The sequence below is a fragment of the Argiope bruennichi genome, chromosome 3, assembly GCF_947563725.1.
Source record: "Argiope bruennichi chromosome 3, qqArgBrue1.1, whole genome shotgun sequence".
In the NCBI taxonomy this organism is placed as follows: Eukaryota; Metazoa; Arthropoda; class Arachnida; order Araneae; family Araneidae; genus Argiope; species Argiope bruennichi.
This window is the reverse complement of record NC_079153.1, coordinates 4,251,325-4,385,232: the sequence shown is the minus strand read 5'-3', so window position 1 is coordinate 4,385,232 and position 133,908 is coordinate 4,251,325. Positions and strand designations below refer to the sequence as shown.

General features: G+C 28.8%; 3 protein-coding genes across 6 annotated transcripts; 1 reads left to right on the top strand and 2 right to left on the bottom strand.

Annotated features, from left to right (window-relative positions):
* Positions 1 to 12,339: 12,339 nt before the first annotated feature.
* LOC129964178 (dehydrogenase/reductase SDR family member 7-like) lies at positions 12,340 to 41,573 on the bottom strand. 3 transcript variants are annotated; one of them, XM_056078893.1, is made up of 9 exons: positions 41,513 to 41,573; positions 30,632 to 30,780; positions 30,349 to 30,498; positions 26,997 to 27,109; positions 21,650 to 21,842; positions 18,957 to 19,003; positions 14,677 to 14,796; positions 13,923 to 14,092; positions 12,340 to 12,806 (listed from the first exon to the last, which is right to left on the bottom strand). In XM_056078893.1, exons 2-9 carry the CDS (start codon positions 30,756 to 30,758, stop codon positions 12,692 to 12,694), a joined length of 1,035 nt encoding a protein of 344 aa, XP_055934868.1. In that variant the 5' UTR covers positions 30,759 to 30,780; positions 41,513 to 41,573; the 3' UTR covers positions 12,340 to 12,691. The 3 variants fall into 3 exon arrangements, with proteins under 3 accessions (XP_055934868.1, XP_055934869.1, XP_055934867.1); XM_056078894.1 differs by lacking the exon at positions 41,513 to 41,573 and adding an exon at positions 40,162 to 40,181; XM_056078892.1 differs by lacking the exon at positions 41,513 to 41,573 and adding an exon at positions 31,232 to 31,364.
* Positions 41,574 to 59,134: 17,561 nt separating this feature from the next.
* Positions 59,135 to 82,215, top strand: LOC129963638 (uncharacterized). 2 transcript variants are annotated; one of them, XM_056078124.1, is made up of 6 exons: positions 59,135 to 59,645; positions 64,645 to 64,780; positions 72,000 to 72,142; positions 77,250 to 77,367; positions 77,707 to 77,832; positions 80,807 to 82,215. In XM_056078124.1, the coding sequence occupies exons 1-6, from the start codon at positions 59,585 to 59,587 to the stop codon at positions 81,105 to 81,107; spliced, it is 885 nt and encodes a 294-aa protein (XP_055934099.1). In that variant the 5' UTR covers positions 59,135 to 59,584; the 3' UTR covers positions 81,108 to 82,215. The 2 variants fall into 2 exon arrangements, with proteins under 2 accessions (XP_055934099.1, XP_055934100.1); XM_056078125.1 differs by lacking the exons at positions 59,135 to 59,645; positions 64,645 to 64,780 and adding an exon at positions 69,255 to 69,351.
* An 8,626-nt stretch (positions 82,216 to 90,841) lies between these two features.
* On the bottom strand, positions 90,842 to 115,778 carry LOC129964026 (calcium/calmodulin-dependent protein kinase type 1-like). The gene is made up of 10 exons (XM_056078690.1): positions 115,516 to 115,778; positions 110,385 to 110,519; positions 103,817 to 103,891; positions 100,869 to 101,007; positions 100,098 to 100,221; positions 98,971 to 99,046; positions 98,176 to 98,288; positions 95,194 to 95,272; positions 94,781 to 94,868; positions 90,842 to 93,587 (listed from the first exon to the last, which is right to left on the bottom strand). Exons 1-10 carry the CDS (start codon positions 115,602 to 115,604, stop codon positions 93,405 to 93,407), a joined length of 1,101 nt encoding a protein of 366 aa, XP_055934665.1. The 5' UTR covers positions 115,605 to 115,778; the 3' UTR covers positions 90,842 to 93,404.
* Positions 115,779 to 133,908: the final 18,130 nt, after the last annotated feature.

Sequence of the window (133,908 nt, the reverse complement as noted above, 5' to 3'; positions counted from 1 at the left end):
TTTTTATAAATCTTGCAAATATTTTTGAGTTAATCTATTTTCTATGAAAGTAGTAATCCATTATATTATAATTGATTAAATATATTTGTGGTCTAATAAATACTTTGGTTAAATATTAAGTAAAAATCTTATTAAGAGTACATAAAATTAATTATTTTCATATTTTGAAATAAACAATCAGAAAATTTTATGATGGCATTTAGCTACATATTATAAGAAACCCGACATCAAATATCTTTTATCTAATTAATGTTGCTGGTGAAATAATTTTATGAAAAGAATGCCATTTCCCTGTCCCTTATTTACACTTAGATTGGTAAGGATACAAATTAAATAAAATTTCTTTGCTTCCTTAGCGATTTTTCTGAAATGTTTTAAACTTTTCAGAAATTATTATATTTATGGGGCATCTGAAAAATCTGTCCTTACCTTATATAATCTGGCTGCCAATTTGTCTTCAAAATTATAATACTCTTTATTGTGAATTGAATTTTTTTTTTAATTTAAAAAATTATAAAAGTATTAAATGTTTTGCTCTTTCATTTTTATTCAGTCATCATCTGAAGAAACTCATCAATAAAATAAGTGAATTTTCACTGACTTAACTTTTTTTCAGCTCATTGATGTCTGGTTCATTGTTAAATAATATTTATTCTTTATGTTAAACTGTCTTTGAAGAAACTATTTGTAAAGTTATTTTTTAAATATTCAATTGCTGTGTCACACTGAAACATTTTTTTTTCAGTGTGAATGTATAAACTATGAATTAGTTTTTCTTGCTTTTATCTCATATCTGTGATTTGTCTTTCAGATTTTGCTGTAAAATACATGATTGTATAAAAACTTTGCCTTACGTATAGTCTATTTTTGAAAAATTAATTTTAATTGAATATAAGCATTTTAATGGAAAGCTAATTTTGTATTTATAGTTCTCTTTAATAATATTTAATCAATTACTGGAAAAAACATTGAACTTTATTTTATATTTGTAATTTGTCTAATAATTAAACAATCGAACTTCGAGTAACTATACATATCTGCTACCAATTACTAAAATACTATTTCTGATTAAATTGGTCAGTATAGATACTCAAATAATAAATATCATTATTTTGTTTTTGTGTTGTCATTATATATATATATGTTGAATTTGTTCCTAGTTTAATGGTGAACCATTTTTAAATGTTTAATTTATGTAGAATTTGTGATTGAGAATAGTGAATTTCCAAAAATAGAAATTTTCAGTATTAGAAAGATTTTTATCACTAAGCTCATTAACTTCATTGTCCAAAGAATTAGTTTAAAATTTTAAATAAACCCCTTTAATTATCATTTATTAAAGGTTTCTTTTATCGTTAAAAACAAGCTAGAATTATCTCGAGTTTTTAATTGCAAAATTCAAACTTCCAATCTAGGATTTTTAAATACATTGTGCTTAGTGTAATTAGCATAATTATAGCTTAAATTTATAGCTTTTCAATATTCAGAAGGGAATTGATTTCATTGTAATACATTTTTAACAAAAAGAAATTTTAAAGGCCTATTTGCACTTGGAATTGAAGCCCATAATTTAAATACATGTTTAGACATTCTACCACTGCCTTTATTATGTTACATTTTATTATTTCTGCTTGAATATTGTAGACTAATCTTATTTTCTTTATATAATGGCATATTTAAAAAATTAATAGTGTAAAATTATTTATGTTTTTCTGCTATATTGAACTTCCAAAAAGAATTTTAAGTTTCTGCATAAAAGTAGGGATGATTTATCAAACAGCAATGCAAAACTCTGTAAAAAGAAGTTTGTTATAGTGAATAATATTTTTCAATTAATTTGATTTATATTATATTCGCAAATCCATCATTGCACAAAATAGGAAAAGAAAACAATTTATTTTTTTATAATGCTATTTTTAGGGGATCATAAATATCAGCATCCACAAGACCAAAGCTATTTGTTAAAATTAAGATCAAATTTATGGAGCCAAACGTGATTAGTGAAATGTTTTTATTTGAATTATTAAAGTTTATTACTCATAAACTTTAGTGAAATGTTTTCATATCTGTGGGTCTAAATTGCATTTATTCATTGGTAATTGGTTGTACAATCAGAGCTTGTAATAACAAATGATAGTCATGGATGACTCATTCTGGTGTTGCCAATACCATTATTTACCTGTTAGAAAAATTTTCTCCTGATTGTAACAATAATATATCAGCTTTTAAAGAATAAATTAGTTCTTGTAACTTAAATATCTGCTAATATATTACTGAAATGATATTAATGAGATTGGTGTTATCTTCTATTGTGCTAATGTATTTGGGGGAAAAAATATTTATTAATTTCAATTCTTTACATTTTATTCTCAAATCTTCATTTTACATTAAAAATGTTTGAGTGAATTCACTATGAAAATAAATGAATTGTTAGAAATTTCTCCTCTAGTGATTAAATTAGTACCCAAAGTGCTCAGAAATTCTTTTGAAATCAAATTATGCTGCAATTAAAATAGTTGCATGTTTATGTAATCTGTTTTGTATATGCATATCTGAAATTTCTTGAATTGTTTCTTGAGAGAACATGAATATGTTCACCATTGTAAGTGGCTTAGAGAAAATTTTGAGTATTCTGATTAAAATCGTGGCAGGAAAACAACTGCTTATTCATTGTACTTTGAGATAGGTATTTTTAATGTCTATAAAATTTTAAGAAAATTTCCACATATTATCCATTTACTTTTTTCAAGGTACATGACATTTTTTATTATTTTAAGGGAGGCAATTGAGCTATAATATATATATTTATAGTTTCCATATAATATAAATTCTGTATAGTGATTAAATATCTAGGTAACATCGGAAATTGTTTATACAAGCAATTATATGATGGTTAATTATATCTCTTGAAGATTAAATTTCTTTTCTCTGTAACTTTTCAAGCAGTTAATTATTTTGGATAAATAGCTGTAAGTTTAGAGGATTGGGCCTTAAATTCCATAAATTACATTTTTTGGCATGCAATCAAAACTTGGGACTTTTGAAATATGTGTTACTTTTGGGAATTTCAAGAAATGCTTATATATAAATCAATTATCTGCTTTTAAACTGATCATGAAAAGCAGGTAAAGCTATTTCAGCTACTTAGAGGAGGGGGGAGTAATGCTTGGAGCATGTCATTTATCAGGTTCTAACTTTAAGCTATTATTTTCATTTGCAGTAAAAAATTTTCTCCTTGCATGTTAAAGCTTTTTACTTTTTTTAATAAATGCATTTATTGAAGACAAATTTTCTATTTGTCCTCAGTGCATATTTTTTCTTTAGATTGTTTTGGAAGTGAGCCAAATTTTCCGTGGTACATCTCTGTTGTATCATCATAATACATTCACAAGTATGCATATTTTCTATCCAAATATTTAGAAATGTCATTTAGTCTTTTTCAATTGAAATGAAAGGCCAGTACTATGTTTATTTTGTACTTTCATCCAACAGCTTAAAATGTATATTGTGAAATATAGAGATGTGAAATGGAACTATTTCATAGTACTATAGAAAGAAATCGGTAAAACTTTGGAGTTTATGAGCACACTGGGTATTATGTTTTTCAACAAATATATTTTTTATTGAATACAAAAAAAAATAATCTTTGTATTTTATTTATTTATTATTCACTTTATATGTTTTCTTGTTGTACATACAGTATTTCTGTCATTTAAAAAATATATTTCTTTCAAATCATTTTGTACTAACAATGTAGGACTCTACTGAATCATAAAAAGTACATTTCATCCTGTATTTACCATCCACAGCAAAGAATTGTGATTCATTTTTCTTTTTCTGCATTAGGAGTATAAATTTTACACATATTTACTGTTGGATATAAAAGAAAATTTTATACATCAGGTTATTAAAAATGTTTAAGAATAGTTCTAAATAATAATAAATATAATTGGTGCACTTTTGTGTTATAACAGTGTCTATTAATATTTTCATATTGACTGTTCTTGCTGTGTACTGCTATGAAAGTGTAGTTATTCTGCTTCAATGAGGAATTTATTTCTTCTGAATATTATATGTTATTTTCTTCTATTACTAAATGTGTGTGTGTGATTATATGTGTGTATATCTATCAACATGAAGCAAATTAATATTTTTTGGTTTAACACATTAAGTACCACACTAGTCTATAAAATATATATGGATATGCATACACGTATATATTTATGTGTATTTATATATAGTATATAATTATGTAAACTATATAGGACATCATTAGATATGTTTGACATTTTGTAATCAATTTCTTTCCGAAATCAAAGGAAAATTTTTAGCTTAATGTTTGTTGTTACAAACACAAAATTGTTAATGTCTGAACGATTAGAAATACACTAGATGTATATGGAAATTTTTACTGAAACAAAACAAGAAGAATCGAAATGGTACTTAATGTGTTTACATTTTAAGAGCTTTTGAGATATATAATTTTTATTATTGGATATTATGCATTTATTCTAATAAGGAACATATTATAATAGAATTGTGCAGTTTTTTTTTTTTTTTTTTCTAAATATCTTATTTATATTAAGGGTAGGAAAATAACATATTCGAGTATATGAAATATTTGATAACAAGGAGGCTCATTGCTTGTTAATTTTATTTTGAAAGTTTTAGCAAAATTATAGTCAGGTTTTATTATTTGTTTTTAAATTATAATTGTTTCATATTAACTGTTAAAGAATCGAATTAAAAATTTTTATGCTTGCATAGTTCTGAGCCAGTTTAGGGATATTGTCTTATGTTACTTTGGGCCCGATATAATAAATCATAGGCTTTGAAATACTTGACTTTCATAGAAGACAGTTTGAGTTCATTAAACAATAGTCTGTGGTGCATCATATTATTTGTGGTATTAATTTAATGTCTCTGCTGTTATTTTCTATATAAAATATTATTTGGATTAAAAATATAATAATTCAAAGCATTCTCTTCCATATTCATTTTGTTTTAAAATTTAAACTGTATTGAAAATATTAAAATGAGCATATTTGTTTATTGCATTTTGCTCACCCATATTTAAAAAATGCACGATTTTCTAGTCACTCTCGTATAAAATTTCTAGCATTTATATATATGTATGGGTGTATGTGTAACTTGTAAAGAATTACAATTTCTTTTTCTTTAATTTTACATGAATAGATTTTGATTATGAATAATTGATCTAATATCAGAGGTGATTATGATTTGTTCCTTTCTTTATAACTGTCATAAAACTTAGCCATTGTTCATACATTCCTTCTTTCAGTAAAAGTGATATAAATTTATAAATTGCTCAAATATAATGTTACAATATACTTTTAATAGAATTATTTATAAAATGTTAATTATATCTTTGAAATTTTTATTTTCTGATTTATATTTCATTCATTATGGAAAAATCATATAAACACTTCTAATGATTTTGTTATTGGTCATTGATATTTGTAATTTTTTTTTGTCCACTAATTATCAAACCCCATCTTTAAAAAAAAAAAAATTTGTGCTGTGGTTTGTGTAATTTGTGGATTCTGGTTTTATCCATGAGATGCATAGCTGTTTTAGACAAGTCTTTTAGAGAAATATATTTTTACTTTGCAGTTGCATATAGTTAAATTGGATTTATTTAGTTGCTAATGAAGGTTTTTTTTTTTTTTTTCCAATATTTTTACCGTTTTTAGTGTATGAATGCTAGTTTTTGGATAGTACACAATTTGCTGTTTTTCTGAAAGATGCAATTTATTATTTCTTTTCTAAATAATAGTTCTAACTTTTTTTTTTTTTTTTACTTGACGATTATTGACTTCTGCACAAATTTTTTTTACAAAATGAGTTAGGAAAATCATTAAATCAAAGTTTTTATTACAAACACATAAATATAGAACAATTGCTTAAGTCACTAATGTTAAATATAATTTGATTGGGTTTGTTATTTTATGCAGCTAAGCAAATTCATTCTAAAAATGAAAATTGAATCAGTTTAGTTTCTTCATATGATAGTGAGCATTTTTAAGGGTTAAAAGATACAGATGAATTTTGTACATTCAAAATATTTTGGAATTCTCTCATGTTAAAGATTTATATATCTGTATATATAGTTTTTCACTTAATACTGTCAAAATATTTACCAAAGGTATTTCCTAATTTCATTATTTTTTCAGATTCTCGAAGTGAAATATTTATAAAAAAAAATTTTTATATAATTATAGCTAAAATGGATAATTATACTAAAATATTTTTACTGAGCAGTGGGTATTCTTTTACTTAATTCTAAATGCAGTAAAAAAAAATTTAAAATAGTAAATCAAAGGAAATTATTACAATTTCAAAATATAAAAATGATTAAAAATAGAAAATGATTCTTTTTTAGATTTTTTTTGTTTTGTTTTATGTTGTTTATTTGTTAGGTATGTATTCATTTGGATATATTTTTATTTTCACTGTGATAATTTTGCATTAGGTGCAGTTTTTGAACCTTACATATATGTTCACAAACATTAATTTTAAAGCTTTTGAGCCTAATGGTAAATGAGACTGAATTCTGAAATTCAGTGCAGCCTGTTTCGACTTTACTCTGTCATGTATCTTGAAAGTTATACTAACCAAAATTGAATTTTCAGGTGCAAATATAAATTTCATATATATCTTTGAATATTGAAGTGGACTTTGATTTATATATTTTTTGGTATTTTGTACAGTAATTTTTCTGATTTCCTTTTGTTCACTGAATTAAGTACAAAACTTTATGTAATTACTCAGTCATGTACTTGATAAATCTCATTTTGTTTTTATTATTAATACGATGAAGTATTTTTCCGTTTTTGCAAATTAGTGTAGTTAACATTTTTTATAGATGTTTGGGTGGAAATGTAGTGCATGAAATATGAAAATGTTTTGTAACTTTTTCATTAGAAAGCCATCTTACATGCTGATTATGTTATAAACATAAGTTTAAATGATTTGCACTGTATGCATTTATTTAAGTCTAACTTGAGTCCTAGTTTATAGCATCTGACTGCATTACAAAATTGTAGAATATGTGAAATATGCAATCAGCTATTGATATTCGTGCATTTAAAGTTATTTTTTCCCCCTGTTTCAAGACTATATTTTTTTTAAAATATTTTTTAGTTGATTTCTTTAAACGTCAATGTTGTTAATTTTCTACTCTCAAAAAAAAAAAAAAAAAAAGAATTAGGAACCAAAATATTAGCATATGAATATAAGAGCTTTAATATTTCTCGATGAATAATAATAAAAAAAATTATTGTTGGTTTCTAGTTGAATAAAGATACTATTAATTCAGCTTCTAAAATGTAATCATTTTGCAATTTTAAATATTTATAACAGTCTGACTTTTTCAAGAATATCATGTTTGAAAAGAGTTAAAACATTTTCTGCCCACATAAAATCCAATTAATTTTGTAATATTGTGTAAATATTTGTTATTATTAACAATATTTTTTCTTCAAGAGTAATTTTGCTATCGATTTTTCTTATGGAAAGAGGCATTTTCATTTGCTTACACTTAGATTTATAATTATTTTAAAGTTATTCATTATCTTGAGTGAAAGCATTTTCATACTGATTGAATTGGCCTACTTTCTTTAAAGTGACCTTGAACGATGTCTTAGAAACGGTTGTACAATGATATGTTTCATTTCCGTTAGAATGAGTTTTGAAATTATGTAAACAGGTTACTATTTTTTTTTTTTTTTAAGATTATTACTGTTTAGTGAACTTTATATTTCAAGTTTTGTTTACACTGCTGTCATCTTGTTTCTGTATATAATATGAATATATTTTAGTTTATTCAGTAGAATATTGATATAAAATATTTTAAATTGTTTTTTTAAGCAATTTAAAGCCAATATTATCATATTATATATTTTATAAAGAAATTCTTTTGATAAATGTTTAAAATACCTGTAAATTGTGTAGTTTTTTTTTGTTGAAGAATTCATTAATTTTAAATTTTTCTGATAGATTTTGAAGTTTTATTATTACTTTGAGAAATTTCACATTCAGCTCATAGATCATAATTCAAAAAAAATTATATGTATATTTAATATTTTATGTTCAGATTTGTAACAGTGCATTTAATATAAATTGAAATCGATTATCTAATGGTTATGTTTGAATAATTTACCAATTTTATTTTCATTTGTTCGTAAACTTAAGACCAATTCTAGGAAAAAGTTATCACTGTATAAATATGAAATGGAATATATATTCTTATATTCTCATTCTCGTAATGAGATGTTTTTGATTTGAATGATATTTTCTGCTGAAATGTAAGACCAGTTATCAATATTTTAAAATTATAATTAGTTGCAGTAATTTCATACTGGACTCAAATGAAGTGTTTTCAAAATGAATGATTTAATACAGTAGTAATTTTGCTCATTAAAATACTGTCCTTGTAATTCCTCCCTTTGTTCCTTTTTCAAATTTTATACAATGATTTTTCTTTTTTGTTAAATGAACATTTACACTTCTATATTTTTGAAACCAAAGTAAAAAAAAAAAAAACATTGTTTGGGAAAAGTGCCAATGTCTTAGTTATTGCTTTTATGAGTATAGTTAATATTTCAATTCAAGATGGTTTTTAAATTAGATATATTTTTTCCTTAAATGTTAGTTAATGTTCTGGATGATAATGTAAAAAAGTATTTCTCTATATTTTAGTTGTGTGACAGCATGTTAACAAAACTTTTTAATGCCAAAATATATCTATTAATTTAAGTGAATAATAAGCATCTGTGTTAAAAATTAATTTTGTGAAATGTATTTAAAAGGGAAAAAATAAATGTTATTGTTTTGTCTTGCTGTTTTTTTAATATCATGTTTTAGAGTTTATTCAATGTTAGTCATTTATCAGTTGTTTTAATTTTAAATGATAAGATATTACTCTTTTAAAATATGAAATAGCTGTCTAACTTGAATAACATAATCGTTTGCTGTTTATTTGAATATTGATTTTATTAAGAATTTGTGTGGTTTGTTACTTTTTTTCCCCCTTAAATTCACTTATTATTTTATTTTTTTAAAAAAAGATGGTGTTAAAAACCAGATTTTGTTTCTCCAAGTTTCAATGACCTATGTGATGCTGTTCATTCCTCCCCCCCCCCTTTCTGGTTTTTGTTGAGTGACATTTGTTGCCCCTATGTCTATCTCTCGGCTCTGCAGAATATATGTAAAGTATCTCACAGGTTTTATTTTAAAAAAGGATAGTATTTCTTTGAATGCAATTCATTTGAACCTATTGTGTAAAGGAATGCTGATAGTCATCTGAGGTCACAATGATGAAGTACCTCTTTTGAGGAAGGAATATTCTTTTATATGCCCTTCACTAAAAACTGTACCCTTAACCCTCTGCCTCCTGAAGGCAGTTTAAATCTGAGTTCAGTTATGTACGAGGATTTGTTTACTAATGGAAGGCGGAAATCGACTACACCGTTTTCACTTTCTCATATGCGAAGTATGGAGAAAGTATTGTCATCGTCACAAAATTCGGGATTTTGACGAATCTCCATGTTTTAGACTGAGTTCAGTTCTCCCTGAGTTCAGAAAACACATTTTTGGAAAATGTCTGCCTGTGACAAAGATGACTCAAAAAATCATTTGAATTCACTCTCTGGTTTTTACACCTAATTTTTTAGATTTCTATCCAATTTTGACCAAAATCTATTCAGAGGAGGTCTGTTTGTTAGGCTTTTCGTATATCAGTTAACAAATAACTAGAAAACCTAAGAGAGCAAGATACAAAGAAAAAAAAATCGGCACACAGATTTAACATCTATATTCTAGATACTTATGAAATTTTGTACCAAATCCAATGAAGAGTTGAACGTTTGTCAGTCAGTCTATACTTTTAGAAGCACGTAAACGCAGTGACACGGCTGTCAATTTCGTTATCTAGCATAATTCCTTCTTGGTGTTGGATTTTTTTTTTTTCTTTTATTATTATTATTATTCCCTCCGTCAGTGTATTTAGAAACGTTTAAGGTAAAGTATTTTGATCAGAGCATTTTTTTTTCAAAGTTTTCTATTGAGCTTGTAAAAATGAGTGAGATTTATTTAAGGATCATTTGAATAATATTGATTTCCTTTGTTGTTTAGTCAAACTATTCAAATATTAATAAATGTTTTCAAAAATTTCAAATTTTGGCAAAATTTAGAAAACATTTTAGCAGTAACAAGTTTTTGTATAGGCCTTTCAAAGGCTTCTTCCAAAATTTTGAATCGTGCATTTGTTTTAAAAAATGAAGTTATATCACTAGCATCTACTTTGTTAATATGGCTTATTGTCACTTGAGAATAAAATTTCATATTTTGTATTTTACATATTTTTTTTATTTAAACCATATTAGGTTTTAATTTTAAGGGGAAAAAACAAATTTATTAAAAATATTTTAAGAATTTAATTTTGTTAGGAAACTAAAAAAGAAAATACTTTTATTTTGATTATTTTTTGCTAATTAGCTTTATTTCCATTTAATATCGTGGATGCTTGACAATCCTTCTTTTGATCTCATTCTTAACTATGGGATTCCTAATGTGTGTACCTGGAATGTAATTATTAATAATTAGATTACGAAAATATTAAAAATGTGCATTGTATTGCGAACACAAAAATGCATCAAATTTCAAAACAATAGTATGCAACTAATTAATAAGTTTAATACGGCTTGTCATTTTTTCCCCTTTTTTTTAAATTTGCTGAATCATTCAGAAAAGTTATATATTCCTGTGTTAAACTTTTCTTATTTTCTGTAATAAAAATTTACCCAGCTTATACATCCTTCATTATAAATAGTACTTTCATTCATATTTATATAAAGTTTAATAAATAAAAAAGCTCCCTTTTTAAAATTAATATCTTGTTTTATAATAATATTTATTTTGAAAGTTCATTTTTATTAACATTTGGAAACTTCATAAAACTAACTTCTAATTCCTCCCATAATCTTTTAAAAGTAACCGATATGCAAAAGCAAGTCGTCACTGTCAAATAGGATCAGCTGACATGACCCCCCCCCTCCCCGTTAAGGATGTCTTTGATAATAACATGTTTATAATATGCACCCCACGTTTGCAGCATAAGTCAACCCGCTCGCATGGAACCTACTCAGCCGTTTTGAGCTGTTTAGTAGAGCGAAAGTTAATATGCAATAAAATGTGTGCAAGGTTATATTTTTGTGTATATTGTACTTTTTAAAATTTTCAAAATGAAGAATTTGAATTTTTATTATTTATCTTTCACTGTAAAGTTCTCATTCTTGAAAAGAAACTATCCATCAAAAAAATCATCATGAAATTCATTTAAAAGTAAATATTTCTTGAATCAAAACTAAAAAAAGATGCATTGTGAAAGTACACAAAGAGAACGCTAAGACTGCTACATCTAAAATATAATGAACTTAAACAAATTAGAACAGAGTATTAAGTTTAAATGCAAAAAACGGAACTAAAAAGAAAGAAAGGATGAATCCAGTCCAAAATCGAGAATATTTTCCCAATTTTTGACGAAAGTTTGTCCCCTCATAGAAAAAAAAAAACCCTGCCTGAGGGTGATCCTTGAAAAAGTCTTCAGGTCGGATTCATCATTTCTTCCTTTTTAGTTCCATTTTTTGCATTTAAACTTAATACTCATTTCTAATTTGGTTCACATACTTGTCTAACGCATAACTGTAATCAAATGTTTAGACATCAGTATGTTTGAAGTTGAGTTTTTAAAAACTGCTGTTGTTATTTATATAGTGTTTTCTGAATATAATACTGGATAGACAATTATAATAAAATAATATCTTGCTTTTTTTTCCCCTGCCTTTTGATAAATAAAAAGCAGTTCGATGATTAATTGAACTAGAACAAATTACATGTTTTAAAAGCTGCTTACTAGTAGTTTTTTTTTTTCCACTATTTATCTACCTTTAGTATGTGAGCTATTGTATCCAATAAATGCAATCTGTATGCATTTTAGATAAAATTCTCATCATCTCCTATAATTAGATAAATTGCAGGGGTTTTGGATGTTTCATTTCTCAATTTTCCATTTTTTTTCGCATCACTGTGTGGGTTTAAAAATACTAGTAACAAAAGTATAAATAAATTTAAGAAAAGGGTTTTTTTTTAAACACATTTTTATTAATATGTTAAAATGTCGAGCGTTTATTTTAATTATTTTACACTTTTGACCTTCAACTAATAATTATAGTCACTGGGAATCTTGAAATCAATTTTTAGTTTCATCCTTAAATGGTGCCAGTTTATGGAATTAAAATGAATAATTAAGTTCTGGAATGGTTTGAAATATATATTATCATAAAAAAAAAGAACAAAATTTGCAGACTCTTGTGTATCAAGAAAAAGAAATCAATGCCGATTACAAAATGCCTCCTTTTTCAAGGTTTCAAACAAGTCATGTTAAATTAAAATATGCAAACATGGTAGAAATCTGATTACTGAACACGATTTTATGAGAATTGAATTTATGATGATGAGTTTCATAACAATGCAGGTATTAATTGATAGAGATGTTCACATTTCACAGAAGTCACTACAAGGATTCAACATAAGGCTTTGTATCTTAGAAGTCCGACGAATTCCTTTTCTTTGGACAAAAAGGAATTCGCTGCCTCTTCACGTAGTCTTTCTACACTGTCTTCACTTTATTTTGAAGAAGTGGTCGCCAAACGAGAAGATCACGAGGCCACTTGCCTTCATACAGTTGGTTTATCCTTTTCTTGGAGTAAAGAAAGCCTACAACACTAAGGGGAAAAAAAACAGTGTTAAAGCTAAAATGTCATCAATCCATTAGATCAAATTGAACATTTTGTTTATTTTTAACGTTTTGGCACTACATTTAATACGATTAAGTCTTAAAAATTGGCGAATTGTTAGGCAGGATCGTATCATAATTTCAAGTCGAATCAAGATTAAATATTTCTTTTGTATCTAGTAAAAGAATTAATAAATTCAAGAGATTCGAGCCTTGATCCAAAACAACGTAGAAAGGTGAAGTTTTTTTACTGGCTTAATTATTACTTTAGATAATTTTTAAAAATTTACTCTTAATTTCATAGCAGCGATAAAATGCAGACAAAAGAAAAGTATTTTACATTGGCGTAATGTGCATATGCGTATAACTAAAACAATAAAATAATTTTATACTCTTAAAAAATTATTCAAATTTAAAATTAGCATCAGTGAAAAGTTAATTTTCTTAATTTTAAGGTGATGGAAAAATGCTTTATGTGCAATAATAGACTCCGAAATGATCGAGATAAAGCATTAAAATTTATATTTAAAATTTTGAAAAATCTTTTCTTGGTATCGCCTGTTCTAAAAGTAACTAGTTGTCATATTTAGTACTTCCGTAAGACTAATAATGCACTATAAAGCATTCTAATTGATTTTTGTATAGTACATATAGCAATTTTAAAATAGGATCAAAATTATAAATAAAAGATGCCGTGATCTGGTGTTAAGATCTCGGTTCGAAACCCAATTTTACCGAAGAACACTGCTGTATGCGGGTCTGATGCACGTTTAATCCATCGGGATCAAATGTCTTCCCTCTGGTGTGGTGCAAGAATTTAAAGAGAGGAGCGCCAGTTCAGGTATCGTCCTCTTCATCTGACCGCAATTCAAAATTATGCGGTCCATCTCCAAATAGCCGTAGCGTTACTTTAAAATGGATGTTAAAATAATGAAATGAAACCAGATTACGAATATTATTAAACTAATAATTTGATAAAATTACAATTTCAAGTCTGACATCATTATCTTTTTTTTTCAGCGTTCGCACATATGACTTCAAAATGATTCTTTATTTTTGTGGCAGTGGATACCGAAATGAGGGAAAATACAACTATTCAACTTACATTTTGTATACATCTGACAAATATTGTGCTCCCCACAGCATGAACAAGAAGGGCTGGTAGGCCACCCAAGATTCATACAATTTGTTGACGGATGCCACCAAGGCGAGATGAGCGCATCTTTCAGATGTCATGTTCACACACTCATAATGGTCGTAATCTTTTTGCAAAATCTGAAATAAGTTTTTTTTTTAGAATTAACTGTCTTGAAAAGGAATTAATTTTTAAGTAAATTCTTTGAAATACCAAATGAACGTGGCACCATAACAGATTCAAGCAATGCTTTCATAAGACCGCCTAGAAATTTAGTGTCAAAAGGTCTTAACAAGCTTTATCTGCCCCAGAGGATAAGATCAGAAATGTTATTTTTAACTAAATTGAAATAGTAAAGAGAGTAATAAATTAAACTAAATTAAAATTCTCCAGGTATTTTAATTTTAGGATCTAATTCATGGTTACATATTAAATTGATAGATATCAGTAATCAGTGCAACATTATTGCTGTAAAAATTTTGAGACCAGGTTTTTAAGAATTTTCTCAAGAAATGATATTGGATTCACTGTCCTTGCGATGTCATTTACAATTTTATTTCTTTCTTAAGAATAATTAGCAAAAATCAAAAGCAGAGTATCAGAATACAATACTTAAAATGAGAATGAACTGATAATGTTTAAAGTAAATGCAAGTAATTAGTAATATCTGCTAAATAGTCAGAAAGTAACAAAAATTTCGTAAATGAAAATAAAATTTTCAAACCTTATCCGTTGAAGTTGTGATTGTCTTTTCAAATATGGAGGAGCTAAAGATTCCTGGGCACACAGTCGTCACGGTTATGTTATCTCGATTGTACTCCATGCGCAGGGCTTCGAAATATCCCTGAAATAATTTCGAACATATGAGAAATAGAAAGAAAAATTATTCTTCTAGATTCAACAGCTACAATAACTGAAGAACAAATTTAGAGATTTAAACAACTGAGTTGATTTCTAATACTCAGCTTGCAACTGAAGAGATAAAAAATAATCTGTCGTTAATTATATGTAACACGATTATTAAAAAAAAAAAAATGACACACAGATATATATATATAAGCATTATTTTATGTCAAGCAGAATGCAGGTGCGACAAGCAGTGAAGACTTTGAATTGTTTAAGTTCGCTTTAATTCATCCCGGGAAGATATAATTTATTTACAAAAAGGCGCGGACAAAACACTTCCGCCACAGCACGGCACATAAGCAGAAGTGGGGAAGAAAAGAGAAATAAACTATCCCTCGTCTTATATGACATGGCATATTGATAGGGAAAATATTTTTCATAGTGCTAATATATTATTAAGATTATGATACGGATTTCTGACGCATGTCAGTCATAAATAAGGGAAACACAGGGATCTTTTAAAAATGAATGTGCTTACTGGAAATTTTTCTAGCTCTTCATACGGAGCGTGTGAAAGTGTCGGCTTTTAGCCTATTCAGCAGTTTTACAAAGCTTCTCTTGAATTAATTAAGTAGAAACAGTGGAATCGGATCAGGAAATAAGAGAATATTTTAGAATGACTTTGATATGGGTTAAATTAAGATAAAACTTTGTAAATTGATTAGAATTGAAATCGGAGTTTAAAATATGATTATATATATATATATATATAATGTAATAATATTTTAAAATCCAATTCAAATCCAAATTTTTTATCTTAATTTAACCTGTATTAACTTAATTCTAAAATTTTCTTTTATTTCTTGATTCAATTCCTTTTTTTCTCCTTGATTCAACTCCTTTTTTTATTTAATTAATGCTACAGAAGCTCTGTAAAAATGCTTAAATCAGTGGCTCTTATCCTCCGAGTGAAGGGATAAAAAAATTTTTGATCTAAACAAATTCTTTTAAAAAATCCATATATTTCCCTTACCTAAATCGACACGTGTAAAGAAATCTCTATCAGAGTCTCACAGTATATAATCATGGGGATAAATATTTATGTCACCCTTTTCTTTTTACGCTTTTCTGCTTTTGTATCGCTTGTGAATGGATGTGTGGTGAAAGCTTATAAGCCAGTTAACAACTACGCTGCACGAGCAATTGCTCTTGTATTGTGGTCATGTTACTGGGCTGCGAACCACAAGGTTCCAGGTTCTAACCCTGCGCATCTCAATTCCCTAAATTGGTGATCTCGAACGATGAACCTTCAGCCTTCGTACAGCTGTTGTGGCGCCATCTACCCACAGCAAACCAAAGTCGTCAGGTTCACTTGACGCAGTAAACCAAAGTCGTCAGACTCACTTGACGCAGCAACCACTCACCCACACACGCTTGCCATAACGCTTGGCGCTACTCAAATGGGTACAGGCGCTTTAGAATCAACAGCTAATACATCACTACTCAACAGCCATATCGTTCGTCTCACCTCCGACTCACTGGAGGGAGAGTCCGTGGTGAAAGCTTATAAGCCAGTTAACAAGTACGCTGCACGAGCAATTGCTCTTGTATTGTGGTCTTGTTACTGAGCTGCAAACCACAAGGTTCCAGGTTCTATACACGCTCATCCCCAATCCGCCACAGATGTCAGTTCGCCCTCGCTTCTTGTACATAAATTGTGCCTCCTGGGATGGAATAAAGCGAAGTTTAAAAAATACAAAATGTCTTCTCTCTCTTCAGCTTCAAAAATATGTGTTTGCATATACATGCGTGCGTACGTACATACATACATACAAATAAGACGTTAACATACGTGGCAAAGAAGTTTTATTATTGTCGAATGCTAACTATCAAATGTAAACAAACCATTATACGAACGCGGTAGACTGCTTCTTTGAACACTTTTAAAGTTGAGATAATTTCTTTATTTTTATTTATTATGCTTAACTTATTAATGGAGCTGCAAAATATTATTGAAATGCAGAGGAAAGAATTCGCCGCTTCCCTTAAAACTCCATTCAGTCAAGAGGAAAGAGATCTTAACGAAATCAAGATTCTGGTGTCAAACTGAAAGTTCAATATAGCGTGAAATTAGGCTTAACGGTTGTTAGACGAAAAGACATCTCTCTGACACGCATCGTTAAAGCGTAAAATCCATTATGTCACAAAATATTAGATATTTGATGAAATAATTAGAAATTCTATGAAATAAATGGAATATATACTATTACAATAACATGTTTGCATTTTAATTTGCCCAAGCAGTAATTTCTTATTAGCTAATTCAGTTCATATGTTTCAGTTTTATTAAATAGCAAGGAGAAATTTCAATAAATATTTTCCTTATGAATAGTTTAACACTAAAAAAAAACCAGTCTGATCGAACAAGTGGGTCGTCAAAGGCAGCCAGTCTAGCTATAAAAGTGGCCGCAAATGATTTCAAATATTGATACATTTCGTAGCTTACAAGGCATTATGAGCTTAGATTTGTCAAACGATGCAGTTCATCGTCATCTTTCTGAATGGAGGGAATCAGAATATCGATTTGTCTTTCTCGCAATATACGCCAATGCGCCAATTTCATTTTGAAAAGGAAACGAATCAGGAGGTTTACAGCATAATATTTGGTAAAAGTTAAGTTACTATAATAGAGTGTGAATTGATTCCATTGCGCTGTGCATGCATGCTGTACAATTATATTTATATATTTTTTATTTATTTGGTAACCCTAAATAAAAAAGATATATTTTTTATATGGAAACATTTTCTGATTATACATTTTAATCATGTTTTGTCATATGAAAATGTATACTGTACTGTACGATTAAAAAATGTGTTATAAAAAGAATTTATTGGAAATTCGAACCTCTAGTTTGATAAAAAGTAACAAGAAAATATTTTAGGATTGATTCATGTATCATTCATTCATTATTTTTTTTAATTATATAGCAGAGTCACAAAAAATGTATTTAATATCGTCGTTCGATGTAATGAATATAATCGGGCAATTAACGTAATGAATTGCTTTGAAATAAATATACTTCACATTATTTTTAAACTTTATTTTGATCTTATTTAAAAAGTGTATGGAAATACAAATGGTATCACTGAAAAAATTATTACTTTTTAAATTTTAAAATAGTGTAAAAATTGTTTTTTTTTTTTTTTTTTTTTTTTCAATAATATGCTTCGAAGATATTGAGGGGAAACGAAGAAAAAATTCTAATTAAATAATCCTGAATTAAAAGTCAAATAAAAACTTGAAAAATCTTTTCTTGATAAATTCCTATTGCCTAATGAATAACTATGTGCAAAATTTAAACAACAGCCTAGCCTGTAGGATGTTTTGAACTGTTTTTTAATCATGCACTTCGCATCGTGCACACAATATAATGCAATTTACAAAAAACATGATGGCTGTAGACTATATTTCTTAATTTACATTGATACAGGAGGTTAAAATATTTTTCAAAAAAATGATTTTTCTTGGTGATGGAGTCATTTTAATTTTATATGGAATATAATTTACACATACGTTACCAGAATGAAAGCACACCGTAAATGGCCAGATGCGAATTTCAAAAATACAGTCGTTCAAATATTACGTTCATGCTGGTAATACAGCCGAAATGTCGTTAACAAAGTTTGAATGGAGATCAGCTCATACTCACGTGATACGCTCAAAGAGCGCCGCAATAATTTCATTTTGGGATCTTTTGCGCACCTTAAATAATGAGAAAAAAGAAGAAGAAAAATATGAACCCTTTGAGTAGCGTAAAATATCGTTAGATGACATCCACTATAACATTTGTTATACGATAATGACCCTACTGGTCATTACTGGTCATCAGATACGAGGAAAAACTGCCGACTCGGTGGTTGGTTCTCGCTCCCTGGTGGGTACAGTAATATAGTAAGAACAAGTTCTGTTTTTTCACAATTAGTATTTTGAATTATAAGCCAGCAGCAGTTCAAAAAAAGTAGTCGAGAAACTTAAAATTATGAAAAATAATGATTTTTTTTAATACTAGTCGAAATGTTTGTTATACAACCCGCAACATCAGTTCGGATTTTCGAAAATAAAATAAATTAATAAAAAAGTACAAAAAGCGCACTTACGTGAAGAGCATGTTTCGTTCCACAATATGATGCAGTTGAAGGAATACCTGAAACAAAGGGCAAAATACATTTTCAATCGACACTCTGGAGGTTAAAGCGATCCATTTACGTTCTATAGGTCAGACTGTTTGAGCTAAAGTTACGAAATTTGGCACATTGGAGTGTAGGAATGCCCTCCTGAGAACGAATTTTTCTGCAATTTTAATGAATTAAAAATTGAACGAGATGTTGGCCTTTTACTGCAATAGCTTTCAAAAATAATTTTGAGCAAAAATTTTACACTTTTCTAAAATTTGTGAGCTTTTTCTCCCCCCCCCCTAATTTTCAATAATGTATTACATTATTGACCTGAAATTCAGTTTTTTTTTTTTTTTTTTGCTTTATTAAATACTTAATTGCGTGATTTTCTTCCATTTTTGAAAAGCTAAAGAAGGGTTCTATTTAATGTCTGTGTCATATACAAAACAATTTTTAAAACGTGAAATTATAATACCTCGAAGTTTAGAGGACAGATGAATCTGATATTTACATTTTTCATAGGTCATGACCTCCACTAGAAACGTTCATGCATACAATAAACAGAGCACATGTAAGAAAACTTTCGTTATATTGATACAATTTTTGGCTATTTGTAAATATTTTGCATTTTCACAAGGGAAGAAATTACAAGGAAAATCATTAAGATATGATATATGAAGGGGAGAGGGATCCTACATCATTCTGACATTGAAGAATGTTTTACAACAACTAGACAGAATAAAGATAATGGTGATGATTTATTATTCCGAGATAAATAATTGCATAAATCTTTTCGAGGATAACTTTTCTTGGGGCTTAAAAAATTTATTTATTTTTAAGTTGTGTAGTTAGTTCTCACTGCAAAACCAGTATTTTTGAAAATTTGTTCACGAAATTAGATTTTTAGATTATGGATGTAAACTGTGATATTTTAGTCAGATTTCTTTAAAATTAAATAAAAATTCACTCTAGTTATATGAACTTTTCATATAACTTTAGAGCAAGAACATAAAAGGATATATATATATATATATATATATATATATATATATATATATATATATATATATATATATATATATATATATATATATATATATATATATATATATATATATATATATGCTTTGAAAAGTCATATTTACTATCAGTCAATGTTTAGAAATGAATGGTACTCTTTGATTTCAATAGAAAGATTTGAAATGTACATTCTTTATATCATCACCTGAGGGATTTTACTTTAGACAACTTATTCATTTTGAGCGTAAGTCGATACACTTAAAAACTTATTCAGGAAAATTATAAACAAATTCTCATTAGTTAAAGAAAAGTAAAAAATAAATTTTTATCAAAAATGAATTAAAATAAAATCTTAAACTGTTGGAAATAATTCTCGGAGTGAAATGAAATCTTAATCATATTTTTCCTACGAAAAGTATTATTGCATACAAAATAATTTTTACACTATTTTAAAATTAAAAAAAAAAATCTTTTTGATAATATCTATTTAAATGTATTAAAAGTAACAAGTTGCCAAAAACGATTTCATAATTTCTTATTAAAATATCATAGAACATTTATTAATTTTCTTCAAATTTGCAACCAGATGGTACATTTCATAAGGAATCAAATGGTAATTAGAATCACTTGATTCACAGACGATCCAGTTCAAAAGATATTAAAATATTATACTGTCATGCAACTATGCACAGTTTCAGAGCTCTAATGCACGAGGAAATGAATGGATTCAAAACCTCGTTTACAGTCACGATTAAAATTCTCTTATATAAAGAATCAATAAAGGATGTTTCCTGGAGGCTCTACGCTTAAATATCTATTGATTCAGTCATTCTTAAGTCTATAGAAAATATGACGGCCTGCTTTTCTTCTAACAATGCCACAGAACTGATTAAATGCCAGTTGTCTTGTCTTGCTTGCCATTGAGCAATTCTTTCTCTTGCTAATATTTGTTTCCTTACAGTGGGATCTTCTCTACATATAATAATCAAGAACATTCAATTCAAAATGAATCGATAAAATCGATTGGTCCGAGAAGACAGAATATAATAAATCAACATAAACATAAAGAAATAAAAATTCCGCTTCTTCACCTGTGTTACAAATCAGCAAAAAATAACGTAAACAAAAAGAGAAGTTCACGTTTCAAAACAAAATTTTTATTCATGGTTAACTTTATTCACATACTAATATATCAGTAATTTTAAATATTAAAAATACCCTTTTCGAAAGCAGGTGTTGGGCTTATTTTAGTTTAGTTACATTAACGCCCCGTTTTAAAACAACACTAGTGCTATATTGGGACGGACCTCGTAATCTTGAACCGTGGTCAAATGACGAGGACGACACCTGAGCTGGCATCCCCTCTTCAAGCTTCCATACCACACTAGTGGAGGGACGTTTGGCTCCGTCGGAAATAATTTGCACCACACCCACTCGCACACGACGGTTCTTCGATAGAATCGGGTCTCGAACCTGATTCCTGCTCTAAAGCCGAGACCTTACCACCAGGTCACCCCGACCCGGCAGAAATTGGGAATTGCTGCTCCGATAATGACGAAAATAAGAAAAAGATGGGGGCATTTATATACTCAGCTAAGAGTTACAGCAGAGGTTGGATGATTGTATTATAGTTTCGACTTGGAAAACTAACTTACCCACTTTTCCAGCGATGCTTGTGATGACAACGATGTGGCCTCTTCCCTTTTGGAGAAAGTGTTTGCAAAGCAATTTGCTGAGATTTAAGGGGCCGAAGTAATTCACATTGAAGAGTGTTTTGTCCACTTCAGTATCTGTTTTCACAATCTCACCAACTTGATATCTTGCGGCGTTATTAATAAGCACGTCAATCTAGAAAAATAAGTCAGTTCGAAGTTATTTAGTCTCTATGAAAAATGAGTGTGTGTTTTCATTGTACAAGCCAGGCCTACAGTTGCCAAATTTGGCACATATAATGGTGGAAATGTGCATAGTGCGCATTGGATCGAATTTTTTTGAAATTTTAATTAATTAAAAATTACGCTGATTGCTGAGGTTTCCCCCCGATAACTTCCTAAAATATTAACGCTCAAAAATAAATTTCACATCTCAAGATTTAAAAACTGTCTTTTTAATAATATTATTTTAAAAATTCTGTGAATTTTTCAGAATTTGGCAAATTTTAAAAAAAATCATTTAATTTCCAAAAATAGACTACAAAGTTACCCTGAAATTTAAGTCATTTTAATCATTTCATTAACTACTTCATCGCATGAGTTTCTTCCATTGTTGAAAGCTAAAGAAGAGGTGCCTTATTTAATATATGTGAAGTTTTCGAGGTGGATAAAAATGTATAGTAAAATACTTTGAAATTTCGATGACAAATGAACTGGAAATTTATGTTTAAGAACCGGACATTACAATTTAATTTGCTCATTGGTTTCCATCAGAAAATTGCATGCACACATTAAGCAGAGCAGATATAAGATAATTAAAATAACACGGATTTAATGTCGTACAATTTGAGAAATCATGGACATGGAAGTTATATCTAACAATTTAAATAAAATTAAATATAATTAATATCCCCATCAGCTAGCCGGTCGCCGAAAGCAGCTAGAACTGTATATGAAAAAAGTGTTTTTTATTTCAGTGTCATTTAGTTATAGTAGGGTTTAGAGCCTAATTATCTAAAAAAAAAGGAACAAATGTTTGGAAGGACAAGAATAATTAGAGGAAAAACATTACAAGCAACCAAAAAAAATATCATTTCCAATCTAATTTCTTGGTTATGAAATGCTCTAACAGAAAGCATTGTAGTTATCAAAATATTCTATCTCAAGATTCAGATAAGTCTTCACATTCGAGGAAAATGGTGATTATATGGTCAGGTTAAATCCCTGGTTTCAGAATTATATATATTCTTCCGCATATGCGTGAATATGATAGCTCAAAAATGGAACGAGATTTATTACGTAATTCTATATGTGATGCAAAAAAAGTAAAAATTGTAAATTTGTATGAAATTTTGAACGGTATCCATCAACGGGAAGATTGTTTGCCCGTCTGTCTTTATGTACGTGAACATGATAATTCAGAACTGCAACAAATCAAATGAAATCTGACTTATGGATCTTCCAATAGAATGGAAGCTAATGTATGAAATGTGATATCATATCGGTTAATGGAAAAAAATGTTTGTCTCTCGTCACTGTACAGTTTCGCCCATTGTATTCGATCGGAGGTGGATTGCTGCATTTTAAATTATATTGTTACTCCTTTCTTTTTGGCATTCTGTCATTTCACCAACAACAACCTCTTAGAGATACAGACCTTGATTTTCCAGCCATTTTGAAGATGTTTATCTTTATCGTATGGCGACACGTCGACTTCACGCGACTGTCCTTAACCCTAGCAAGAGATTCCCGTCTTAGTTCGATGCCGAGTGTCCTTGCGTTTCTTTAAATAAGAATCGTTTCTACTTGGACAAGAAATAGGGCAACATTTTTGTGAGCCTGCAGGTACTGAATAGCCTTCTTAACTACATAATTTAAAGCTGCTACTGCTCGCAGAGTTTGCTTATTTATTTATTTTTTCCTTTTTTAAATTTTATTGGCAAGTTGACCGCGAGAGTTTAAAAAAGAACTTTAGCTTTAATATTATTAATAACATTTATATGTATGCATTCATAAACATTTATTAAACTGGTAGAAACATTATGCACAATATGCAAATTCCTTTCTGTAAAACTATATATTTCCATTTAAATGTTTGGTAATTTCCTATTCAATTTGTATAGATGATCATTTCTAGTGTCTGAAGAAGAATTGCGAAATTATATGGTTTTCTCGAAAACAATTTCTTTCGCAATTTGAACAGATCTTGCATATTTTAATCTACTTGACACTTTCTCGTATACGAAGTATGTAAATTGAAGGGAAAGAAATTCAACACTGAATGATACCAATGATTCTCACGATCTAGTCAAATGATACCCATTTTTTTCTGTATAATTTATTTCTGTTTTTAATTAATCAAATAAAATGGAGATGAATGAAATATAGACAGCATACTTAATGTAAATATTATGCACTCTTTGTGCATTACAGCAATAACATTAAAAAAATTACAAATTAGAAAAGGATGACCCATAAAATGGAAGTAAAACAAATGTAATTGTATTATGTCATTTGAAAAAAAATTCCTTATTCAAACTGGATGCGAAAATAGTAACATTTTATTTTATTTCATTATGCAAATGTTTTTCAAACATTCTTTTGACAAGTTTGATATTAAATTAAAAAATGAATTGAAATATGAAACCATCTGGCAATACATATTATGAAAAATTGTCTCCTTTAAAAAAAAGTATTCTCCCTGTTCTAATTGTCAAAGTGGCAGAAAACTGACGATATTGATCTTCCCGAAACTCTCTCGCATTTTTTGTACTGAAGATACCATTTCTCTCCTCAATGTCTCACGAATTTGTGGATTTTAGGCAAGGCTGTAAGCACAAAGAGTGCTCAGATTTTTATTTTCAGAATCCTGCACATGAGAATTTTGTGCTTTGTAATTGAAAAAACGAATATTCATTCTGTACGCTTTTTTTTCAGCCGATGGAAACCAAAATGTGTCACAGAATTACTATAAGTAAGATATTTAAAGATGACTTTGTCAAAGTTTTGAAAGAAGGATACAAATTTCATTTTGTGAATTTAAGTTTCGATTATAAACTTTACTTCAATGTGTAAAATTTGTTATGCAAAATGAAGCTCACTGCAATGTGTTACAATAAACTGCTTATAATGCAGTGATTAATTATGAAAATTAAAGCAGAAATTTTTTTGTCTGTTTTTAGAAAACTGCAGCATTGTAAAATAAGCATTTTGTGAACAAATCACTTTATGGTTTCTTTGTTTTACTGTCAGTATGAAATAAATTTTAATCTCAATTATAGAAAGACGAAAATGTATGCATCTGCACTTATTAGCTCTTATTTCTATAAGATAGTGAAAGACATACACTTCCTCTTGAAAAAAATGTTTCTTATAAGATAATGTATTATATTTTATGTTTTTTTGAGTCAATACATGCACACTGAAAGAGATTACAGTTTTACACAGGCTCTCGCCACTATTAAATAAAATTGGTAAAATATTCTTGACACATTAACATTTTAAATTAATAAGTATCAACTAAAACTAACCGAGTTATTAAGTTTTAAATATCAGCATTCAAAATGAGCGTTTTAAAACCATTTCAAAAATTACCTCCAGGAAAATCAGTCAATCAACAGACTATGTTTGTTCGAAGCAATTATTGATTGATCTAAAATAATAAAATTTAAAACTTCATAATTTTGTCAGTTTTGATTGCCGTTGAACTGAACTTTTTAGATGTAATATCTCAAAATGTTAAGAATATTTCACTAATTATGACTAAGTTTGGTTTGGTTTGGTTACATTAACGTCCCGTTTGAATCAACACTTGGGCTATTTTAAGACGTACCTCGTAATTTTGAACCGCGGTCAGATGACGAGGACGACACCTGAGCTGGCACCCCCTCTCCACACCACACCACACCAGCGGGAGGACGTTTGGTCAGGCCGGATTTAACGTGCAACTGACCCCCTTACACGACGGTTCTTCGGTGGAATCGGGTCTCGGACTTGAAACTCTCCGGTTCCGAAGCCGAGACCTTACCACCAGGCCACCGCGGCCCCAATTATGACTAAGAGGACTGAGTGAATGTATAAAATTATACATTTTGTATTTTTTAGATTGACTCAAACAATAAATTCCATATAATACTTCTATTAATATAATATAATATTTCAAGTCATTTAAAACATTTTTTCCAATCAGAAATATGTGCTTATCTTTAATAATTGTATATATAGGTATAGATTATATTACTATGTGCTTATCTCTAATAGATTTGTTTATATAGGTATTCAAGATTAGAATACCCTATATAAACAAATCCAACATATTAAGCAACTGCCTAGAGGCCCTATAACTTTAGCGGGCCTCCAAACTTCGGGAGTATTTTTAAGGTATTTTATTCAATTTTGTGCTTTCACTGAATTTTTAAAAATGTGCAATCAAACTTATTCAAATTAAAATGAAATATTCCTTAAACTAAGTTTGGAACATTATTTTCATAACATTCCAAATTACTATGTTCAAATTCTACGCTACAATATTTTATGATTAAAATAAACTATTAATCTTTATAATTTTAAAAATAAAATGTCAGATCCTATTATAAAAGATTATTAGATTAAAAATTAAAAATTTGTCATTTTTATAAAAAATTATTAAAAAAATTACTAAAAATTTGTCATTTAAAAAAAATTATTAAAAAATTTCTAAAAATTTGTTATTTAAAAAAAATTACTAAAAATTTGTTATTTTTTAAAGAATATTTTTTTGAATTACTTTTAAATTTCAGTCGTGCATTTTTTTTATACGCGAAATACTGAAACCTGCATTTTAAAAAGTGATCGTCAATCAAGCGCTTTGCCACTTTATTAAAACTATCTGAAAAAATTATATTAAAATCTATTAAAAATTGGTTTTTCGATTAAAAAAATTGGTATTGGATTGGTGGGGAAGGGTCCCGAATTTTACATTACCTAAACAAACCTAGAAGACTTCGTCTGGCCTAATATCGCCGATAATTTCATTAAAACAAAAGTCACAAACTTGAAATTTGTATATGAAAATTAATAATTGTTTACAAATCTGCAAACAATTAATTATTAGTAATTATTAAAGATTTATTGAGAAATTTTATTTTTAAGTAAGTTCATTAATATGTGAATAACTTGTGTTTGTGAATTGGTGTACATTGAAAATTTATCTACTTTTCAAGCATTTTTAAAATAGTAAAGTAGTTTTTTTTTTTCCATATAGGTTAGCTATTCATTTGGCGTTTGGTTAGTGACTATTGACTTGGTTACGTGCCATCATGCCGTTTGCTCGACAGAGCAAGTTATTTGGAAAGATTGAAAAAGGACTTACTTTTTTGAAATGATTGATGGCATTCTCAACGTGATCCTTATGGCACTCGAGATTGGAGATATCAAAAGGAAGAACTAAAATGTCTTCTTTAGACAGCTTTCCATTAGATCTTTCTGAAAGACATTAATCTGCTTTTAAAAACTTCATTTTTCAAAAAAACTTCAATTTAAAAAACTTCAAAACAAATATTTTCAAAAACATTCTTTTTTGAATATTCTGAGCATGAATCATTTCTTTGTATGTTATCAGGGAAAATTTTTCGTGAGATTGCTTACATCTATTCTTATCTCTTGCTGTGTTTGTTCTATTGGTATTATTAATTAATTGTTCAGAAAATGTTTATATTTCTATTAATAATAAAAATAAATGTGTGTGTTATGTGTGCATGCGCGTGTGTATGTGACCTTTTGACCTACAGATACCAAACTCGGCACGTATATATTTTAGATAATAGAAATTTGCATCTTGAAGATTTTTTTTTTTAATTTTACAAAGAACTTTAAATAGTTAAAAATTAAGTGAAATTTTGAAGTGTTCTAACATAACATCCGATATTGCGGCAACACAAAAATGATTTTTACTTCATTTTAAAATTCAAAAAATATATCTTTTCAGTGATACTAATTTAATATTCTTGCAAATATTTCCTGAATTTTGACAATTATTAAAAAAATCTTTGCCTAATTTTCAGCAGTGGATTATATTGCCGCTCTAGGAATAGAAGCTTTTCATTGCTTCATCAAATATTTAATCACTTGTATTTATCCACTGTTGAAAGTTACAGCTATTTAATATCCGTGTAATTTTCAAAACGAAAAGAAGAGTTAAATTACAATATAGCGAAGATAAATGAACAGATATTTACGTGCTGTGTTACAACGTAATGGAATTGGTCTCCGTTAGAGAGATTCATGTGCATAATGCACATAGCATATCTAAAATAAATGAAACAACACTGTTTTAATACTTGAGATTTTTACTGTTTAATGGGCTTGAATTTATTCTAAGCGATTTATCTGAAATTAAATATAACCAATGACTCTGGCGAACCAACTCATCGCCGATTTGATTTGATTTGATTTGATTTGATTTGATTGGGGTTTTCTGGTGCAAGAGCCATTGCCCATACTGCGCCAAACAATAGGTAAAATTATATCATTTTAAAACAGTCATCGAAGGGAATATGAGGAGAAACTCTAAAATGTAATCAAGATTCAAATAAATGGATAAAATTTTATAGACTTTAAAACTGCAAAGAGTTAAACAGGAGATATCTTATCAAGCAAGAAAGATAATGGAGTGCAAGACTTTTGAAAAAACTGTAAACGCTGGGAATTGCAATTTGGGCAATCTGACAATATATGTTGGACAGATATTTGATCAGGACATCTCGAACACAGAGGTGGTTGTTCACCTAGCAACAAGTGAATATGGGTCCAATGCATAAACGAGTTAAAATAGTATTTGCTTTTCTGTTCGCTATTGAAGGCCAAAGTTGCACATGGGGTTTGATAACATGGAGTCTGTCTCCAGGTCCCACTATCTCTGCCATTTAGAATAAAAAAGCATTTTAGTGTGCTTATTCAAGTCACTCTCAGGAATATTAGTAGCGATTGAAGTAGTCGCCGATTTGGCAGCTTTATCTTCGTTGCTTAAAATTCCAACATGGGATGGTACCCAACAGAATAAGATAGTATAATTACGAGAAATTAGTTTATCAGAAACATCTAAGACTTTTAAAACCAAAGGATGAGGATGACATGATTTCAGAGAATGCAAAACCCTCAGAGAGTCCATATATGAGACTCATCGTCAAAGACGAGTAGTTGCAAAAAATGCAAATTACCAGGTAATTTTGGTAATATTTAATAATTTGGTAATATAATAATTGTCAGGTAATATTTGCAAGAAATTAAACTATTGAGGAGTAGCAAGACGGATCATTTATATTATGAATAAGAATAGCTTCAGCTCCAGGACAACTTATGCAGGGCAGAACTTAAATTCCTAAGTGCAATCTCCGTCTCTAATAATAATATTAAAAGCAAACGCGTACCTCTTGGCAATGTATATGAGGTCCATCACTTATATTTTTAATGTCTTATTCTCACTTCGGTGATATTTTAAAAAAATATTAATCAAGCTTTATTTAATTAATAAGAGAAGTTTTGTAGTTTTTGAACAATATCCTTAAATTATAAAAGAACCGAGTAGTTTCATTGTCATCTGGAACACACAGTTGTACAAAATTTCAGAACTCAGGAAACAAGTTCAGAATTCAGTTGTACAGTATTTTATCAGTATACAGGTGGAAATCGACTACAAAATGTTATCACTGCGTCCGTGAAAACATTAAATTAATTTTTAAAAAAGAATGATATCATCGCGATGACATCGCGTGATCGTGCGCTTTCCTTTGTTTGACGAGTGCAGCATATTTTAGCTGTGTGTGATGGCATTTGCGTGTTTCGTTCTTTCTTATTAATTTTATTCATATCGGACATTTGCCCTTCATAACCGTTCGTTTGACCTCGTTGCATGGGCGAGTTTCGAAAAGGAAGTTAAAAAAAAGCTTTAAAATATTAAATGGATTTCCTGAAAAAAAATTCATAACAAATAATAAATAAAATAAGGGCATTATTCTGATTTACACGTGGTATTATTATTATGACGAGGAAATCTTAATGCTTCATATTTGCAAAAAAAAAAAAAAAAAAAAAAAAATACATAAATGAATAGAAATAAACCATATAGTTACATTCTTTTATTTCTTGTAATTCTATAACGGACGTCAAAATATGCCAAACATATTAAAATTTTTGCAACTGATTCCATTTAATCTCGTACGAGACATGGTTAACTGTGCTTTTTTATAAATTATTCTAAACGTTTCTTAAGCAAATTTACGTCTCTTCTCTTCGCAGTCAACCCTTGCAGACCGCGGTATACGTGTTATCATACTTGTTGTTTCTATTTAATTTGCCTGCGCCGAGAATTTCTTTCATGCAGCGAAAACTGTGTAGGGGGAATATGTATTGAAATAGTTACAAACTTTAAGTATATGATATGATCGAATTTTGTTGACCAGAATTGAATTTTTGCCATTTCAGTTGAATTCAGATAAAAGAGAGAGAGAGAGAGAGAAAGGCTTAAGATTTTAATGCATTTTTTTTGCTACGAACTCTTTCGAAATTTTTTAGACTCATATCAGAATATCTTGTTATCCGCACCGAAACTGAAATAATCTTGTCTCAGTTCTTAGTTGAACTGAAGACAAAAGAGAAAAGCGAGGATTTATACTTAAAAATAAAAATTAATTTTTTAAGCCAATTTAAAAATTAAAATTTTTTACCTATGCATTCTTCTTTCACTTTCTGTAGAAGATCTTTGCTTCTAGCAGTAAGAATTAATTTCGCCCCAACACTGGCCAGCTCGTAAGCCATCGCTTCTCCGAGCCCGGTCGAAGCACCGGTCACCCATATGACCTTACCAGCAAAATCAGCTGCAAGGAGAAAAAAAAAAACTATAGGGCTATGGATTTACTACAGATATAAACAAAAGTGAATGAGTAAAATGCAATCAGCTGCCCCCAAGTTAAATCTCAATGAAAAGTTTATCAATGAGTGAATACTTACAAACCGGTTTTCCAAACTTTTCAGCTATGGCCAGAATCGTATCACAGTCGGTCATGAAAAGATACCAGAGGAAGTACAGAAGGACGGCCACCCAAATGAATGTGAAAAGAAACTCGGGTAAAGCCATAGTGGATCAATTGCTGGAAAGTCTATAAAAAATGAGCAATAGTGTGTAAAAATGTATAAAAAGCGTAGTTAATGAGAATAAGCAAATAAACGAATAGTAAGAATAATAAAAAGATAAACAATAGTTTATAGCAAGATATTTAACATCAATATCATGAATAAATTTAGACTGCAATTCTGCATTTTCTGAACTAATTCTTTTATTAAAATGGGCCGATCCATTTTCTAGCGTAATTATTTTAATTTAAAAAAGAAGCACTATATAAAGTATGTTAGGAAAGAAACGAAATCCATTTTTATTTAGTTAGACCAACGTTTTGTATTTGAAACAATACAAATTTGCATCGAATTGGACCTCATTAATATGAGCAACGGTAAACTGACGACAACTCAGTCGCCACACCATTCTACAAATTTTCAGACGAATATGAGTTTACTTTAATTTGAAAAGAAAAAGAGAGAGAGGTACAGTACACAAAATTAAATCTCTAGTCTTCTGAAAATAGCTAATCAAACAACATCAAAACGGAACCATCTAACAAGTCTTCTCGCATTTCTGACAAGCCGGAGGGATTTTAAGGACCCAATTAAGTCTTCACTGTATCGTCCAGATCCAATAACGAAACTGGCACAAACACCGCCGAGGTGCTGGACATTTCTCGGATGATCAGCCTTCACCTCTGAGGTGTGCGGTTTTCAAGTCGAACGGGGTTTCCTCGGCGAGGCTAACAACATATCATGAGTGAGTGATAAGAATTCTCGGATTACTTTCTCCCGCGACCTTGAACTACCGAAAGAGGAGAGACAATCGCTTATACCGTATAGTAACATTTTGTTTTTTTTTTTTTTTTTGCCTCTAGCGGATTAAAGGAGAAAGATCTAGTTGTTGATTTCAGAGAAGGCGTTTTGTTATTTTCTTTAAAATAATATATAAAATGAGAAGTGTGTGTGTTAATAAAGGGCAAGGTTCTTTGCTGTTCCTTTTTCACTCTGTTGTAAAATATATGTGGATAGATTTATTCCAGAAAAGCACCTTTTAGGTTCTGCACAAGAAGCAATGTCTTCCATTCTGGAAATAATTTAGTGGTTCATTCACGGTTTTTAATGATTATTTTTATTTTATTTGGAGTATTAAGGTTTAAAACCTCTTACAATCACACTGAATACACGCAAAACAAACATATATTGTCCAAAACTCTATAGAGCAGACCAACAGACCTTAGAATGCAAATTTGTTTGTTCTTACTGAAGCAAGAAATGAGTATTAAAAAACGTTTTTCAAAATCTTAACTAGACTTTTCATTAAAAAAATCGATTCAAATGTTAATATTTCTTTTCAATAACTTCAGAATATAACTGTAAAAAAAAAAAAACATTTTTACACCATGCAATTTTTTTTCTTATAGTAATAAATTTTTAAAAATATTTTAAAATCTAATTTATAATAATATTTCTTCATAATTATTGATAGTGATAAATAAAAGGTGTTCCAAGCGAGCATAATGCTACTCTTAGGACAATGACAATCTTAATTTATTAAGATTAAAACTCCCTTTTGAAACTACATAGCTACATACATGGAACAAAACTCTTTTTTTTACTGACAGATTTTAATGAATTCCCAAGTATAAGCATTATTTATGACTGACAATAGCATAATTGCAAATGACTCATTGCTATTGAAAGGAAAGTCTACAAAGCAATGGCAATAGATAGATGTTTGATTTGCAATTAAAAAAGAAGTAATGTTGAACAAAATTACTATTTGTATGCTAAAGAATAAGCTGTAAATAGATTTTACCATATACAGAATATTTTGCTCTGCATCTTAAAAACACATTTTGAAAGAGAAACTTTAGCAGCTAAATACACAAAAAAATGACAGATTTTACACCTTTCAGAGTCTGAAAATTTTTTTAATTGCATTTGTCTGTTTCTAAACAAATAATGGAAAATGAAATAATCTAGAGGTATATAATATTGAGAATAAAGTTTGCACCAAAATGGTAGATAAGAACGCAATGAGCTAGACAGATGTAATCTGGCATGTGGTTTGTATCATTGGTATTGTAATCGGTTTTCAAGTGAAGCCAAATCTATCAACGTTTGTCTGTTGCCGGTCTTTCTATCTCTGAATGCGTCAAGATCATAAAACACAAAAGAGCAGTCAGCTAGGTGTGTGAATGGCACGTCATCTTGGCAAGAAAATTGTAAATCGTATTCAAAATTCATGCCAGTTGGTCAATGACGGGTCATCCAAAATGTATACTCTATTATTTTCTCTGCAGTTCGAAACTTTTCCGTAAACGGGCCGTTTTGAGGTTGTGTACTAGGGGCGAATCCATAACATCCACGAGAGGTTAATATAAGATTTAAAAGAAAATTTGAGATAGATTGTACTGCTGAAAGAACGTTTCATACCCACCAAATTCTACCTTAGAATTTTTTTTATCCAATTTAACACAGTTATTCATTATTCTCGAAGTTCACACTTCTCGTGAGTGTCACGATACTGTACTTTCCAGAAAGTCACAATTCACCTTTAGAGCTGATATTTATTCATTATTGTTTCAACAATGTCCCGCTGGTACTGATTAACATGTACCGATATAATCCGTGGATGCCGACTCTGACATTAGTGCAAATGGACACTATCGAATGCTTCTAAGTGGAATTTGCTGCTGAAAATAACTTGTAACAAGTAAACAAGCATGACATGGAAATGTTAATAGTTGTTAAAGCAATCATTTGAATTCCAAATGAACTGATATTTTTCCTTTTAAATTTTTAACCTTTAATATTTTATAACCATAACCTTTACATTTTAGTCCATAACCTTTAATATTTAATGGATTAAAATTTTCAACTATGTATGAAAAAATACGGCTTACATTATTCACACTGCTTTTATAAATATAGTTTCAATTAATTTCATGAACAGTGTTAATTATATATAGTCAGGAATTATTTAAACATTTAAGATAGTTACTTAATATTCTAATAATAATATATTAGAATCTTAAATAAATATCCGAGATTCTATATTCTATTCTGATATTTAAAATTCTAAAAATCGATTAATACTTCAATGAAGTTAATTTATGCTAGTTTGATACATGTAAAACATACCTTACCAATTTAAATTTGAAACTGCTGCACATCTTGCATTTTCTATACGTAACACTAAAAGAATTTCTTTGTTTTTTATAATAATCATCTATTTTTGGATTTAGTTTCGTTCGTTTATATTATCATCCCATTTTAAAGTAACATTAAGGCTATTTTGGGACGGACCTCGTAACTTTGAGCCGCCGTCAGAGATTGAGAACGACACCTGAGCCGGTACCCCCTCTCCAAACTTCCACACCTCATCAGTGGGAGAACGTTTGGCCCTGACGGTTTTACCATGCACCATGGGCGCTTGCACGACGGTTTTGCGGTGGAATCAGGTCTCGAAGCTGAAACCCTCCGGTTCCGAAACAGAGACATTACCACCAGGCCACCGCGGCTCTGTTTTTGGTTTTAGATTTTCATTAGTTGTATATAATTCTAATTCTTACATCAGAACCTGAACTAAGTTGTTTAACTTTTTTATTCATTCTTAAACATTGTATTATGTCTATAGTATCTATTTTATTTTATCACTAATTGTCGAGTTTGTTCAGCACTATTAAAATAGTTTAATCGAACTGCATTGACGCTTCTCGAATTTTTTTAAATATTCTGTTAAACTATTTATAAGACTTCATCTTATTTTATTTAAAGTGAATAAATGCGTGCACCAACGAAGTGTGAAAATCTTGATCCTAAAAGAACATCAGTATAAAATTTTATTTGAATTTTTATAATTCATGCTTTTTATTATTTAGGATTAATCAGCTTTGACAACCATCTGGTTCGCACGAAATATTGGCTATATTTAATTTTAGTTAAATCACTTAGATGCTCATAGTTCCGTCGAACTGTCAGGCATTAAAGTCGTGTTATATTAATTGTCTTGCATGTCTCCTGTTTGTTGTGAACCTTTCAAATATAGACACCAGCCCTTTAACATCCTGAATGCTATTAAAAACAAAAATGTACAGTTCATCGGCCTTTTAATTTTCGCGACGTTGTAACCCAACTTCTTTATTTGTCTTATAAACTAACTACACAGATATTAAAATAAACCTTCTTCTTTAGCTTTTCAACAAAAGAAGAAAATCACTGAATTAAATATTTGATGAAACAATAAAAACTGTTTGAATTTCGGGGCAGCAATGTAATTCATTATTGGGATATATGCTAAAAGATATTTTTTTAAAAAATTGCCAAAATTCAAGAATAATTTGCCATCTCTTTAAAAGGGCAATTTTTTTTAAATTTTGAAATGATGTAAAATGCTTTTTTATGCAATAATATTTTCAGACGTTATAATGAAAGAATGACAAAATTGAAATGTAATTTTAATCAAAATTTCAAAAAACTCGCTTTGAAACGAACATTTCTGCCCTCCAAGGTAAGCTTAAGTCAAATTTGATGCTTGTAATCTGTAGCGTCTACTCTGAAAAGCGACAACACGCACATATACAACTTTATTACTAATAAGAATTATAAAATATTTCGGGAAAAATTTGACAAACTTGGAAAATATTTCGTAGGGCATTCGTCTTTTTCTTTCTTAATACAACAATCCCAAATATAAATAAATTGTAACTATTCAAAAATTTCCACAAAATTTAAACATCAGTATAGAATACAAACTTAAAAATACTTTTTTTTCAAATGTTCAATGTTTTGTGTGTGTGTATAACAGCAGCTTTAAAATACATATTTATTACTTAAAAATTTCTGGAAAATCAAAATCAAAAGGAAAGAGATAAGAATGAATGGCACTCAAAAGCAAGAAACGAATGGGATAAGGCGCCTAAAAGCAAGAAATAGTTTTACTCTGAGAAATACGAAATGAGTTAGTACATTAATGACATTTTACCGTTTAGAAAATACAAAAATGTTTCTCTGATATTTAGAGTAAAACCGTTATATTTCATTCATTGTTAACTGTTCAGGTTTCAATATTTTATACATCTAATTTTGTATTTTTTAAAACTCTCTCAGAAATTAAATAGACGAACAGGCTATAAATTAAATGATCTCTGAAACTGTTCTATTTTCAAAAATGAAGCAAAAACGGACAAAACACGGCTCACTGGGTTTGGTAGTAGCAAACGCTATTTGCATCCGAAATCATTCAGTCATTTCCGCTGTAGAATGAAACGTCCACCCCACGCAGATGTTAGGGACATTATTCCTTTCAAAAAGTCTTCCGATGACAATACGTTTTGCCACCCATTTGCGGCCCTCTGTTTGTTTTCCCTTCCCTAACCTTGAGATGGCTGATAATGCAGGTTCGTTATATATTTTATTCGAAAGGGAAAACCTTGAAAACACAAACACGATTGTTGACGAGACCCTCCCTCGGCAAACAAGCCGCCGGGTCTTCGTTGCATGACAAGAGCGAAAGCCGTCTTTTGGACCATTCAGTCTCATGGCCGTGCTTCTCGCTGAAAACAAAGGAACTCGTCCACTGGCGACGCAAAAATTCTTTTCTATTTCTGTCATTTAAAGCAATGTTTTAAAATCTTACTTAATTAGTAACTATTACTATCATACTCTATTCAGACTGATCTCATTACTTTTTAATTGATTTCTTTTTTTTTTTTTAAAGCCGAAAGAAGCCAATGTTTATAAAATTGAAAGTAGAACTCATGTTTTACTAGCTTATACTTTCATAGCGCTTTGTGTGTGGTTTTTCTAACAGAGGACAGACTCGCTTCATAAGCCATTCCGCTTATAAAAGTTTTCAAACATTTTCCAATAGGAGGAACAAACTGAATTGTTCGCAACAAGCATCATTTCAACATATAAGATGTATAGAAAGAGAAAGTATTGTGATGGTCAAAAAATTCGAACTCTAGATTTTCACATTTCAGACCTCCCCGAGCACGAAAAACACATTTTTGGAACAGTATGTCTCTGTCTGTGAAAATGATGCCTCAAAAACTCTTTGAGCTTGTTATTAACGAAATGTGGCGTATAGATTTTACACTCTCACCAGAAGTCTGTCTACAGGTCACGTGATATCTATAAAACATAAAGAGTTAGATAGATCAAATAGGACAGTGTGATTGAGCATTGAAAGTATAAACTCGTATCAAATTCGGAACGAAATTCCTCACAGAATGAACATTCTATTGATCCTCTCTTTCGCATACGTGTAAACGTGATATTTCAAAAAGGCAGATAATCAATAAATGAAATTCATTTTATTATCTTGCCATTAAACCGAAAGTTTTGTGTTAATTTTTTTTATTTCTATCGACCGGCAAAAAAAAGTACTCCAAAATGGATTCCCGGTTTTCTTTACTACATTACAAAGCACAAAACTTTCATAGGCGGGACTTTGAAAATAAAAATCTGAGCATGTGTGACGTTCACGACCTTGCCCTAGGTCAACAGTTTTATGTTAGGGATAGGGCGAATAACATCTTAATGAGAGGGTATGCCAGGAAGTTTCGGGAAGACCACACGTTCTTGCTCATGCCGTGTATGATCAGGATAGCCTCATGTTCATTTTTGATGTGAAAAAAGATCGGAAACAATCTTTATGATGATGGCAAATAATAATAAAAATGACTCTATCTTCCTTTAACGGCATTTTGAAAATGGAGATAAGTGATGCTTTCTAAATGATGATGTGCCATTTTGACTTCTTTCATTTGACCTACCCCTATGAGCAAAGGCAATTGTACAATATCTCATTGATTTGTTCGATGTTTGGAATGCTGCGTAATATAATGAAAATCTCTTAACAATATTATAGTAACAACATGCTATTATACACAATTATGATACAATAAATATATTCGAGTCAACATTTGTGTTATGACACGGAACACCACTTTCGTTTTGAATTCAGTTTATTTATGCACAGCACAAAACAGAGTTTTATGAGACTAGTTACATAACGATGATAGAAACGTGGCAGAGTATTTACAGATGAAGTAGACTTAAATGGATCAAATGATCCGTACATCAAAGAGAGGAAATAACGTAACGTACAAAATTCTATCCTTAAAGCAAATACAGCATATCGACTTAAATCAAAACCGGATTGTCAGATTCCAAGCTGGAATAAGATGCAACACAATCTCTAAAATGAAAATAAACAGGATATATAAAATTTATTAGGAGTGGCAACCATTTGATTCTAAAATTATATACAGATCTAGAGTCTTATCATCAAACTCATATATCAAATTTCAATCCAGTTTTTAATTTATACCGTAATATTTGTCTGGATCGCTAAATTTTTATAATTACCGTTTTCATGTACACAAAGACAGATATATCGACAGACAGTCAAGATGGCAAATTTGATATAAATTTCGATTATGATGTAAAGTCAGATGATAAATTTCACTCATTTAGCTTATTAGAAAACTTAATTTTCTTTCTTCATATAGAAAGTGGTTCATTTTTATAGGTTACTAGCCGCCTTTGGCGACCAGCCGGTTCGCCAGTCTTAATGTTCGTTAAAATTTTAATAATTAAATATTTTATGCAATTCCTACTTTAATAGCTTCTTCATCAAAATATTTTAAAACTTCACATTTTGATAGTCATATAATTCTCTCATAATATTATAAACGCCTTCAGTCATAACGTAATATGTATCTCTCTAATTTTCTGTTATTCCCGTAGAATTTATACTATAAATTGAAGTGAAAAGGATTAATCTGCAATTAATATAATAATATTTTTTACTGAAACATTTTTTGTAACATGATTACTAAAAATAGTCACTGAGCGTTTAAACTTTATGGGCACCAAAGAATATCTTTCCTAATTTATGTAATATTTCAAGAATTTGTCAACAAAATATTCTCAGATTCATTATGACCAGAAAGATTAATTAACAATGTTTCATTTTAAATGCATCAAACACTAAAAAAATAAACAGAATCGTTTGAAATAATCTGTCGAAAACATATTAAACCTTCAAAACCAAGTCCGTATCCGTTGTCAACAATCAGAACACAATGCACATGCGTGAATTTTCAACGCCAATTATGGTAATGCAAATGCGTGAATTTTTCTACGCGAGTTGGGGTAACGCTATGCAGATTAGACATTTTTAATTTCCTTTATTCTGTGTTATTTTAATTCAAAAGTACTTCAGAATGAATCTGAAAGATCGATTAATTAACAATGATTAATTTTAAATGCATAAAACATTAAAAAAATAAACAGAATCGTTTGAAATAATCGGCCTAAAAATGTTAACCCTAGCCTCATTACTATTGAGAGAAAAAAAAACTGAAGCCTTACTCATTTGGCGGTGGGGAAAATGGAAGATTTTTTTGGTGGAAAAGTTAGTTTTTAATTAATAATTAAAATTCTAATTAAAAATTCAAAAAAAGGGTTATCCTATCTTTTAAGTTAGATCAAACTGCACACGGTGTGCAAATTTGATTAAAATCGGTTAAGTAGTTTAGGAGTCCATCGCGGACAAACAACGTGACACGTAATTTATATATATTAAGATTTTATCAACGATTTTGTAATGTTTTTGCATTTCCTCTGCGGAATCAAACTTATAAGAGTCGTATTATCGAAATGGTGAAAATTGCATCTTGCTATGTGAGTATGTTTTTAACTAACTGACCTTAATAAAAACGTATTTTATGTTACAATTCAACTTTATTTAAGAGTTCCCAATGTTATAAAATAATAATATACATAATAGTTTCTGTAACAGTGAAATGATTAATTAACCTCATTTGACACTTCGTATTAGTGCTTCTCAAAAGCCATAGATATATAGAACAGGCAATATTTCCGTTGTAGCATTTATTTTCCATCATCTACACACAGTTGTTCATTGACAATTGTTAAATAATATAGGCCTTCACAGAAAAATCAATATTCATGGTTAGAAAATCAGAACAAAATATAAAAGGTGCGATTTATACTCATGAACAAGAAAGTATTTTGTAAAAATATAATGCACGAAAGTGTTTTGTTAAAACTAATAGTGACATCAATATTATATTATTGTCTAAGTGCTAATAAAGCGTATAATTTGCTATTTTTTTAAATGGCAAAATGGAATAAAATAATTTTTAATGAAGCAACAACTATTTATGTAGTATCACTAAATAAAAAAAAAATTCATGATTTTCAAATCCAGAATATTGTTCCAAAAAATGTAAATACGTTATATAGTAGTAGCCTGATTAGCTAATGCACTGAGAATATTTAGTTAATTTCAATCAAATCTCTTATGCATAGTTGGATATTTAGGATTCTCTCGACAAAGTATTGAAGCACGGATTTGTTTTTATGAGACATCAAAGCAATACCGTTTTATTAGCCTTGGTCTTGGTCTGCCCCACGACGGCCCGTCTACCAGAAAGGTTGTAAGATCTTGAAGGTCATCGGGGAGAGAACCATTATTTATTTATTGAAAGACTTAAAATCATCGCCAGAATATGGGCGGTAAATAAGGGGATGCGTTATAGTTCATTTCACTAAAATAAAATATTTAAATTAAATAGTTAGCAAACCAATTCTGGGTTCAAGAGACTAAGTTATAAAGTACATAGAGAAAGCAGTAATCCACATAAGTATAAAATATCACAATGTCCAAAGGATGGAAGATATGGTATACTGTATACCTTTATCTAAAATCATCTATCCCATTATATAAAGTAAAAAATAAGTGAATGACACAAATTCAAGATGAAAATACAAAGCAGATCTAGAAGACAAACACATAAATAAAAAGACACTAGAAGGCAAATCAAGAGTATGAGCAGAAACGTATAAAGTTTTTAATAGCTATAAACCTACATGAAAAACAAACAACTAGAAACTGTGCCAGAATAATCACATAAATCAAGAATCAATTCAAACAACCCAAGGCACAGATCCATCCTCCTGGTCTCTTCTGAATTTCTTCACAAGTATCTCTCGAGATTTCACAAATATTCCACATCATCCTCAGCGAATGTTTTAATAGCCTGTCACTTATTCGGTTTATTTTGTACATGAACCTACCCAGAGAAGTCCTGCCCCATGACATATTGTCATTAAAAGTTGAAATGTTTCGGTAATCTACCACAAACGACTGTTGTTTTCACTTTCTCATTCCTCACGTAAACTGGGAAAGTAATGAGCAAAATTCTTCCTCCTGAGTTTTCAACAATGGAAGCAAATCATGCGATTAAATACATCATGAAGCAACGAAAACGGTTTGAATTTTATTTAACAATAAGATCTACAGTTGAAATGAACATAAAAAATAATTTAAAGAATTGTCAAAATGTAGCAAACTCTGAAAGGAATTAATATGGTATTATTAAAAACATTTTAAACATGGAATAAAAGTTATGTTTATATTATAATAGTTTATGGAAATTATGATGGAAAACTTCAAAAAAAATAATTTTTTAACTTTAAAATAATTTTTGATTAATTACAGTTTTAAAAAATCACCCTCAAAGTACACATTTCCACTTCCCTAAGTATATCTGTGACGGATTTGGTCATTCTAAGAAGCAGTCTGTTCCGTAGAATGCAAACACATAAACATTTTCTTCATTATTAATTGAGAAACAGATTCTCAAATAATAAGCCCGGTGAAAGCGTTCTTAGATTTTTTTTATGGTATATGTGTCAACGTTCATTTGTAATAGTGAATAGAGAACTTACCCGGCGCTGACCTACGTGCTGAACATTCTTCGGACATCTGAGTTCATAACATTCATCTTCCCGCTCCAAGGATGAGAGAAAAAAGGCGGAGCTAATAGAAGAAATTCTACTTTTTTGCGCATGATTGACAGTCGCCTCGAGTGACTTGATCTTGGCAATAGAGACTTCGGATAAGATATGGGTGTAGAGAAAATAAGGAATAATCGGATACGTCGGAATAAATGCCTCCATTAGAATTAATAAACCAAGTCCGTTAAGGCTAGTTTCTACCTTTGATTGTTTTAATAATCTGTTATTCTATTTTTGTTCGTAATGCCACTTTACTTTCTCATAAACGGAAGGAGACTGTTCAAATTATGAATATATTCGCGAGATTTCGCTGAATGTTCACGTTTCAGAACTTCAGGAATTTGAAAATATTATTTTTTATTTTCTCGTATACGAAGTATACAGAAAGTACTCTAATCGGAAAAATATTCAGACTAGAGATTTTGACGCGTAGACATCGAGTGCGAAAAACACTTCTCTGGACAATTCCTCTCCGTCCGTTCATCTGTTGTCTGTGGCAAATTCAGGAACGCCTGGAGGGCGGGTGAAATTTGGTCTTTGCACCAAATTTGCAGATTTCTATCAAATTTTGAGCAAGAATGAGTTGAGTTCGAATGTAAGCTAATATGATAATTGCAAAATTAAGAGAGCCAGATAAATAAAATTCAGTACCCTGGTTTAACATCTATTTTGTATATACCTTTCAAATTATGAGGCAAATTCAACAAAGGATTGTACGTTTGTCTGTCCGTACTTTCAGAAGCATGCAAATGCGATAGTTCAAAAACGAAATGCTTTAAGTAAACCAAACTTGGTATATGATTTTGGCAAATTTTCGCTTCAATCGATTTGGGAAAATATGAGTTTCACCTTTATTAGATATTACGGAAAAAGAATTGGGGGGGGGATACTCCTGCTGATTGGAATTTTGTCTATGATCACAATAACTAATTAACTGAACGAACTGCACCGATAATGGACAAACTAATCCTGCCATTCACTTGCACTTAGAGGTGGATTTCGAAATGGGCAAATGACGGCAAATTAGGGCAGGGAGACTAAGCAAGCAAGTCGATTAAAAAACTTTATTTTCTTAGTTGCTAAATAAATAATTTTGCAAAAAATACAATCTTAATGAATGATAAAATGTTCCGTTAACATCATTTCTTTATCAAATATAAAGAATCAGATTCATGTATATTTTATCACCTTCACTTGATTCCTAAAAAATTGATAAAAAAATTTGTTTCAATAATATTGAATATACACATGGACGCCGGACAGTTTAGTATCATAATAGATTAATAAAAAATACATTGACGAAATATGCATTAATAAAGTTAATTAAATAAAAAATCAATCATTAAAATATGTTTAAAAAGTGCTGCAATTCGAAATTAAAAAAAAAATTATCTTATTAAAATAAGAACCTCACAAGATATAGTGCTTAGTAATGCAAAATATCTGAATCTTCCTATGCATGCATTCTGTTTAGCATTTACACCAAACCTGTGGATCTGCAACAAATTTTATATCAAATTCTTCATTGAGAAACGTGCCTGCACTTGAACAATGACTGAAAAATGAATGATCTTGTTAATTGAAATTTGGCATGTGGTTTCGATTTTTATATTTTTCGTGGTTTCGAAGACAAAATTGTCAGTCAGAGTATATGGTCATCGGATAGCTAAAAAAATACCACGAATTCAATTGATGAAATTTGGTATATGTTTTTATGATAGAACTAACTGGTACCCTGCGCGCTGCAGCCGTAGAAGAAATAAGTTTGGAAATATCATTTGAAATAGCTATCTTGCTTAATTAGGAATGATAGAAAGAATAATATTTATTCTCTTGTCGATAGTGAATACATTGAATAAAAATGAATGATATTGAGAAATAAAATAAAAAAATATAAATATAAAGCCATATAAAGGAGAAGTATAAATAATATTGATTCTGTCTTTTGGACTTTTTTTATTCGAGTATACTTTAAGACAGACAATATTTTTTGTTTTACACTCTTCAGCAAAAACAAATAAAGTTCTTGGCTGTCCAACTCGTAAGCATCCAGCAAACAAATGGCCATGTGAAAAATAAAAATTTTCTAGGCTCAAAGCAATAAATTGGCAAAGTTTTGTCGCAGTCGGATGAACGGTATGGCCGTATACTTAAAATACGAACAAACAAAATTTCACTTTTTATATACTAGATATAATAATTGTACTATGCCTATAACTTCGTGCCAGTCGAAGCAATACGTTGGTAAAATTTTATCGCAATCGGATGAATGATACGGTAGCTCATAAAATACGAACAAACAGCAATTCATTTTTATATATTAGATTGCAAATTTATATCTAATTTTGTACTCAGTTTGAACCAAATTTTTTGACAGTTATAAAATTCATATTCGGTTCTGTTCCAAATATTGTGTGAGTAGACAAATAAATCGAAGGGAGAACATTTCAACTTTTTTTGAAAATCTTTACTGTCTAGTTCAAGCGAAAAGTGGAATGCAATTAATCTGTACGGAAACAAGCAAAAAATTATTTTTATTATTATTATAAAATGACTTCTAAACTCAACATTTTTGAGAGTTTTGAGAATGCCCTCCCCCTTTTTTTTTGTGCTGATAGCTTTGTTGAAATGTCGTTGGTATGAAGTCATAAGTAACCATGTAAAAAGAAAATATGGCTATTAAAGTGTTCTATTGTTTTCAAACGCCATTTCTAATACAGAAAGAATTGCACGTATATTTATATATGAGTGAATTCTCTCTTTGGAGTTGTCAAGCCTCCCATCTTGGACTTAGGAATCCAAAAGCAGGTCTTCGAGTTAGATTGTAAACTGAAATTTAAGATGCCTTCAATTCTAAGTGTTATTTGTGTTGATTTTATGTGCGCGAAGTGTGAATAAATGTTTCGTCTCAAAGAATGTGGATTACTTGTGCAAAAGTGATATTATTACTCATCTATAGTGGCGGTCCTGGAATATAAGGTAAATCTAATTACCTTATTTGAATTAGATTTTTTCTTCATTTTTTGCTGATAAAAATGGTAGGAGTGTTAATGTCCAGCGAGTTCTCTCAACGCACTTCGTGCTGGTGCGATTGTTTAATGACATTGAGCTGCTTGTTACTTTCTAGTATACAAGGAGAAATTATAGTAATTGGCTAAAATCTTATTTTGAAATTTTTTCAAACCTCCATCGTTCAGACCTATTTAAGAAAAGAAAGAAAAAAAAAAACTTTGGAATTATGTTTGTAGATGAACTCGATAACTCAAAAAACCTTTGAGCTGAGTGGCAAATTCGATGCATGGATCTAAAATCAAATTGGTAGATCTCTATTAAATTTTAAACGAAATCCATCTAGAGAAACTCCGGCTATCCTGGTACAGGCGAACACGGTAAACAGAAAACGTAAAGAACCGGAAATAATAAAATTCGATGCACAAGTTGCAAATATTTAAAACTTCAGATCCGTATCAAATTTTGAAGGGAATCCGTCACGAGATCGATTCTCTGTACTTTCTTAACGCATATAAACGCAATAACGGAAAAATGCGAAGACAATTTGGTATGCGACCTTGTAATTATAATTGTGGCTTTGTGACACGTTTCAGTCGGAAGGAAAAAATACATTTTCGATATTCTGGTACTTGTGTATCAACCTCGTATCAGCGATTTATCGCCAAAGATGCAAGCTAGATTCATACCACAGGTTGATTTTTCCTAGCTATTTTTGCCAATATCGTGCAATTAATTAGAACGCAAATACCTCTAGTATTCCACAAAGTACACAACTGTTGCGTGTGAGATTCTGAAATTAAAAATCTGACCATTTACGGTGTTCACGCCTTTTTTCAAGGCCAAGAATTTTATGCGGTGATGGGAAGAGAGATACCAGCTTCATTAGAGAATATGTGAGAAAGTTTTTGGAAGGTGTGTTGTTGATTTCTGCAAACGCTTCGTCTGTGTTTGGTTATCTGTATTTCGAGTAGAATAAAGCGCTGTTTATAAATTCTGTTGACTTGACATCTAGCGGGCGGATTTTCCTTACCAATATGTTCTGTTAAAATAAATAAATTCTTCTTCGGTAAAATCTATTTCAATTCTGTCTTATTGATGTGAATTAAAAATCTTATTTGAAGTAACTTTTAAAGGTATAATAAGATAAAACAGAATAAATGAAAATCACCCTTCTTCATGAGATAATAAAGAATTTTTAGTGCTGAAATAGGATCGGGAATTTAAGGTAATATAGATGAATATTTCTTTTGAAATTAAAATTCACACTTAGAGCAAATATATATATATTTTTTCCACGTGGGCAAAATCAACGAAATTTATATTTGATAATTTTTATTTTATATTTGACAACACAGATTGGAATCTATAATTGTTTTTAAAATGAGTAAAGTCTGAATATTTCTCCTTTCTTTCTTCTCTGTCATCGCGTATGAAACAACGCCAGTGTTGTCGTTTTTTTATGATTTTTATTCATATACTGCAAATTATACAGAATCTCTCTGTAAAATGTTTAACATTTGAATAATTATAAGCTAAAATTTAGCTGTCACTGAAATTTTTAACCTAGATAGATATGAAGATCTTTTTTCATAATTTCAGTTATTATTTAGACATAGTCGTAGAACTCTAGAAATTTGTGAAACAATAACTATATAAAAAATAATATAAAATCTGTAATCTTTCTTCTAAGAGATGAAATGCTCTTTAAAAAGTTACTTTATTCTTTCTGCTTAAGTGAGGACGGAACTAAAATTCTGAAAAATTTTAGGATTCTACAATCGTATCTGATACGAAATCAAAATTCGAATGCCAAATTTTTAATTATAACTTGAACATGAAAGCTTTTAATGCCTTTTGTATATTATAAAAGATGTCCATTGATTTTTGAAACGCCTTTAAATAAAACCTTTTCTAGAGATATCTTTTTAATATAGTAAAAATTCTTTTTAATATTTGGATTCAAGTCTGTCTTGTATAAGGATTGCTTTGAAAGGCACGAGTGCATACTATACGAATTTTATCTCTATTCCTACGCTTCTATAGTAAACACAATCCTCCCATTCTTCAACTGTGCTACTATGCCAATTTTTAACAGAAATACCGTGTTACAGTGGTGCCTTCGTAAATTTCTGGAGAAGACAAAATCCCTCGATCAGGAATCATGCTACAGTGAAACCTTATAACGGAATGGCGTGTTTATGAGATTATTCGAATATTCAGATAATATGTCATTTGCATTGTTTCATGAAAGTTATTTCGATTGATGGGGCATTGTTAGAGCATGTTGACGACTTTTAAACTTAGTCTTGTGACTAAGAGCATTTTCTTCTCGTTTTCCTCTTCACCAAGCACAGCACGAGGAAGCGCTTTTCGATGAGGTGGCCTCCATTCTGACATAACTATGTCCTCACTTTCCCTTTTCACGTAATTTTTGTTAATTAACTATCGGCTTGTAACGAGATTGCTCCACCTCGGAAAAGTACGTCAAAAAATAGAACAGAAAACTAGACTCATTTTCAAAACGAAAAAGCTGTGCATTTCGACGATGTTATCAATACAAAATGATATTTATTCCTATTAAGATTTGCCAATCAAATAGGTTTGGTTTTGAAACATTCATTGTTTATTTTTCAGATACCATCTATTGAAACTCGTTTCCTGTATGTTTTGAACAACAGCCTCAAAAGGATTCATATTTTTTAACATTTCATTAACTGCGTGCATGTCGTCTGAAAACAGATGTATTGTATGATAAATATCAAAACATGCATGTTAAGTCAAAAATATTAATCGAATCAATTAAACGTGGTATGACTGAAAGGCTAAGTATATTTAACTTTGTGTAAGGAAATTTTCCTAGAACAGTTTTGGACGTAATGCTCCTTTAATAATAAATCCTGCGCCCACATTTAAGATTCATGATAGCACATATTGGAAAGCCTTGGAAGTCATTTTATTTTAAAAACTGTGGCAGATAGCGGACAACCATCCTACAGGATTATCTATTTATATAAAAGTTGTCTGCAGATGTCCGCAACGCTCTAACCACTTCCGGTTTGGCGTCTATAATTTTTAATGCATATGTCTAATCAATGCGAATAAACATGTAAGGGTTTATGAACACACGTGGATACTAGTGAGCTATTTCTTTCTTCTATTCCTCAATTTTTTTCCTTTGTATTTGGCAATGCATTCTCTTTTATTAGTAGATTATCCTTTACTTCAACCCGATTTTGATTATTAGTTTTAAATTGAATGTTCCTGAACAGTATAGATTTATGGGATCGCAAACATTGCATTTTATTTGCTTTCTTTTGCTAGAATGTAGAAAAGGCTAATGTGCTGAGGTTTACTAATATTTTCTTTCAGCGTCATTTTTATTTTTTATTTGGCATTGCATTCCACGGAAATGTGGATTTCAGTGTTTTCGGAATTTCATCATTCTTGCCATCCATTATTTTTCTTTCATGCAATAAATTCTATAATATTTTTAATATCTCAAGAACATTTAATTGAATTTTGTTGTTCATTTAATCGTACTTATCTTACTTCTCGATGTTTAACAGAATTAGACATTTTATGAAATTTAGTTCTTTATATTATTATTATATTTTTTTATTCCAAGCCTGTATCGTATCTAATTTCTTTCTGTTAGTGGATCACTATTTCTTTTAATCCGACTTTATAATTTTTTTTTTTTAATTTGAGTGTTTGTGAGCATTATGGAAGAGAAAATTCCGATGTAAGGAAACAAAACTTTTAATCTTATTATATATTTTCATTCAGTGTGTTGTAAATAATTTTTATTATTATTATCCCTTAAGCACTTTTCCAATGAAAATGAGGTTTTCACTACAACTTTTCAGTAGTTAATCTGTGATAATCCACTGAGCATTAGATTTTCTACCACAACTTTCGTTCTTTAATCATTGACAATCAGATCTGAGATAATGCTTACAGGATAACAGATCGACTAGAAGGTCATACTTTCTAGCATAACATAATGACTTAGTTCAAAATAACTTTTTACAAACACTGATCATTTCACCACATGTCCCGAAAGACGTTTAGAAACCCGAAGGATTTAAGGAAATACCTAAATAAATCATTTTACAAGAGAAACACAAAGAGAGGTCATTATTAGAGGGCTCTTTGCCTGTGAATCAAGTAATATATATATATATATATATATATATATATATATATATATATATATATATATATATATTACCTGATTCACAGGATTCGAGTATCCGGTTCACGACTATCCGGCTTACGTACTATCCTGTCTAGTTTTCTTTTACCGTAATTAAATGAGGAAAGCAAGGCGTTGCATTGGCAGCATTGACGAGGCATTGGGAACGCGCGTCTTCTACGATCCTCCTACGTGTCATGTGCAAAACACATATTGTGACAGGAAAAGAGCAACGTTCTGCTCGTTGTTCATTATTACGCCAATGTGTAAACGAACCTCGATTGTTGCAGCTTTTCCTGATGATAACTGCGCAGCACCTACAGTATTCTTACATTATTCTTGGGGTAGCTTAATATTTTCTTAAGTGTACTATACTGAAGATTTCAAAATTGATGATAAACGAAAAAAAAGTTCTAGTAACTATGGAGGAGAGATTACACTCTAAACAGCGACTAAACTCTGGCGCAACAACAAAATATATAGCTTGGAATTAGGAGTTGGGAAAAGTACAGTGGGGAACTGGAAAAAAAAATAAAGCATAAATTGCAAAGTGGTGTGTTATTGCACTTGAAACTGGGGCAATATTGCAAGAAAAAGCTCTGGTGTTTAAGAGACAAATAGCAAGACATAAGCAAACGCTGGCCTATCCGGCCTGCCCTTCCGTCAGATTAGGCCGGATATTCGGGAGGCTGATATCCCTTTCAAACCATTTTCTCTATAATGTTTTGCTACGGAATGCATATTATACGCATAAACACTAAATAAAATTAATACTTCATGCTGCTAACATTGCATTTGTAAATGATACGAATAATTTTTTCTCGGAAGAGTAAATTTCCTAATATTTGAGAACGTCGTTTTAAGTGACGTCACATAACAAGGAAAACAAAAGATGGAAACGAATGCTTGGCAACGCTTGATGCGTCCTTCAAGGTAAAGTAAATATTTTTGAAAGAGACTTCAAATCCGTTAATTGCAGATTTTTTTTTTTTTTTTTTTTGTCTACTTCAAAATGAAAAAACGAAGGAAAATGAAGGAAGTAAAGCAAAGTTAAACAAAAGTATCGTTACTACTATCCGTTTCAGATCCCTTAACTAAGACTTTTAGATATTGGCATTTCGCTAAGAGGGATTCACTGAAAGATGAGCGGCATAAATGATGAAATAAAGCCCTCATGACGCATGCACAAAATCGTGGAGGCTTTCAGAATCCGAGAATTAACAGTTAGATGAAGTGTAGGGATGAACTAACCCGTTGATTTAATGAATAAATTTAAACAGAAAGGTAAAGTCGGTTTATAAAGATTAAGAACACTTAGATGGAACTTTTTAAATTTTGTTAGGAAAGAAACCAATGGGAGGGATCTCCCCGCCATTTTCTCGCACACTCTGCGATAAGGATTTTTATCTCCCCTCCCTCCCATCGTATAAAATTGTGGTATTTGAATAAGATCGTGAACGCCACAAGTGCTTATATTTTTATTTTCAAGCATGAGTGTTGTTTGATTCATATATTAAAGAAACACGACACTTGTAGATTCACTGCATGGCAATGGTGAACAATGGTCACGGGAAATCAATTTTTGGCTATTCATCGCTTGCATGCAGTGAATGCATAGTATCAGAAAATCAATTATATATTTTGAACACCATTTTTTCAGTTTGAGTGAAACTAAAATTTGACGAGGTAATTTGACAAATGTAATCACGAGATCACACACCACATTTCATAGATTTAAGCCATTGTTTTTGAGTTATTGCATTGACATGCATCCGAAAGTGCGGAATAGCAGGCGATCCATCACTTGGGGGATTCTATTTCAAAACTGATATAAATTTACATTTTAGAATGTTTAACTTGCAAATCAACTTTTATTACTTCAGCTCTTTCCGTTTTCTAGTTAATGCGCTCCATGAATTTGTAGGAATACCGGCCATACCCGGCCAGTCGGACAAATGCTTCCTAAAATACACTTCATTCAACATTTCATACAAATTTGACGTTAAGGAGATGTAGCGTCTGGTTCAAAATGTTTTGGAGTTATCGTGTTCACAATCCCCAAAATGCGTTTTCCGAACCCAGTGCGGTCTGGAACGTAGAGATTCGTCGAAATCTCCGGTTCAAATCTTTTGATGATTACAGTACTTTCTCTTAGTAGTATATTTCGCTTACAAGAAAGTAAAAAGATTCCTACAAATTCATGGAAAACACTGCGTTTCAATGAAGCATTACGAATGAAAAACATCGCCGTAGTATTAGCAGGTGTGTGCGCGAAGGTTAATCCGTTAAGTCTTCCTGGTGTCGGCGATGCAGCTCACCTGCGCTTATCTAATACCGGAGTCAATGCTTCGTTGACTTTCAGCTGGATGATGCATTCATTCAGCATTTTCGTCATAAAAGAAATAAGTCACAGAAGTGGAACTCTTGGGCAGTGTGCCTTTTATGCTGTGTGGCTTGTTCGGCTGTTATTTCCGCGTATATTCCCTGGTTGCTTCATGCGACGGATTTGCATGCTGAACTGTTATTACAACCGCATGTTTCCTGGATTTATTTGATAAAAACACTAAAGAAATAAAAGTCAGTTCAGAATTATTGATGGTTTCTATATTAAGCTGCGAATTTTTGACCTAAATAAATAAAAATCGCATCGAATGAATTCAGTTTGTCTTTGAAAATAAGCAATGTTTTACCATTTCTACCGTCATATGGAATTTTTATTTCATAAATGTAATTGATTTTCTAGTACAATGGTGTCAATACATGTGATGACTCTACAATGAGATGATGATTCCAACTGTTCATAGTCACTCAACAATATGTTATTTTATGCCGTGTTGTGATTTCATATTACATTTGAATTATGCAGTTTGGATTTCAAAATAAAATTTCCACGGCGCGATTGACATCACATGAAAAAAAAGTAAATGCCATTGTGTATATACACAAATCAGCGGAAGTTGTCTCCCCAAAGTTTCTCGCATATTCTCTAATAAAGATGTTATCCCATCTATGTTATCTAATAAAGATGCTTTGCATGGTATTGTATAATAGTCATGAAATATAAATCTTTGGCGTGCATTTAGCATTTTTACTGAATCTGTCGTGTGATCCTTGGCTAGTGTTTTGGCGATTAATCCATGGCAATTTCGATTTCAGACGTGTTCTTCGTAACCGATTTAACCAAAAATTTGACATAAAACTACACTTAAAGCATCGCATTTTTGAGTTATTGTTTTTACATGTTTCTGAAAGTACAGGCCGAAAGATGCCCTGTTGGATTTCGCTCACATTTTAGTATGCATCAATGCTAAAGATGTTAAATCGGTGAACCAAATTTTATCTATCTAACTCTCTTCGTTTTTTAATTATTGTGCAAACTTATATTCGCGCAGACTTTCTCTGAACGGATTTTACTAAAAATCTGACAGTAATATACAAATTTAGTTTTAAACCTGTATACCAAATTTAATTGGTCTAGCTCAAAGCTAGATTTTTGAGTTATCTTTATCATAAACAGATGGGCATTTTCCAAAAATGCATTTTTCGAACTCGGGGAGATCTGAAATATGGAGATTCGTCAAAATCTCGAGTTTGAATTTTTTGGCAATTGCTATACTTTCCCTAGACTTCGTATACGGGAAAGTAAAAAGACTTCATTGCTAAAAATTCTCTATTATAATCTTAGAGAAAGAAAAATGGGATCTCTTTGAGGTGCTACATCGGTATTTTTTTAAGCATAGGTCTCTCCCCCCCCCCATCCCGAAATAAATTAGGAAACTCCTGAGAGTACTTATATTCATGACAGGGAACTCCAAACATTACTTTTAAAGATATACTCTTCAAAACATTCTTTAAATTAATAGTTTTAAAAGATTTTTTTTAAATAACTCTGACTTTCAGAAAATAAGATAGGTTTAAATAGAATTGCACAGCAAAGAGCCATGAAAATTCTTCTTTAGTTTGAAAGCCAAAAACAGTGTTCTCCTTCGAATGCTAAGACAATATGATGCGTTTTCTGCTTCCCAATGAAATAAAATAAAATGTCAAAAAATGCTTTGAGAAGTCTTTCTTTTTTCTGATTGGATTCGCAGATTCGACAAAGGTCCACAATTTTGGTTTAAAAGCAGCACTCTAAATTATATTTATCTAAGTCATATCATGTTTCAATTATGGCGCTCACATAAACGAAATATACACACAAATAGACAAACGATAAGCCGGTAGAAGGTTTTAATCGAAAATTTGACATAGTGCTGAAATTATGATGCTGAAGAGCATGCTACATTTTATCAATTTAAACTATTGAAATTTTAAATTATCCTCTTTGATTACTTAAAGACACATGGGAAGGTTTCCTAGAACAGATTTCATTCAAAATTTGATTTTAAAAATCTACAACTTTAGTGAAGGAACACTGACTGAATTTCATTTGCCGCTTTTTCAGGTTTCTTTTTTATACCTTTCTTTCTTATTCAACCAGATTCAATTACATAAATGAATTTTTCGCATCTTGCGAAATTCAAAACTTGGAGATTCATCAAAATCCCACGATATTTTTTTCATGCTCACAATAGTTGCATTTTCTTTGCGTGTGTGTGTATGTGTGTGTGTCAAAAATCAACGATTCCTAAAAAATAGACAATCAGCGTCATTTCCTGTTGTGAAACTATTTCGAAACTAATACGCCAATATTAGTGACCTACTCTATTAGTTCTCTCGCTTTACAAAGAAAAAGATCTCTGATATTTTATTTATTAAAAAATAAATTATTGTCATTTTATTTTGATTTAGAAATAATATTTGTCCAGTCAATAGATATCCATTTACACGAATTTCTGCTCTGATGGTCGATATTGTATTGGTAAAACAGTGGAAGTGTTTTTTCCTTCATTTTTTCGTAACTATTCCGTTACAGCTCGTTTTGTGCTTGACTTCGTAGAATAGAAAATAGAATTGAGATATCATTTTAATCTTCATCTCATTGTGAAAATGGACTGATTTATTCGATAAATCTTGATTAGCAGATTTTGACCTGACTTTGAATAGTAACTCGTCGAATATTAAGTTAAACTATTGATATTAAGATGTTTTTTATTTTTATTTTTCAGAGCTATTTTTTCGGGTTTAATTTGTTCCCTTTCCAGATGTAGCGCAATAATTGCGTATCATAGCGCAATTCTGAAAAGGACGAACGAAATCATGCAGAACAGCTTTTCCGACTTCCTTCTTCGACTCGGGGAGTCCTCTTCATTACCACGAGAACGTCTTGCCTTTTCTTTCTTCATTTCTCTTATCCAAATATTACTCTCATCTATTTTCAGGCACTTTCAAAACATTAGCTTACTTGGTAAACATAAGAAGACGATATGATTGGTTGGAAGCAAAGGTACTTTGATGACGCAACAAATATCGAGGTCAAACGAGACGCACTTTCAACATAAGCACCAACTCGTCGTATTTATTTAACATAGAAAGAAAAAAGCATTTAAAAATATTTCTATACAGTTTTGTGGAACATCAAGGTCCATTTAAACACACAAGGAAAAAAATTAATTCATCGTGATTATTATTTTTATTTGCAGCTAGAATGTAGTTCTTTGTCATTACATCCCAAAAGTATTGACACACGTGTAAAATACAAACAACAAAAAAGTAAGAACAAAATGAATATTATTATTATTTTTATTAAAGTATGTATTATTTAGAGTTTATTTATTGGAAAATTTTAAAAACTGTTTGTTTTAATAATTTACAAAATAGCGTATCCCACATTTATGGATATTAATATATGAATACAAATTTAAACCTAAACACATTTCCAAACATGCAAATAATTAATGTCATTTCACTAGATTTTGTGTTTTCACGTACTCTATTTGTCTAGAGTTTTGCATGAATCTTGGCAATCAATCTCTGTTTTAAGCTATTTTCTGGCTAGATTTTCCCATGTTATCTGTTGAATTAGGATTTGATCAAAATACAGGGTAGTTTTTGATAGAGATAGTATTCTGGCGAAATCATATTTTTGCCGCATGAATCAAATCGCTGTCTAATTTGTCATACACAATCGCCATTTCCCTGCAGGTCTATCAGCGGAGTTAAATGACGTTCCACTATTTGCTGAGAAATCTATAAAGCAAATTATTACTGCGAAAGGCCAACAGTTTTTGACCCTCAATCATTATCGAACTTATTGCCTATTTAAAAAATCGATTTCTTTTTAATCATTGATACAGTCATCTCCTTTCAAATATCTTTCCACTTCACATTTCTATGAAATTATGAAATCCGGCAAGTATCATTCAAAAATAAATTTAAAATACTAGTTGCTCATCTAATATATAAAAATAAACAAAATATTATGATATTTATTTATAAGAACTGTTATAAATGATCAGCAGTGAATAAAAACAATGATTTTAAAGAGAAGAATTAATAATTGAAAATATTTTTTTTCCAATTTAAAACCATATGATATCAATATTTAAGGGATAATCAATTCTTGAAATATCCCAATTTTTAATTATCTCGTATTTCTACGATGACTTCTAATAAAACATTTAATAAAAAAATAAACTGAATCATAGTCACAAGTCCAAGAATCGTACTTTAGTTCGGAATACTGTTATCGATTTGTGTCGCGATTAGAGCGTAATCCAAGAAGCAGATATGTTTATGCGCATGCTGGCATAACATAACCGCATGTTAATTATATTACATTTTTTTCTGAAATATAAAAATAAATGAAAGTAATAAAATAATAATATGTATTCAGCTATTTAAATTAATCAAAAGAAAATCTTTTAAAACAGAAATTTACAAAATTTTTAAAAATAACCAGAGCGATCGATTATCTTTCTTCGAAGCTGAGAAAGTTTCACATCCATCCGGAAATAGGAAAATATTTATACAACTAGTAAAGCGCAGTAAAAATGAAAAATTATAAAACATAGATATTCAGATCCATGAAAATGTCAACATTTAAGGATTCATTTTAAGACAAAAAAGCTGCCAATATGCAAAGTTAGGCAAAAAGAATAGTTGGTATATGGTGAAATAGTTCAATAGGCTCAATAACAAAAAGCAACGCTTATTCAGCACGAATACATGAACATAGAGACGACAAAAACACAGACGAGATGCAAACACCAGTAGCATTATCGGTAGTAGATAATCCCAAAAGCACAAAGAAGCCAGACATAACTCAGCAGGCAGAGAGACTTCAGTCGACTATTCCCGTCCTTCAAAGGTCTGCAATTCTCCACCGTCTCCTCGCTTTAGCTATATTAGTCGATACTCAGTACATGACTCCATTCAACTGACACAAAGCTCATACTTCGCCCAAGTGATTCTGCTTAATCTCCAGCTTTTAGTCCAGCTCCAGTTTCTCGGCTTTTTATAGTTTCCGAAGCAGAGCACAGAAATTTTTAGAAGAATCGTCTTATTTCTTATGGTCCTATCGCCAAAACTCTAAAATCATCGATTTTATCCCAAATTCGAGGCGAAGTCGCTAAGATAGTAGTGAAATATGCCGCCAAGGTCATTAAAACGGCATCCGCCCGGTATCCATCCGAGTTATCCGTAAAATTGTCATCCTTAGAGTAGAGCCAACTGTGCTATGAAGTAAGATTACAAATTCGTAACAACAGAAAAATTTAATAATTTATCGGAATATCTGACTTTATTTTTATTCATATTGTACAGGATCATGAACTCATACGTAATAATATTAGAAGGAAACTAATATTCATTAATGTTAATACCCGCTGTCACCGTACGTGGTTATTATTATTATTATTATTATTTTGACAATTTTATTGGAAATAAAAGATTGCATGGAATGAAGTGGTGTGCATGATTATTTTGTGGTTCTTAAATAAGAGTTTCAAAAATTTCCGATAATTTATCTCAAATTCTTTGGGATAAACTGGCCAAGAATATACGTAACTAATGTAGCGTGTGTATTGTAATGAGAGGCGGACACATACCTTATTAATGTTTCAAAAAAGATACAATTGCCTATTTTTTTTTTATGATCACAGCCATTTATTGTTAATTTTATTATTTACGTTGTAACTTCTGTCTATTTCTATAATTTGTTATTTTTTCGCCAAATATTATTTTTTTAGGATTGTTTGTATATGTAATAATACTGTACTGTAATATTATTATTATACTTTAGAGTAATTCTTTTTAAAAGAACCCTCATAAATAGTAGAAATTTGCTCAGTTCTGGAGTTCATTTCCAGGTCAACCCTATTATTTTCAACTTTTTAAGTTAATTATTTCTTAAACTATCTCATTATTAAATCAAAAATTGTCAAACTATTTGTTTCCATCAAAATCTTTTGAAATAAATGTTATAAGAAAGATATATATGTAACATAATTTGTAGATACGTAGTCCAAAAGAAGATCATCTAGAATTTAATTTCAATTTATTTTACCATTAAAAAGGCATGATTTGAATAAGGTGAGAAGCAATGATGCTCCTCTATTTGCATAAAAGCAAAATGAAAGAAGTTTTTCCCTTGTGATTTTAATAAGAGAATATTTTATTCTCCTAAGTCGACAAATGTGCGATATTTTCTAGGGTTATAGTTCCAGGATTATTTAAATACAAAAGTTAGAAATTTCTTAAAAAATATTTTTATTTTTAAATTTATTTAAAAATAAATTAATTGATTTAAATTTATTTTAAAACTGTTGATTTTTCAATCGTAATCAAAAATGCAATCCTGAAAAAAAAAATCCATTAAAATATAATAAAAAGTTATTTTCTTTGCAAAAAGTTGATTTGAGCTTATAGATGATCACTTTTAAAACATAAAACAATGGCCTCTTTTCAATAGCATTTGAAATTTTTTAGTGTTGTCTAAAACCATTGGAATTGTATGTTGTTTTAAAATTATCATATATATTTTTGTTTGTTGATATAACGTCTTTTGAATATTACGTAAAACTGTATTTACAAATTGAGTGTTTTCATAAAATTTTTATTTGAAATTAAGTTTTTTAATTAAATATTTATATTTCATTTTAAAATTAATTTTTATTTTTATTTTCTTGTTATAAAATTCTTAATAGAATAAATTCCATTTTTTTTTTTCACTTTTTACTTTCTCGTATTGTATTCATCAAAAATTTGGAATCTGAGATTTTGACGAATCTCTGTGTTTCAAATCTGTTAAATCGTTCCAATCGTTCTTCGAATGCGTTCTCTGCGTTTCAGAGAACAAAATCCCCGCATTTTTGGATATACATCTATTCTGTGAACACAGTAATTCAAAAGAATTTTTAGCTTGACGGATAAAATTTGGTTATGTTCTTTACATCAAATTTATAGATTTTTTTTTATGAAAGTTGTAATATAACTGTAGAACGTAAAAAGCCAGATTCCCGTTTTGATAAATTTAGGCACGCAATTTTGGCGTTTAAATGGTCGATTCTCATTAAATTTTGAACGAATCCACCAAAGGATTGACAGCCAAGCGATTTGTATTTTCATATTCATATAACTTGAATATAGGAAATTCCGTAAGTGATCTTGTTATTAAAATTGAATTTTGCTAAAAAAATATAAGATTTTATTTTAGATTGTAGATTAGAATACTTATTTGTATTCTATTTCAACTGAGGACCACTCATCTGAATGAACTCTTTCCGCTTTAAGTTTAGAAAGAAAGTGCATTTTGATGTGGTTAAAAATGTCAGAACATCCAGAATTGTCATCAACATACCTAGATTGAAAATTGATTTCCTGGAACATGTAATATAATTTCATTACATATCGTCACTCTAAGAAGAAAAGAATCAAACATATCGAATGGAGCTTCATAAAAAGAAAAAGAAAATGACTTTTTCCGACCTGTTTTGCTTTATAAAGCAAGTATTTTTTTGTTAGTATACATACAGTATTAAATATGTGTATTTATTTTGATGGGACAAATTCTTAAGCGGACAATGATATTCTGAATTTTTTAAACTTTTTTCCCCTCCATATTCTCCCAAAGAGGACACACCATAATTTAGAACATTTAACATGACATTACTTCTGCATTGAAGAACTGAATTGTACCATCCGGGAATAGTACACTGTTTGCATATTCCATTGGCCCGACCCTAAATGAACGATTTACGAAAGAGAACTTTTAGGGTGACATTGTTCTTGTACCCTGTCTGTAAACTGTCCTGCCATTCAACAACACGCAGTCCATTCATTACTTAACAGGAGATACAATTCGATGTCACCGCCTTTCATACGAATCAGAATATTTTTCCGAAAAAAACAGTGGCCATCACAATATGGCGGATGTCCTGGAAGTGCGCTCGGGTGGTCAACGGGCTGGAGAATTTTGCGCGACTTGTTGAAGAGCACGATTGACCTGACCAATTGAAAGTTGTAAATCACACGACTTCACGTGAAAAAAAGGTGGAATCGGAAAGCTTCAGCTGTTGCCACCGATACAGAAGTGTTGAAATAGTGAGTCAGATAACTTAAACGATTTAATGTGTCTTCCATATTCTGATAAAAGTGGTTGGAGTAGAATGTGAATACAAGTTTCGCACTCTTAATATTTTGTAAATACCATTAGGAGAACAAATTGCTTACTCTATGCCAGATTTAGTTTTGTACAGTGAAGTTAAAGCTATACGCAATCAATACAGAATGGATAAATTTGCTGTTTAGTTCTAAATATGAACCAATTCTTTACGAAGTGCTAATTACGAAAAAGTGTGTTGAACTGCTTGTATAACCTCAAAAGGATTACCTCATTTTCAGTTCAGCAAGTTCTTATGTTTCAAATTATAAGAAAAATGCAGTTCTACGTAGCAACAGTATTCATATTTTTATCAGGTATGTACTGGGCTATTGTTCGATTTTAAATTCAGTTGGCAATCACTTTGTCTTATGAAAATTGCTTTGATAAAATGTTGAACTAAAATCTTTAGATAGAAATACTGATCAAAGGATACTTCAAGTTATATAAATTAACTGTTAAAGAAATTATTGAGCTTAGAATGAAGAAGGCATTTTCTTAAGGATTAAACAAAATCACATATTATTAAAATCCTTATTGAAGGAAAATATAAGAAATAAATTGAATTTGGCTCAAAATGAAGGAACATATATAAAAGTTGAAGTATAAATTAAAAGAAAGAATAGTTAATCTGTGCGATAAATACCGCGTTTATTTTTCAATGTAAATATGCTGGTAAGTTGTAGATTCGATTACTTCAATTGAATGTTAAGAGTCACGACTCCGTAATTTATTTTTTGGTATAGAAAATAGAATTTAGTGACTTAAAGAATTTAAATAAATTATTTTTGTTTCGCGTTAAGATTATTATTAAGTTTTTCTTAAAGGCTATGATAGAGTAAATAATGCCGCCCAGCTTTTTTAGTTATTATAATCCAATAAAAGTTATAATCTTAAGTGATCAAATGTTAAGAAAACTTAACAAATCAATAAAAAAATTTGCTGGATACATGTTTTTTTTTACCAAAATGATTTACGAGTATCTAATAAATCAGTTTTTTTTTCTTGCAACGTTTTAAATATACTTTTAATGATCCAATAAAATTTTTCCATCAGCCATGTTCTTCATTGCGAATGAAAAGTTGAAACTCAACATATCAAAAGTAAGAAACATTTTCATGCTATTCATCTTGACTCGGGCTCTGCACTTGTGTTTTTAAACTATAAAGCTCAGAAATATTGGAAGTCTAGAGATCTAATGGCGTTATAGCCAATCTTCTGAGTATTTGTAATAAATAAAATAAGTAAAGTAAGAAAATGTGTACAGGCAAACAAAAAAAAATAATAAAAAAATTACTAAAAAAATAAAAATCTTCGGATTATAGTAATTTTTCTTGGAATTACTATATGTATACATTTGAAATATTCTTCATTTCACCTTATTTAGAACAGCAATAAACACGCTGATAATGAATATGAATAATTCTTAAGAATAATTCGGAAGAAGTACTATATATTACGTTTTAGTTTACAAGAAGAATAAAGTTTACTTGGTCATGAATTAAATTTTAACGAAACGAAACGCATATGTTGAAGATCTTTTGAGTCATATTGAATGAATGTAATGCTTATTTTTAATCATCTTATTAAAACATCTTTCTTAATTATCTTATTATATGTTTCTTAGGATTCTTAAAAATGTATAGATGGTAAAACTTTTCAACGAATTTTAACTTTCGTAGCAATCCAGTCGCATACACGTTTTTCGCAAGACTCAACGAGGATTCATTGGTGTTGCAGTATTTTAATGCAGCTAAAGTTCTCCGGATCTTTTAGCATTACGTTCATCATAATTATTGCTGAATTGTCATTCCAAAATTTTAACAACAGCTTTCATTTATTATTTGAAGGATTCAGATTTAATATTTGATTTTATTATTTATTATTATTTGAAGGTTAGGATTGTAAGCTTTCAGAATATTAAGCTTAATTCAGTATTTAGGAGAAAAATTCTTCTTGATCTTTTTAGAGGCCAAGTGCTTTCCATGAGTTGAAAAGTAGAAATAACCTCGAACACTTATCAGTTGAAAACATTGTCCTGGAATATATCGAATAGCAGCAAATGTTTAATTTGATCTGTTTATTTTTAAGGAATATTTAGTGTGGTAAAAGGATATATAAATTAAAAGGAAGACCAATGCATTGACAATGGATAGCAGGTAAAACGGAAACGTGTCAATGCATTATTTTCTTCCTTTCATATGCATTTTGTTCGCTAACAGAAAAAAAAATCAACTATCACCTAGGCGCTCATTGAAGGTAATCCTATAAATGCTGGATTTTGCTATTACCAAGTGGAGTTTTTGATTTCTGTCCTTTAGCCGTGACCTTAACAAGCGTTATTCAAGAACTGATAGGTTGATATGCTCTTTAGAACAGAGTAGTCTCGTGGTCAGACTGCCTTCTGGAGTATTTTCTGGAACAATGAATGGAGTTTTGCAGGATTATATTCTAAAGAGACTGTAAATATCATTGGATTCTTCAAATTACTTGATAATCTCAAAAACTGGTTAATCTGATTTCGGTGAATCTTCAGTTTTTGCATATAAATTGAGTGTTTGCATTTGAATGGAATAGGTTGGGAATTTTGTATTGATGATTCCAATGTATTTCGAAGGAGTATTTCTACTTTTAATGAATGATCGTTTTTTAAATCCATTCTATAGGATGCATATTTTTTATAAATAATCGTTAGCCCACATATTATAGGATGAATTTTTTAAAAATCATTTTTTTTCCATATCATTATACCTTAGAAAAGGCGCCGTTTTATATGAAATATAATGGGGGAGATTAATACTTTTAAAATGAACATCTTCGCTCTCTCATGAAAATTCATGAAAAGTAACGAAAATCGGCTTTTAAAATTTTTCTTTGCCTAGACATTAATTGTTAAGTAATAGTAGTTATTATTTCTTTCTTTATTTTTTCTTTCTTTCTTTCTTTATTGTTTTTATTACAGCTTTAAAATCCTTGGAAAGGACTGCAACTTTTTTTTTTTGACCTGGAAAGGAATGCAACTTTTTTTTTGTTTGTTTTTGGGGACATATTGCAAAATTGAGCTTCAAACCTACAAAATTATTTGTTAGCAGAGAATGAGTGACAAGCTGATACAAATTGAAATTAAGAGAGCTTTAAGATAACTAAACTACTAAAGGGATTTTTATTTAAATTCTAAGAGGATTTAATTTTTTATAAGGCATTTCACTCTTTTTCTCATCAGGTCATACTAGCTGGGTTTAGTTTAGTCTAGTTAAATTAACGTCACGTTTTAAAGCAACACAAGGGCTATTTTGGGATGGACCTAATAATTTTGAACCACTGTCAGATGAGGAAGATGACACCTAAGCTGGCACTCCCCTCTTCAAGCTTCCACGCCACGCCAGCGGGGGGACGTTTCGCCCAACGGATTTAACATGCACCGGACAAGCTTACATGGCGTCTCTTCGGTGGAATAGGATCCCGAACCTGAAACCTTCTGGTTTCGAAATCCAGATCTTACCACCAGGTCGCCGCGGACCCTTTACTAGCTGGAACATTATAGTATGATGTTGGAACCTTCGGAACAAATACGTAATGGAGTTCCTGCCCCTCCTGCACACTTCCAACTTCTAGATAATTTATTTATAGTTTTTTAGGTACAATTTTCAGATGAAGAAAAAATTATTTATTACTCTTAAGGAGTCGGCACTTAATAGATATTGCTATAATAAGCACTGAGAGAGGAATTTTAAATTTTTTAATATTATTGAAGGAAGTGGATTTTCGGCACTTTTTATGGCTTTTAGAGCCCGAAACCAGAACGAAAGTTAACAATCAATTTTTAAAATTTTTCCTTGTTATATTTCTCGACTGGCAGCTTTTCGGTGGGATAACGGTGTGTGTGGGGGGGGGGGAACTTTTTTGTTTTGTTTTTCCTTCTACATATGTATATACCTAGTTGTTGTTTTTCCCCTGTTATCCTAGAATAAATATTTGTCAAGCGTCGTCTTGATGAACTTAAACTAACACTATTCTACTAATAACTGTTTTCCAGGCTGAAATTGTGATAGTCTGCGCAGTTCATTTCTAGTTATTTCTTATTCGTGTATATTAAAGATAATAATTCTTTTATTATGTTCTTGATTGGTACAACTAATATTATAATATGACTTGAATTTGTTTTTCAAAATTTCAAAATTTTTATCGTCTCGAGATGAGTTTGTTTTATGAATTTTGCTTCAATGCCTTCATTACACAATGATTTATAAATGTTACTTTAATATAATTTATTTTGCAATAAATACTGAATAATGCTGTAGAAATAAAATATAGGCTTTCATATGTAATGCTTAATTATTTTTGTCTAAAATAATAATTAGATGATAAGGAATCTATCTACATTTGTCTTCCAACATGCCGAAAGGAGTTTCTTTCCTTCTTCCTTTTTTTTTTTTTTTTTTTCGAAAAATACCATCTGAATAACTATTTCAATGTTTGTTTATAAATTTCATTTAAGTAAGCTATATCATTCGTAGATTAATTTATATAGTTTATTAAAGCGTTTTCGAATGTAAGAAAATTTAATTTTCTTTGTTCTTAGAAGTTAGTGGTTTTGCCATCAATTCAGAGCATGGGTGGGGGGAAATGAAAACAACAGGAAGAATAAAAACATATTTTAAGGGTCAAATCAAGTTACATGAGTAATGTTATTTATTCCCGACAGTGCATTAAATTCTTTAGTCAATATTTTCGTTTGATTAAATTTTTGATAAAGGATATTATTTTGTTAGATTTCAGCAGTTTATTTTGGTCTTTACAGAAATGAACCATTGTTACTTGCATATATTATGAAAAAAAATTGAAAACATTAATTTCAAACCATTAAAAAATAATAAAAATCTCTCTTGTTATCGGACAAAAAAAAATGGCCTTCAAAGCAGTATTTTTGTAATTTTAGTTGCATATTAGGACACTGTTGAGTGATTTTAGAAATTTAATTACTCGGTATTTCAAATTACCTGAATAATTATTGTTAAAAGATAATTTTTCAGTATCTCTTATCATTGCATTAATGATTGCATTGCATAACTGCATTGCATTAAATAATTCTTATCATTGCATTGATTTCTCATTTTTTCTGAGATAAAAAGGTTTCCTGTAAAATGTTTACTCATGCAATACAAAATACAATAATGTGGACGCTGGATTTTCAACGATGGATCGTTAGAATGCTTAATGTAAATACACATCCTAAAAATCGAATGTGTAATGAAAGCAGTTTTTTTTTTACTTAGCTTCTATAATTATTATAAATCTACCTTTGTTTTTCCCCAGCCCTTGTAATGGCAGTCGAAAGCAGAGAAGCTTGCGAGAAGAAACTGCACAACTGTACTGGGATGATGCAGCCCGTACTGAACGAAGTCCGCTACATGTTCCCGATCACTCAACTCGAGATAGAAGGAATGTGCAAGTAAGTCACAAATCAGAGGAGTACCGGAGTTGTGGCAGTGTACTACTCAATTGCACTTGCGATTACTCCATTCATTTTGCTCATATATGTTAGCAGCTTTTGGCGACCAGCTGATTTGGCCAAAATATTGCCGTATTTAATTTCATTTAAGTCATGCGTAATTTGTTTATGATTTTTTCGACACACTATTTTTAAATTTAAAATGTGGTAGACATAAAGCCATGTTATTTAAATAACCTTATACCGGTTCTATTTGTTGGGCGATTTTGATTAGTTTATATCTAATGGAGGCATGGCATCACAGTGCCATTAAACATGTAACTGAGCGGTAATTTGCTTTCTAACTGCATGTTGTCTTTCGCGGTATTCAAACATCCACAATATTAAGTAAGTTTCACAGCAACTTAATTTATATCATTCAAAAAATAAATTTTCTAAATAGTAAAACGGATAAAAATATGTTCGGAAGATATCACAGAATAAACGAAAAATCTCAGTTAGTTTTTTATTGATTAAAAAAAAAAAACCTCACTGAAGGGCACATTTTTTCCCTTACGTAATTATTTATAAACCTAGTTCCGAGTACTGAGTTCTAGTTGAATCGTCAGTCCTATATTGCACCTACAGATACAGAAACAGTCTCGTTTATCATAAATAAAGAAAACCATATGCATTTCAAACATTAACAAAAGAACGGAACATAAAGTACAAAATGGAAATACAAGTTTGATATGAATGCATTACAAGGGCATTTTGGGTTTTTAATAACAGATGACACCATCATATTGTCGCATAAATGAAATTAGCGTAGATAAACCTTGTGTTAACTGAAGTCGAAGACAACACTCGCTCATCTCAACTCGAGTCTTTATTCAAGGAACTAAACCTTGCATCGGTTTTTAATCGACAAGACAAAATGACTCGAATGTTCCAGATTTAGAGAGATACAGAAATCACAAGAGCATTCTAGAACAAACGAGAAATAAAAAAAAGTAAATCAATAACAGAACAATTTTTAGGCAACTTACCTGCAGTCATATAAATGTGCGAACGGTTGCTTTTAGTTCGTAACATCCTACCACTGAACCATTCAGACCGCTCCAAGTTAGAACAAGTTTCGTTACAATACTTAAAAATATAGATTGGTACATTGAATTAAAGTATTGCATTTAATTTTATTAAGGAATAACAGCTCCATTTTTTTGGAACAACCGATTTCTGTTTTTGCTCATAGGTGTCCGATAATCTGAATAAGCCAAAACATTCCATTCGGATTATTATTTAAAGCACTTGTGCAAAATCATTCAACTGATATTTTAAGCACACTCTTACTTTAGAAACTCACTCTCTTCACAAAAGCTATTGCGCCGTATTTCCACAGTCACAGAAGGCCCTTCAAGTTCTTTTACAAAACAGAAAAAAGAAAGAAAATCATACCAAATTTCTTTTCAATTATTGAATAATTATCAAAGGGCAGAAATAAAGGTTCAGTTCATTTTTTTGAATGCAAAAATAAACTTTTACTTTTCATTAAAAAGGGAAAAGCATAGTGTATAGCTTAAGCTACTGGAATAAGAGACATTTTAATTAATTTAATTTAATTCGATTTAAGTTCTATTTTCTTTCCATACTAATTTCGGCCTACATCACGAGGACAACCCTCCACTTAACTTCCCACTCTTCAAATTTAAAAACCACAACGATGTGAGGACTTTTGAGTCCCAATGACAGGGTTCAGGTCCACATGCTCGGAACCTGATTCATGCTTCCAATCTCATCCAGACTTTCACATGTGAACAGCAAAATGAAGTTTCGAATCCGCAATCTTCTGAACTCGAAATCGAAAACTTTGTTACAAACTCCACACATTTTTTATTAGAATATCATCCGTCTTTTGTAATAAATTTATTTTTGAATAAATGTATAGAAATTTCTTCCTTGTGAAACTTCCTTTCTTAATTTTTTATTATAATATAGCTTAAATTTCGGTAAAAAATGACAATTTTTTACTTTTTACTGCACTAATAAAAGTATGTATTAAATCTATCCATTTTTCCTAGTTTCTGCTCTTTAATCCTTTATTTATTTCAAAATTCTTAATTATAAATATTATGAAATTTAAAAATTGATTACTAGATGTCGCTATGTGTGAGAAAGAAATAATCTAATTCAATTTATACAGCAAGTGATGATTAAGAGTTTAAAATTATAAACATATTACATTGTTATTTGGAACAAATATTTTTGCATGCTTTATCAGAAAAGAACGATGCTTTATTTAGGTGTATTGCTTGCATATGAAAGATAAAAAAGTGTCTTTCGTTCATGCAGCTTTGAATATTAATACAATATGTCGATTTTGGAAAAGAACAAATTTTTAAAAAGGGATCACGAGAAGGTCCTTTTTCGACATATAAGGCTTTTAGGATTTCGGAAAATTGTAAAATATTGGAATTGCATAAAAAAAACAAAAACATTTCGTTATTTGTTTAGACCGTGCTCATGTTCTTCGTACCTGAAAAAAAAAAATGGTTTGATAGATTTAGGGATGATGATTTTACTCTGGAAGATTTACTAAAACTGGGACAGCCTTTGGATGTTGATGACGGTATTGTGGGTGCTTTAATAGAAGAAAACCCTAGAATGACACCTACGAAAATTGCAATGAAACTGAGCATTGATAATTTCACAGAATTTCACCACTTAAAAAAGTATGGATAATTTTCCAAATTTGGTACTTGAGTACAGCATTCATCCATTTCCCACCCTGGTCGCTTGAACAGCTTTTTTTACATTGTGTTGTAGATGAATGAGAATGTTGTAGAAAGAGATGAGAAGTCTATTTGATGTAATGATGTTCAGTGCTCGGGAAAACCAGGTAAGATCGAAGAGCACGTCGCAAGGGCGGGACTGCTTTTTTTCAAAACTGCTGACACTATCGGAATTATTCATTCAAAATAGCCTGTGTTGTGAAACGATCACGTCGCACAAGAACTGTAAACAACTTACTACAATCGATGCAGCCATTTGGAAAAAGCGTCTCGTTCTGGCAAACGGATAAGCTGTCATCTTTCTCCACGACCTTACCAAACCCCTGTTGCACATCGAACCCTGAGAAAATAGAGCAATTAAATAAGAAATTCTTCAAAATCAACTATAATCTGATTTAAAATTCGAAAAAAATATACAAAAACATTTCACGACTTTTTTTAAAAAAAGAAAGCCAAGATCATATTTAAAAAAAAATAATAGGCTTGACAAATGGGATGCCATCTGGAATCTGCTATACAGAATAATAGAGATTATATTTTCAAGTAATAAAATGTGTTGTTTCATTTTTGTTTGAAGATTATCAATAGATAAGGAACGATTACAAAATAATATATTTCTAGTATATCAGGAGATAGGTAAAAAAATCGACAGCAGAATTCCATATTTATAAATATGAAATATTTCATGTTACATAAAAGCTTTTAGAAAAATATCTCTTCGGACTCATGGATAATTTTGAGAAAATAATAAAAAAAAAAAAAAAAAAAAAATACAAATGTTTTTTCCCTATAACTTTTGGTATGTTTTCTTATTATAGTGTATTGATTCTTGTGGGATAGAGAAGTTAAAAGAAAACTCGTTTGGACCTCTTGCCTTATTTTTATTCGATTCAAAATTTCGTACATTATAATGTCAGTGTGACATACCAAAATTTCATTTTTTTAAGATGATTAGAAATTATTATTTTAAATATATGAAATACAGATGAACAATTTTGGCACAAAGACGGCAAGTATATTTCATTCGCTCAAGGTATTTCGTTTGAGGTTTATCGTATTCATGAACAGTCATCATTTAAATAAATGAAATATTTTTTTCAACCCATCTGAGGAATGTCCAAAACGAGGAAACATAAAAATTTCTAAGTCGAATTTTTTGACGATTATAATCATTTTTTTGTCTATATTTCTTGTACAAGAAAGTGAAAGTTTGAGTGCCTATACTTCATTGAAAGAACTAGATTGACCATTGAATGATTGCAATTATAATATAATTTTTGGATTCTAAGCTATGACTCTCGAATTTTCCCCCTGCCAGTGTTAGCCAATGGCAGTCTATTTCAGTGATTCACTTTGATAATAACTCATCCGCAGGGTGAACATCCAAAAGAAGAGGGCGTGCCTAATTGGCGTCATTTTTTTCACTTTCACCCTCAAACAAGTGATTTGGCAGTGATGTCGACGCGCCCTCGAACAACGAAAAACAAACAACAAGACCCATTCACTGAAAGACAAGAGGATGCTCGTTGCGCGATCCCACTTCCGATTTCCCAACCACTTCAGCCCTGGGTCCCCCTTGTCTGGATGCGGACACGCTAATTGACTCGGCTCGCATCCTTCCCAATGATAAAAATAAAAATTGTTTCATTTTCCGCTTGTTTGTGTTTTTACTCTCGTTTCATAGTTTGAAAAAAATGCGATACATCACTTTCAACAGCCATTGAAAAATAGCGGCAATGCAGCATGAAAGAAAGTGGTTTCGATTTTAGACTGTGATATTGTCTTCGAATGCCTAATGTGGTAAGTAGTGTGTTATTTCTAGTGGGAAGAGGATAGATATGATGACATTGACTTCAAATAAAGACAATTTCGTTCCCAGAGGTGTAAAGACCAGCGGACAAGGAAAGGTATTAGGCACCCGTTTTAAGCCGCGTTCTGACGACCTGTGACCTTACGGATTTGATCATAAATCCACAAACTAACCCATTGTTGGGCCACTCTCGCCTGTGGGCGTTGGTTAGGAGCTTCCCGCAATTTGTCGGTAAAATGAACAGACATCAAAGAACCTCGGAAAACCACAGGAGAAGGGAAAAGGGGAAAATGTGCCAGACTGAAGGCGGGCACAGGTTGTCGGAACGTGGCTTTAGGAAGCACCAATACATGAATGCGCATATGCATAGGCGACATTTTTAAACCCAAAACACCAGTCGGAGTCCCCAAAACTTACCCGCATACTCTCTAATAAAGGTGTTATACCACAGAGTGTTTTGCATGGCATTGGCGTGCAATAATTACGAAATATTAAGCCTTTAACATTTTTATTGAAAACTTTGTGTAATCTTAGTGAGAATTTTGGCGATTCATCACTGACATGAGGTTAGAAATATCCAAAAATCAAAGCTGCATGTTAGATGCATTTCCTCCCAACCTATTGAAACCAACACAGAACCCCCAAAATCACACACCAAATCTACTTTTAAGTCATTGCGCTTTTTAATTATAAGGTTTATATGTTTCTGAAAATACAGATCGACAGAACCCGAAATCGGTTCAAAATTGGATCCACACTATAGTTCATTCTAAGTACCGAATGTTATCTATCCCACTCTCTGTTTTGTAGTGATTGTGTCAACGAATATTCACACATTTACCCTTATGACAGAGCATGCGAAAAAGTTCTATGGAGACCACCCTGAATGGTTTAAGTTTAGAGCTCGAATATCCCAAACTATTTCATTCAGAAGTATCACTCGTCTAAGTTATCAAAATATGGAGCTCGCATGAACCGGATGAAATGAATATGGATTTCTGATAAGTCTCAAGAAATAGAAAAAATTTCGGAACTCGGACTTTCATTTTAAAATTCCATTCTTGCAACATTCTTCTTTGCATGCATTTTCTGGTTTTCTCTCTCCATTTAGTTTTCTTCAAAAGGAAGCAATGCTTTTTCTAGTGTACTTAATCTATAGCAATTTTTTCCTAGAAATGGCGCAACACTCCCCACCTTATTATTCAATACGCAGTCATGTTTTTACTTTCTCGTACACGAAATATAGAAAAAGTAATAGAATCGTCAAACATTTCGGACTTTGGATTTTGACCCATTTTCTTGTTTTAGACTTCCCTCAGTTCAAAAAAACTCATTTGAAAATGTCTGTCTGTGACAAAGAGAACTCAAAAATGCTTTGAACTATACTGATGAAATTTGGTATAGGCTCTTATTTTGAGCAAATTCCGTCCAGAGGAAGTCTGTCTGTCTGTCTATGCATAGAAGTTAGCCTTATAACTACAAAACGAGGAGAGCTATATAAATAAAATTCGGTGCACAGATTTAACATCTATAACGTAGATATTTATTAAAATCTGAGCCAGATCCAACAAGGGGTTAGCAGTCTACCTGTCGAAATTTTCAGAAACATGTAAACGCAATGATTTAAACGTATCAAGCTTTATATGAGATTTTATGACTATGAATACCATTTTCTGCCTAATTTTTCTTTCAATCAGTTCGGAAGAATGTGTCTAAATCGCAAATACGAGTTTCGGATGCTGTTAAAACACCAAGGATTTATTGCTAAAAAAAGTTGCCAAGGATCAAGTAATAGATTAATAAAAATGCTAAACTCACGCCATAGGTTAATATTTCGTAACTGTCGTAGACCTACACCATGCAAGACGTTCTCTGCGTTAACACCTTCATTAGAGAGTGTTGAGGAGACCTCTTCCGCTGGTTAAATATTGAAACTTGGTTTAGTTTACTTATATTAACTTCCCATTTTGGAGGATATTTTGGGATGGACCTTGTCATGTTGAATCGTGTGTCATATGAGGAGAACGACACTTGCCCTTCTCTAAACTTCCACACCACACCAGTTTGAGTATATTTGGTTCTAACGAATCTAAAATACACCAGAACATCAAGAACGGCGATACTTCGATGGAATCAGGTGACGAACTTGAAACCCTCCTTAGCCGAGGATTGTTTTAGATTCGACAGCGCTGGTAAGGTCTTTTCAATTCTTCTATATCTTCTATTTCAATTCAAAGCTATATCCATCGTGGTCTTTCAAAAATGGAAGTCAACGCTCCTTCCCCGATCCTTAAGGTAACAAGAGAGCCTCGGTGGCCTAGTAGTTAGGTCTCGACTTCAAAATCGGAGGGTTTCAGATTCGAGGCCTGATTCCACCGAAGAACCGTCATATAAGTGGGTCTGGTGCACGTTAAATCCATCGGGGCCAAACGTCCTCCCGCTGGTATAGTGTGGTGTGGAGGTTTGGAGAGGGGGATGATAGATCAGGTGTCTTCCTCGTCATCTGACCGTTATTCAAAATGACGAGGTCCGTCCCAAAATAGCCCGAATGTTATTGCTTTAAAATGGAACGTTAATATAACTAAAGTAAAAACTAAACCCATAAGGTAACAATCCTTCACCCAGTTCACTTTTGTAGGGTTTGGAGTTACATCATGGACTGCGTTCGCAAGTACGTCACGGACTGCTCTTCGGAGGAACAGAGGACGAAGTTCAACGAAGCAGTGAGCAACTCCATCGATTCGGTCCACGCCATCTGCAGCTCAGAGAGATACAGAAGAGGTAAGCATGAAACTGAGGTTGTAAACTAACCAAATGGGCAGTGCACGGATAATTTGCTTCTTAAAACTAGTTTCCTTTAGCAGCCAAATTGTTGCTAAAGGAAACTAGTTTAGAACAATGAGAATGTCTAATCTCATTTAAATCTATGGTTCCCACAGAAAAATATTTTTAAATTGAGACAGGCATTAAGTTGTGTTATTATAATATAATCATACCCCTGTTCTATTTATTAGGTACATGCTCCTTCCTAATAGAATCATGGCATTATAGTGCCATTAAAGACGTAATTGAATGGGTAATTTGTTTTCAAATTGGATATGATTTTTGTTAAATTTGAAGTCCCAAGAATATTTATCTTTCTTTCTTATTTCTCACTCAAAACTGCGCAGATATTTAACAGAATCTTTCTTCTTTCGCTGTCAGCAATGGAAGAAAGGGGTCGATTAAATATTTGATAAAACGATAAAAACAGTCAGCAAATTAAAAAAAAAAACATGTAGAAAAACTAATTAAAAAATCATAATTCAGAAAGAAATTGCACAGCAATTAAATTTATATCATACAAAAGATAGTCGTATCCATTTTACGCTATATCCAATTTTAATACGGTGTAAAAATCTTTTCGTTAATTACCGTAGGGAACCGCCAAAGTCTTTATTTTTAGTTAATTAAGAATAAAATTATTAAAAATTTGAAAAATCGCCCGGAGGTGAATAATTCCATATTGCAATGTTGATAGTTTTAAGTACCCCCAAAGAGATCACTCACACCATTTCTGTACATAACAGAGAAGCAAGAACCAACTACTATTCCGGATTTCCCATACTTAAGATGCTTCCCAGAGGGATGTAGCTTTAGATAGAACGGTTGGTCTGTAGAATTTCCCCCTCCCATATATACATTCTCCTTCATTATTAACAGAAATAAAGATAATGACCAAATTTACTGTATTTCAGTTCAGCGTGCTAATAATATTAGGAGGCAGATGAGAAATGCTCATACAAAAACTCAGGCATGGGCACAGTCTCAACAATATAAGCCGTTCAATCATTATACTATTGTAACTAAAAAAAAATTACATACAGCCCTTAAATTAAGGATGGAGGAAATAGATAGCATACATTTTAAAACATGAATTTTGGTAGTAGAATAGGAAGGTGTTTTCATTTGGCACTAATTCAGTTTTCACTAATGGCTAATCTTGGTTATTCCTTAATAATAAATCCAGATATCACAGGGACGGTACTAAAATAGGATAAAGGAAAATATGATACAGGGAGATTTAAATCTCTCTCTCTCTCTCTCTCTCTATATATATATATATATATATATATATATATTACTATATTAGCCGGTCAGGCAAGTACAAACAAGTCATTTTTATAACTACATGAGGTAATGGATGAGATAGCGGCCACTACGAGGGTTCTTTTGTAGTGGAATGAGTAAAGGAAAAAAGATGCATCAAATAAAATGTATAACAAAGATTTGTTGGAATGCAATTTTATAAAACAGTTGCAACAATACGGTTGCATGAATGTCAATAATACAATCCTGCTCAGAATGGGAGATAAAATGGTTAGTGGGAAGCTTATCATGAGCATATTTTTGAAACATAAAAAGGAAATATCTATAATAGAATAGACCAGTGCCGTCGGACGGATTTTAACAATATCCTCACCTACTTTTCTTTGCAACATCATTGAATTCACAAATCCCATCTTATATTTTAATGCCAAATAACTCAGAAAATAGTTTTTTTTAATTCTTTAAAGCGGCTGATTTATCTATGTGCGAATAAAGCTAAGCATGAATAAAATTAGCTATGGGATTGAAAAATTCCCATTTCATTTATATTTTTAATAACGTATTGTAGCAAAGATCAATAAACTGAGTCTGTAATTTTTATTATTTTCTATTTATTTTGATTCATTACATTCTTTTCTCACATTCCAGTTAGAATTATAGCTAATATTTTTTTCGATGTTTTTCATTTTGTATTTGACTTGCTTTTTTTATTGTTAGCAGATCCCTGTTTGTTTCAATTCGTTTTCGTGATTAGTTTTGATTTAAGCATTCCTGAATTTTTTTAGTTCATAGAATTCTGGATCTTTATTTGTTTACTGTTAATATTACTATACATTTACAATTAAAGTACACTACAAATTATAATTTTTTTTTATTTCTTAAACATTTTGTCAATGTGTATGATAATTTTACTGCAACTTTCATTCGTTGATCTGTGACAATCCTATCCAATATTGTAGAGAGTATTGTCCATTTAGATGAATTCACCTTCTAGTTCAAAAGGCTTTCCATCCAGGTTATCAATCCTTTAATCGCATTTTTCTATTACTAGGAATTTATATTCCATTAAATATCTGTCGTACATTTAATCTAGCGTATCTTTTTTTTCTTTTCTTCACTTTATTTATAAAGAAAAAAGAACTCCTGCAGCCGTCGCCCTGCATATTAGCGACCCCATGTTCTGTTTGTATTATAAAAATATTTTTTTTATGCACCCGACTTACTATTTCAATTAGTTTTAAAATTTCTGAAACATCCTGCATATACATAGAAACGAAAGCGAAGGAAAGGCATTGCAAAAAGGAAATTTTAAATGAAGAGTGAATTATGAACGAAAAGATAGGTTATTTTTAGGTAAAGAATATTTTCAGTAAAACATAAATGTTTTTTATAATGTCATTTAGAAAATTAATAACTTTCGTGAAGAACTCATAAAAAAATGTAAAAGTAGTATATTTCATGAAATTTATCATGTAAAAAAAATGAAAACAGCTAGAATATTGACTTTAGAACAATGTAAAAAAAAGAAAGATATCAGTATCTATGATGAAATCACTTTCAATTTCGGCAAGCAAACGATTTTTTTTCGATAGAAAATATACGAAAAAAAATCACAACAAATAAATACAAATTAATAACGAATCTCTTGAGTATGCAATGTAAACATTTACTTTTAGTAGGAAACATTTTCTGATAATAAATGTAAAATTACTTAACAACATTTAAAGTAGAATTTCCCTTGCTAACCTTCTCAAAATAAAAGAAGTTTTCCTGCAATTACCTATGTTATGGGCAGCGTTTTCTCATCTAATTTTTACCTTCGAGATCTCGTATTCATTCATGCATATAAGAAGTAGATATGTGTCACCATTTGTCCTTGAAATAAAAAAAACGTGTTTGTAATCATTTTGCTACGTTTGTTCTATTTTAATGGCACTGCCGGAAAATGAAGAATACAAAAATTGCAGTCAGAGGAAAATCGATTGTTTATGTCTCTACAGACATATATTTCACCTCACAATTATTCGTCGTCAAACTGTCCACTCTGAAACGCAATTAGTTGACCTTTTTTGATCGGTCAACTAATTAATGGAAGAGAAAGAAAAAAGCAACCATTTATTGTATAAAGAAATATGTTTTGCAATTGTTACTCGATTTCATGTTCTAGTGTTCATTATCTTAGTATATACCAATAAAATAAGTGTTTAATTTAACTGTTTCAGACACAACTTTATGCACTTTATAAGATGCTTCAAAAAAACGAAGCTTAAGTCCTACAAAATCATTAAGATTTTTAAAGTTCAAATATATAAATGCGTATGTTTCATATAAAGTATCAATTTAACCCCTATATAACATATTGAGACATATTTGTATGGTTCACATTTTTAACATTTAAAAAACAATTTGCCTAATTATTAACACTGTGTAATTAGAATTGACTATTTTAATTATCAAATAATAAAATAATTTATATTTATTTTTATAGTAATTTGTTTTGTAATATTTTTATGTGCTCTTTGATTATTAAAAACTTATATTAAAATGTAGGGATCAAATTGATAAATAAAAATTTTAAATATAAATTCAATTTAGTTGCATTGGAATACTTTACCCATATTCCTTACGTTTTTTTTTTAAACATAACTCAATCTATCTATTATCGGAGAGTTAAGGTAATCTTTTTACCCCCATTATTTTGAATTCTGTCAAAATTTTATTAGCATATTAAAAGTTTGTGCAATCTCTGTGCTCACAGAAATATAAATATTTGGTGAATAATAAGGAACCTTCGGTCATGAAACCAGGATTTGGTGCCTGACCAACGCATCCTTGTTTTATTTGGAAATCTTTATTACCAGTTACTTTTAAAAGTAAAACTTTCATAAAGTATTATAGGCTATTTCCCTGGAAATGAATAATTGCAATCTATATATTTAAAATAAGTGGTAAAACCAAAGAACCAGTATCCTAACTCCACTGACTTGTCAGATTGCACCAGTTTTTATTTATATGGCAACTCAAGATCTCAACATCAGTCGTCATTTGTCATCATTAGTCGACTGCTTGTTCCACTTTCCTGTTTGAGAGAAATCCCAAAAACACTGTTTCAATGTAGATTCTCTAAGAAGAATCTACATTGATCTCCTTAGAGATCTCCTTTTAGAATCTATATTGATTTCACGAAATAAAATTTTGGAAGATCCTGGTTACAACGACACTGGTTTCACCAATTTTATTTATCAATTCATTTCACTACTTTGCAAGCATTGCTTAGCAATCAGAATTTTCTATGTTTATGGTACTCTCTTTCACTGCGTTAAGGCATCGTCCATCAAAATTGGATAATTCGGTCAAATTAATACTATGAACATAGTGATGAACAACTGGTTGCCGAAGGCAGCACAAACACACACATAATTAAGTATTTAATTGATATTGTGAAATTAGAAGTCCCATGATAACTACTTTTCCTTTGCGGTTTTCATTAATCAAAGAATAAAAAAATGTAAACTGGTTAAAAGAAATTTTATTTTATCATGTCATTTCATTTATCTCCATCGATTGCAACTCGTCGTTTCAGAAGTATAGATACAGTAATAATATTTAATGATGAAACAGCATATTCAAAATTGTAACTTGCTTTTTGTATAATACTTTTTTACCAATCCTCAATATATATGCCATATTAGTATTTTATATTAATTTATATATTTATAATAAATATTATTCATATTTTATATAAAAATTTTGACTTTATAGTAAATAATTAACAAATTTAACTATTTTTTTATTGCAGACTATCTAGAGTACGCATCTTGTTTCAGACAAGTATCCATGGAAAGCTGCGGTCATCATTTTAAGAAAATGGTGGACAGTGCATACAATCCACATTCTTTAGAGATACATATATGTTGGTAGGTTGCTTTACATTGTGTTTCGGCAACAACGGTTTAAATATTATTCATATAAGATTCCCTTTCAAATTAAATCTTCTAAATGCTCATTCATTTTGCTCTTCTAAATGAAACTGACATAGGGTTTTAATATTTTTGAATCATTATAACATCCACTTAAAATAATATGAAAATGACGTAAAAAATTAATCTAAGGAGACGATACTATTAAACTTTGCTTATTTTTAATTCTATCACTATGCCTTCACAAAACTAGATTCATTGAACGGCTTTCACACTATTTTCGTAAGTTTCATCAAACTGTCAAATTTAAATTTCTTTATTTTCCTTTTAATGCAGCGCTTACAGGCAGTACGAAAAGTGCGTGTCCGATCCTATTCAGAGGCTGTGTGGCCCCCAGGCCCTGCACATCCTAGATGACTCGATGTCTTCCTTGAAATCCAGATGTGAAGCCGTCTCGAAGTCGTAAGTATTGCCGAGAGAGACATGGGAAATATTTATCATGTGCACAGAAATGTGAAATTTTTAAAAATTAAATAAGTAACTATCTTGTCGTGCTTCAACATTAAAGTGGCACTGCATGAATGGATCCTCCTGAATAACAACACGGATGGCATACCCTACCAACAACTCATCCCCCCCCCCAACAATGCTGGATGTCCTGCCATTGAAAATACATTCAACACAACTACACTATAAACATTGTATTCCCCAGTATAAGAAGAAGGCATTTTCCTATTCTGTGATTTCTATTTCTAATACCTCTATACCCCATGCCCCCAATGGGCAACAACTGAGCAATAATGTATTAGTATACTACTAAATATGGGAACCATGCATATAAATCGAATTGACTGTGTATTTGCACAATAAAGACTGGAAACTACTTATTGCAATGACAAATTTTAAAAAAGAGAGATTTTAATTTTGCTGTCAGCAATGTTCGTACATTTGCTGGTCTTGAAGCATTTCAAATAAAATTTATTAAAAAAACCATCCTTAATCAATTGCCTCGAATAAATACCATTTTTTCTAATTCTACCAATTGTTCTAATTTATTCAATCCAAATGAATTAATATTATAAAAAAATCAACTTATAAGAATCAGTCATTTTATTAAATGTTAGTCAGCAATATTTCAGACAATGGATTTCATTCCTTTGCTTTTGTCGTTTCTTCCTACTTCACTTCAAAGGAACTTAACAGTTACAAAATTCATTCAACTGACCAGGAGTGAATAATGAAAGAGGGAATCATTTATTTTGTTATAAAAACTTTGATGGGTCTCGCAGTCACAAGATTCTTTTTATTCCTAAGGTATTTTAGTGATAAATTTATTTGGTGTTCTCATTTAATTTACAAAGGCCGTTTATTCAAAATTATTTAAATTAAAATGACGCATAGTTTAAATTTTAGAAAATCATTCTCAAAGCATTCTTAATTATCTTTTGTAAGTTTTATAGTTCATTGTTTCATAATTCTAGAAAAAGTATGATGCTTTATAAATTAAAAAAATGCCCACTTATGTAACTAACTTTTATATTGTGTTTTTAAAAAACTGATCTTTTGCTCTACTTTGCTTAGTTTTTTTTTTTTTTTTAATCTACGATTTACTTAAACATGTTATCTTGAGTTTGGTTAAGTTTTATTAACGTCCCGTACTTGTTCCAATCCAATACTTGTCTTTAAGCCATGCTCTGCCTTAAGCCAATAAGCCAGTGGAACTATTCCAGATTCACTAAATAGTTGTTATTGGACTCCTATCAATTCTGTTTGGTATTGCCAATTCTCCAGGCATGTGGAATATCAAACATGAATAAAAGGTTACAAAAGTGTAAAGAAAAATATTTTAATATTTAACCTCTGTGTTGCTTATGGTTAGGATCTCTGTTCCTACCAGCTATTTATTTATATCATAAAAAATCTCATCATTATTGATTCATTGTGTGCGAGAGAAAGTGAGGAGATATATATTTACATATTGCACAATTTGCAAATGATCTGTCAGAAAAATGCCTAAGAATTTCAGCAAACAAATTTATGGAAATTACGAAGTGAAAGTAGGTGACCATATTGAAAAGTCGAGTTTTTTTTCCTCCCGAAAATATGCTTTAAAAAAAAAATTAGAGTTTGAATAGTTTTTTTTTAATATCTAAATGTTTGAACAGTTAATTTATTAATTTTGTTTCTAACTCCGTTTGTGGCAAATAGGACTCATTTTTATGTTTGCATTTATATACATTTTAATGCTATTTTACTTCTTTAACTGCTATTTTCTGAAAATCTAATCTTTTGTAGAATATTTTTATAAAAAAATTCCTCAGAAATTAAAAACTAATGTATTTTTTTTGTTCAAATTTGGCATAATATTTGCAATTCTTGTAGTAGAGAAAATGTAATGTATTTATTTAGAAATATTCAATAGTTATTTTAATATTTCAGAATGAAAAAATTAAAAATTTCATTTCATTTATCTGTCTAATTTAAATATTTAGGGAGGGATATAAATGCAGCTTATTTTTTTAGTTCAGGAATTAGGTAACATATTTTTTAAACCACCTGCAAAATTCTTAGCAAATTATTTGATAATATTTACTGTTTTATACCTTTTTTCCCAATTTTTTTAAAAACACTTTTGTTATTTAACTGGTATATTTTGGTTTCTTAGATGTTTTCTTCAATCTTTTTTAAGGGGCAGGTGGACTCTATTAGACATTTTTGAGAATTGTTATGACATTTTTATGCATATGTATTAAGATATAAATGCGTTAAATTTATTTCTAAATTTTTTTAAAATAAAGTATTATTTTTTAAAAATTAAAAGATATACATTTTTAAAATTTTAAAATATTCCAGGCCACTCATCTTTTCATTTTTTCTATTATTTTTTTATTACCCAATATAAATTTATTTGAAATAAAACTTTGTATAATTTTATAATTCCAATTAAATGCTAATTTTTTAGAAATTTTTTTGTTTACACTTATTGAATTTTCATAGGAATTTTATGTTTTTTAAAACTAAAACTGAATTGATTTTTAATTAGCTAAAAACAAAACTCGAAATATAAAATGCATACTCTGTTTTCTTTTAATGTTTAACCGAAATCTTTATTATCAATTCTATCCAATTTCTTCAAAAATTAAGACACTTGGAACATTTCAAAGATATTTAAATCAATAAGATGATTACAATATCATTTTAAGTAATTAAAACGTGCTTTTTTTCTCTAGGCCTTTGAAATATTTATTTTAATGAACAATACATGTTATAAAATTAATTTATTTGAATATAAACATATATTTTGGTGAGGAAACGATGAAAATAAGATTTAATGTTTATGTCCATTTTTTGCTCAGTTCAAAGTCCACAGTCTCCTTAAGTAAAAATTCATCCAGACCCTGCCTTAAGATTCAATTTTCAACTCTTCTTTCTACAGATTAAAACCCGCAGACAAAATATGCCCAGCAGAAACGGCGGCTCAGGAGACCCAAGAATACCAGCAGCCTAGGCCAGCACTGCGACACGTGGAGCAGACGTACAGCCCTCCTTCCACCTCTGGATACGTTCTGAACACTCGGCCCATCCCATATACCACGCCGGCCTGGACGCCTAGGACAGTCATTTATCCTTTACCGGTGACGCGTCACAGTAGCCGGATTTCCAGGAGTGACGGCTGGACAGCGAGCGGATCTCTTCATCGTATTTTTGCACTCGCCATAATTGTGTTCATTTTATAACTGCATGAATGACAGGAAATGGGAACAAACTTTGAAATCCTGAAGTCGTTCGAGATGATTAATGAACTGATTAGCTGTTAGTGGAGTGTTTAAAAATATAAAATTTGAAAATCAAGGTATCACATTTTGAAAATTATATAAGAAAAAAAGTTACAGAAAATGGTCACTAAGAATTACAAACTTTAAATATATTCCTTCCTTCCTTCATCTTCATCAATAATTCTCCAAGGATAACACGTTATAGATGTGACAATGACAATTTGTAGTTATTTATCAAATTAAAATCATGTGATTTAAGCTATAAAAAAAGATTTCAAAGGCATAAAAAAATGGATTAAAATCATTTTTTGTTTTTCTTTTTACCATAGTAGAACAATGAAATAACCTAACGTTTTGGGGTACAAGACGGAAAAAAGTAAACTTAAGATTCTAAAATCTGCGAAAAATGGAAATCTAGATTCTATAGATAAAATGTGAGGGTCTCAAGACGCGGCTTTCTTTAAATTATGAATCGTATGTATTGCTTATTGTAAATTATACATTAACTCTTCCTTGAAACAGGCGGACTGAGAATGTCAAATATTTGGTAAGAATTTCAGTATTAGCTAGTATATTTCGTTTACAAAATGACGAAAAATCCAGAAGTGAGTTCGTCTATCAGAACCGTAAAATGTGTGCATGGTTGACATACAAGACAGGAAAAGAAAAGGATTCCCAAGACGATGAAACCATGCTAATTATGCTTCCATTACCATTTCCTCGCGAGTGAACTGGGGACAGCTTGCTATATTTACATTTCTCTACAAAACCGTTCTCACGATTCAATAAGGCGCTGTATCCGAAGATCAGAAAACAGCTTGTTCTAAATTCTGTGTACTAACTGTATGATTATAAAAATGGTTAAGTCTACTCCATTCATAATACTATATTGTCTCGTTCTAGGAAGCACGGATCTTAGACATTTGTTTGTACTCATTTAAGAGAGTCTATTAGACATGACTCACTCCGAGTTGGACTATTAAAGAGACAAAGTAGGCAATTTTTTAGACTTCAAGATTTTGCTTTTTTTGTGTGTGTGTGTTAATTTTGAAGTACAGTTTTGTACTTTCATTTAATTACAAAGACCATAGAATCGAACTTATTCAAATTAAAATCAAGTATTGTTTAAATTAATTATGGGATATTACTATAGCAACATTCCTAATTAATTATCATTTGCAAGGTTTATTAAATGCTATTTCTTAATTCTAAAAAAATAAGGTGCTTTATACTTAAAAAAAAAAAAAAATCTGATTCTGTTATTAAATACCGTTTGGATTGTCGTAACATTTAATATTTTTTTTCATTATCTTGTTTAAAATTATTTTTAATTTGCTGTTGAGTATGTTTTCCTAGCGCAATATTTTAGAAAGTGATCTACAATGAAGCGCTTTGGTATTTCATTTTGTCAATGTTTACTTCTTAGAAGATTGAATTAAAACCGATAAAAATATTTAGTTTTGAAAAATTTTTTTAATTTCCTATGGGGATTTGCATCATCTAAAGGCCCATAGAAGGCTATATCCGGCCCTGTTCTAAAACATATTTTTCTCTTCCTTGATTGCAGACTATGCAATGATAGTTGAACGGATCTTAAACTGAAGGAAGACTCGTTTTCTTGAATGAACCATTTTAAGTGCTTCATTGATTCGGATTTTTTGAGAAGACTTAAAAGAATTAGATATCTATACAGCTGATTCATCCCATATCACGGATTGTGAAATTTCTTAAAACACTTTTTACATTTATTTTCTAAAATTATGGAAGAAACTTAAAAAGAGACAATACGCCTAAGATGATGCAACTGAACTACCGCCGACATTTTTATATTGGTGCGCGTGTCTGTGCATTAAGGTATATCATCCATTTGGAAATTATAAGTTTTAATTGAAAAACTTGTCAGTATTGTCACATATTTACCAAAAATTTTTAGTCAAAATGAAAAATATGTAGGTCTTCCAGAACAGGTCTAAAAGTTTGATTTTTTTTTTTTTTTTTTTGCTCAAAAATATTGGTTTTCGATAAAAAAAAAAGCATTAAGAAAAAGACTGTAATGTTAACTAACAATAAAAAAATTATTTTTGTCTTATGTAAAATTTAAGTATACAGAATTAGAAGAAAAGTTATCGATTTTTCACAAAATAAACGTTTACTATTGGCGGTTCCGTTTGCTTCTAGTCTATTTTTTTACTAATAGATTTCTTGATCATAAAAATTACTTCAATATTGAAATGGGTTTACTAGACCCGTCTTCATTTTTGTTAAATGAAATTAAGCTTATTTTTAAAATAAGAGAAAAGAAATTAAATAAAAGTTTAAACTAAAATAATTTTACTATACAAAGATTAGAAATAATATTTAATGTTCAAAAATTCTGAGAGAAAAAAAAAAGTGTTTTTTTCATATTAATTCCTAGGTTGTTGTAGTTGCATTTGCGAAATGATGTCTAGTTTGAAATTACGGAAAGTAATTTTCCTTCCCGGAAAAACAAAGGATTCCTTAATCAATGATGACATCAAATTATCCTTCAAAAAGTAACATTTATCTCTTTCGAAAAGATATGAATTCTGAGATGCCAAAAGATAACGAATCAAAATACACTTTTCCCATGTAATTTAAATTAGAACTTCGACGCCCCACTTCATAAATCAATAAAGCAGCACAGTTTTTTTTTTTTTTTTAAGTTTTATTTTAGAGTTCTTGGCATAACTACAGCTTCAGTCCGTCAAATAATCTCAAGTTTGAATTGATCAAAACAATTTCGAAAGAAATATTTTTCCAAATACAAAGGATTGGAAACATTTTCAGTGCATATCTAGTTTAAAAATAAACATTAAAATTATTTTTTCCTATTTAATTCTAAATAGTCCTAATTTTTTTTCTCCAAATAGAAAGTAATTTTAACAATTAACATGAATTTAACTCATAGTCTCAAAATTATATTATATTATATATATATATATATATATATATACCAAAAAAATATTTCTGTAATATATATATATATTTAAATTCAAGTAGTTTGCACATGAATGAAGTATTTTTTATCTTAAGAATTTAAGATATTTTTCTTTCTTCTGCAATTTATAATTATCATACAAATCGTTCCACTTGAAGCTAAATAATCCGACCCATATTACTAATTAAACGCAAAATTAAAGATCTATGAACATAAGATAGCAATCTTTGGATGAATTTACCTATGATAATTTGAAACCCACATTCAACTGATATACAATTTACTTAAAATTTTTTATTAAATTATATAAAATACTAAATTTTTAGAAGAAATATTTCATGAAAATAAATGTGAAAGGGTTTTGGATTTAATTTTAAGCTCAAAAGATATCTTTCAGGTAACTTTAAAATATGAATAAAAAATTGAATGAGATTTGCAATACTGACTTTTAATTTTTGTGTAATGTTACAGGGAACATTTTTATTAAAACTCCTACAAAGTTCTTTAAATGTGAAACGAATTTTTGATTTTAAATAATTTACCTAATGGCAGTTCGAAGGACTTATTACCATTCTCTATATTCCAAATATTTTCCATAAATAAAGAACTTGGAATAAACTTTTATTGTTAATATGCACAAATGTATTCAACATGTTAATGGTAAGAAATAAATTAAATAATAATTAAAAAAAACGATGGTAAATGATTTAAAGTTTGGTTTATGGAAATGTTCGATGATTTAAAGATCAACTATGTTAAGGAGCATCTAAAGAATTATTAGGAATTGGTGATGCTTGGAGAATATCAAGTTGCATGTTTTCACTTTTACAAAAATTAATTCTTCACTAAAACTTTTAAAGGATATTCGATAAAATTGCTTTATATCAATGTCATGTGAAATCTAACATGATAATTCAATATGGGTCAATAACTTATTCTGCAATTCATTTGCTGTAAAGTTCTTTTTTTTAAAGGGGAGGGGCAGATAATATAATGAAATGAAACTAAAGCAGAATTTACGACAGACATAGTAGTAAGAGGTAAAAGAATCAATTTGCCAATAACAACACACACCTTATTGAACTCACTGTCCCCTATAAATTCCAGTTTCTATTAATAAATATTTTTGGTAAATTATTAAAAAAAAAAAAAAAATGACGCCAAGTAAAAATTTTTACTCTCTAAAATGTTTGAAAATTTACCTTCACAGTAACAACAACGAATTGGAGAAATAAAGCAACAGTCGAGGAACGTTTTATTTGTACATTGCTTCTGAAACAACAAAAGTGAGCAACGGAATGTAATAAAAGCAGGAAGACACAACATTCAATCTAAGTGTAGAGTTATTTAGAGATAAAAATTTCTTTAACTTGTCACTACTACACAAAACGCTTGGTTTCATACATGGTAAAAGATACACTCTCTTTACTTTAAATACATCAAATTCTTTAGAGTCCACAGCAACCGGAAATGTCTCTATAGTTTTGGAAAGCTACAGTAACTCTTGAGGTAAAAGAGGAACAAGTGAAAAATATGGAAGAGGGAAAAAATAACTATGTCTACCTAGTCAGGAAATTTATTTAAAAGAAATTGAATCATCACCTGAAATACTCTCAGTGCATTACAAAAATCAACATTTAAAATAAATATCTGTAACTCAAAAATACATCATAATTACAATTTTAAGAGCACACTTGTACCAACACATTATCAAACCCAACTTTACAACAACCATCAATAAATTTTTAAAGCAATTCAACACTAAAATTAAAAAAAAAAAAAAAAAATCCCTTTTGAATTTTATACACAAGTTTTCAAATACAACATGGATACAAATGTTGGTAATTACATTTGTAATAATTATAGTTAAATGAAAACTGTTAATGAGATTTTTTAAAAATGTCTCAAAAGATTAAACAATAAAACAAGAACACATTATATGTTTAAGAATTTTTAAAAAAGAAGAAGAAGGGGGGGGGGAAAGCAAGATTTTTATGGATAATGAACATTGAGATGCATATCAGGAACAATTCTTTTGAGAGGATAAGACACTAATTATTGCTATCATGCTGAGATGGTAAACTACAGAAGTTTTTCAGAAAATTTACTAGTTGATATAGTTATATGTTAAAAAAAAATCAGAGACAATATGGATTCAACAGGTCTTATTTAATAAAATATATTTTTCATGGATTAAATAAATTTTTAAAAGTAAATGTTTTTTTTTTTTTTTTTGAAGTTCTGTTAATGATGAATGATTTAAATGCTAGGCATATATATTCATATATTCTTATTCAAGATCACCTTTTTAAGCACCACACTAAACTGTACATATATGTATCTGAAATCTGAATAACAATTAAGAGTTGGTGGAATTTTAATACATAACTATTAAATTATATATATATTTTTTGTAGATATATTATGAATACACACAAAAACGGAATACAGAGGAAAGGGACCTATTACTCTAAATTTCATGTTTTGTTTCTCAAAAATAATATTAATATAACTGATAATTAAAAAATTGTTTTAAAATAAATGCAAATATAATTACAATTAATATATAACAACAGTTTAATTCAAAGCATTATTCCAAAATACAAAAAAAAATTAATATATTTTTAACATTTTATCAAACAAATAAAAACAAAATAATAATAATAATAATAAAAAAAAACTGAAAGATGAAATTAATCAAGTAAGCTACATATATATTTAGATATTAAAGTAACACAAGAATTGAAAATAAAAGCCAAAAGACAACAATTTGAAATTATTAAAACGTGTTTTCAAAAGTTTTTGTTTCATAACACGAACACTAGTACAAATGTTTCATTTTAAAATATATAATTTTATATGTCCCTTTGCAAAAATGCAAAGCAATTTTTCTTTGTTTCAAAGAAATGAATGTATAAAAAAATTTTATATATCTTATTTAAATTTATTTTCAGTAAAATGTTACTTTGGCACATTTACAAAGATAGGTATCAATATAGTTTTTATGTATTAAAAAAAATTAATTTATCATACAAAAAAGCTTAAGTAAACCAATACTGACATAAAATAATTTCCAACTTTTTTCTTTAAGAAAATATTTTGGAAATAAGCACAATTTCAAATAACATATTTAGAAATAAAACCTAAATAAATAAACAATTTTTACTGCTTTACAGACTGATTGTAAATATATGTTCAAAAAATTATATAATACAAATATCTCAATAAAAATAAATTACAAAACTCTTGAACTTTTTAAACAACCACGACTGGAAAATATTCTTTGCAAATAAATGAAGTAAAATTTACATTTTATAGGGTGGTACATTCTGAAGAATATTTTATAAAAACATAAATAATTAAGAATTGGGGTTTTACAATATGTATATTTATTATCATTGATCATATTCAATCAATATAGGTTTGATTTCAAAGATTCAAAATTGTAAAATGATGCAAAAAATAAAATTTATGTGTGGCTTATATACTGACAGCAACAAAATCAAACCTGGGGTGCTTTTTTTCCCTTAAAGAAAGGATGGAAAGTTTCAGATTAAATCAAGGAATTTAAATATTTATTTATAATAAACATTTAAAATGGAAAAAAAATCAAGATAAAATAGTTAGCGTATGTTTAACTTGTGGCCAATATCAGTTATTTTGTTGTATTAATAAATATATGAAAGTCAAAATGCATATATTGTAAGAGAAAGAAATCAGGCAACAACCATAAAACAAAATTTTTTTCACTATTAGTAATTTTGAAATAACATAATTTTTCTAAAATAAGCATAAACAACTAATTGAACAGAATATAAATTATGGCCATAAGCAGACTATCACTACCTAGAATCTACATTAAAATCCAGGATTTTTTTTTATATATTTGTTTCACAATTAAAAATACAAATATATGGTCCCTATATAAAATAATCTGATAAAAATAAATATTCATTGATAATATTTGGAATCATATACAATTTTGTAAATACAACACAAGCAATTTTACTTTTGCTTTCTAACAGCTTATACCCTGTTGAAAAGAAAATATTTCTCCTTTCGAAAACAAAAATGTGCAGTTTTAAAGAAATTTTCATATTTTAATGCTTAATATGCTGTAAACTACACAAAGCCCTTTAGTTCATCAAACAATGATGCCAATTATTTTAGAAATTACTTTTTAATACAATTTTATAAAATAAAATTATATTATCAAATCTAAAATTCTATATTATGATAAAACACAATACTGATTTAGCTATCAACATGATTACTCTCAAGTATCTTAGAAATACATTTAAACTAGGTAGCAGGCAAAACACTTGTGTTCAATGAAAAATAAACTGAAGCATTTAATTAAATAAGAAATAAAAAAAAATTATAAAATTTATTTGGGTTAGTTTAAAAAGGTTTTTGATTACAAATCAACTGTTAAATACATTCTTTCTTTCTAATGAATCACATTACAAACCATTGTTCTTTTAAATCATATAAAAGAGAAGTTACTCAAAATGCTTACAAAATTAACTTGTGCAAATACAGCACAAATATAAACTTTCATTAAAAAAATTGTATTAAAATAAAAATAAAGAAACAATACGTTTAATTCTGTTAATAGGAAGAAAGAGGACAAATCTTTATTTTGGGTTTTCTTTTTTAAGCATTTACAAAAATTAGCTGTCACAATGGAACAACAAACATTTTTATGTTCAGTCATGAAGCCTCTTATCAGAACCAAGATAATTTTTTCCCCTAGTTTTACTGAAACAACAGTATATCAACACAAAATACCAGGCAAATTTGTTGTAAAATTTTTAAGATATAGTATGATACAACTTACTGGCTAAATGCAATAATAATGCAAATAAAAAAAAATAAAAGCACTAAAAAATCTTTTTGAAAAAAATTATAAAGTTCTAAAAAAAGAAGAGGAATTTTTCTTATACATTCAGCAATACTGTTCTAATAAAATTGCACATAAGCATAACTCTAAAATAATAATAATAAAAATAAAAAAAGAAGAATATTTAAAGCATTAGAAAAATTGCACAATTTTCTATTAACTGCCCATCAATGACAAAAATCAAAATTGTTCCACATATTAAACCAGATAAATAAATGAAGTAAAAAGAAAGAAATGAATATAACAGGATGACCTGGAAGATCAAAATGAGTCTTAAAAAAAAAAAAAAAACATTAGCCTTTGGGAGGAGGGAAACTTTATAATTAAATAATAACATTGCATACAAATAAATATATAAGTAAAACACTTTCATTCATGAAGAAAGAGTGAATGGAAAAAAATAAAGTAACAAAATAACCATAATTTTTTGAAAAAATATTAGATTTTCTACTTTCAAATTTTCTGTTAATTTACCACAAAAATAAATGAATAAGAATTTTTAAAATTATATTTTGTGTAATTTGAAATTAACTTTTGTTGCAAACATACCTTCATTAATCATTCATTTCTATGAAAATGTAGAAAACAATACACTAGAAGTTGATTCACAACATTACAATATAAATTACTAAACAAACTAAAAATATATCAATACACAGCTCACCGATTAGTTAAGATAGTCTCATGTACAAGACAAACATTTACAGCTATAACCACCAATTTTTCCAAATGACTAACAACAAATAACATAAATTAAATGCAATAATGCTTGAACATCACAATGAAAAGCACATTTTCAGCAAGCGTTACAACAGATAAGAAATGTGCAAATGTATTGCATAGTACACACACATGCTAACACATGAAGAGCAAGATCAAAAAATATTGAAAAGACATTCAACTTAATTACGAAACATGTGGAATTAAATATATATTATTATTATAGTACAGTGTTAAAATAGTTGGATTAAAAAATTGAGCGCTGTTGAATTGCCAGTCTATTTTTGGTTTTGTGGCATCCAAGGAAATAATCGTGTATCAAAATAAGATGAGCATTGCATCACTGGCAGGTTTACAATGCAAGACTCTTTATGTAACAGTATGTGTAACTTATGATACGATATGCATAGCTGTTTTATTTCATGTATGCAATTAGAATAAGCCATCCTCACATTTATAGAAGATGAAAATCATTCAAATTCTGAGGACTGGCAGCAAAAGCTCTACATTTACTTTGCTTACAATAAAATTAAATAGTTCTTTCCAGTAATTCTAAAACACATGGAAAAACAAAAAAAGGAAGTATTAAAAATACTTTACATTCAATAATTATATTCAATTTAGAAGAAATATCTTGTCCACAATTACTAAATGATTTTATCAATAACACAAGAAATATGAAAGTTTTTCATTAACCTTGCTTTTGTCGCAGAAATAATATTTTCAAATATATTTAAACAATTTTCATAATTAGAACGCTGATAAATATTTTGATGTGCAGCTTCATTTTATGTGCAAATATATACATCATTCACAACCATCACAAGAACATAAAAAACAAACAAACAAGAGTTAGAATTTGTCACAATTTTAAAGCAGATAATGCATAAAAAAAAATTAATAACAATTTTTTTTAAGAATATATCAAAAAGTTACCAATGCTATTATATTTGTAATAGCATATATTGATGTTATTTCAAATACCATGGGACTTTACATTAAAACTTACTTTCATTGTATGCAAGTTAAGAGAAAAAATTTAAAAAAAAAAAAAAAAAAAAAGATCAAAATCATTGAAATTTTTTTCAATTTTTAAAAAAACTATATTAGGACATATTTATTTGATATAAATTTTTTTTAATTAAACTTGCTTTTTTATTGAAAATAAATAGAATTCACGTTTTCAAATTGTACAAGTATAGATTATAATACTACTTTTTACTAATGCCATACACATAAACTGAATTTTAAAAATTAAAGAAGTAATATCTTTAGCAGTAACTATTTCTTATTTTGTGATCAAATAAATAAAAATTTACAATTAAAATTCCAATATGTAACATTCCATACATATTTTACACCTTCTCTCATAATCTTGCAGCACTTTAAAAGAATAGTTTATACTTCTCCAATCTCAAAATAGTCATATTTTCTTTTATAAAGGAATGATTTTTCTGACAAATAAAATAGCATCTGCATGCAAAGTATTAAGATCCTTATAGGAATTCAGAAAAAGTCTAATTTTTAAACAAAGATTCAATGACTCTTTCCCCTTTTTATAAGGTAAACAATTGTAAGAAACAGAGAAATATCTGCTTTAAAATCAACACAGAAACACAAGAAACTTGAATGATCAAACTGATTGTGAGAGAGAAGTTACAACAATTCAACAGAAACAACAAAAATCATAAAAATACTTTTTCATAAACCTAAAAAAATCCCCAAGAAATCAAAAATAAAACAAGACAGTGTCAGAAAATCATATCCACCTCTCTTAAAAATAAGTCAGGGTGGCAAATGGCACTTGAACACACTTTACATCACAGATATAATGTACATCAAAAACATTTGTGCAGCATTTAAAATAAACATTAAAATAAAATAAACATTTCCAGCTGAATATTTTACAAACAGTAAATGGCATTAAACTTCTTATGTATAGGTATATTTATACACATTTATATGCATTGTACTTGCCTGTATGTATGCATATATATATTAAAAATTTAAACATATAGAGAAAATGAGAAATATTTTCCCTAATTATTTCATACTTATTGTTTTTGCATTTAGAAACCCAAGAAACTTTATGGTTGTTTGTAGGCTACATAAATATAAAATCACATACACAATTTTACATCACTCATTTATGCACCAGTTTGATTACTAGTGGTATAAGATTAATATATTTCATTCCAATTACTTAGCTACTATAAGATAACACAACAGAGCACACTTCATTACAAGGTAACAATGACCAATATTTCACAAAAGCTCATAGATTGTTTAGTTCTAATTTCATCCTCATTATTATAGATCCTTCAGTAGAATTTTCTAAAAAAGGAAGAACAAATTTATAAAGCAGCATTTTTCAATCAAAAAACATGAAGAAATTCACTGATTTAAAATAAAATATGTAACGTTGACCATAAATTTTATCCTAAGAGAAAAAAAGAGAGAAAAAAAAAAAAAAAACATGTAAGAATCTAAAAATGGCAGAAAATTTCATTCAGGAAGTTAAGAACATTCTTTACTCATAAAATACAGTATCCTCATTTACAGGCCAATTTCATAATTTTTATATGAGCATCTTTCAAAAATCTACAGCTTCACATTCTTAAAAATGAAGCACCATAAAACTACACACTTAGCTTGCCCTATGAACAAGTAAATTTATTTTATTTTATTGCACAATTACCAGTGATATGTAAACAGCTCACTTGTAATAACAAAATCAATATATAGAAAAGAAAAATAACTTTAATCTACTGAACTTTCAGAGAATTAATTAAAAAAAAAAAAAAAAAAAAAAAAAAAACCCGGATATTACCACAATTCTTGAAATTTGAAAAAATAACAATGAAGAATCTTATTATTGGAAAGTCATAATTTTTTTATAATTTAAACCACAGCAATTCCCCTCATATGCTTCCCATTATAAGAAAACAAAGCTCAAAATTCCATTTTTGTATAACCCCCAATTTTCTTATATAAACACAATATGCTGAATTTCAACACCTTAGAATTTTGATACAATAAAAACAACGCATTTTACTTCTTATGAACTTATATTTACGCACTTTCAAAAGCATAGAGCAAAAATAATTTTATGCCAGAAATACAATTATAAAAAATAAAAATTTCCTATAAAATATTTTTATTTCTGTTATATGAAAGCAATCGATATGTAATTGCCAAATTCTTCATTAAAATCAAAAATAAACAAACAGTTGACCAACAAGTACTGGTTCTATGCTCTTGTCTTATGCATGTTATAATTAAAAGTCCACCATCCATACAGGATATAAATCTTAACCAACTAAAATATTCAGATGATTATGCTCAAAGATTTATGTTAGCCCACAAACAAATGCATAATCTAAGAGATATATAATTGGCATTTAATTCTAGTATTGCATTACTTCATATGTACATCAACAGAGGGAGAAATATGTTTCTGTTGCCTCATAGCACAGTGTGTTTTTCAATATATATATATATATATGTTTCTTAAATTACAATGTAAATTACACCAAGGTCATGCAGTTTGAAGCAAAAATATCTGCTATATTCTGCAGCAGATATCTCAATTCTTCTTCCACTATAATTATGTAGAATCACTGCTTCGTACTCATGTCCTTGACTGGTTCGACAATACACTTCTTTACATAACACCTTAATTGGAGGGTGTTGGTGTGCTGCTAGATGTTTTGTTTGCTAGAGATGTTTGTCCAGCTGAAGAATTTAAACCCTGGCTAGAGGTTCCAAGCAAGTTTGTGCTGCTGTCCATTGAGCTTCCTGTACTGGACATAGCTAATTTTCTCATCTGACGAATGACAGCAGTAGCATTGTACGCTTGCTGTTAAATCAAACAAAACACATTATTCATTAGAATACAAGCATATAAATATTTTACATCTCAATATTAGTTATAATATGAATGAAATACTTCCAACAATTTGTCTCTACATAATTGCAAATCAAAATTAATAGACAAGAAATATAATATGTTTTTGTAAAAATCTATTTTTTTCTGGCTAGTTTCTAATGAATTAAATTTGACATTCTAATGCATTAATGACACAAAATGTACGATGTCACAAAATACCATACCAAATTTGATATATTTAAGTCATATTTCTGAGCTATCATGTTTACATGTTTCTGAAAGTACAGACCGACAGACAGTCAATTCATAGTTGGACATGGTTCAAAATTTGACACATGTCTACATTATAGATGTTAAATCTGAGTACTGAATTTTATATATACCTAGCTCTCTTCATTTTGTAATTATCATTTTAACTTCTATTCAGACAGATGGACTTCTGAACATATTTTACTCGAAATTTGATAAAAATCTGTAAAGATGATGTAAAGATAATTATAAAAATGCAATCAATCTCAACCACCTAGCTCAAAGCATTTTTTGAGTCATCTTTGTCTCAAACAGATACACATTTTAAAAAAGTTTGTCAAAATCCCAAGTTTGAATTTTTTGACAATTACTATATTTTTTCTATACTACATATACAAGAAAGTAAATACATAATTATTACAAAACATTATGGATAATGAATGTACCCAATTTAAAGCATTTTAAAGTTATATTATGAATGAAAGTTATGATTTTCTTCAAATCAAAAGGAAATGTCTGTGTTGTTGAATTTAATGGAAAAATAAAGCTTCTTTTATTAAATTTAATTGTCTATTTTCAAAGCTTTAAAAAATGGTTTAGAAAAAAAAAGTGCAAAAGATTATTTGGAAAAGATAACTAAAAAACATACCAATACCCTCTCTATCCACACACACAAGCACAAACATTTAAAAGCAAATAATATTTTTTTGTTTATAAAAAAAAGTAATAAAAGATTCATTAATTAATAACATTATTAATTCATTAACATTAATCAGATAGAATATTATCTAATATATTATTAAAAGAAAAATTTAATTCATACAAGCATTTTTTCTAAAGTGGAGATATTCTTTAAATTAACATTAAATACACTAATCTTAGGCATGTTCACTTTATGAGGCAAAGAAACATACCCTCCATTTTGTCTTTGCAAAATTCTTTTTCAGCTGTTCACTCACACTAGCTTGAATATTCTTGTCACTGGCAGTATTACCACTGATCCTAATTAAATATCAATAAGAGCATTTCATATAATAACAATAAAAATACTTTATTAAAAATTGTACATTTTGTTAGATTGATAGCTGTTAACATATGTTAATTGAACTAAAAACCACAGTCTTCCCACAAAAAAAGAGGGGGGGGAGGACAATAAGCTGGCAAAATCAACACTTACTGAATTAGATACATTTAAGAACATCTTTTAGTTGTCCCACTTACAAGTGAAATTTTAAATTTATATTTTGCCATAAGAACCATTATCAGAAAAACAGCAAAAATAGATCAAATTTGCAATGAAATAATAAGAAAAGCCACATTTACTTACCATGGGTGTGCTAATGCTTGTTTACATGTATAACGTTTGTCCATATCTACACAAATTAGATGCCTAATAAAATCTTTTGCTAAAAGCGAATAATAGAACTTAGTATAAAGCAAAGAAGTGAGAAATATAAATTACATGTTGAATTTTAGATAACAATATAGAAATGGAAGGCACTGAGAATTAAGGAACATTTGGGCAGTTTTCTTTTAACTGCCAAATTTTATCTTTGAATTGGATGCATGAATATAAATGCTCAACTAATTCTTAGCTAAGAAGAAGTGATAAATTGCAAGTAATTACACACAAACAATTTCATTTGATATTAAATTTCCTCGTAAAATTCTGAAATTACTATATTAAATATTCAAAAAAATTCAAAAGTTTAAAAAAATAATTAAAGGAAGTAAAATGCATAAATATAACTTTCATATTCAGTACAACACTTAATTCTTCTTCTAATTTTCTAAATACCTATTATTCTGAGCCTTACCTTTAAAAAATAACCTTTTCAAGTAAATAAACCGATCTTTTTTTGCTGTTCATATAATATCTAAAATTTAAGAATATTTTATAGAGAAAAAAAAAAAACTGTTATTATAAAGCAGAAAATACACATATCTTTCTGTTTGTATAAAGAATTCTTCTGAGATAGTAATCAGAAGTGGAATGATATTTCTGTCTGATATTCTGATGTCCTTTTCTAAGCCACCAATAATGTTATTTTCAAGTTTCAAAATTACTTCTAAAGGTATTCAATTAAAAGACAAAAATTAAATTAAACTTTTTTATTTTTGTATAATAAATTGTGAAGATATTATAGCATGAAAAGGATTTATGTATTAATTTAAACAATTGTATTTTTAACAATATTAATTTAACTGTCCTACATTTTTTTAAAAATTTTAATAATTTTTCAAAATTTATCATAAATACAATTTGCAACAATGTCTTCAATTATTTAAATAAAATTCAAACCAATTTTACAGTTTTGTCAAATGCTGCATTCAAATATTTTTTACCACTTTTAAAATTATGATAAAATAAGTTGCTTTCTCTGAACATAATGTTAATTTTTTTTTATTTATTTTTTTATTTTCACATTTTGTAGTATGCACATCTTTTAACATATATGTTCAGCAATTCAATAACTAAGCCTTCTTTTGTTTAATTTTCACAACTTACATCCAAAGATTCTGAATAGTATTTATGCAAATCAAAGTTACTATTTTCAGTTTCAACCAAAGAGAGTAACCTATGAAAAATATACAACAATTTATCTGTTAGGGACAGAAACTCTCTCTCTGGAAATAATTTGGAATTTTTTTAATTTGGTAATTATGCTGAAGATTTAATTAGAGAAAACTCTCACAATAAACTATGAAATTCTTTATTTTTAAAGGAAGAACTGCTGTAATAATTCCATTAAATTTATTTGTATAATTCAGTTATCCCCTTCACAATTATGCTATTCACAATTATGTTATATGAAAATATCTAGAACTTTTAGAAAATCTTATTTTATTTATTTATTTTTTCTTGAGTTTAATATGCTTATGTAGTTGTAGCGAAGAAATAAATATTACTATCAAAGTAGAAGTAGTAATTAAATATTTACTACCAAATATTAACCAATGCTATAATGACATGAAGAACATTGCACTTTTTTAAAAATAGGGTAGATATAGATAATCATTTTAATATATAGATAACAATTTTAAGTAAAAGAGAAATCTGCCCAAGTTCATTTCCTTGTCTTCCTGCAATTTGAATAGATTGAAATCGCAAGAAGACAATTTTATTTCTCAAATATATACTTCCAGAAAACTAATCAATTTTCCACAGTCTATAAAAATTAAGATATTTAAATATTTAATAATTTCTATTCAGGAGCCCTGAGAGTGAAAATAAAACAGTAATTTACAAAGCAGATGAGCATTCTCAAACATATTGAATAGGCCATGAAGAAACACGGAGGAGAAATTGAAGGCCAATAAGAGCGAATCATTCCAATTCCTTTGCATTTATTTGCATTGGAATTCTAAATTCCAATGCAAATAAATGCAAAGGAACAGCGATTATTTACAACTAAATACTGCTAATTATAACTGATATTCATTGAAAAGAAAAGTTAATTTTTCATACTACAATTTGAGTTTATGAGAAAATGTTTGCTTCAAAATAATTGGGTTTATTTTCAAACCTGAGAAAACAAATATCTAGTCATCTGGATTACCATCTGAAGAAAACCATTTTTGGTAGAAATAAAGTAATAAAACCTTTAATTTTTTAAAAAAAATTTAGCTTTAATTTGGGTCTTTTTTGCAAGTCTGGAACTTTTGGCAAGCACACAAATATACAAATGAATTATTTTTAAAATCTGCATATTTTTACATATAAACTTTGCAAAATTAATTATATTTTAGAAAGCATGAGTATATGCAAATTAAATAAGAAATTAAATTTAGATTAAAAAAATATTACTTGCTTACAAGTATGATAGTTGATAGTTTCGTCTTTAGGAAAATATATAAACCAGAGAAAATAACCTTCTAAATAATATATTTTTACAGCAACCGCCATAAACGAAAACACTTGCTTTGAAGAGTTCTTTTGGTGGACAGATAGTAGAAATTAATTTATTGCTTTTAAACATAACAAAATAAATTTAGATTTGTTCAAATTATAGAAATGTAAGGTTTACAACAAATCACTTTTTTTTTTCACTCCACAAGTATATCCTCACCCCCTTCCCATTTTAAGCCTTTTTCATGCATTATTTCTATCTTTAGTTGGTGAGAAATCTATTATAAATTAAATGTTCATAGAATTCCATTCTTTAATGTATATAATAAAATGAAAAACTAAATAAATCAAAGACAACAAATGCAACTTTTCTGTTCAAAAGCAATTTTTAATATTTTATATAATTTTAAATTTATACATTTACTAATGATAATAATAAAAAAGAAACTTTACACATACCAGAATCGGATATTTCATCCCAATATGGAGAGTCAAATTCAAAGTCACCTTTTAATATTTGGGCAAATAAGTTTGCATCATTTTCATCATAAAATGGAGGATAACCACAAAGTCTAAAATAAGATATACCATATGGTAAACATAATCAGGACAAAATAATGCTAAAGAAAATTAATCAAAACAATTGAAATTAAATACTGTAAATGTTTTACTGAAACAAATTTACCATATTAGAAATACATTCCTTCCCAGTAATGATTATCAGAAAAATTATTATGAGATGAAAAGTCTGATTTAAATTACAAATAATATGACTTTGATCTTCAAATGTGATTTAAATGGTAAAGGGATAAAGTCAATCAATAATTTAAAGATATTTAAATCAAAACATAATTGCATTATTGAAAATTCCAGTATATTGCAAACATATATACAAAGGTGAAAATTCAACAAAATTTTAAAGTTTTACTCTTAAAATATTAAATTGGAAATATATGATCCAATCAGAACAATTTTGAGTTTTTATAACCAAGAATTACACCTGCAAGGAATTAACATGATTATACATTGTTTACATAACTTTTAAAGAAAAGTGACACTCATACTTACAAAAGCTGATATACTAGCACATTTTTTTCAATAACAATTAATTTAAAGAGAATCTTGAAGTCTGTAATAACATTATCAATTGTAAAACAGCAAATTTATAATAAATTATCATTTAATATGTCATTTACAATCTCACTAACATATTACAATAAAATTTTCTTAATGAAAAAAGTGAGAACCACTTACAAAATGTAAGCAATAACTCCAATAGACCATACATCTACAGCTTTACCATATGGTTTTTGTGCAAGAACTTCTGGAGCTGAAAATATATATATATGCACATTTTCCATTTATTGAATTCAAAGGTTAATGATGCAATTAATTCAACTAAATAACAAAGTAAGTAAATGTATTAAAACTAAGTATTTCATCGGTCAAATTTTTATTATTTTGTAAGTCAGTTTTTACATAAATCACGACTAATCTGGAAAAAAGAGGGGAAAATGTAGCAAAAATAAATACATAGAGTTTCTGACAAATTACAGATTGGAAGTTTGATTAAAAAACTTAATTCTAAACAATTCAAGAAATTTCTACTGCTAAAGTATAATAAAAAATGAAAAGGACACAAAATTAATTCACCATTTAATGAAACTAATCCATTTAAATTAATATTCATCAATTATTTTTCAAAATTAATTTGAAGTTGCAGGAAATATTTTGTAAATGCAAAGAATAGAATAATGTGCTAGGGTAGACAGAAACTTGCAGCCTACAGTTGCAGTTTTAATAATTTAAAAAATAAATATGATTTTAATGCATATAAAATAAAATTTATCACATTAATAGTTGATATGCTCGATGTAGCTTGATATTAAAATCCTTTCATGTATGATATTTTTAACATAAAGATTATTTCTGTCTAGAACATTATAATATACAAAATCCTTTGACTGTCTGAAATGTTTAATTTAAATGCCAGAATTTTTTTTTAAAATTGCCGATAATAAATTTGTTTCTTAAGTAATATGTACATATTATAACTGTAAATTTTGGTCACAAATGCAGAAATATTTGTAAAAAAAATTTAAGAGCATTTTGAGATAATTAATTTTTTTATTAATAATAAGGATAAAAATAAATCAAATCAATAGTTATTCCTGTTACAGATAGGTAACTATTATTTTTTTAAATTTCCTTTCAGAATTCCTCTTATATTTTTGGCAATAAAAACAAAAGAAAAATAAATTATATAACAAAAAGAATTTAAAAAAAAACATATTATATATACTATATAAGAAAACATGATATCAATGAAACACAGAAGTAATAATTGGTGAAAGAAATAATGTGCTGTAGAGATTACACACCCACATAACCAGGAGTGCCACAAGCTGTTGCCATAATTCCTGAATCTTCCATTTTGGAGAGCCCGAAATCACTAATCATGATCTTGGAATCTTCATCTGGACTATAATACAGCAAATTTTCTGGCTGAAATAAGAAAATTCAATTTCTTTTGATTCGGACTGAGAAAAAAAAATTATTAACAAATAATAGTACTTTTAAAGCTTAAACAAAAAATCATTGGAGAAATTAATCAAAAAATTAATTTCAAATGATATTAACCAAGAAAACACTAACTACAGAGAGAACCATAGATATAGGCAATCATTCTTTTATTATTTTCTTCTTTTTGTCTAAATGTTTTTTGTTTTTCAGTTGATTTTAGCAATTTTTTCCTCATACATATGATTTTTTTTATTGGAATTTGAAGACAGTTAATGATTGCACCAATGAACTATATACTTTATTTACTACCCAAATATAAATATATGTAAAATATAAAAAAAAAGAGAAAAAAATATAAAATTTGGAAACTTTCTAGATAACTGACACTAAAAATAATGACAGTCTGAAAAAAAAAAAAAAAAAAAATTATTCTGATTTAGTTTTTTTAGACATTTTAGTCAAAAATCAGATAAAATAAATTTTCTTCTCATAAGAATGTCAACTACAGAAATAAAATTTGCATATCTTAATTGAATTCCATCCAGTTTAACACATCCTTAATTAAAAGGAAATAAAACCTTATAGTTAAGTGAAATATAACAGAAAACAAATCTCATTAAAAATATCACCTTTAAATCCCTGTGAACTACACCTTGAGAATGCATGTAATCTACAGCCTCCAAAATTTGACGAATAAGGTGACTAGCATCCTTTTCAGTGTAACTCCCTTTTTCAACAATCCGGTCAAATAATTCTCCACCAGTTACTCTGTTAGAGACAGAATATAGATTATTTAAAATAAATTCAAATTACTTATAACATCTTTACACACTGCAGCAAATAAAATACAAAAGCAATATCTTTTTGAAAATCTTAATCTTAAAAAGAGATTAGTTATAAATAAATTGTATTTTCAAGTCTGAAATGCTAGATTTAAATATTATATTTAGACGAATTAAACATGTATTTTAAGCCATAAAAAGTTCTTCAAGGAGTGAAGATTAGCAAAAATTAGAATGGTCAGTAATGATATAACCATAGAAGTCAAAGGTACTCAAACCTCCACACAAAAACTTTAAAGGCTAAAAGGAGAAAGGGTAGAAGGGGTGTGCAATAGTATTATTTTATATCTAAGAGAACACAATAATATCTAAATAAGACAGAACTGCATTAAATAACGAAAGGCTCACTTTTGTAATATAATGACTAAAAGAATTATATCATTTCAAATGTTTAAGTTTTTAAATATTAATAGCAGCCCAGCTAAGCCAATCTAATAAGATTACAATTTCTAACACATCTAGCTGTTTTGGATGCCCATAGCTTCTATGATTCAAGTTTAATAATAAGAAATTGTATTTCAGAAATATGATTTTGATCATCTTTTACAGACAGCAATTACCTATATGAACTTTAAGATCATGATGGTTTGACAACATAGTTCTTCCATATTGATGAAATGTCTATTTTACATCTTCATATATTTTAATAAGATACAGATATTGGATCATATAAATAATAAAAACTATGTATTAAATTCCTATGATTAGCATATTACATACAACCATATAAACTATAAATTAATATTAAAAGTGGAAACATAATGTGAAACTTGCAAACAGTACATTAATTTGCTCAGCAGGGGATGAAATCACAAAAAGAATTATAGTATTTTCTGCAGTTATATTGTGCATTTACTGTTGTATTATATAACATTTTTGAATTTCAGATTTATGTCACTTTCCCATTACTATAGAATTGGTCCATTATTCTATTTGGGATGAAGACAATATGGCTTCATTTAATTATCTGATACTATCTGTAAAAAAAAAAAAAAAAAAAAAAAAAAAAAATAGTTTCTTCTGCAACTTATAATGATTTCATCTCCTGGTGAGTAGATTAATATGTTATTCACAAGTTTCTCACTTTTAATATTGATTTATAATTTATTTTCACAGCACTCCTTGAATTACATAGCAGTTTCTTGCTTATCCATTTCCCATGTTTTCTCCTCCCCCCTTTTCATATGTTAAAAAAAAATTTCAATTTTGGTTTACTTTCGTTTTTTCACTTTATTTATTCTTTTATCTTTTTATTTTTACATTTTCTCTCTCTCTTACTCGTATATTATTGTGTAATATACACAAACACATGCAGTGTCCCAAATTAGTGGAACAAGATTTTATTTCCCTAAATATTGCATTTTGACAATTACAAAGTTTCTTTAAATGAGTTGGGCAAATGTATAAAAACATTCTGATCTCTATAGAGGTTGATAGTAATTTTTTTTTTTTTTTTTTTTTTTTTCAGCACAGAAAAACTATCATACAAAAATAATTATCTCATACGCATTATATGATCTAACCATTATGATTTCAAAGAAATTTACTAATCATGCATAATACTATTCACTTCCATTGGTCATTGCAGCATTGACTTAAAAGAAAAGAAACGGAAAACTAGAAACTGAGTTTTATGTTATTGCAGAGAAGTACTTGAATGGCAAGCAGCAAAATAAAATTCCTTGTTTGTACTTGCTTGTTTCCTAAAAAAATGCAATATTACAGCAACAAGGTAAGCTTGTATATGCTTATAATGTGTACTGCATGTAATCTAATGCTAGCCAAGTGGTAGAAGAACACAAAATATTCCCAACCTTCACTATTAAATATGCATCCATAGTCTAAATTTTGCTGTATCGTAACTTCAATTTGTTATTTGATTTAAAAACTACACATATATCAAACAGAATCCTCCTTCCATAACTTTTAACAATAAAAGAAAATTATATTTCATGAAACAATGACAACAGTTTGAATTTCAAGCTATAATATATTGTTAGAAATTAGACATATATATATATATATTAAAAAATACCAAATTGCAATAAAAATTTGCATGACTATTAAGTTGATATCATTAAAATTTAAAACTGCGTAAAGTTCATTTTTGAGTGAATCTTTTCAGATGTTATAATGAAAAAAATGCAAAAATTTATTTAATTTTTAATTATTTAAAATTCTAATTAAAATACCCCTCCAAAAAAATGACTACAATGCCTATTTCCATCTTCCAAAGTATAAACATGCCAAAATTAATAACTATAGGCTAAATGGTGTGACCTGTACAGTGCCAGAACATAAACATGTTCACACAATTATCTTTTTTTATTAGTACAGAATGTAATTATTATGCAAGCAAAACTGTAAAAGAATAATTTATGTTCTCAGTCTGCTTTATACATTTTTCAAATAGGAATTTACAGTATTTCTAAATACATATTAAAAGATGTTACAAACAATACTTAATTTTTAAATTATTTTATTTGGAACAAAATTTGATTAAATAATTTGGCATGTTACAGCCAACAAATTTATCTGCAAACAAACAAAAACAGTGTTTAATTATTTCGAGACTTCATCATCTATGCTTTAAATTTCAGAAGAAGATAATTTTAACCCACTAATATTTTGATATGTATACATTTTTTGCTTAAATAAAGCTGAAATATAATTTTTTTAATGTTATTTTACCATTATGATAAACGCAGCAACATGTTAGGTATGAATAGACTTACAGTTCCATTACAAGATAAACTTTATTTTTGTCTTCAAAAGTTTCAACAAGCTGCACAATATTTGGGTGCTTTAACCTATAATGAAGTAAACATTCAAAGATAAGTAAAATTTGCAATTTCTAACATTAACATTATACTGCATTACATTATATAACATATATACTCTGTATGATTAAGCCATGAAATATGGAAAAGGAAAAAATAAACAAAGTTCAAAAAGTAATCAATGGAAATCAAATATAAAAATAAACTATAAAATGGGCATTAACTAAATATTTTGCAGACACAGCCAGTCAGATTCAGATTGGATCAGAAGAATCTGGAAATATAGAACTCTACAGTATATATAAAAGTTTAAATGATTTTTCTTACAAAGTAGCCATTTAATAATTATACTCGATTCTTTATTTTCTTTGCAATAAGACATTGCTAAACTCTATATATATAATCGTGATTTACAAAGAGGTATTCAATAATTAATCAAAACAATACATTTATCACAGGAATATAACTTTTATATTAGCACTTTCTAATATTAAGTAGTTCAAAAATGCTTATTATTTCTTTTTTGAGCTATAATCTGGATAGTAACTCCTTATGGTTAGCACTGTAATTTGTACAATACGTGCATATTAGGAAATGGTCAAAATAAGTATATAATTTCATTTTAGAAATACTGGGAAAAGAGTATTATTAAAAAAATTGTTTTCATTGTTAATCATAAAAACCAATTAATGTATTTTCTATTTTAAATAATTCTTAACAAAGACACTGACAACAAAACAATATTTCTCAATATTAAGACATTTTGCTATAATGTCTTGTTTGTTTTGTTTAACTTAATAACAGAATATTTAAAACATGCCATTTATACATAAATTCTGGCACTATTTCACACACAAGTATGAATCTTGTCTTTCAATTCATATTTCCTAATCAAGTTCAAATTTAAAAAAACCTTAACTTAGTTATCTGACCCTGAAATTTATATTAGAAATAATAATAATAAAACCTTTACAGAAATTTTAGACTGGAATTAATATTCAACATTTATTATAAATTAGTATTATTAATTCCCTCATTTTAATATTAAATTACTATTTAAAGGATGTCAATGTAAAACAACAACAAAATAAAATAAACAATGGGAGAATCTAAGAATAAGAACTATTATCTTGAAAGGTTAAAACAATAATATTTATTTTCTAATGTTTTATATGCAATATGGTCTGTTGGTATCTTTTCATACCACAATAGTAAGGTTTAAGTACATATAACTAATTTTATACGAAAAAAAAAAATTTCCATGAGTAATATATATATATATTAACACAAATTGTTTGATAGTTAATTACTAACCAAAAATTCTATTCAATAGGAAATCGAACTAAAGTTGAAAAAATTGTTTTAAATAGTAGTTAACATAAAGTACTTATTCACATTAAGAAGAAATTTAATTATTAAGTTCTATTTCATTACAAAGCAATATAGAAAAAATGTCTCATTAATAAGACAATTTTCTGCACTTTAACCATTTAACAATGTAAACTAATTTGTTTTATCTTTGTATACACATAGGACAATAAAAAATAATTTAGTCCATAAACAGTTAATTTTGGAAAACAGAATTCAGTATAAAGCTCTCTATCCTATATTCTGAAAAAAATTCATTATACTCAGAATATATTGTTTCAGTTACCAACCACAAATGAGCAAAAGCTGACACCATTATCAATATCAACACATCGATGCACATAACATTACAAAAATTGAAGTGCCAACCTTACATTCTTTCCAAGAACTGAGGTAGTGTGATCAATTTAAATAATTGCTTCTATTTTTTTTTCTGTTTTTTTCATGTCACCAATATATATATATATATATATATATTTATATGACAACATATTCTATTAAACTAAAAAGATATTAAAAATTAATAAATATTAAACATTTTTAAAAGTTACCTTAAATTTGGGAAAATGGATTTGTATAAGTACTCAAAGAAAAGAATTAAATTAAGAATTACATCACAAATTATATTAAGTGATGATGTTCAAAAATTTTTTTTCAGTACTGATTCCATTTATAAATTGATCACTACAAAATTTTGATAATGAAAGAATTTTGCACCTTGTAGTGGCTTTCATTAACCCAGTAGCAATGTAAATTTTGTAAAAATTTGCTTTCATTTTAATCAGAGTGTTAAATTCATTTGAAGTACTAAGCAGTTACTTTACTTGGTTGAGAATGCACGAATTACTCAAACTTCTGCCAAATTCATTTACTAAATTATTGAGGATAATGATATTTCCATTTGAAAGATACATTTGAATATAATGTAAAATCTTCAAAAGGCAAGTGGAGGACAATGTAAATAGAAAATTAAGACCTAAGCATTTGAAACTGAAACATTTTTATATTTATATTACAATATTTAATTACTCTATGACACTTTCAAAACACCTACTACCACCTTATAAATAATCAAAATTCAATCTGTGAAACATTCAGTTTCAATTTTATTCACCCACTTTATATAATATATATATATGTGTGTAAACATATTTTAGCAGCTGTATGACCAAAAAGAAAAATTAACTTTTGAAAATTTTAAAACATCGATTTATTTAATCACAGGAAGCAATGATAAACTGAGGTCCATTTACATTACAATAAAGGTGCAGACGAGACCGAACTGAGAAAGAGACATGATTCAGACTGAAAAATTAGATAAATAATAGAATTGTGAAATAAATTCAATTTTTGAGCAAACATCATATCAAATATTTTTCAATATTTTCTCATAATCATAATTAATTGCATTTTCTAAAAGGCATGCAATTTGCAAGGCCATAAATACTTTTCATTGCTTTTAAAAATTGTTTTAAGAATTGATAATAAAAGACTACATTTACAAAAGTTTAAAAGTTTTCTATAATATGAAAAAGCAAAATACAGTGAAACTTCACTAATATTAAACAAATAAGATCTACATAATATAATTTGATTTTTAAAAAATGTTTGAAAGGGATTATAGTGATAGAAAATTTTTAAACTAAAATTGATATTAGAGATTTAATTCAAGATTAAGTAGTTTTTGATAAATTATATATAAATATAAACAGTAAATAAATTTAATAAAAAGTATACAACATTTTGAATACTATATTGGTATAATAAAACTTCAAAATGAATAGAATAGTAATAGTGAAAAATTTAAGATAGCTTTTTTGATTGAATACATTAGACAACAGAAAATTCCCTCATGTTATTAAGACATAAAAAAAGTATTCACCAATATAGGTAATTAGCTCACATATACCAGTCAGAACTTTTTTTTTTTTTTTTTTTTTTTACAATTTGAATTGGCCAAAATAAATTTAAATTTCTAATAAATTCAAATTAAAAACTTCTGAATGTTCTACTTTTCTAACTTCTGAATTCACAACTAACATATTTAGAAGAAAACTGTTAATCAAAATTTGTATAAATGCAAAACATAGATATAAAATGAACTGCAATCTCTGGTAATCACAATAACATTAATATATAAAAAAAATGCATTTTAAAACATTATTGACAAAATTTACAAGTATTTTTCATTCAGGGAGGGAGGAAATTGATTAATTATACAGATATTTATAAAATGTCTCATGCAAGTTTGAAACAGAATCAATATAAATTAATATTAACAATAGAGATATTTAAAGCTGAGGACTTTAATTACTGGCAAAGCTCCAAAATCTATGCATGCATCTATCTGCGAACTTAAGAATGTAAATATTTGTATGAGCTTTCATTAACACTCAAAAGCTAGAAATTAAAAAGGAAAATATCATACAAATTATTTGAAATTCAAAAGTAGATTATTTTATCATAGAAAAACTAAATTTTTTTGTAATGATTTTTTAAAAAATATTGAGCATTCATGTATGGATAAAAGATTTACAATTTTAGAATTGAATACAGCATATTTATTGATGATGCCAGAACAAATATGAAAATTATGCATGTTTAGAAACTACATTCTAAGATTATAGTATTTTAAGTTTGGATTTTGCCACTTTTTCTCCTGAGAAGCAGACAATGGTATTTGTATGTTAACTGCATGTCAGTGGTGAATTTAAAGCTTAAATGAATGCATGTCATTGGAAAACAAGGTCCAATTTTAACAACAAATAACATGACATCGTAGGCAATTAATCACTGGCACGCAATTAACAAAATCCTTAACATTCAAAAGTACCAAGGCAATTATTTTGAAAGGATTCAGTTTAATTAAATTAGTTTGCCACACAGTGTTTCATTATATTCAACAATTTTCCCAATGTATTTTTCATATTTTGATGCTTTACAAAACTGCCATTATGTAAAATCATCTGTATATACACTAAGAAAAAAAAATAATAAATCATATGTTTATTGCATATTTCCTCCCTTTGTACAGAGATTAGAAATCAGAAGTTACATGTTTTCCCCCTCCTCTGTTCCTAGTAAATCACTTATTAAAATCTTTTACATTTAGAAGCATTTAATATGCTTTAACTTTCTTCAGTCTTTTTACTTAACTTTGTACTTACAGCTGTAAATAGTTGCAATGTTAAATTTTTTTTTAACTGCAGCAACTGGAAAAGAAACTGAAGTCTATAATGAAATTAAAAGAATCAAGAATATTTCCGATTTTTCTCATTAATTTGTGAAATATTAAAATAAGTTTGCTTGAGTTAGATATTCATGTGGGTAATTGTGCCAATTTGGTAGTTCCTTGAGTGTAATAGGATCTTTGGAAAATCAATAGAAATTTAGATAAAAAGTATTTCAAGTTCAGCAATAGAAGCAACTTTGAATTAGGTTTAGAAATAAATTGCTTAAAATTTAACTAATTTTGAAATTGTAGTAAAAGCTCAAAGATAAACTTGGCATTATTTTTTCTTATAAGTTCTTTCACTTGAAACAAGTATTTACATAGACCAAACAGTGATAAAAGAATATTTTGACATCACCTGGATACAGCTCCTCTTCCCAGAAGATTGCTCTTTGTCAAATTTAGTATTTATTATATTAATTACATAGCATTTACTATCTTGATTGGTGCAATTTGATTTTTTTAAAAAACCTAGATTTATTTATAAAATTGCTGTTTTACCATGTTGTAAATAAAAATCCATTCCTAAATAATCATACCAATAATTAAACCAATGATGGAGGTACTAATATAGAGATCAAGAGACAGTAAAAAAAAGAAGATGGAAGACAGTATTATCTTAAGGCTTCCAAAATTATTAAATACAAGTAAATGATTCTCTTTGATTTAAAAAAAAATGGTTTATAGATCATACCTAGAAATAATCAAAGTTGGTTAGTTTTAATAAATATTTTTTTTCACCATCATATCATATGTTCAAAAATCTTGAAAGCAGCACTAAGTGTTCATTGGATCCCCCCCCCCAATTCCTTTAATGGTATTAGATATGAAGTAATTATAAAGCTACAAAAAGAAATATTTAATTATGGACAACTATCTTTCTGAAGTAAGAAACTGCATACTCATTAACAAGCAAATATATTATGAATAGAAAACAAATTTATGAAAAGAAAAATATTTTCCATTTGTTCTACATTTATGTCCTTCTTACTGGCAAAAATTCCTTTCTAATTAAAAAAAAAAAAAAAAAGGATAATGAATGTTAAAAAGATTATCTGACAGGTCTTTTGAAATATAGCTACCAACAAACTTAAATACAATTAAAAATATGTGAAGGAAAAAAAAATCTAAAAGAAGGAATGAGACTTTATTGCTTACATCACAATTTTTTTTTTTTTTATGTGTGTGATGAAGAGGTTTGTTGATAACAGGATAGTACAAAAGCTTTTGATAGTAAAAGCATGCATAAGTAAAAAGAGAAGAGTAGAATAAACAAAGTCTGATGATCACTGAAAGAGAAATAAAAATAATGAAAAGCCCAGCCCTTAAAATACTACAAGAGTGGGGAAAAAAAATGATTGTTCTTTATATACATATAAAGGAAAAGAAGGAATGGAAAGGAGTTATTTGACAAAATTTCTGATATCCATTTTTGTCAAGAGATGCTATTAATACAAACCATATTAAAGAAAATTTATTTGTTAAAATCTTTATAAGTGTGCTTCATTCAGTAAAATAAAGAATACTATTTCTCTATCAATATAAAATAGTTTTTCAAAGAGAACTTTTTGATGAAACCACACTTTGGAATGAGAACCATTTCTTTTATTCACATGCAATCTTAAAATTTTAAGACACATTTTATCTCAAGGATCATATTTAATATAAAAATAAGACAATCTTTAGCATATCATAAATTCAAAATATTTATATAAGAAAATAAAAGTTTACCTCGCCAATCTAAAAAGAAAGATTTGTTATTTCAAATATGCATATCTTCAATTTTTAAAATAATTACATCATATTAAAATAAAATGAATATGAAAATGATAATTTTAATTTATTAGAATACAAATTCTACAAAAACAATGTCACATACATATGATAACTTTTGACAGTTTTACAAAAAGACAAAATTCTTACCTCCTCAATACTTTAATTTCATTTTCTAAAGAATCTTCTTTTCCTTTAAGTGCTTTTTTGTCAATACATTTTATTGCATACATTTTCGAGCTTTCATCTTTGCTTTCAGCAAGTACCACTTGGGAAAAAGCACCTCTGAGATGAAGAGAGAAAATAACTTTTCAATTCCATAAATATCAAAATAGCAATAAAGCTTAAATTTGAACTTCAAACAACAGATATAACAAAACAAATACTTTCCAGCTAATAATTTTTACACGGTTTTCAATAGACTTACAGTGAAAGAGTTGTAAACTATTTAACTACTTAATCATTAAATTAATGAATTATATGAAACAGAATAATTAGATGCTTTCCTAGATACTTTTAGATATTTTTTTTTTTTAAAAAGGAAAGGAAATAAACATAAGTGTAAGAAATTTTATACTGTAACAATTTTTTTTCTGTGAAACATATATAATTAAATAAAATTGTTATTACATTATATTGAAAAAAAAATGATATTTTTAAAAAAAATAAAGATATAAATGATTGAAATAATATATACAAGAATAAGATACTGTAGAAGGCATTGGTTAGAAATATATATATATATATATATATACTTGTAGAAAATTATAAATATACTATTTTCTGTTCAAAATATTTTTAAAAGGTTATATTTAAAAATATCCATCTTTTTAAATTAAGTTCTCTTTAACTTTTTTCTAAATTAAAATAAATACAAAGTAGAACAAGAAATTAATAATTCAAACTTTTCAAAAACTTGCTGATAGTTACTCCACAAAAGTGAAAATGATGAAGATCGGGCAAATTTGGTTTTTAATAAGTAATCTTCTTCTAACTCACTTTAAACTATAATATTACTTATTTTTATGAAAATAAATCTAATTTTTGCATGATACAACAAGTTTAAATGCATTTTTTTTTATTCTGAGAATCCTTATGACCATAAAATGCAAAGAACTGTCAGAAAAATATAACAGCATTAGTCAGAAAAATACTAATAATATACTCAAATCAACTTATTCAGATATAAAATAGAAGTTTATAGTTAAATTATTCTTTTGGATATTTTTATAAACTTTTCTTTCTCTTATCATCCTCTAAATTTAAGAAACTATCATTGAGGTAACATATCAATTCAATATTAGAAGACAAGACTTGCAACAAGAAAGAAATCATTCAATTCTGGCCCCTCTATTGTAAAAGTAATGATACTTGAAAAAGGAATTCAAGTTAAAAACTAATAGTTATGCTATTTTTTCAGATTATTTTGAAAATTTCATTAATGCTAAAGAGATTAAAATTTTTGCAATCAAAATTTCAATACAGTCCTAGTAGAGAGAGAGAGAGAGAGAAACATAACTTAACCAATCAATTAATAATTCCAATTACTACCTTTCAGTAAATCTTTTATAGTTATTCAATTTTTATAGTTAATTTTAAATACAGATTAGAAGAATAAAATTAGTCAAATCTTTGAAAATGTTATGCAAATTTAGAGAATTAAAAAAAAATGACGCAAGAATTTAACAGAAATTACATTAAAAAAAAATCACACTTATCATCTCTAATACTAAATAATAACTTCTGTCTATAAGAAAAATTGTCACCAGAAGAAATACTTAAATATTATGAAAGTGTATTTATGATATCTGAATTAAAAAAAAGTTTTGAAATAATATTAATCACTAAAAAATAAACTAAAAATATTTTACTATATGGTATATGTATAAAAATATATGAGCATTTTAATTTGAGAATTAAAACACAGGTTAAACATTTTTTTAAAAAATACACAATTTTACAAAAATATGATTCCAAATATGTATTCTTATTCAAGCACTAGTGCACCCCTTCCCCTCACAAACACTTTTCAAAGTTTTACTATTTATAAAAAAAAGTTGCTTCAGTATTTCTATAAATTAATTTTAATAGTCATATTCAATTATTAATTATCTTAAATGAGCTATTTATTTACTAAATTCACTAAAAACCAATTAATGCATTTTTAATAATGAAAATAAATAATTTCAAATAATCAAAAACACCTTTTCCTAAATTAACATGGTATAACAATTATATATGGTTGATCCCAGTTTAAAATAAATTATTCAATTTATTTTATGGCAAATATATACCTCAATAGTTTTATCAGCATTTATTTTTAACAAAATAAATAAAAGGTAATCTTAATTAAATGGAGAAAAAAAATAGCTTTTGATTCTATAATATCCAGAAGAAAAATATTTTACGCTCAAGAGCTTTCAACAATCTATACAGTATAATCATTATTTTTTGAGTTTAAATCTAGCTAACCAATCAAAAACAGATGATACAATTGTTTAATAGTAAGATACAGAAACTAAACAAATAATGAGTTGCTAACCTTTCTATTTATAAATTAATGAATTGAAAACCTAAATATTGGGCTTTAAACAATAATTATGACTTCAGACATTATACAGGCTTGAAATACAAAAAAAGCTAAACATCATAAAATAATGAATTATGCCAATCATAAGCCCTCAGAAAATAAGTTTTATTATTTGAACAACAAATTCATGCTAAAAACATTTTAGATATTAAGAATATAGTAGTATTATTACATAAAAAAATTAATTGACCTAGAGAATGATAAAATTTGATTCTGAAAAAAGAAGAACCAAAGGCAGAATATAATTCCAAATATTATTCTAACTATATATATGAAAGCAAATGCACAAGTGTACATTATTTACAATATTGATGGGAAAATTAGGGGGAGAGGGGGAATAAAATACTTCTCCACTAATGAAAAACATTAGATTAAAAAATTAGATACTAAAAATAAATAATTTTTCAACTCATTGTAAGCATTTAAATATTTTAAAATTATAAAGCATATAATTCTATGTAAAAACTTAAAATAAAATTTTCAAATGAAATATAAAAAATGCTGTCAATCTATATATGGACCATGAATTATATTTACTTTCACAGTATTAAAAAAAATATATATATATATAAACTAACTAAATTTGGCAGAATACCTAAAAAGAAATTTTTTTTTTTTTTTTTGAAATTGTAGCTTACAATAAAGAATTATCAGAAGAGAATACAGAAGGCGTAACAGTAAAATTTAGAAACTAATAAAATCTACTATACATTACAAACTCTTATGTGTTACATAACCATTATTGGCTTTCTTTTCTATTACTTTTAAATAAATTTTAACAGTTAAAGAATTAATAAAATCATTTCCCTTATATGATTTTGAGGTAAAAAGTTTTAAAAGCTTAAAAAATATTCATTGCTCCCTTCTTTTGAAAATGTGATACAATATGGAGAATGTTTAAAATTCACATTTATAAAACTAAAAGCTTTTATTTAAAACATATAGAAATACACACAATGAAACCATCAACAAGATAGAAAAAAAAGTCCTGCAATATTTTTTACTAATTCTGATATAAAATATAAAGAAGTATTTTTAAGCTGGTGAGCGGAAACTTTTTGAGAGGCAGGATTTTCCAAGAATATTTCTGTCACAGGGAAATTTATAACAATTTATGTGTGTGTGTATATATATATATATATATATATGTTACTTTGAAATAAGATAATTCAGATTTAAAATAATTTAATAAGACAAGATATATGGGAACTTTCTTTTATTCTAATACAATAAAAGCCAAAGAAATTGTTGCAACTTAATAAAAGTATTTAAATATCAAAATTATGATTAATACTGAAATTAGACATTTAAACTTTGTTGAGAGGTGAAAGTTAAAGATGTGGTACAAAGATAATTTAAACAATAACTGTACAATAGAAAGGAAGATAAGGGAAATTTTTATATTTAGAATGACAGAAAAATTAGCTTTTTTTAAAAGTGTGATACAAGTATTAAAAAAAAACTATTCATAGATTTTAACAGATTGTTATTATTATGTTAATGCTATTTAATTAATTTAAAAGAAAAATCTTCAAAAATATACACATTTAGGTAATTAACAAGTAGATTATTATTATTATTTTACTACACAGAATGCAAAAGATTCGATTTTATTTCAAAATATAAATTATTCATCTCTTGAAGGCGTTATTCATTTTCATGTCATTTTGTAAAGTCCTTTTTACAAAATATTCTTTTGGATGATTGGTAAAATTAACCAAATTAATTAGGAGTTTATTCAGATTTAACTGTCATATTTAATTTCACATAATAAATATTTTATCTTAAAAATTTTAATAAATTATTATTTAAAAAAATATCTTATCATAAGTTCTAATTAGCAATAAACCTGCAAAGTATTAATTCTCCATTTATAAAAATATCTTGAGCTATATTTTTATAAAAGAAATCTTCATATATATTTAAAAAAGATAACATAAAGGAAGCAAAAATTTGATTATATTATTTGTTCCCAAGGTCTATCTAGAAGGATAACAACAGTCTTAATCAAATGTAACTGTTGGAAAGATGAAAAGATCAAAGTTGGATTTTCCTGCAACAAAATGTTTTTCATCGTGTCTATTAAGAAAGCTTATTTAAAGTTTCATTATAATTTTATCAATTATGCGTCTTTTTTTTCACTTTAGTTTAATCTACCAATGCAAAATTTTAATATTACATAAAATTATTAAAACATGCGATACTCCGATAGAACGCATTTATTAATTAATATTTTTATTTCTGCATTATATTTTCATTTGTTCCGTGAAATCACAGAAGCTTCCGATATAAATAACAAATGTTTAAAGAGAAAATAATAATTATATCGACAAATATAAAACAAGTTAAGATATCAATAAAAAATTATACGGACATTTAAAAAAAGATGTAACAAATATTAACGATCTTCATTTTACAGAATTAAATTTGCATATTTTATATAAAAAAATATTAAGAATATAATAAAGTCAATGAAATTATTGATGTATTTTAAATAGACCGGCGATTTAAAAATTTGGGACACATTATCTTCATGTACATAAACAACACAGCCTTAGAAATAACCAGCATGCAGATTATCAAAGAATTCTCAAAATTTAAACACTTCTAACGAGAAAATAACAGAAAAACATTATAAGCACAGAATTAAGATTGAATTTAATATTCAAGAATGAAACTGCATGTACTTACGTCCCAAGCAGATCTTTAAATTCATATTTATCTTCCACACTGGCAGTTTCTTTTTTACGTTGTGCATCCTTTTTTCCGAATAAAGGCATATTGTTTTTGATGTTAAGGATATTCCACACAATTAATGTAAATATATACTGACAAATTGCCTTAGTTGTTTCGGCTTGTTTTAACACTAAACACACTCAACCACTCGTCCGTGCTACCGACATCGTTAACGCTGCGAAGCTGCACGATCCCGTAAGAAACAGGACATGAGTGTTCGTGACGTCAGGAGACACAGAGGTGGAGGCTTTCTGAAATCATCTGAAATAATAACTACAACTTCAACTTCGACCATCCATATAAAGATGTTTCAGAATATATGGTTTTTGTTTTGATTTAGAGCCCACATTAAAGTTAGAAAATTTAATCACCCGGTATTTTCTGCTTCAATGTTATGGAGAAAGATTAATTTAAGTTTCCGAACTGAAAAATAATACTTACCGCTTAAGAGAGATATTAATGAATGTGATTCTTTTAAATTGTTCATTTTTGAAAAGTCCAGATAAAGGATTCTTTACTTGTAAAAATTTGTTTATTTTATATAAAATATTCTTATATGAATAAATTTCAAACTGAAGTTGAAATATCAAGCACTTTCCCCCAAAAATTCAGTAATAACTTATATATTAATAAATAATGAAATCGTAGATTAATATTCATTGGCACTTTCTTTCACATGATGCATAGATAAAAAAAAAAAAAAAAAATAAGATTATATACTATAAATTTTTTTAGAAAATTAAAATAGGTGAGCTTTATTTGATTTTGATAGTTTTGGATACCATTTATTTTATGCCTTTTTTTTAAAAAAATCTATGTCTAACATTTATTTTATGTCTTTTAACATTATATCTTTTTTTTTTTTTTTTTCAAAAAAAGTGCAAAAAAGAAACAGATTTTATTTTGTGTTCTGTTTTTATTTTATTCGAATAAACGCAGCTGAATTATATATAAATATGAAAATCCTTAAAAACCAGATTTTCCTTTTACATTTATGCTCTTTTTCTTAAAATTCATATTCGTGTAGATTCTCTCTTGCTGTGTTATGCTAAAACGGTTGATCTTCTTTTCTGTATTGTATTATGCTGTATTAATTATTATACAATTTTTTCTAAATATTCGAAAAATTCAAACTCAAAATTTTCATAAATGCCAAGATTTTATAATTTTGTACTTTCCTATAGAATTATTTTTTAAAAAAAATATATATCTATCTCTATATATGTGCTTGCTTGTCAGTCAGTCTTTGAACTCTATAACTTTTGAACGGAACAAGAAGTTTTTTAAGAAATTCTACTCATAATGAACTACACACTGAAATTACATACGAATAATAAATATTAGACTAAATTCATCATCAGTAAATCTTTGTGCATTTTTATGGGGGGTAAGAAGGATAATCCAAAAACATAAGGAATTCTGAGGGTGAAATTCGACGTACAATTTTATTCCAGAAATTATAGATCTCCATCAGAGTTTGAGCCAAATTCCTCAACGGATTGACTTCCATGATATTTCTTTTCGTAATTAAGTTAACGTGTTAGCTCATGTGTTTATTTGAACGCGGAACGTCTTAATTAAATCAACTTTATTACATATTTTTACACCAACAATGTAAATCTGTCTCAAAATTTAAATTATGGTGTTTAAGGGCAGTCTATCTTTTTGGCTTTCTGTTTGCTTGTATAAGGTAGCAAGTTAAATAAATGAAACGCATCTTTTGGTTTTGGCATCAAAATTTCATGTTTAAATAGAATTTATTGAAAAAAATTATTTAAATGTTGTCTTCCTGAAACTGAAAGAGTTTTGAAATGTCCACAACGTTATTTATTTCGATATTATCTACGAACTTCGATATCCAATTAAAAACTTCTTTTAAAATTGTGGAACATTCTATTTACGCACTTTCTACCTCTTATCATCACTACTAATAATAAAGATGAATATGAGTGTTGGCGCGTTACATGCCAGTCCAGTTGACGTTGAACTACCAAATTTGTGGCATATATATTTGAAGGGTAAGAATGTACACTTCGCAGTGATTTTTAAAATTTTTAATTAGAGTATTAATGAATTAATTAAAAATTAAGTGAAATTTAGACTTTTTTTTTCTATTGAAATTCTTACAGCAAAAAATGAAGTGTATGTCATCTCAGATTCAAAAAATATTATCATTTCAATAATACTAACTTAATATTCATGCAAATTGTTACTGAATTTTGGCAATTTTTAGAAATATTTTTCTACCTAATTTCCAATGATAATAAATTAAATTGTTGTCCCGAATTTCAAACAGTTTTCATTGTTTTATCAACTCTTTAATCGCGTGATTTTCTTTCATTGTTGAAAATTAAAGAAAAAGGTTTTATATCCGTGTAGTTTTCAAGACGATTAAAAAAGTGAAGTTACTATACTGCAAGATTTAGAAGATAGATGAACGTTTATTTTTATTGGCTTTATGATGCCATGGAACTGGTCTGCATTATGTAAAATCATATACACAAAAATATATGAAACAAATGAAATAACACAGCTTTAATGCCCGGAAGTTTAACGAAATAAGGGACATGAAGTTGTATCTAATCGAGTTAATTGAAATTAAATATAACCAATGTATTTGGTGAACCAGCCGGTCGCCGCAACCAATTAGTTCATAGTAAAATAATGCGCTCTTCCACTCCGTCCTTAGCATTTCCAAATTTATAAAAATCTGCAGAGAGACAGGATAGATTTCATCCAAAATTTGACCGAAATCTCCAAATTTAAACAAACAACGCAAGCTAAATATTATCTGTCTAATTCGTTGTTTTGTTACGTTATTCACAGAGACAAAATTCCCGGTTTTTCCAAAGTCAAGCAGGGATAACTCCGATGAAATTTAATATATGACTCCTGCAAATATTTATATATCTAATATATAAAAATCTCATGTCACGGTGTTTGTGTTCGAACTCCTCCGAAATGGCTCGACCGATTTTCATGAAATTTTTTATGTGTATTTGGTAGGTATGAGAATAGGTCGTAAAGTATATTTCCCAACGCTAGGTAATTAGGGTGTTCCTATGCACGCTCACCGTACGATGAGGAGACCAACGCTTGCTTGAAATGATCGCCACTGTGGCGTAATGTTGAAAAAAACCAGCTAAAAGTAAACACGCGTGTCCAAATGCTAGAAGATCCATCTGCTGACACATTCTCGGATCAATTGTTAGATATCGGTGATGGAAAAGTTGCTATTTATGAAAATACTGGATGCATAAAATTGCCCACTAATTTCTGCACTATCGTTGATTCGCAAAATGCTCTCATTGACCGCATATTTCCCGATGTACGCACATAATACATAAATCATGCATGGGTGGCAGAAAGAGCCATTTTGGCAGCAAAAAATGTACAACTCATCTCTCCATTTTCAAAAGTTTTGTTTATGGTTTCTTGCTAAGAATGGCAGTCAAACTACTCTTTCGAACCGATATCTCTGTCTTCACTAATAATGAAGGATGTTTTGTGAGTGCATTTGTGCTCTACAGGACATATAAGTTCGTTTGCCCTATAGCCGCGGAATTCGGTATACTTGACAGCAATTTAAATTTTTTTCTTTGAGATTGTCAATAAAATTTTAATAAATTAAAAATTTTCTTGACAACAGAGAAAATATATACATACACACACACACACAGACACACACACATATATATATATATTCTTAGCTATGCCAACATAGTTGCCATATAATTTTTGCCAATAAATTTAAAAAATATTTTTAATGGAGATTTTTTTAAAAAAGTCTTCACTATTACAATGAAATTAAATTGTTTTTTATTTTTTATAAAAAGTATTTAGTTCTTTTACGGGTTGAGGCCACGATTGAAATTTTCTGTTTATTAACAGAGCAATTAACAACGCTACTAATAATGAAGAAAAATGAATGTGTGTGCTTGTGCTTTTCTTTCTCTTTCTCTCTCTGTGTAAGTTAGCACTTATAGGCCAAAACAGTTGACCTAGAGTTACCAAGCTTTAAACACATATGCTTTGAAGGAAGGGAGTATACATCATGGAACGATTTTAAAATTTTCAATTAGAAATAAAATGTTCTACAGAGGTATCCGGAAATTATTTTGTGAAAAAAGTGATAAATCTAATGAAAATTATTTTTAAAAAATACTTTTTTGTATGCGTGCTAAAAATAAATTTTTAAATTGTTTTTATTAATTTTTATTAATTCACAACTGATTACTATAAAGTAATTTTATGATAATTATTTCCGCATATCAAATAAAAAATTATATTCAATCAAATGAATTAACTGATAATTTAATTCTGAAATTGTTAAAATAGTGAAATATCATTGTAAATACAAGGCTTATAAAAATATACTCAATCAAATGAATTAACTGTTTATTTAATTCTGAAATTGTTAAAATAGTGAAATATCATTGCAAATACAGGGCTTCAAAATTTCAAAATTCCTGCTCATTAGTAAGTGAGTTAAAAACTGATTATAAATCGTATGCATACAAATCTCAAAAGAATCCAAAGAATAAAAGTATTTCAAAAGGTTTTTTACCTTGTCAAAATCTAGCGAAGTCTGTATTTTTTTCCTTTGACTTTCATTCACTTTTAATCTAATCATGCTAACTTGTATACAAACAAATATATTTAATAAAACAATTAGCTAGAAGGAAGACGCGCATGTTTAAAAGTCTTTGCCATTAGGACTCCTTTTCATGCACAGCGAAACAAAAATTAAATAAGATACAGTATTGCAATACAGAGCAAGAAACAGTTGCTAAATTTTATTCATCTAGTCCATTGTTCTTTTCATCTGCTTTCTGCTTTTCATATACACACTAGAATAGATTGTTATAAATGAATGATTCGAAAAGAAATAATCCCTTTTCGTTTTCACGACAAAATGCGTATGAATTTGCAGACAATTACAATATTTTCGCTATTCATATGTCGAGAAAGTAAACATATTCTGAATATTTGCGAATAAATGCGTTTTTCATTTCTGCCCGATTTATTTATTGACCCTAAAAGTCTGCATCTTCTACTCTTTCTGATATCATTGAAACACACACTATCATTGAAAATCGAGTGAAAGTGCCTTGCGAAATGCGATGGATATCAAATAATCTTTTGACCTCGAAATGCAAACTTGACATATCTCATGCTAAAAAAAGTAAAACTTTCCAAAAATAGGCTAGAAATTGTTTATTACAAATATTTCTGTTCGAGGTTCAAAATGGCTCTACAATGGAATTGTCTCTTTGAACTGTATTTTTTAGTTTTAATATTCAAGGAGGAATTGTAGCTTAAAAGAATTTGATTCTCCTGTCGATAGTACAGATCTGAAAATGAAAATAAACGCTTTCTTCAGAAATATGCGGTAAATACATTTAATACAAAACAATTGATAAAGATTGTATATTTTCGATAATGTTAAGATTAATTAAACAATTAATTTAATTATAAAAACGATTGTATATACTTTTGATGAAAAAGAATGCTTTTTTATAAAAACAAAATGAAAAAAAATTGTAAATGAGTATTTTATTCGAATAAGTATTTTTTTGGTAGATTTTAAGATATTTTTTATATATCCCCTCTCACCTCCAAGTTGTCAGAAAATATGTTTAACTTCGCAACTCTGTAAATTTGTCTTTGAAATGTACTAAAAAAAAATAAGTTGTGTAAAGAATTCCCATAGTTTAACTTTTCATCAAAATTTCGGAAAAAAGATAATTTGATATTAAATGAAATTATTATTCAATTTTTTCTTCAAAACATTTTCTAGTTAATCACTCCACTAGGAATAAAAAGCAGAAAAGTCTTATTTTGGAAAAATACATGTAACTCTTCTGAAGTTATAAAAAATTGATGCATAGTAAATCTGGATTACGTTTTCGCATTCCCATACGAATTCGCAACGAACACACACACAGTTAGCAAGTATGTAATAAAGTAAGTCCACTGAAACTGCGATTATATCTTGATATTATATATTTGAAAAAAATATTTTAAAGGGCAAATTTTAGAGGTTTTGTATTTAAGGAAATTTTTATATTTGTTTTTCCTAAGTTGCACTTTTATTAATTATTTCAATTATTTACTACTTTATTCACGATCATCTTTCTTTTGTTTTTATTAAATTGAGATAATTGAAGAGAGTATTTAGAAAGAAAAAAGAGAATTAGAAAAAGACTTCAGTCGAGGAAAAGATATGAATATTTTTGACATACATTTTTGAAAAACAATGACCGGATGTCCTTCATTGATTGCTACCCATTTAAAATTGCTATCCTCCCATCCGAAAAACCCTTTCTACCATTCTCCCTAATAAAGTTGTCTCCTACCAGTATAAAATTGTGGACATCAAGAAAGCCGTGAACACAATGAGTGGCGAGATTTTAATTTTCAGAGTTAAGTACATGAGCAATATACTAAATTTCGTTTATCCGAATTGCTGCTTTTTTGAATTACAGCGTTTATTTTCATGAGAATGTACAGATGATTAATACTTTCATGGATTTGAGATAAAATTTAATACAGCTTCACACTTTAGACGTTAAGTTAAATCTTTTTATTTATCGAGATCTTAACGTTTCTTAGTTATCAAGTTCAAGTGCACTCGGATAGTCATACAGACGGACTTCTTGTGAATGGATTTCATTCAAAATTTGATATAAAAAAGTGCAAATTTAGTGTGCAAAACACATAACAAATTCCATCCATCAAGCGTAAGGTATTTTTGAATTATTGCTTTTGGAGACAGAATAATTCCAAAAACATGTTTTCCGAAATCAGGGATGTTTGTAAAGTAAGAATTCGTCGAATTCCCGCGTTTCGGAATTTCTAGCGATTACACGACTTTTTCTCTGTAAACAAGAGTACAAAAATCAATAAAACTAATATCCAAGCAGTAAAAGGTCTTAGAATGCCTTTCTTGATTTTACACTGTTCTTATACTTGAAAGATTAGAGTTGTCCAGGTTTTCATTTTACAGATATTTTGGACTGATCATCCACTTTTCTTTTTCGAAATTTGGATACAGGTTCATTAGAAGGGCAAATGCTGCTGGTTATCCTGAAATTAGGGTTTCTACTTAAAAGAGGGTGCAGCATGTCGTATGGCTGGATAAGTCTAAATCTCTAAAAATGATGCAGTGGAAGTATTAAACTTCTATCGAAAACTGTCAAGAAATTAAAAAAAAAAGGATTAAAATTGGATGCCAGAACTTCTGAAAACAAGCTCGGTTTTCTGATTAATTTTCCATCTTTTGAGTCATGATAAGATCCTTCAAATGGAAATAGGGACACAGACTTTTACAATTAGAAAAATGAGTTCAATTGGATAAGTTACGTGATGTAATACATGATGCGGAGGAAACATGTATACATCAAGGAATATATATAATTAAAAAAAATAATATATATATTATTTAATGTTAATATTCATTTATTCATCAATTCATTACGTATCCATTCATTATTAATTACACAAAATAATGTTTTAATGCAATATAATGAAAAAAAAATCGACTATCCAATATTAATTTCTTCTTTTAGGAAGACTGGATCCAAAATTTGATAACTAAAACTATTTCAGTGCTTATCCTACATTCTATATTTTGTAAATGAAGACTGATTCAATTTTGAGCTAGCGTTCTCTCATGAAATTAGTGAAAAAACAGACATTCATCTCATTGTAAAAATATTTGCAAAATTTGATATTTAACAATTCTGTTGAGAAATACAATATATATATTTCATCAATAATATGCATCATATGTTTCATCCATTATATATATTATATGTTTTATCTACTATCTATCTATCTATCTATCTATCTATATATTATATGTTTCATCATTTATAAAAGTTATCTATTTCGATGCGTTTTCCCGTTACCATTTTCGCATCCATACGGGCAAAAGGACAGATTCTTGTAGACGGGTCTCGTGAAATCTACTTACAGTTAGTGTCAGGAAACCTTAAACCTTACACTGTATTTCATCCATCAAGTTCGTTCTCAACAGCTGTGAAATCATCAGAACGATAAAAAATATTTATTAACATAACTGCAATTTTAATTTTTTTTATCTACTACCTATTTTATCCATAAGTAATATAAATATTTAATTCTGAAACCAAGCATGATGCTTGTTGCGTTGCAAACGTATTAAATAACCAGATTAATATAAACCCTTTTGTAATTTCGTCGATAAAAAAGTTGATATAAATCTTGATGTGAGATTCAGTTGATAAAAGTATCAGAGCCTCCCTTCATCCCTCTACCATCATATTTCCATCTTCATTCAGTCAGCTTACTAGTACTCGCGAAAAAAAGGAATACCAGTTAAGATTATCAGTTACAATAAATGAACTGGAGCCTTTATCATTTTTATATGTAATAATTAATAATAATTGATCGCTCATAAAAATAGCCATCTGCATACATTTTAGAAAATTATTCACGCCTTTTTTTCTTCTCTTAAATGTCACTCCTGACAAAAGAAAGTGAATATTTAGAAAACCCGACTTGTTTCTGTAGTTGCAATAAGCATATAAGTAATGCAGACAATGAGCAAAAGACGAGCAACTCATAGCAGACAATGAGATAAAACAAGTAAATAAATAAAATAAAACATTGCCAGATCAAAGGTAAGCTTTGGATGGGGGAAAGAGAGATAGATAGAGAGACAGAGAGAAAATGAAGTAAAGAAAAAAAATATTAGTTATCTCCAAGTCGAAATTGATCTGACTGCAGTTCTACTACCTCTAAATTCAAAGAGCGAAAGGGTTGCTTTTGGTCTTCAGATAAATCATTCGTTTGTGGACGATATGTGCGTCTTTGTGAGCTGTTAGCCGAACATTTCCGACCTACACTTCTCTTGAGTGTTGACTCATTTCTGTCTTTTTTTTTTTTTTTTTTGCTCATTTCCATTTTCGTTATTATTTGACCTCTAAGAGTAAAAAGTATGTAAAGATTATCTGATTCCCAGAGTTGATTATTTATCTACAAATTAGATTTTTTTAAAAGAAAGAGCTTCTTAAATAATAATTTCAGAAGTTCTACAGCCCTAGCGGAGAAACCGTCATTAGTTTGTTCCGTTTTTGAGTTACTGTGTTCACACACATAACAAAAACGTGACTTTTGTTTCGAATGAAGGGAAGTTTAAAACGTGGGGATAAAGTCTGAAAGTCGAATTTTTTGACAATTTCAAAAATTTTTCTTTTTAAGCTTTGTATATACGAACAAAAAGAAGTTAATAACTTAAAAATTTAAATTTCCAATTTTAAATATAAATTTCATTCTATTCATAGTATAAAAGTTAATTTTGTTATTCACAGTAGTTTTTTTCCCCTTTTAAGTTTGCGGGAGATGAAAATAGTTGTCAGCCAATCGAGTTGCATTCAACGAACATAATTTTTCTTTACTTGAAATGGAAAAATCTGAAATGCAGAAAGAAAATTTCTTGTACTATAATTCCCTTATTCTGTTAATAAAAGTTAAAGTAGAAGCTCTTCCAAAAAATTAATGTATAAAAAAGCAGTTTATCTTATTATAACCTTAAAATTGCACAAAATGCGTGAGATAGATTTGATGCAACAATAAAATTAGTTTGAATTTCATTGCAATAGCAATGAAATTCAATTTTTTGGGGAGATTTACTATCAATCACCAAGAACCTAATTACTTTTTAAAAATAACAACAGTGTATAGTTGTACTCATTTATGAAATCAATGCTCAACTACTATTTTACGCATTTTAGGTTCCCTTGTTCAACTGAGTTCGATATTATAATATCTGACTTTGTGTTTTCCCTATAAATAAATCATCTACATTACAGAATATCTACTTATAAAGAAACAAATAAGATATGAATAAGACAGTATCAACATTATTCTAAAAAGTACTACAATATCTAATTTTATATTTGTAATGTAAATGAATCAACTACAAGTCATTGCCTCATAACAATATAACGTAACAATTAGGATATGACTATAATAGTATCAAGATTTTTTTAAAATATACAACAGTATCTAATTTTGAATTTGCCCTGTAAATGAATTAACTATAAACCATTGCAGAATATCTACTTATGAAGCAACAATTAGAATATGAATATAGAAATAACAACATTGTTCTAAAATGTCTTATATCAAATTTTGTGCTTGCTCTGTAAATGAATTAACAACAAGCCATTGCGAAATATCTATTTACAACAAAGCAATTCGAACATTGTTGTTTCTGATGACACTTGCCATGGACAAGACAGCTGTTTCGAAGTCAGCGATTTAAGCCTATAGGGAGCGTCTCTTGTTTCAGTAGCACTAACTAGGGCCAAGAGTACGATTTTGCTACTGACGCATCACTCATTCACTTGCACAACCCCCTTCTTACAGGGGGACACATTCACGCATCTCACAGATAGAACAAATGAAGCACAACTATGCCCGAACCGGGACTCGAACCCACGATGCTCAGATCACGGAGAAGACGAGCTATCCCTATGCCAGGATGCCGGCACAATTAGGATATAAATATAGAAATACCAACATTTTTTTTAAATGTCTTACAAAAACAAAATTTGTCTCAAAGTATGATTTTTTGGGAATGCTATTTTATTACATATATGCAATTTTTCTCTAGCTTTATTTACCTGACTTTAATTTTATTAGTTTTCCCTATACGTTTCCAGCTGCCTAGCCAGATATCGATTTTGGTGTTTTTGAAATCACCAACCTAGCGTCCTTTCAAAAATAATAAATATATCAAGGAAAAACAAAACTCATCGGAACAAAGGAACGTTGAAAAGAAGTGATGCAAGAGTAAAGACAAAAATCTGTCACATCTCGCAAGCATCGAAGTGTATCCCGATACAAAAAGGATAAAAATATCATTCAAGAGATATGGAAGCAGTTTTCTCTCAATTATTTATTGGAATTTCGCTACAGTTTTGTCATATATTTTGCTTCTTGCACCATAGAGAACAAAAATAAGATGCTGGGAGATTATTGATGGCTTTCAAAAATACACATATTTTTTATAAGTTGTGTAATGAAATGTGGCACGAGCATGTCAAAGTTATTTGTATGAACGATTTTGTTATCCCCCCTCCGAATAGTTCATAATTTCGGATTTTGTTTTCTTGAAAGAATTTATTGATGGAAATCAAATGAATATTGGAAACAAAATCAGTTATTTGGCAACCACATTCGTTAAAATTGCAATGAAAGAGATAATTACCTAAATTGAAATATTCTATTATAAATTAATTGATATCGAAATATAATAATACTTTCCTTTAATGGTCTATCTCGAAAAAATTTCATCCAAACATTTCACGCCAATTGCTTAAATCAACGAGTGGATCCTATTTTATCATTGCGTTTTCATGACTTATTTTTGATTCATTAATGGATTTAAGCAATGCTATTATATGCCTCCATTTTTTACTTTATAGAAATTGAATCTTGAACCCCTTACTCTTTAACGCGGATGCGAGTCTCGGAACAATGCCCTAAAGAATGTGTATTCCCTCTAAAGTTTCCAATTTAGCATTAGTTTCAATATTAAAAGGCACACACACGTGCATGCAATGCTCATGCACACACATTAGGAAGAAAAAAATAAGGTAGGAACACAGGCTGAGAGAAAATACATGAAATAGACAGCTTAAACGATTAGATAGTTTAGTCTGTTAAATTTTTGCTTTTTTGTTTAAAGGATGTACTAAAAGAAAATACTGTAATCGTTAAAAAAAAAAAAAAAAAAAAAAAAAAAAAAAACGGTCGCCGAATTTCTAACCTTTATCTCTGAGGAATTTTTTTTTTTAATTAAATCTGCTTATTAGTGTGCACAAAATAATTTTAAATCGGACAGCCAGGCAAAGAAATTTTCGTCTGAGGTCTTAGTGACAAAGTTGTGTAAAATTTTGAATGAAATCCGCCAGACGAAGTACACTTGTTTGTCCGTCAGTGTGTATGAAAAAAGTCAGGAACGCAGTGGGGTACATGAACGGAATGTACTTTGTTTTTATTTTTTCACTGAAATTGTAGATTTATATAAAATTTTTGATTAAATACATTACAGAGTCGATTGTCCGTTGGTATGTCTATTCGTGCGAAAATGGGCGTGATAACTGAAAAACGTAACAAGTTATTTAGATGAAATTTCGTAGGCCTTGAAACAAAATTTGTAAATCTGTAAAGAATTCTGGAATGAAAATTGTGGAAAGAAGAAGTCGGAAAAGTGTACCCGATTTTCTTCGATGATCGACGAAATTAAACACAAGGCATGATATACAGGATGGCCACAAAATTCCTGTTTGGCGGTATCTGCAGCCAAAATGAATGAACGAAATGAAATCATAATTCATGCACAGACTGTGGAAGGCATGGGAAGATGAATTCCACAGAAAAAAAGTTAATACCAAAAGTTGTCGATATGGGAAATACTGGCGTTGCTATCTCGGGCGAAAGAGGAAATATGCATATCGAGATGAATTATGAAAAATTCCTAGCAGCGCCATGAATTCTTGTAAAAAGGAAAGAGCAAACGACCTGTTAGCAGTTCGTTCTTGATTACTGATTTGTTCATGACTGTTGTTCGTGATTGACTATTGATGCGGGCTTAGTATGGGCCCTACCTTACCTCGGCCTGCTTTATTGGCAAAATTGTTCTACACTAAATAGTAATATTTTGGCTGCTCTTAAGCAAACCTGCATGTCTTGAAACAGAACATAAGGCGGGCTGTTCTGCATCCAAAGCGACAGTTTACACGCAGCAGTGGAGAACGTCATACACCGTAGGAAATATGTTGTACACAGGGAATATCAGGATATTAAAAATGTTCCACGGTTGTCCATGGGATCTTAATACTGATGGATAAAAGATTATTTTCTGCAAGTTTCATAAATTCATTCATAATTGTACACCGACAACACCAGTACTTCCCTTATCGGCACCTTTTGGTACTTTTTATTTTATTTTTTAATTTTTTTAAGGAATTTATCTTTCTATGCTTTCCACAATCTGTATGTGAAATATGGTTTCATTTCGTTCATTCATTTTAGCTGCAGATGCCGTCAAACAGGAAAAGTTATTTTATGGCCATCCTGTATTTTGGATTTTGAGTTCGAACACTTGGATGAAAGGAAACTCGGACTGCTGTATATTTCAGTTTAGAAATTTATTTTTTGGAATTTAAATGAAAAATTAGTTATTTTTAACAAACACTGTTATTCTATTTCTCCACTATTTACCTTGGCAACTCAAAAATAGAACTGCTTCTTGAAATATTTTTAATTCTTTTTGATATATAATCCTTGCGATAAAAATTTTTTTCCTGGAAACCAACGAAAATGTACAATTTTTGTTCTTCTATACTTATATAAAGCTCAATGTGTGTGTGTTGGCGCTCTTCAGGCCAGACCGTTTGACCTACAGCTACCAAATTTGGTAAATGTATACCTTAGAGGTCGGGAATGTGCACCTGGGGTCCCTTTTTTTGAATTTTTAACTAGAATTTTAATAACTAATTAAAATCTAACTTTTCCGCAAAAAAAGAAAAAAAGTCTCCATTTCCCCACCGCCAAATGAGTAAGGCTTCAGCTTTTTTTCTCCCACGGCTTAGGCTTAACATTTTACGACCTATTATTTCAAACGATTCTGTTTATTTTCTTAATGTTTGAAGCATTTAAAATTAAACATTGTTAATTAATAGATCTTTCAGATTCATTCTGAAGTACTTTTGAATTAAAATAAAACATAATAAAGGACATTAAAAATTTCTAATCTGCTTAGCGTTACCTCAACTGGCGTAGAAAAATTCACGCATTTGCATTACCAACTGGCGTTGAAAATTCACGCATGCGCATTATGTTCTGATTGTTGACAACTATTTTCAACGGATGCGGACTTGGTTTAAATTATTTTTAGGTTAGTTGTATGTTTTGTATTATGTTAATTGCAGATTAATCATTTCCACTTTAATTTAAAGCATAAATTCTACTGGAGCTAACGAAAAAATTAGAGAGATACATATTACGTTATGACTGAAGACCTTGATAATATTATGAGTGAATTATATGACTATCAAAATTTGAAGTATTAAACTATTTTGATGAAGAAGCTAGTAAAGTCGGAATTACATAAAATATTTAATTATTAAAATTTTAACGAGTATTAAGATTGGCGAACCGGCTGGTCACCAAAGGCTGCTAGTTTCTAATAAAGTCAGAAGGCTTTTAATAATTCTGAAGGGTAAATAATTTTAAACTTGCATTTCTAACCATAATCTACAAGAGCATTCTCTTCCTCACTTTCTTCTATTCTTTGAAAATACGAACATTTTATATTTTTCTATGACATGTAGTAATAAAACTGCATTCTGGTATGTGCTTCTCTCCATAGGCGAATTTATTTGAAGTTTGTCATAATTCTGTAATTTTGGATCAGCGAACATATTCCAAATTCCATCTTTATAGCTCAATGTTTTTTTTTTATTACTGTTCTCACATTCTTATGGATTAACTAAAAGACAATTGCCTCCATTGACGCCTTTAGTTTAAAAATTTACCGAGTTTAAGATTTACCGAGCTAGCTCGCTACGTTCTTAATTTATTGTAATCGACTACAGACGCACGAACAGATAGACTGAATTTTGTTAAGGTGATAGTAAACTTTGAAATAAGTAAAAAAAAAAAAATGATAAATATATGAGATGTTCTTTTTAATGTTTTATCAACAAAATGCATGCTTATATTCGACTAAAATGATATTATGTAATGTATTGTTCAATAAAAGGAATATTTGAAGGGTTTCGAGAAATAAATATATTTTAAATGACTTTTCTCAAAGCATTGTTTTAGTTAGATTGAAATTTCTTTCAAATGTTCCAGATGTTTTAATTTTTGAAGACATCGGTTAGACATTAAAGAAATATAACACTGTATATTGACATTTTATATTCGAGTTCTTTTAGAAAATTAAAAATCAATTTTAGTCCAGCAAAACACAAAGTTCTTTTAAAAATTCAATGCGTGAGCACAAAAATATTTCGAAGCAATTAACCTTTAATTGGAATCACTAAATCATTCCTAGTTTTGTTTCAAACAAATTTATATAGCATAATAAAGAGGGGAAAAAATTAAAAATTAATATTTTGAAGTGACACACTATTAGAAAAATCATCAAAAAATCGAATTTCTTTTATTGGCTTATATGATAAATTGAGTCTTTCTAAATGTGCCTGCAAAATTTTGGAGCCGTAGCTTTATTTTTTATTAAGTTATTGAAAAATTTTTGATGAATGAAGGAGAGTAAACAATGTTGCCACGCCCACTTTTCAGATTCAAACACCTGTAACAAAAGCTCATTTGGCAAAAATATTGCCAATTTACCAAAGGCTTGCATCAAATGAGCTATTAGAGCGATGCATTTGGTGCATGACACAAAACTCCAATGAGACTCACCACAGTGTCATTTGGAGTAAATGCTCAAAAGTTACAACTGCATCGATCAAGCAGAGCAGCAGAATAGCATAAATAGCAAGCAGAATAATAAAAATGTACATTTGATATGCGTATTAATTTTTTTGAAGGTGTTATGATAAAAATTTGTGAGGTTTTGATTTTTCGTTAGTTTTTCTTTATGTTTTCAATATACAAATATATTATTTTGTTTCAGTAAATTTTTGCCTTTTTTAACTTTAAACAATTTAGAATAACTTGAATCCTATTTTATAAAAGTTGCAGGGAAATTGGATAGATTTCATTTGATGATTTAAATGAATAAAAACTTTAAATCCATTTTTCTCCATGTTGTGTTTTTGCTTATATGTTACATTTCGAAAGCCTAAGGCTTTCTTAAAAATGGGGACAGGGATGTGAAATGTTGGTGAATGTTCAGAAATATATGTTTTATAAAACTTAGTATGGAATTAGCTTTAAGGTGTGTAGTAATTTTTTTTAAAAATGTCCAAAGAAGAATTTATGCATTTTTCAGTTTTTTTTTTGTTTTTTAATATAAAAAAAATTATAAAAAATTCAATACTGTTGACACGAGGAAATACATACTTTTATGTAGCATACTAATAGCTACCTTGAATAAAATTAGAGAAAAATCTTCATATTTAAAAAAGCCTTAAGGTTTTAAAAAAGCTTAAAATTTTTCAAAATATCTGTTAAATTATTTTAAACAAAATTTTAGGGAATAGTTATAGAATACTATTTATCATAAAATGAAAGTAAAATATAATTTTAAACATTAAAATTAAAAAGAATAATTTTTGAGGTACCGTGTTGCTTTAAATTATATAGTTCACTTAAAAAGGTTTTTTTAAAGTTATTTTATATTTTAATATATATACATAAAAAATTCCATTAATCTAAGTGAATAATTATTAAAAATGCCTAATAGAATCCATCATCCCCTTAAGTATATTTTGTTCTACAATTGATTGGAAATTACGATTTTAGTTTCAAGATAGGGTCCATCTAGATTATTGTGTTTTTGAGTTATCGTTTCAGACTGATGACAGCACATATTCAAAAAATAATTTTCTTCTTATTTAAGTGGAAATTGTTTTCTGATACAAGAGCGCATAATACTTTCTCTTTCCATATTTAGCGAAGAAGAGAGAGCAAATAAACTCTATAGATATCTCTTTTTTGCCATTTCCTTTCACGAATTCTTCCAGCGAATTTACTTATAAAATTACAAGTATTTTAAATTTTATAAGAACTTGCTGAGTATTTTGACAAAAATATGGAAATCCCCAGAGTTATACAGAGATATAAACAAACTTGTTTTCATTAAGTGAGTTTACAAATGTTTTTTATTGACTTTGTCATACAGATGTATTTTTGGACCCGGGTCCATTTCCACTTGATTCATTGGATCACCGAAGAAGATTCATGTATAAATCCATCCATTCTACGGCTTAAAAAATCTCTTGCCTTTATTGAATATCCGTCATCTCAATGGGGGAAGCACGAGATACTTTCCTTTGTGAATAATTTTATCCAACTGGTTCGTTTTATTTTTCAAACTCAACCGAAATAATTCAAAATAAAAGATTTTAAAACTGAAAAGAATGTGGAAATACCCTGCTGGGGAAGGATCTTCAAAAGATTCTATTTTATCCAGAAAATCAAAGGATGTTGAAGATGGAATGAAAAGATCTTGCCTCGCTTCTTTTGTTGACGTTCTCTTGTGAATATTAAGTTATTTTAGATTTTAAATAAGTTCTTTATACTTTAGAATTTATCCTCGGAGCACTGCTTTCTTTATTTAGAACGTCACGTTATAAAAAAAAATATGTTTTTGAGAAAGCTCTTTTCTTTATGAACTGTTAGAAATGGGCGCACTGAAAAACTGTATTATAACGTGAAATTTCCAGGATTTAAAGTGATATTACTCCATCAGATGTTCCAGTTTCCTTTGCATGTTTCGTAGAATTAAAAAGGATAAGCCGGTAAGTTCCTGTGGAATGATAATGCTTTAACTTTTAATTAACATCCTGATATCATGATTCGAAACAATACATGTACTATATTGGGATCTATCAGTAATTTTGAACCATGTTTAAAATAATGAAACCGAATTTACAAACGTCGAACAAGTCAAGACAGTGAAAGCATATAAAAATAAGAATAATACCTGTTTGGATTAAAAATGAAATATTTTTGGAAAACTGCAGATAGAGGCACAAAGTTTTCTTATCTTTTATATATGTTTCCATTGTTTCAAATTTGCTTGCTGCGGCTTTACTATAGAGGGTACTTTTGCCTACTCATGCATGAAACATGTAAACAGAAAACTTAAATCTTAGAAATATTCTACCTTAAGTATTCGACGAGTTTTCAAATTTCGTACGTTTTTAAGTCGGAAAAGCTTATTTTAGGAATATTATCAATCTGTCTGTGGACACGACAGTTCAAATACAGAAAGAGTTAGCCTAGAGAAATTAGGAAATTTTACACCGAAATTATAAATCAATATGATTAAATTAGTAAATAGGGAACTGTATGTTGACTCCTCTAGGTTTATTAATTTTTATTTATGATCTTGAACCCTTATTGTAGATAATATTTGCTTAAAAAAAATTGCGCCTATTGCTTCTGATAGAAACTTGAGATTTTATTCCGCAGTGTCGTGATCACCAGAGATCAAAGAAGAAAGTTCTTCACGTGTTCTTTGTCAGAATTGGCCCTTTCTTTAACCCTTAACTGGGGAGAGGCAGTATCTCAGACCGTTAAGATGGACTTTCTATCACCCCTATTTTTAGCTCAGTTGAATGAATTAACCCTGTAGCTTCTAATTTCATAACC

Excerpts from the sequence above, each read along its gene's own strand:
- LOC129964026 (XM_056078690.1), bottom strand. The coding sequence starts at position 115,604 with ATGCCTTTATTCGGAAAAAAGGATGCACAACGTAAAAAAGAAACTGCC. Across the intron at positions 103,892-110,384 it reads GAAATTAAAGTATTGAGGAG|GTTAAAGCACCCAAATATTG; the intron begins GTAAGAATTTTG and ends ACTTCATTATAG. Across the intron at positions 94,869-95,193 it reads CAAGCATTAGCACACCCATG|GATCAGTGGTAATACTGCCA; the intron begins GTAAGTAAATGT and ends ATATTTAATTAG.
- LOC129963638 (XM_056078124.1), top strand. The coding sequence starts at position 59,585 with ATGTTTCAAATTATAAGAAAAATGCAGTTCTACGTAGCAACAGTATTC. Across the intron at positions 59,646-64,644 it reads AGTATTCATATTTTTATCAG|CCCTTGTAATGGCAGTCGAA; the intron begins GTATGTACTGGG and ends GTTTTTCCCCAG. Across the intron at positions 64,781-71,999 it reads GAGATAGAAGGAATGTGCAA|GGTTTGGAGTTACATCATGG; the intron begins GTAAGTCACAAA and ends TCACTTTTGTAG.
- LOC129964178 (XM_056078893.1), bottom strand. The coding sequence starts at position 30,758 with ATGGCTTTACCCGAGTTTCTTTTCACATTCATTTGGGTGGCCGTCCTT. Across the intron at positions 21,843-26,996 it reads CCATCAATCATTTCAAAAAA|ATTGACGTGCTTATTAATAA; the intron begins GTAAGTCCTTTT and ends TTATTTTTCTAG. Across the intron at positions 19,004-21,649 it reads AAGCATCGCTGGAAAAGTGG|GTATTCCTTCAACTGCATCA; the intron begins GTAAGTTAGTTT and ends CCTTTGTTTCAG.